General features: G+C 39.6%; 1 protein-coding gene across 16 annotated transcripts; it reads right to left on the reverse strand.

The window, feature by feature from the left end:
- Window positions 1–9,933: 9,933 nt before the first annotated feature.
- On the reverse strand, window positions 9,934–99,526 carry ELAVL2 (ELAV like RNA binding protein 2). 16 transcript variants are annotated; one of them, XM_085213407.1, is made up of 10 exons: window positions 99,025–99,134; window positions 98,137–98,195; window positions 60,213–60,303; window positions 57,676–57,916; window positions 38,121–38,224; window positions 18,721–18,874; window positions 16,241–16,466; window positions 15,314–15,412; window positions 13,083–13,121; window positions 9,934–12,644 (listed from the first exon to the last, which is right to left on the reverse strand). In XM_085213407.1, the coding sequence occupies exons 3-10, from the start codon at window positions 60,282–60,284 to the stop codon at window positions 12,314–12,316; spliced, it is 1,266 nt and encodes a 421-aa protein (XP_085069533.1). In that variant the 5' UTR covers window positions 60,285–60,303; window positions 98,137–98,195; window positions 99,025–99,134; the 3' UTR covers window positions 9,934–12,313. The 16 variants fall into 16 exon arrangements, with proteins under 16 accessions (XP_085069533.1, XP_085069534.1, XP_085069535.1 ...); XM_085213408.1 differs by lacking the exon at window positions 99,025–99,134 and adding an exon at window positions 98,389–98,426; XM_085213409.1 differs by lacking the exon at window positions 99,025–99,134 and adding an exon at window positions 98,303–98,325.
- Between the last annotated feature and the right edge of the window lie 44,653 nt (window positions 99,527–144,179).

Genomic DNA, 144,179 nt, shown 5'->3' on the forward strand with positions numbered 1-144,179 from the left:
AATTCTTCAAAAGCATTTTCCCTTTGACTCACATTTTCTGTAGTACTACAGGAGCATTACTGCTCTGCTCACTTGTGAGTGCTTCACAATCTCCCATGAAAGAAAGAAACAGCATCAATCCACTCACAGCTGTTGAGAGTGAGTACATGTTTGGGATCAGCTTACCAGTGCTACACTTTAAAGCATGGAGGTTTCCTTGGCCTTGGTCAGAAACAGAAGGCAAATGGAACACAGAATCACAGCATCATAAGGGATGAAAGGGATCGCTGGAGATCTGATAAAGCAGGCAACCTACCCTACAGCAGGTTGCACAGAAAAGCATCCAGAGGAGAGAAGACTCCACAGATTCTCTGGACAGCTTGTTCCAGTGCTTTCTCACTCTCAAGTAAGTTGTCCCTCATTTTCAGATGGAGCTTCCTGTGGTCCAGTGTTTCAATCTCCTATCACTGGACACGAATGAAAAGCTTGGCCCCATCTTCTTAACTTCTATCCTTTAGATACTTACTAAGTGTCAATAAGATCTTTTCTCAGACTTTTCCAGGCTGAATGGTCTCAGCCTTTCCTCATAAGGTAGGTTCACTATTTCTGATAACCTCTTCTTCCACGTGTTTGTAAACAACATCCAGAGTAAGTGTGTCCATCACCTTGCCAGCGATGGAGGTGATGCTGACTAAACATCTCCTTTCTGCTCTTTGTGAAGACTGGAGTGACACTGACTTTTCTGCAGTCCTCAAGCATTTCTCCCATTCTCTGTTCACTTTCAGAGATGACAGAGTTCAGCAGTCATTTCCGCCAGCTCCCTCAGCACTCTGTGGGTGCCTATTGCAGCCCATGGATTTGTGTGTGTCAAATTTACCTTAATGATCTCTGAACAGATACTCCTTGACAAAAGTCAGGTCTCCCTTTCCCCAGACTCTCTTATCTCCATGGTTTGGAATTCCTAAGGGGCAGTCCTCACTGCAAAGGCTGAAGCGAAAGTGGCATTCCATAGTTCTGCCTTCTCATTGCCCTTCCAAGTGCACCCACCTCATTCAGCTGCAGTCCCACATTCTCCATAATCTTCCTTCTGCTATCGATACACTTAAAGCAGCTCTTCTTGTCCTTGACAGTCCTGACCAGATTTAATTCCCAATGGGCCTTAGCATTCCTTGTTGCACCCCTGCATGTGTGTACCTATATTCCTCCCAAGTGACTAGACCCCTTTTCTACATTCCATCTGAGTTTTTCCATGAGCTCCTTGCTCATCCACATGGGTCTCTGGCCACCTTTTCCTGATTTCTTACTCGTAGGGATGTACTGATCTTGAGCTTGAAGGCAGCGGTGCTTGAATGTCGACTAACACTCTTGGGCCTTCTTACCTTCCCCAACCCATGGGAGAACTCTAATTAGATCCCTAAAGAGGTCGAAGTTGGCTCTCCCAGAGTCAATCCTACTTATTGCCTTGTTTTATTCATGCAAGATCCTGAACTTCATTATTTCATAGCAGCTGTATCCAAAATTTCCCACAGGCTTCACATTCCCAACTAGTCCTTCTCTGTTTGTAAGTACAAAGCCAAGCAGCACACCTCTACTTGTTCACTCCTCCACCACCTACATCAAAAAGTTATCTTCCATGCATACAGGAACCTTCTAGATGGTGTGTGCCAGCCAGTGCTGCTTTCCCAACAAACATGAGGATAGTTGACACTCCCCCTGAAAACCAGTGCCTGTGACCATGGGGCTACTTTCAGTCATCTGTAGAAGGCCTCAACTTCCTCCTCCTAATCAGGCTGCTTGCAGTAAACACCCACAATGGTGTAGCCTGTCCCTTAATACTCACCTACAAGCTCTCCATTTATTCATCATTCATCCTTAGAGCTCAATGCATTCCAACTGTTCTTTCACATAAAGAACATCACCATTGCATCACTTGTTTGTCTATCTTTCCTAAAGTCAAAACAGCCATCCATGACAGCGTTCCAGTCATGTAAGCCATCCTACCATGTCACCATGATCACAGTGAGATTGTGGCCCTGTGAGCAAGCACAGATATATAGTTGTTTCCTATTCATTCCCAAGCTGCATGCATTGGTATACACCACTTCAGAGAAGACAAGGAACAGAAGATGCAGATTTCCCTAGCTTCCTGAAAACAGTTAAAAAAAAAAAAAAAAAACCCACCACAAATTGGAAACTTTTTCAAGGATTGTTTCCTGTTTCCTCTTTCAGGTAAGCCTCTACTTGCTTCTATCAATCTGTGCCTGTTGCATGAAATAGGTACATTTTCCAGTGAATCTTGGACAGACAGTATTTTTTGCAATAACATATATGTAATTTTTTTTTTTTTTTTCACTTTAAGCTCTTTCTTCTCCCTCCTCTTGAATTTCCACAGAATACATGCAGTAGTATTCCCAAAGCAAAATCTAGCAGCAAACTGATTACCAGGGCTTGATAACTTGTACATCATATAACATCTCTTGCTATGCACAAAAAATACTGTTTTGACAGCACAGAAATGGAAGGCTCATTTCTTCTTTGATCCTGCAATTCCAGCAGAATTGTATATAGATTTATTTACCAGTGGTACAATGGAAATCAGTGTCAAGTCTCATTTTCCTCTCCACAGTGACAATGCACTATAAGGAAATCATTAACAGTGGAATTTACATAAACTCAACATAAATAGTGGTTTGGGGCAGTTTGTTTTCCTGCAGCAGACAGGGTCAAGACATTTTCTCCCTTGACTACACTGGTAATAAAAGGAATGCACAGATTTGCAACCCTAGTAACAGAAGAACTAGTAACTATTCTGACTGAAGGATCAGTATTTGTGCTTCTGGTGCTATATCTGAGGTCATGTTTTATCTTTCCCCTCCTTCAGCTCCCAGGACAGCACCTGGCATACCATGCAACCAACACAAAGCGCTAACTCTCATAAAAACGAGATTGTCTTACTCTTTCCATATAGCTAATACTGTAACTCTTTCTCACACTAAGACAGTTGATGATTTCCCAGCAGATGCTTTCAGGAAGCTGCTTAGCATGTTTGGAATCTACTCTCATTTAGAAAAAAACACTGTATTATTTTTAAGAGTGCATATGCCAAAAATAGTGGAAAAATTGTATGAAAACACTATCCTTACACAAAAATATAAACGTTGTCACATGCAAAAAGTTTGTGATTAATCTGTCAACGTCTTGAGGTGAGGGAACTCTGCCTCTGGAAGCTAAACGTGCAAAAGGTTCCGTGCAGTATTTTTTTTACTTGAAATCTCTTGGGTTTCTGATCCTACACTCCTCTCAAATCTTTAAGCTCTGGAGAAGATTGTACTTAAATACACAGTAAATTATGATGCTAAAGTTATGAACAACTCTTCTCACCTGTAAAGACCTCCTCTGGCACAGAAATCCACATGAGCTTTCCTTTATTTAAGAAAGCCTCTTCCACTCTCAGCAATGACATGGGCTGGATCTTCTTTACTGGAATCTTCTCTCTACTAGCACCTCAAACAGATGCATTTTGTAAACTGTACTCATACATCTTGCAGTAACTGAAAAAGCACATGCAGTCTAAAACAAAGGAAAAAATGAGTTAGTATTTACATATCAAAGTGGCTCTCATTCCTTCCTGAACATTACTCCATCATGCTTGGGGAGATTTTTTGTATTGCAAATCTACTGACACTGAGATCAGAGCACTGATTTCCTCCATAAATATGACAGACAATGCTTTAAGATGATCTCAGCCTTAGTCCACTTAGGTAGAAAGAAAACGTTACCACCTGGAAAATTGTAAAGAATTGATCTATTCCAATGGAAGAGAGTACCTACTAGTCCTAACAGACAAGAGAGAGAGACTTTGCAGTAGCATCATCAGGAACTAAAGTGGTCAGAGATAACCAACTCTTTTTCCCCAAGAATTCTAACCTTGCTTTTATATGCTAGGTAGGACTTCCATCATTGTCCTAGAGAGGCAGTTCTCTAGAGCTCCTGCCAAAGAGAAACGTGGAAAACAGAACATGCAATATTTTGACACATAGAATAATCACCTTAAATTCATGAGAAAGGAAATTTGGTCATCACTTGCTCACATCTCTTCCTTTTTCAGATAATGGATAAGGAATTTCATTTGGAACAGTTTTTAAATTGGGGTTTCTCAGTCTCTACAGATTTAATATGATCAGGTGTCTTCCAAGAAATATGCCACACTTCAGAGGTGACGATTCAGTAAACCCAGGAGGAATTTCATTTCTATTTTATTAGAAACTTGCTTTATTAGAAATTTCACTTGAAAACTATTTAGTTAGAAATTCAATTCCATTTTTTTATTTCACTTTTTATCTGAAATCTCTGTGAAGCATGAAGAAGATGGAAGCACACTAACCAACTGTCAAGACTTACTGTATTCAGCATTGCCACATTTTTAAAGCTCTAGTACAGGCTTCTGTTTGATTTTACAGTTTTCATATCTTCTCCTATTCTGCTTCTCTTCTTCTAGAGAAGCTATTCTGGTTGCAGCAAGTGAGTAAGAAAGAGCTGAAGAATCAAAGAGAATAATTTTTTGGAAGAGAAAAATTCTTGTTAAGCTTTAAGCACACCATACTTTAATGACTTAACTTTCCTTTTTAAGCAAGATGTAACCTTTTTTAGTTTTGCCTCTTGCTTCCCTCAGTTCTTCTGAAATGATGAATTCCTAATTCACTATCTTTGAGATGTATGGCAATTGTTATGATATATTGTTGAGTCATCCGGAAGGTGGAGGACAGTTATCAATTAAGAGAGTAGCCAGCAGCTTCTGGGAACGAGCTCTCATTTGGAAAGTGGATGCACAACAAATAATTATTGAGAGATCAGAGAGGCAGGAGAAAACAATTCTTAGCTTTCCCTCTCTGTTTATCTGATCTTTGCTTATTAAATTGCCATGAAGTTCATTTGGGAAGAAAAAGTAAATCAGACTAGTGAATGATTAAGAAATCTGGTATGAAATAGGAGTAACAGTTGAAAACTAAGAGTAGGAGAGACTTTAAAGATTAGAAAAGGAACACACGCAATCGTAAGACTCAGGAGAAACTAGAGTTACAGAGCACAGAACATGCCATGTCAGGCAGACTGCAGAATAAAGTTGTATTTCAGTTTATTTGTAATCAATGTAACGATTACAAACAAGGCAATTAACACAGCAGCTGATGGAACGTATTACAAGCACGTGATTGGGATGTAGCCTCAGAGCTTCAAGATACCATAATCTGTCTTATGGCTATCAAGCGATAGCACCATGAACATGGATTTGAAGACTGAACTCACTTAACTCACTTTAGCAAATCTTTTGCTTATACAAAAGATTAAAGAAAATCCACCATCAGTATTTTCAGCTATAGTTTCATGTGTAAGCAATCTTCTGCCTACGCTTATTTCAAAAACACTAAATCAAAATTCAGATCTGTAACATTTTGTTTTCTGGTAATAAATACAGATACTGCAGCTGTTTGCAATGTATATGCAGCACATCAGTTCAAGACAGAAAACGACTGAACATGAAGTCACTGAGTAAATTCCTCATAAAATGTCAACTATTTAACATAGAAGATAGGCAGATTGAAGTGGAAGGCAGAATGGTACTGTTTACTTTATCATAGTAGTGCCATCACTAACACCAAGAATGAAAAATAAAGTCTGCCAGTACACAAAGAACAGACAGCAGCAGAGAAAAAAAAACATTCCAATTTGACAAATCCCCTTCCGAGACAACAAGCTGTTAGGGAATACTCTGCATTTCTAAAAGATAACACCAGACTTTTCAGACAGATGGGCATAAAAAAAAAAAAAAAAGAGGAACTGATTTTCAGGGCTACGTAGCTCTTGGTATTGGTAAATAATCTTGTAGTATCAGTAGCTGGATGACCTGCAAAAGTTCCTATCAACAGAGCATTAAGTAACTAAATCACTGCACTCAACGCAAGTTCTGTAAAGGTCTCCTGCCAAAATGAGGATAATCTAGCAGTAAAATTTGCCTCAAATTAAAAAAAAATATCTTTTCTAGTGTCTTTGTAAAGCATACAACATTTGTAATCTATACTGTGAGAGCAGTTCTAGCAACTTTCCTTGCAGTACTACAGATTCGCAAGAAACACACTGACATCAACTCATGCACAGAAATCACATGATGTTATATATAACAGAACACTTCCATGAACTTTCTGCAGTACTACTTAGTTTTTAAAGCAGGGTCCTTCAAGAATAAAGTCTTCCATGTTTCTATTGATGTCTGAAAATACTGGTCAAAACCAGAATGTACAAGATGATATAGCAAGGTTCCAGACTTGATCGCCCAACTTTATGCTATCTCCCACATCACTGAAATTACTCATCGTGCTTTGAAAGTGCCAACTAGCTTACATGGCTTGCCTTTTTTATTAGTATTTTTTTTCTCTAAGGTGTGGAGATAACAGAAGTCAAGCCTTCCATATCCAGGCTGCACTTCCCCCCACAATAGACTCTTCTTACACATTACTAGATTCACTGTTCCATCTTCTCCCATCAAAAGACCTCAAACCTAAATATACAGAATCACAGAATCACAGAATTGTAGGGGTTGGAAGGGACCTCTAGAGATCATCGAGACCAACCCCCCTGCCAAAGCAGGTTCCCTACACCAGGTCGCACAGGTAGGCGTCCAGGCGAGACTTGAATATCTCCAGAGAAGGAGACTCCACTCCCTGGGCAGCCTGTTCCAGTGCTCCGTCACCCTCACCGTGAAGAAGTTCTTACGCACATTCGTGCCAAACTTCCTATGCTGCAGCTTATGTCCGTTTCCCCTCGTCCTGTCTCCACGTACCACTGAAAAGAGACTGGCCTCACCGCTATGGCCGCCACACCTCAGATATTTATAAACCTGGATCAGGTCCCCTCTCAGTCGTCTTTTCTCAAGGCTAAACAGACCCAGTTCACTTAGCCTTTCTTCATAGGGTAGATGCTCCAGGCCCTTCACCATCTTTGTGGCCCGCCGCTGGACTCTTTCCAAGAGATGCCTGTCTTTTTTGTACTGGGGAGCCCAGAACTGGACACAGTACTCCAGATGAGGCCTTACCAGGGCACAGTAGAGGGGGAGGATCACCTCCCTCGACCTGCTGGACACGCTCTTCTTAATGCACCCCAGAATGCCATTGGCCTTTTTGGCCACGAGGGCACACTGCTGGCTCATGGCCAACCTGTCGTCCACCAGGACGCCCAGGTCCCTCTCTGCAGAGCTCCTCTCCAGCAGCTCATCCCCCAGCCTGTATTGGTGCATGCAATTATTCCTCCCTAGGTGTAAGACCCTACGCTTGCTTTTGTTGAACCTCATCCGATTTCTTACTGAATACCTTCAATATCTGAAGGGAGCCTACAAACAGGAGGGGAATCAACTCTTTGAAAGGATAGGTAACTGCAGGACAAGAGGAAATGGTTTTAAGTTGAGGGAGGTTGAGGGAGGGAAGATTTAAGTTGGATGTCAGGGGGAAGTTATTTGCAGAGAGAGTGGTGAGGTGCTGGAACAGACTGCCCAGAGAGGTTGTGGATGCCCATCCCTGGAGGTGTTCAAGGCCAGATTGGATAGGGCCCAGGGCAGCCTGGCCTAGTGTTAAATGTTGAGGTTGGTGGCCCTGCCTGTGGCAGAGCGGTTGGAAATTCATGATCCTTGAGGTCCCTTCCAACCCTGGCCATTCTGTGGTTCTGTGAAACCACCTCCAGCTTTGTTTCAAGCTGCTTCACTCTGATGACCTTCTATGCGCTAACAACACCTGCTGGCCCAAAGCATTAGTCATCAGTGCAGTGCTGCTTTTAGAAAGATGCCATCTACTGCAAAGTTTAACTAGTACAATTTCAGTGTAAAAATAATATCATTCTTGCTTTTTACATCCACACATCGAAATTTCAAATTCCAAGTGCCCCAATTGAATAGAACACGTATACATAAAAGCTGCAACACTGGATTAACAAAAGAGGCAAGACCGAAGTGTCCAATTCCAAGCTATTTTATGCATAATGAAACAGTTGAAACTGTCTTCATTTCTCCAGCAAATGTATAAAGAAAACCTTATTCTGTTTGCCTTAAAAGAAGTTGCAAAATATTGTCAGGAAGTAACACCTAATTCTTGCTATTCAAAATTTTTTAGCTTAAGTCACCCATATAGTAAACCACAAGCAGCATGTTAAGTGATGATGCAGCAAAATGAAGATTTTAAGCACTTGTCAGGTCTGCCCAGCAATACAGCTAGACAGACTTCATGGCCACTGGGTGTCACACACACCATGAACATGACCAATGCTAACAGATAGCTGACCATTGAAAAAGCACGTTCCCTCCTCACAATGGGAAAATGCTCTCTTGTCAAAAGAAGGCCTTTCTAGATGCAGGTGGGAAGCTGATCTGCCACAACTGGTTTCACTGAGTATATGTTTTGCAGAAGAGGACACAAGCCCTAAGCATGCTTCTGCTGTGACAAATCCTTCCATAAGTCCTCATGTTACCACATGTCCCAGGTCACAGTTCTCCCCTCTGATAGGGTTGTGCTTCCTGCTCATCTCATCTGCCACCATTCATCTCTGAACTTAAGGGGAGGTTCCTGGAATTCTTATCAGATAATTACAACACTCCATCACCCTCACGAATGGATTTCACATAATCTTCCATAGCTTCATCATAAAATTTAAATATAGTGAGAAAAGTATCCCTTCTGTAAGAAATCCCACCAGGTTCCCTTATTCACCAGCTCTGACCAACCCAAGGTGCTCAGCAATCACTTTCCAGAATTGAACATTCTTCTGGACAACTGCATTTACAGCTGGTAGTTTTTGTGTTGCTCACTGACAGCCTGTTTACCTGCAGCTAACCCTCAAAATACAAGCAGTTTTAATTTTAAAACTGAAGGAAATTACAAAAACACATTTTGTCCTTATTTCCACATAACAATTAAACCAGGGACAGCTACTCACTCTGGTTTGTGTTGAGAACTAAAAATGCCCTTCTGTGAAAGCATGCAGGCTGAACACAGGTCTCTGCTGGAAAATGAACTCCACATACAGCCACTCATTTCTTGCCAGGACCCGTAACTGGCACCACTCCACTACTTCAAGTACCAAAGCACATAACTGTATAAAGTCACCAGCACGCTTTCTGTATGTAAATTGTTTGTTAACAACAGCTGTGACTAACAGACATCTTGAGGTATCTGTCCTTCACACTCACATGCAAGTCTTCTACATAAACTTGACTCCAGTGCACTGCATTGATGGCAGATGCTCCATAGTGTAACATATACTACACGGTTATCAATCCAAAAACCCTCATACTGGAAATGTGAAAAAACAGTGAAAGAAAACTGTTAAAAAAGTTACATACTGCATATGTCACTACTGGAGTTTTACTATCACTGATGAAAATTCATTCTCATTCACTTGAGAAAAATCGGTGAATTTAGGAACATAAGTACTTTAAAAGTTAATTATAAATTTAAGCACTCTTCAAGTGCTGAGAAGGTGAAAGAACGAAGTAACTGGATATCCATTAGCCTCATATTCAAAGAATGGAGAAAATTCAGTAATCAAACAGCAAAAGAGCACTGCAATGGAGAGTAAATCCTTCTCCCTTCTTTATACTTTCCCAACACAACAGAGCATTGGTTTAGCTATGCTGGATAGCAGGTGGCTAGACAGAAAGTAAATTCATTTTTCATGCAGTGTGTTTAATAATCCTCTTTTATTATACCTGCCTCAGCACTGAGTGGTCCATACAATGATGAACTGAAATTACTGGACACGAATCCTAAATAACAGTACTGGTATGGAGGTCCACTGCACTGCCTGCTTGTGGATAACTAGCAACCTAGGCTAAGCTGGAACAAGCTTTGCAGACACCTTCTGCTCCGGTTGCTCACCCAAGAAAGCAGACAACACAATAAAACATGCTCGTGAGACTTTTCCCTTCAACTTGGTTTATTGATGTACTGAACATGAAAAAGTACAAAGAATCCAAACACAAAAGAAAACATGTACAACCTCTTTAAATACTCAACAGAATATATTTTCTATTCCAACAGATGTGAATTAACTATACATCTTCAAAAAATACCAACCTTACATTTTACTAAGTGCTCTGATAACACTGTAAAGTGAAGCCCAATTTACATGCCTTCTCATCAATGCTGTTGTTTGCTAGAATAGTACAAGGAAAGAAGCGCGTTGCTACTGTTTTCCCTATATTGGAAAGATTGTGTTTCCTATAGTATATACAATTTAATGCAGAAGACCTTTAACAATCTAAATGCATCTAAGAATGAGAAAGTGCTCAGGAAGCCAATTAATTTTTGAATAGCATTGAGGGGTCAGCATGAAAACTCGCTTATTCACTTCAGCACGCGCTTCACAGTATACGTACTGTACTATACTGAAAAATTTATAACTACAATTCAAAAGAACAAGAACCAAACGCAACTGCAAAGATAGTGTACAACTATGTTTATGCGTAGAACATTGCTTTTTTTCTAAGGGGAAGCATATGAGCATCTCAGTTTATACAAAAAGCAGGACGTAACTACATAGTTGTCAGTGCATCCTGGCAAAGGCATCAAAACCCTCAGCTTTTTTTTTTCCTCCTCAAAAATTTAATGTAAGCTAGATGCTAATCAGAAAATATTCTGTAATTCTTTAATTTCTTCAATACATGGTAAAGACTTTCTATGTCCCCAGATAGTGATTTAAGCATTATACAAAGTTAAATTTCAGTAGCATACAGGTATTTATGGATTTTGTATGAAAAATGTAAGGAAATCTGTTCAAAACTTATGATTATACTATGTTTTTAACCACAAACATATTTATAACCCAAAATGTAGCATCACTATAAACAGCTGAAGCTAGACTATCTACAGACGAAAATAGCAACAGACCTGATGCACTGTAAATTCAAGTCATCAGGACAACAAAAATGAATAAGCAGTAACAAGTAACAATGTTAATGCCATTTACAAAGAAAAAACTCATACAAAAACATTCAGAATTGACCATCACTTGGCATGTAAGTTGAAAAATAAACAAAAATCAAAATTAGCTGAAAGATTCATAACTCAAGATCTTATTTACATTACACAAAGCTCAGGTGTTAGCCTTGAACATAACTTTCAAAATACCTCCAAACATACCCAACTGCTGTGCAACCCATGCACAATGTCTTTTCTTAAGACAAAACAATTCTTCAAACAATAGCGAGTACATCACTAAACACCATGAGCTCTATCTGAAGGGAATTCTTTAGGAAGAACAGATTTTTTTTTCCCCCATCTTTTAGTATTTAAGTTTCCTGCTTGCTCTTATATAGATTTATTTTTTTAGTTTTCTCTTGTTTCAAAATCACAAGTTAATGTGAGCCACTTATATAACCAGGATGATCAAAAACTTCACTGATGATTACAAAAATGAAACCAACAGTGCATCCCATCAACTCTACTTATTAATAGAAATGTCTCAAATTTATTTCTACGTCATAAATCTTTCTAAATTCTCCCCCCAGCAACTGCAAATTTCCTGGTAAGTTTTAAAAGCTCACAAGGTGTCATATGAAGAGATTTCTCAAAGTATTCAAGTCAAAATATTTGTTCCAGGACCAGTAAAAAGCTTCTCCAAATTTTTTTTTATCTTTTTTTTTTTTATAAAAATAGATGCTTTTTTTTTTTTTTTTTTTAAATCCACATCAAAGAGGCTCTTATCTCTTTGGCAAGGTACTGCTTTACGAAAAGTTCTCCAGTATTCTTACAATAAGCTTTTATAAGGTGTTCCCCTTCCCCAACCCAAACATTAACTAGAAAATAAATACTGCATATAACTTTATAAATAAGATGTAAACTTCAAATACTTAACAACATCAGCAACTCATCAAGCTGTAAATTAAACACATGGCAAATCAAGATATCATAAAATAAACTTAAGTAGTCTAACACAAAGCCTCAAATATTTATTCATAGTTTAATGGCAATCATGTAATAAAAAAAAAAAAGCAAAAAACTTCTTCCCTTAGCTGAAACATTTTAAAAGGTCCACCTTCTTCAAAGAAGGCAATAGAATGCACTGAGACAGGTAAAAACCCTGTACCTCTTTTCAATATTCAAACACAAAAGGTATTTAAGAAGTTCTAATTCAAACATTAGCAATAAAAAAATCTCACATATTCTTAGGATGCGAAGTAGTCATTTTATCCCCATATCCACACTGATATACAACAAAGGCATTTACTAACAGAAAGCTTCACATAAATTGCCTTTGTTGTATAGATTTCAAATGTTAATGCACTGAGAATAACTTGCTAGGCCTTGTGTGTTTTGTTTGTTTTAAAGGAGACCTGCAGTACTCTGTCGCCAAGGCGATATCCATTCAGGCTAGCTATGGCCATAGCTGCCTCATCATAGTTGGTCATAGTCACAAACCCAAAGCCTTTACACTTATTGGTGTTAAAGTCACGGATGACCTTCACGTTGGTTACTGCTCCAAAGGGTCCAAACATCTGCCAGAGGATACTCTCATCAGCATCTGGGGCCAAGTTGTACACAAAAATGCACCATCCGGTTCCTGCGTGTCCAGGGATGTTGATTCCAGCCAAACTGGTCATTCCATCAATGGTCATGGGAGGAAACCTACTGAAGAATGAGAGAAAACGACATAAAAACAGAACAGCTGTTTTAAGAAAATCAAAAGCAAAAAAGTTTCAAAAACAGGAAAGGATAGAAGGCTTTTCACAGATGGCTGGGACTTACCAGCTGGAATAGTAATTTGGGATTTTTATCATTCTTTTCATCTATACAAAATACGATGCATAGGACAATACACAAGTGTGGGAACAGCGTTTGGTTTGGATGAAATAGAAGAATTAAAGAAAAGCATGCTAGGACACCAGAGAGGATTAAGTCACTTGGAATATGGAACAAAAGGTTTGTCTTCCATGCACAGTGCACCAAAATGAACAACTTCAGCTGAAGTCTCAACAAGCAGAAATAAGTCTTACTGAAAATGTAACAATGGTCAAAATATTTTCTCTTAATTAATTGGCTATTATGAATGGAATGGTTCTTTATTACCTCTTTACTCCATAAGCCATGTTGAGCAGATTGTCCAACCTGAAAAATCGTCAGCAAAACTGTCTTAATATAAAGGCCTGGAAAAGTCTCGAGGAAATCTTGTACATTATTACCATTATTGTGCATTATTACCAGCTCCTCCGCACTGTTTCTACAGGTGCTCATTAATAACTTGAGTACCACCAATACAAAAGTTGCAGCACCTTACTACACAGTTAATGTAATACTAAACAGATGTTCTCATGTAGCATCCACAATCTCAACTAATTCAGTTCAGAAAGGCTAAACTTATGATAGTGGTGCAGTAAGTAAAATAATACCATAATAGCAGCATAAAGTTGCAGTAAGTACACTTCAGCAAAACCTTCCAGATTACAAATTTGTTTCTGATGAAGACTTTACTGAGACTTCTCTCAGTATGCTGACATGAATATCTAGAGAAAAATAAGGTTCTGGAACACCAGCAAGTATTAGAACATGCATTCCAAAAAAAAATTTTTTTAAACTGTTTTCTTACTCTTTTCTGGACTAAACTCCTTCAGAATACTTATATGTACAATACAATCTGGAGAAAGTTTGCAGCCTATTTCCTTCATCTTTTCTCCCCATTTCTAGACACTCTGGAGGTACCCAGCCAATATCTGAAGTAAGCAGCACCTTCTACTCCTATTATAATAACTTCAGTACCAAAATACAATCTGCTTCTCCAAGAAAAATGTATTCCCTAAAGCAGCTCTTGTTTCTTCCTGGCAAAGCTTAGATGTGAAGAGGACACCTTTTGCTGAAACGTTACCTCCAGGACGCCAGAAAATTAAGAAAATAAAGACCTACATGATGGTTTTCAGCTTACAGCTATCTTGCAGATCTGTACCTCACCATTATTTTTCTCCAGTAATGAACTTTAAGATTTAAGAACCACTGGTAGTATAAGGAATCCAAAGCAAAGACTAACTGCATAATTCATGCAACAAAAAAAAATAAAAGGAAATGAAAAATGATTTGGTCTTTCTTGCAGATAAGTGAGGGTCAAACTACAGACTATCTTGATTTTCCAGTCAACAGGGTTTGAAGGATGTATGGACAAGACAGTAAGGCACTAATGACCTAGAAGAACATAAGGGGAAAAGAAATCTGCCTGCCAACAATCAGCAGGCTTCGGAATTACATAAGTCTACTCTCACTGAAGATCTGGAAGTGAGAGAAAGATGAGTTCCAGAAATACCACCACCTACAGGTATTTGCTGCACAAGGGGCTGAGGACTTCGTACAGTAACCTATGTCAACCTAACTGCTTTCATCAGTTACTGGATGGCATTAAGAGATTTGGGAAAAATGGAATTCACCTGATGATTTTTAAGGACGCTTTCAGCTACACAACCTACAGGATCCAAGGAACAACTACAGGTAAAGCTGCTTTCAAAAGCCCAGACCAACATTTCTGTTAAGCATTTTGGTGACCTTTGTGTTCCTCCCTACTAAGTATATGCTGCTTGTACATTTTCAGGCCTCAATCAACTTAACTACAGACTGTACAACTGCATCAGGTCATCCTGCTAGCATCTGAAATTTCAGCAACCAGGATTTTCCTTTTTTTTTTTTTTGCATGTGAAAGACATGGAAGACCTGAGCTGTCAGTGCAATCTGAACTGCACCAATACCAGCACCTGAAATGCTGCAACAATGGTACATAAGCAAATCCCAAATGTAAGATCTCTCTCGACAGTTACCAACATGTAAAATTTATCAAGGCTGTCTCTTCTGGCAAACAGAAGCCTGAAGATAGAAGAAAAAGAAAGAACTAATGTTTGCTATTCCACTTTCACTGTCTGACCAGTTGGTTCTCTGTAAGCTCAACCTTCTACTTCAACACCCAGCAAGGACAGAACTCACCCCTCCCACCCACTGCAGGCCTGATACCCACTTGATACTACTTGCTACAATTACACTTTTAAGAGGAGCAAACCGCAACATCTCCTCATGGTTGCTGCAAGCATCAACTTCACGCTTAACATCTTACCAAAAAACTTCCAGATAAATTTAAACTGGCATTCACAAAAATGCACTGTTTTATAAAGAAGAATTGCAAACAACCAAAAATTTGAAGTTTCAATGCCTAATGTTGCAGAAGATGGCTATTATATTACAATTACATCATTCTTCTTCCCAAAGAAGCAACTCAAACATTCCCCAAACACTGAACACAACTGGGTATCCTTCCCCTCAGTGCTGACCTCCACTGCTGCTGGGCACTTGTGGTAGAAAGGCTGACAAGTTGGAAACAGTCTGGAAGTTCTGCTAGAACGCTGTCCATGAGCTCTGACCACCGGGACCTAAAAGAAAGGGTGGCCAACAGAGCTTCTCAAGGCTGCTATGTTCTCTTCTTTCTAAGCAAACGGCAACCTGATTTTGTTGTTAGAAAAATCCAATAGCACATCTTGGAGCGTACTAACATACAGCACATCCCAGTAACACGGTCAGGAGTGGGGGCTGAAAATAACCCAAAGTCACTGAAAACAGCAAGACACTCAAATGCAGATAATACATTTTGCTTGCTTCACCCTGCTCTCGCCATTTGTTCTTTTGAATACACTGAATCATCATAGGGAACTGTACACCACACAATCAGAACACATATCCACAAAAAGCAGGTGCAGAAGATATCTGAATTTTGGAATAAGGGAAGACACTAGCATGCACTCAGACAACAAGCCAGGATAAAATTCCAAAGACAGAATGGGGAGGAAGTACAAGAGTTGGGGAAGTGAAGGATGGCTGTGGCATATCACATAGCTAAGAGACAAATTTAATTACCCATATTCACTGTTGACTGAATCAACTTTCAAATTAATGAAGAAAGCACAAAATTAAAAGCAACCTTAAGTGATTTGTACTTTTTAGTGACTGTCTAGAGTAAAAAGAATGTTATCTCGTTTTTAATCTAAATAGGTTTACTAGCTGCTTTCCAGCCATCAGCAGGTTGGAACACATTTTTCTCTTTCAGCTATACTCTTGGAGCACAGCTGCAGAAACTCCATGGGTTTCCTTCATACAAATCACAGAGGACAGAAAGAGGACAGAAGAGAAATCAAAGAGCGCAGGGAAACCAACAGGCCCCTGGGAAGATACATTTTCCAGTTAAACAGAAGTATCTGACTTACCTAAAACGTTGAGCCTGCTGAGCTAGAGGTGCTGGATACCTCCTGTTTGGAGAATGGTACAGCTGGGAAAGGATGGCTTGATTGTTTTTTTGGCTTGGATTGTTAGCAAACTTCACAGTAATGGGCTCTGTGGCAGCTGGAGGCTTCTGGCCATTCAAGCCTTTGATAGCTTCTTCTGCCTCAATACGTTTGTCAAATCGGATAAACCCCACGCCTCTTGACATACCTGCAATACAGTGAAGGAAACTAATAAATTCAGAGGCACATTTGACAATATTTGATTCTCTCATTAAGTGCTATAGACAGTTGCTGAATTTTTAGCTTACTAGAATTGGTCTTACACTGGTAGAAATAAGACTTTTAGAAAAGTGTTGCAGTGCTTGTTTTTTGGGTTACATTGGTTTATTTGAATTAAATGAGGCAAGCTGCTTAGAAAGAAGCCATGGAAGGCTGAGTCAAAGTACATGCTGAAACAGTCATTTTAGAGGAATGGAAGTAAACTCAGAATTGCAGAACTCATTTGCACTGTAACCTCTGTTCAGTTGTGCTACTCTGTAGTATCTAAGTGATTTACAGAACCCCCATAAATATAGTCTTCTACTCCCTAGAAAGGCGAAATGCCTTATGCTCTCTTGCAGCACGCCTTGAAGTTCACTTTGAAGAAAATATGGTAGAAGAACACAGAGTGTTCTAGGTTGCAGTACTAGGAATTAAAGGGCAAGTTTATTTCTGTAAGTGAAAGACTCCCTTTCAGCACACAAATGTGTTTTTGTTGGGGATGTTTTTGAAGGCAACTGAGTTTTTTGGACCACAGACTCTTCATGGGAATAGGCAAGTCAAAGATAACAGGCAGGGAGATCAGCAAGTATTTACAGAAAGTCTTAGGGAAATAATTCAAAGCCTCATTCTGCTGCTTGAATATAAACATACTCAGGTCTCAATACTTGCACCAACCACAGTTAAAGATTCTATGTCTAGTACTACTTGTGTGCTCAGTTTAACACTCCCGAATCCACTTAGAAGCCTCTCACATTTCTGTTCATGAATAAGCCGACAAGTTTGAAGTTTGTCCTCACTTTAGAAAGGCATTAACTAGAAGAAATATTCTGTTCATAATCAATGATAATTTAAATGAAAGTGACAATGAACAGGCATAAGAAAGCTCTCAAGGCAAGTGTCACAGTTTCAACTTTGCATTTTTCATCCATCAGTTTTTGCCACAACCTTATTATTCATACCATTCTGAGTCTCTCTTCCATTCTCCTTCTTAGCAACTTCGAAAAAAGCTTAACCCTAAACAACAATCCATGCCAGCGAACCACTGTGTTCCAAGTAGGATGAGTATGAGTACTTAGAATTACAGTACACATTTTTAGAAATTCACATGTACTTATTGGCCCCCCTTTTCTGTGCAATAATAGACAAAAGGACTCTGGAAGCAGTTATCTGTTGAACAAAGATTAGAAATATGTCCAGCAAATCTGCATCTTCTACAAGTCAGTGCTTTGCATCTAACATTCATTTTTGTGCTTTTTTGTACTCAAAGCGTCAATATTGAGATTTAAGAGAATTGCAAAAAAAAAAAAAAGCCTGGGCAGTCAACTATAGGCCAGCCAACCATCAGACAATACACATACGTGTAATATTTTCAAAGTAAGGTTATTTGAAAACTTCAAGCCAGCATGAAAGTACAGCATAGATGTGTTACTGTCCTTATCTGGAGAGTAACCACAAGTGTCATTGACATTCATCTACTTATTTAGAAACACAACCTAGACTGTAACTCACCTACTAAAGCTTACTTTTATTTATACATATAAAACACATTCTGAAGACATTTATAAGGTGTGTGAATGTGGTTCCCAAGCATATGGATTAGTGGTGGGCTTACTACTGTTATGCTCACAGCGAGACTTTGAGATTTTTAGTGTCTTTTCCAATCTAAATAATCTAAATTCTGTGGCTCTTTAAGGCATTGCTAAATGCAGAGTTTAACTGCTCCTGAAGAACTCCATGTTCATGCTCCTCAGAGTGTCTCAAATGACTGAGGCAACCATGAAGACAGCCTTAACAGCAATTAACAGTCTACATCTTTTGTAATTCGAGCCTCAAAGAAGCAGTAGTGCATTTCTGCATAAGATTATTTTTTTAAAAAAGTGTTTAGTAGCAATTCATAAGGAGCATGGGGACGACTTTCACATAGAAGGTTTGAAAAGAAGATGATAGCAGCTCTAGATTTATTACAAGACATGAAACAGGCTTCAAACCTGTACCTTGGTAGAAATGACTCAAGCTGGCTCATGATAATCCACAATCTATTTTTGTCCATGCATATTTATGAACAATTCCAGCAGAAATTTCCATTTTTTAGCCCTTACACAGCTTTTATACATTTCAGAGACAAGACTACTGTACTGAAAGGTGAAATATTTTTCAAATTGCTAGTCCAAGAAAGAGAGCACACAAAGCTGCCTACTTACCAGTGACTTGGTCAACTAAAATACGAGAAGTTATAATGCGTCCATATTGGGAAAAGAGTTGCTCCAGTTCTTTCTGAGTCATTGTTTTGGGAAGTCCACTAACATACAAGTTAGCATCTCTGATAGAAGCTGAACTTGGTCGCGCATAGGAAACCTAAAAAGAACATAAAGCAATAAATATGAACACTTCCAAAATACTTGGAATAGAACGAACCACACTGTTCTGAGATATTGAAGTGTTTTTTAAGACAGACACTTCACAATGACAGCTGTAAGAAGGGAATGCAACACAGATCAGAAGTTGACTGCATAAATGTAACCTGTAACTTAAGCAGTATTCTTAATAAAGGAGAAAAGCTAGGTATATATATCAAGTCTTTGTATAAAAGTATTCTTTCTGAGCAATTTTAAGATTAAAGAGGATTAATACCTAAAAATACTTTAAGATCTAAAACTACCATTAACAACAAAAAATACCAGGGATATTGTCTTTGACAATTTAGATATCAAAGCAAAGACAATACGAAGCACTTACAGATCTGAAGATGTTGGAGTACTAACTCCGTCCACTCCAAATGTACAAAACTCACTATTAAATGACATACAGTCACCCAGAAGATAAATATAAACAGTCACATCAATAAGAATGTGCAGCAGAAGAGGTAACGCAACAAGGAACAGCCTGATCTGGAAAGGCCCTCAAAGCCCACCCAGGTCCAAGTTTCACTTGCTGCCTCAAAGTGTCTGCCAGATAGAAATTTCGTAAAATCAATTACATTCAACTCTTATAAATATGCACAGTTACAGGGTTCAGTATCTCCCAATGAAGTCCTGACAAGTTTTATCTGTTACAAAAAACACCACAATTGGGCACCCACACTAGTGGAACAGGGCAGAACAAAACGCTTAGGGGTTTATCTTGTACAAAATGTAAGGGCAAAAGGATTCTTAAGGAATAGTCAGATTTACCCCTTTCTCCATAATTCAGGATCCAGCCTCTGTGCAACTGAAATTTAACTCCATAAATCTACCTTTTGCCTAGCCTTGAATCTATTTTCAGATGCTTCCCACCTCATTCAAACATAGGTCAAAGAACTACAAGACCCTGGTGTAAGGTGAAAGCAAGACAAAAAGCAAATTAAGACTGATTGCCCCATTACCTGAACAAGCAGTATCCTCAATGCTGTTTTTATCATATGACCTTCCAGAGAGGCTTTATTAAAGGCTGTCTTGCTGAATGCGGTTGACCTACAAAAATTATATCTGTCCAACACAAGACATGCTCCAACACAGAACCCTGTGAGGTGCACTACCTTCCTCTTTAACACGAAAGCCACGCAAGAACTACAAGTGTGTCTTCAAAGTCCTTGTTTTCTGGTGTCTAGCATAGGCCGCTGGGAATAACAGCAGTCTTTCCTCATTTTGAATATTTTAACTGAGGTGTTCAATTTCAACAGAAAAGCTGTCAGTGCCCAGTTTCACAAAGAATGAAAGAAGTTCCCAGTTTACACACTGTTTGTTTCAATCCTTCATAGAAGAACACTCTTTACTGGAGCACATGCCGTTTCCTCTCCTCTTTCAAATTCTAGAAATATGCACTAAATCTAAATCAATTTTTTGGACAAATCAAAACCAAACCTCCCTCTGAGGAACAGGCTGGAGGAGTTGGAGCTATCCAGCCTAGAGAAGAGAAGGCTTTGTGGGGATCTTATAGGGGTCTTTCAGTACCTGAAGGGTGCCTACAGGGAGGGACTTTTCAGAAGGCAGTGAAAGGACAAGGGGAAATAGCTTTAAACTGGAAGAGGGTTGATTTAGACTAGCTATTAGGAATCAATTCTTTACTTTGAGGGTTGTGAGACACTGGAACAGGTTGCCCAGAGAGGCTGTGGATGCCCCCTCCCTGGATGGGGCTATGAGTAACCTGTTCTAGAGGGAGGTGTTCCTGCCTACAGCAGGGGGGTTGGAACAAAGTGATCTCAAAGGTCCCTTCCAACCCAAAATGTTCTGTGATTGTCTCAGCATTTCACAGAGCTCTTCTGTCATCCTATAACATACACTGACAAATATTATTTTCTATTATATTTTTTCTTTCCTTCAAAAATTTCTTTTACATGTTTTAACTTCTTCAATATACTGTAAACTGAAACAGTTCATTTCGTGGATTTTGCACAGCAGCTGGGAACTGATAAGGTTTCTATTACAATCAGTTTTTGCTAACTAAGAGCTTAGAGAGTACTCCATGAAAAGAGAACCGAGGATTATTCCTGGAAGATGATATGAACTACTAGCTAGAGTAAGATAAACAAGCAGGAGTGTTTCAAGGCATTAAGTGACTGCAACCTGCTGTAAGAAGCCTCTAATTATCACAATCAGCACCAAAGTACCAAAATGGCTGATTATGGTTGTTTTGCAATACCATACAAGTAATTTATTCAAATACTATACAGTGCTTCCATTAAATCTCGATGAAATCTCATGAACTTCCAAACAAGGCATTAGGTAACAGATGTTGAATAGCAATTGCATTCCTGTGCAAAGAAGAGCTTTTCACAAGGCACATCAGAAGTTTATCAAGTCCTTTCAGAGAGGCAAACAACTCTGCGTTTCTGAAAACTTTCTACTTTTGATTTCATGTTCAAGTCCAAGTCACTGACATTAGCTCTTTCACAGAAAGACAGGAATGGAGAGACCTCTTATGTCACTGCACTGCTTATTACCCATAATACCCAAAATACTGACGATTTTCAGGTGAGCATTTGTAGAATCAAGTACGATGAGCAGAACTACAGAAATGAAAATGAGGGGGAAAGCATGGCACTGAAATTCAAACTAACAGAAGAGGAACCAGGATTCAGCTACAACACGCATGGCAGATTTCCTGACACAGCTACATCAAATAAGTGATTCTGGGCTGAACGGTTTGATACATGTTCTGTAACACTTTTTGCACGTGGTAAATCTGCTACCACCACAGAGCTGTGAAGCCAAGAACCAGAACTTGCAAGCTGCGTCAACAAGTTCTTTTCTTTCTGTATATTCAACCTCCATTTTGCCTAACACCTGTATTTCCAAGAACTTCTGCTAGATTGAGGTTTCCCTTACTTACTCTTTTATGTGCAAGAAATGTACACCTTTAATATTCCCAAATGCACAGAGGTAAACTGAACCAGAGACAAGAAAACATACAAAGAATGAAGTTCTGCTGCAGTCAGCTGAAAGACAGTATTGGATACCCAAGAGGTACAAAAATGTAACGACTAAGGAAAAAGGTATTCACGAAGTTGCTGTCAAGTAGCTTCTTTAAGTAATAAAACTATGTTATATTTGGCAGAAATACCTTGAGGGGACCCAGACCCGAGTGGAGACAGACTGCTTGGGCAGCAGCTTAGGCACAATAAAACACTTAAAATAAGTATTTCTAAACAGCTGAGTTCCTGTCTGTTTTCAAAACGAACCCCTGCACTCCCCAGAATTCAGCACCATGAGAACATAAAGGGGCAGAGCAAAATCCATTTGTTGATGGAACACAGTGAACTTTCCAAGTAAAATTTGATGACAGTAGAAGCAGGAAGATAGGTTCTACTTAGAAGCAGATGAAGAAAGGTGCATAACTGCATGGATCACTGGCACATCTCAGTTTTATTGGTCTGTTTTTCATTCTCTCTGCAATTGAGATAGACTGCAAGTTGTTTTATCCAGTTTGAATTAAGCTGTCAGATAAGTTTTGTTTTCTATATGCATTTGTTCATGTCCTCTAGAGAAAAATTAGCATTCCAGGGAGTGAGCGTTGGCTGGAAGAAGAAAAACAGTGACTTATCTTTATATGTTAAGAAGAAAGCTTACCAATGACCAAATATTCCTCTGCTGAGAGACTTAAAAAAAAACAAACATTAACAAGAACAACTCATAGTTTACTCAAGATTAAATCTGCTGAAGAATTGCTGTGGCTAGCTTTGAACTCACGTAAATACATTACTCAACAGCTTTCTAAGCATGCATTTTTCTAAGCTTCTAGAACAGGGGCTGCAGAACATAAACCTTGCAAACTACTTCCGAACAGGAAAAGTTTGTATGAACAGAAGATACCCAAAAGCTTGCTTAGGACACACATCGGGCTGCTACTGTTTTCCCAGACTGTCTTGACCTCATTTCAGAAGTAGGTTATATAGCTTTTGACAGATTAAATAACTCAATTTTCTACACAATCTAATGCAGTAATTGGACTCTCCATCCAGCTGCCCACTGTCCAAATCATTCTAATTCAACACGTAAGATGGAGTAAAACAACACAAGCAGCAATGACAGTTGTTATGAAAAGAGAAAGATGCATAAGAAGCCCTCTCAAAGAACAACCTTAGGTTAGTTCATTGACCTGTGAAGCACTATTTAATATCTGTTTTTCTCTTGCTCAGCCATACTAAAGTGGGCTAGAACCAAAGAACCATTGCACAAGGTCTGCTTGATCAGCAGTTCAAGTTCAGCATTGCAGAAAATGAAAATTCAACCTTTCTTACTCATACACTGACCTGACAGATCTCCCTGCTGATGAGCACAACCCAGCAATAGTGGAATGGATAGCACAGTTCTCACAAATGAAGCTGTTGAAATAGTACAGGTCTGGAAGCATGATGATGGTTTCCTGCTCACCATCTCCAGAACGAACATGTAGCAGTATCATATGCTAGAACTGTCTCTGCCTAACCTTTTATCTTTTCTCGGCTACTTTAATTTTGCATTTTGCTGCACAACACAACATGCTGCAAAACATTCCCACAGTTAGGGCACAATGGGTATTCCAAGAATGACAAGCATCATCATTTTCTTATAGGTTATGTCCTCTCAAAGAATGAGCAGCCAGGAAGCCAGTCACCTTTACAGCACAAGAACTGTCTTCAGGAGAGGCCTAAGTGCTGGTGACTTCGGGCAGGAGGCTCAGTTCTCTACTTACAGTTTAGGCTCCCCACCCCAGCATCAAGTTTTTTGAGAAAGCCCTAATGGGGATCAGAGCTGTCAGAAGCTGGAGCCCTGCAGCAACACTAGGAGACCAGGAAGTGTGGAATAACTGTGGGAGATAAAGGTTCCCATATGCTGACTGATCATCTGACTCAGGGAGACTGCTGCTCTGTGGAAGCTTACATCTGTGCATGTTGCTGATGCACATAGAGCTCTCAAACTGTACCCCCCTTTATGGGCACCAACAATCCCAGAAACCTGGAGAATATGAGGGACCGCAAGGCTCTGAGAGGCTGGTGGTCCAAGGAGTTGCCTCAAGTTCTGTAAGTAAGGGGAGAGCGCTTGAAAAGCAGAGGTTGGTACTGCGGGTTATGAAGAGGCTGAGCAACTACTGTCAACAAAAAGGGATTTATATACCTTTTGGCCACAGAACTCCCTGACAGTCAAGTACTGCCAGAAAGGGATGGGTTTCTTCTTCATGAGCACAGTAAACATGTGTAAAGACTGACCAATCTGCTATTGAGAGCTTCAAATTAGAAATGCAAAGCAAAGAAGATAAAACGCAGGTAAGTGACAAGTTGACAAAATGCAGACTGACATAGACAAGAGGAACCTTTAAAACAATGGAACAGCTCCAAAGGACCAGATCCCGAGAAATAAGTGACAAGGGCACATCAGTGGGTTAGATATCAATTTCCAGGATATCAGTGTATCTGAGCACCTTAAGCGCATGTACATGAACACACTCACCACTGGGAGCAATTAGGAGGAAATACATGTCCACATGCAGCTGCAAGGCTAGGATCTCACCAAGGTTACAGATGTTTTAACAGCTCATACAGCAGGAGGATTACCAAACATGGATGCAGGCTCTCCAGGAAGGACAAGAGATGGGTGAGTGTGTCCTTCCTGTTAGATAGGAAGAATGCATGGAGCAATGCCTTGGGAGTGAGAAGTCCACAGAGAGATGATGGGTCACAATTAGCAGGAAACAACAGGAGAGATGTTGGCATGCAACTGCTACAATCTGACCAGGAAGATATAAACAAACCCTTCTCTGAACAACTGGAAGAAACAGTAGGTCTTGCTCCCCAGGAAACTTGAGTCACACCAATATCTGATGAGGAATACCACAGGGTGGGAGCAAGCAAACCACAGATTTTCAGATATGCATTGATGACAAGTTCCTCACAAAGCCAAAAGGAGGATACGCTGCTGGACACAGTACTTCCAAACAACAAAGAGTTGGCTGGAGATGCAAAACTTGAGTACATTTTGGCCAAAGTGATCATCAGCTGGAGGATTTTAGAATACTGTAAGGATGGAGTAGGGCAAAAGGCAGGACCACAGAAGAGCAGACTTGGGCTTGGGAGTGATTTTTGAATATCAACTCCTTTAACCACACTTTCCTCCAAGTCTAAATCTCACTAGATTCTTCCAATCTCAACTCTTAACAGCCTAAAGATCTGCTCTAGCAAACAGTGAATCAGCTAAAGGTGACCAGATTCCTGCTAGCACGTACAAGACGTTAAACTCCAAGAGTGTAAGATGTGAAAGCAAGGGCAGATGACAAAGGAGGAATACGCAAATTGTCTGAACAGCTGAAAAAGAAGATATGAGCAAATGCATCAACAGCAGATAACTAGGAAAAACAGGCTTGCTGCTGAACTCGTAGTAATGATGAGAGTGTTCATTCTTTTGATGCACTGACGTCTGCTGCCAAGGCCACTGCTGATAAATGCCATTTGGAATAATTTTTGGAATAGTTTGACATAGCAGTCATGGCCTATACTGAATGCTTCTAAGAAAGCAGCAGGCTCTAACTAGTAAGTACTACTCCAATTTCAGTGTAATTCCCTTTAAATTCTTCAAGGTATTCAAGTATTTTTCATATCCAGGAACATCCATGTAGGGAAACCTGCAAGAGGTATACCTGTCTCCTGATTCATACATACCGGCATTTACACAGATCAGCCACAGTAAGAATATAAACAAATCAGTACATCAGGATCAATAACTAAATACTACCTCTAACAAATTTGCTAAGCACCAGAAGTTCTGATCAGGTGGGAAAAAAATCAAAAGAATCACAAGTTCAAACACCTAATACAACTGAAGATTTAACTTGTTCCTCTGGGGCTACTTTTTCCTCTGACTACTGCAGATCAGTATTAGAGAAAAATAAGGATGCGCAAAACATTATTGGTACAAGAGAACTAATGCCCATGCAAAAGAAACTTGTATAGAGTACAGGACATTTGGTTTTTATTTGTTCGGACTCATTTCCCTGTCAGTTTGCCAGTTCAATTACTTCCTGATCCTTCCAGATTCATTCCTTTTATGTAATATACATACGCTTAATCAACAGCTGCGCTAAAGTATTACTTCCACAGATACTTCAACAGGTGAACATTTTATCAATAAACATCAGAGTTTGCAACATCAGAACTATTTAACACAGTGCAAGTCAAGAAGCAGCTGGAACGTATGATTTTTAAATATTTAATGACAACATACAGAACACATTTGCTCTGCAGGAACCAACTTTAAAACCGTTTTCCTGGAATTTTCCATTGCTGCTAATAGTAAAGACCTGCTTCTGGAACCTCAAATTATATGAAATCCAAGTATTTTCACTGCTTTAGTATTTCCTCTCAGCATCAAGATGAATTGATTTACAGCTTTCAGCCCGAAACTGTAAAAGCTAGCAGGTTAAGCAATGAAGTTGCCAAAAAAATGCAAAGATTAAGTCTTTAAAATAGAATGTCTCTGTTTCTTACCATCTGCTACTACCTTTTGATACCTCAAATACTGTACTTCCATCTTTTTTTTTTTTTTTTTTTTTACCACTTAGCTGCTTAATAGTCTAGGGAGCAAGCAGGGAACATATGCTGCCTGCAAGAACTTTAGGAAAATGTGATTAAAATTTAAAACCCTCTGCTTAACGTATTCTGGGATCTTAGCATTTTAGAACTCAGGATTTCAATATATGTTTACATTCAATAGCTTCCAGTGTATTTTCAGCTTACAATGCTTTGTCTTACAGATACTACCCATTTCTTTAAAAATGCTTGTTTTAGTAGAGAAAGCCAGACATCCACAAAGTGGGTAAACATTTTGCAAAGCAGACAGGTGTATACTGGGAAAAGATAGACATGAGGAATATAAGCACTCTTGGCAAGTACAATAAAAAAAGGATATATTGTTTCTGCTTGGGCAATATTCTCAGAGGTGACTGTATAAGGCAAGTATCTTAACCTGCACTTAGGTCAATATATGAGATGCCATGATTCGAGAACTCTTCATGTATTTCCAATAGAATGATGAAGCAGAACAGTGAGCTTGGTTTCAGCTGTCACTAGCCAGGAAAAGGCTGCCAGAAACAGAAGAGTGTGTTGACATGCATTTATCAAGTCTACTTTCAGCCTCTATTCAAATTAAAGACAGACCCACTCCAAATAAACCTCTAAGGCTGGTTTTCCAGTATATGCAAAAAAGTTAGATTAACACATATGTGCTATGCTGAGTTTATGCTGGTGGTAAAAGCTTGTACTAACACGTTTATGACAAAAGCAAACTAGCAACATGGGCTTCCTTCTGTAAATAAAAGCAACTTAGTGCATTTTAACAGTTCCCAAGAGTGGTCTGTTAAACACTGCTTCACCTACGTGCCTAAATTAGTAAAAAGACTAATAACAGGTTTTGCTTTTACAACTTGGGCTGCAATAGGTAGCACAGAAATGCCTTTTCAGTACTTTAATCAAAGGATGTTTTGCTATGCTAGTCTCCATCTTATGAAGAATGCCAGCTAAACGCAGTGCCAGAGTTCCAGGTTAGTAATGGAACACTTGCCCACTCCATGCCCAACACAGAGGGAATGAACAGACCAATCTGCAAGTTTGTTCATCCAGAAAAACAGAGACAATCAGAACCACAACTGGCCACAAAGTGGTAATCTGTGGGAGATCCTGGTCTGAGGGACCAGGATGATTCACTGGGCTCATTAGGCTCATCAGAACACTAAGATGCAAAGATACTAATTGTCTAGGACATTTCAGCACAGCAGTATCAGTTCCTACACACTCTTGACAACGGATCCCCCACACTGCCACACAAGGACAGCTATGCTGACCAGTACAGCTCCTTATATGTTCATATCAACAGCTCTGCTGGAACACTGAAGATCCAGTACTTTTACAAGCAAGCCTAAAGTAAGATGTTAGAAGTGACTACTGACAGGCATAATAGTATACAAAAACCAAAGGACCTATACTGTAAAAAACAAAAAAAAACAAAAAAAAACCAAAAAAAAACAAAAAAAAAACAAAAAAAAACAACCTTCCTTCCCTGAAAAAAAAATTAAATGAGTAAAAATGGTGAAGTCTACTTATGGATGGAGTTTCCTGCAGCTGCTCACTGGAAAATCTTCCCCTTTGCATTTTTACCATTTTCACTCAAGCATGTTACTGCAGAGTGTGAACTCTGGCTATGTCATCTCAAACACGGGACTTTCATCAATTTTAAAGCTAGACACTGAGGAGAAAAAATTCACTGATTATAATAATGAACTTGTGCTCACAAGCATAGGTTACTGAAAGATTTTGTACTTTCACTCCTCTTTGACCACATTATGAAATTCTGTGGTTGATCTGTCAGGTAGGAGAACTACCACAGACACCTGGCACTTCTCTGCTGCAGCACAGCTCATATTTGGCAGACCCAGCTTTCCAGTGGATAGCAGAGCAAAAGACCCAGCTGCACAGAAAATCTGGACCACCTGCTGGGAAACCCTGGATCAGCATGAAATCTAAGAATTGAAACCGAATTTTACCTATCTCTAAATCCCAGTTATACATTTTAATCCACTCTTCTTTTCTTTCCAATTTCCTCAAAACGGAACATAATTTAATCATTACAAAAGCAGATGTAACAAAAAGCTGAGTACAGAGATGCAAGCTTTACGATGGACACAGATCACCAGCAAATGCTATTTGGATGAGAAGAAAGGTCTAAGAGAGGTGTGAGACAACCAGTATGAGAAATTGGGAAAGCCCAAAAGCAATCCATTGAGATAAAAACATCTCGCAAGGTGTAAAGCATAGGATTCTCTAGTCCAGAAAGAAAGCATTTCTTCACAGTACTATTCCCAAGGGTATCCTGAAATGAAATACAACAATATCTCCTTATGAGAGCAAGACATTTTTTCAATTACCAAAGACACACTGTATACAGCAGCTGAGCAGTCATGTTGACACAGATGAGACCAACAGTTGGTCTTACATCAGTAAGTCATCAACTTTTTCCTGTCACTATTAAGCCAGTCATTAACCTGTGGGTTTTCTAATAGAATATGGCCTATTCACATCATTTCTCAGGAACCCTACTGATCAATAATAGTATTACATTCAACACATGGCAACACACCAGAATAACAGCTTATGTTTCCTTTAAGATTTTAAGGGGCTCTTCTCTCCCAATGCCCATCCAGGGTTTACACCTAGATGAACGCCCTCTACTTAGTAATCAGTCAGCTTTGATTCTCACTCAGTCCCACACCCCTGAATAGCACTGAGTTATCTAAGAACCATGTTTCATTTGAAAAAGCAACTACAATTCACTGGTTTGTCTGGATAGAGGAGATGCTTCAACTAGAAAGTTATAACTTCCAGCAGCTCTTCCAAAAAAAAAAAAAACACACCTATCTTCTCTTCTAGAATTCCCAGGAGGAACACACCTTAGGAAAAAACAGCTTCCCATTCATGAGAGAATTTTCTGCAAGCAACATTGTTGAAGGTATCTGAATCTCTTCCATGCAAAAGTGATAAAACATGATTCTATAAGCAAGGACAGATCAAGCTGGTACTGCACTTGAACACACTGTTCTGGTGTTTTGTATGCTTATACAGTTAGAGTATACCCTCAAAAAATCCTTGGAAACATTACCAACATAATAGGAATGTATGTTTAAGTGTCCTAACATAACCCTGAAGTTAATAAGATTTTTCATAATCTCAATAGGTTTTGAAAATAGTCAGCTAGAGGATCTCTACGCAGCATGTCATAGTATCAAGCAGCATGTTTCAAACATTAGAGCAGTCTACATTTGCCTTTGGCCTTGTTTAGAGTAGCAGCTTGGTGAATAAGAGTACCACCATCTATTAAAGAACATGGTCAGTTTAGGCTAAAAATACATTGGTGGTCTCAGAAAGAATAAAAAAAAAAAATTAATTAAACCCAAGGAAACCTCTGAGCAATGGTTACAAATTTCAGCAAGGATGGCTCAAGGCATTTTAAACTAAGTGTCCAGAGAGGTTGTCCTTAACAAGGGTACACTGGTTTTCCTTCTGTTTCTTGCTATTAGCACTGATGAAGATATAAGAGGCCATCTTCAGGCATTAGAATGAGAAAGGACAGGTATGGTACTTTGGGTTTGACAGGGCCTGAACTGCATTCTCCAGTTATAATTTTTTAACCCTTCTGTAACCCTAAACATGTATTCTACTTCAGGAAGACAGTGGATGAGGAAGAACACCGAAATACAGAATTTAACGAAGAATACAGAATTTAATGAAGAAAGTCAGCTCTTCTCTAACTTACTTGACCTCACAATTTATGTCCTGCTGGCAGCTACATTTCCTGGTCCTTGTTCTGCTGTTTTTTTGCTTTTTTTTTTTTTCTTAAGATCAATCTTAACACAATTGAGAAGAAGTTGACTAGGAACCCTTCTTAGAATATAACTGATGAAGTAAAGCGTTGTTCTTCAAGATGAACAGCTAGCAAAATTACCTACCACAAAGGAACACCAAAAACAGGCTTTCAGAAGACCTGGTCTGAAGTGGGTACAAGAGATTTCTACTGCAGGGAACCTGCTTTAGTAAGGGGGTGAGACTCACTGATCTCTAAAGGTCCCTTCCTACACCTACAGTGTAGGATTCAAATTGCTTCCATCCACAAAATTACACATGCAGAAGCATTGAAGTTAACAACAGAAAACAAATGGAAACCCTGCTAAAAAACTAACAGATTCAGGTTTTCATAAAAGTGTTTGAGACAATACAAATACAAATGCTGTACTATTAGAAATCTATTGTACTACAAGAGAAATAAAGCAATTAAGATCACAGATGTCCTTCTACAATAAACTGAAATAAAGATTGTGCACTCCAGTGGATATAAGGATAATAGGGATTAGAATATAAGGAAAAGGTCTTTTACAGTGAGGGTGGTGAGGCACTGGAAGAGGTTGCCCAGAGACGTGCTTGATGCCCTGTCCCTGGAGACTTTCAAGGCTAAGCTGTATCAGACCCAGGGCAACCTGATCTAGCTGTGCTGACCCTGTTCACTGCAGGGGAGTTGGATTAGATGGCCTTCAGAGGTCCTTTCCAAGGATTCATGATTCTATGCTAATCTCAGGATAACAATTCTGGTGATTGCTTTGCCTTTAAAGGGTCTGTAGTACAGAAGACTTCAAATTCTGCAGTCAATTATCATCTCTTTAAGAATTACTTACAAGATCTAATTTACGTGCAAAGGAAGAACAATAAATAAAAGGAAACATTCTCCAAACTTCTCTTTGCACCTGGAGAAAAGGCTTTCCTACTTCTGGCAGCCCTTAGACCTTTCCCATTCTTACCATTCCTGATTCTGATCTGATAAATACACTCTCCTCACTCATGTCCAACAGCTGTAACAGCATTGCACACTTCAAAAACCTCCAGTTAAAAAAAAAATAACCACTTCACTTAAAAGGACAGGACGCAGTATAATATCCAGCCCTTTATAGAAATATACAAAGAACAAAGCAAGCAGCCTCAATTCTGCTTGTTTTTGAAGCTGAGGTGAACGAAAATAAGTGCACTTTAAGTTCTCCACGTTCCTCCTCAGCAGCTCTCCAAACACAGAAACATTGACAAGCACATCATTGAGTCTGTGCTGTATTAATCACTACACACCTTGTAAAAATGTAAAAAATTAATTATCCAGATATTATTTACCTATGAAACCTTTCAGGAAAAAGTCTTACTGCAAGAACGAAAGATGCCTGCAGTCAATATTTACAATGTAAAATAGCCTGGAAAGCCATTAGCTTAATAGAGTCAAACAGATTCTCAGTACTTCTATAATTTCCAAAGTAAGTGCATCTGTATTTTGGAGTAAGTACTCTTGATGAGAAATTAAGTTTTTAACAAGCCAAAGCAGATGTTCATGCTTGACATTTGCAGCTTTTTGGATGCATGCAGAAAAGTCATATCCTACTTAGACTTTCCATAGTATTGAGAGGGCTGAGGACAATAAAGTGTAAAACTGGTCCCTTTTTTTAAATTATTATTTTCTTGCATTCTTATAACTCAGCTCTTTGGCAATGTTTACAGTCTTCCTCCAGCCCTGGTTTGCCCTACCACATCTATTCATGCTGGATACCTTTTGTGCAGTCTCAGAGAATACCAAACCCTCTCAGTTCTGCAGTCTTAGTGCAAACTGCACTGATGTGAGGAGCCTCTGATCCTGAGAAAGTTGCAGTAGACTCCTGCAAGAAAAGAGAACTGGCCCAAACAGGAAAAAAGCTATGCAATGAAATGGATGAGTACAATATTAAGTCAGAGATGCTGTGTTTTTCACCTTGAGCAGTTTGACATTAATGAAGAGCCATGTCATCTCAGCATGGTTTACAGGACATGACAGCAAGATGCTTTCACAACACAAGGAGTAAGCATTCAGATAAGCCAGTTAAATGACATTCATCATCTGACAGTATGAAGGGGTTTGAATTTCAGTGAAGAACAAGTTTTACTTGGAGGTGAAAAGGTACATGTGAGGTGAGGAGGGGGCTTAAAATAGTTAAAGCTTTGACAGCATTTCCATAACACAGCTATAAGGTGGTATAATTACCATTTATATGACTCCTGAAGAAATTTATGGCAAAAAACATCTTTACCTTTGTTCCAAGATCAATTGTTCTATTGCCTCAGGTTTACTAGAGTGCTTCAATTTTACCTGAAGAATATAGTCCTTGGTATGAAGTATTTAATAATTACTCTGTCATGACCAAACTGTCTGCCTCCACGCCCCCTCTCTATCTTTGCTGATTTGACAGCATCAGTAAAATTCACTAGCTTTAACTAAACCTCCAAACAGAATCCCCTTTTGCCACTCACCAGATCAATGTTCTTTAGTACTGTAAGAGCAGAACTGAGGCAGTAAGGAGGGTTTATTTCACCTCCACAGCTCAATTGTCCCTGGGTATTTAGAATCAGTATGGTTTAGATTGGATAAGACCTTTGAAGATCAACTAGTCCACAATTCATACATTTCATCGCTCCCCAGAGAGATGAGTAGAAGTGAGATGACTAAAATTTTCTTCTAAAAGTGTCAATGTTAGAGAAGACAGGAACAATCAAGATCTTTTTTTCTGCTGCACTAATTCAGAAATCAAACAAGTACTTTTTTATTCAGTATTTTATTTTTTATTATTTCCTATGAAACACTTTCAAAAGTACTGTCAGGTTTGTAATGGTACAGATCTTGAGCAGCGAAGTTGGAGGACAGTTCTTTTAACATGAATCCTACTGTGCCTCTAATTAATGGTTCTAGATAGTGGTTCACAGCATCAGTGAAACAGCACAGTATAATGCCAAGTGCTTAAGGACATGCTATCTCAGAGGACACAAACAAGGCTGCTGCACATGCCTTCAAGTCTCTTCTTGCTGTATTTCCAACACTGAACCAACAGCTCACTGCTCTAATTACACAGTTTTCTACAATAAAGCACTGAACTAGGAAAAATTGATGGCAAAAGTAGGACTTCCCTGCACATGGCCAGAAAAATCACTGAAACTTACTTCCAACTTCCTTTTGGAAATGTTACATATTAAGTCTGATAATTATCTCTTTAAATATATGCAAAGCTATGAAGGAGTGGGAAGAAAACCTACGGATTTAATACTTTAAATAAAATATTTCTTAAATCTATATTCCCTTGACAGGTGATGAGTACCCATGTAAACACTAGTAGTCAAGTAAAGAACTTGAAAGAGGAAAAAACCTTACTAAATCTGATTTTTAAAAAGCAGGCAGAAGGCAGTTAGATCATCAATGCTATCTTACACAGAAGGTCAGGCCCGTAGTTAGGACAAACCATTTTCATTCTCATTTCCAATTAATATTTGCGTATGTGACTGCACCACATGTCACTCGCATTTAAGAAAACCACCTGTTAGCCATTGCACGGGGAAGCACTGCCATATGGAGAGCCGAGATAAGGACTGAGGGAAGTTCTGCAGTCCCATCTCACCTTGAGACAGAAACAAGCATCATGTTACTGATATCAGCTCTGTCCTTTGGGAGCTCCAACCCACTCACGCCCACATGCATTATTCAATCACCTTGGCACCCACAAGAAGGAAAGCCAAACTGAGATTTATGTCCTTCTGCTAGCATTAATCACATTAAAATCTGCCTCCTGGCACAGTTTTGTACCAGTTGAAGGACTGGCCATTGTTTTTTTTGCTCCTTTTAAGAGAAAGAATTCTGTCTGTGCAAAAGTCATTTACAACATACTTAAAGATATTGCCATTCAGATCAACTTATGATTTAATTTGTCTTTCTGAAGGCGTTTTCCCTGAAGTGAGGTGAAGGAAAATTCACTAAGGATTTCCTCTTCCTCATGCAGAAATCTACCTAACAAAGAATGTGCTGAGTTCACCTATCACTACATGAAAGGAAGTGATGCTTGCAATGTTGTTTGCACCTCTAAGCTTTCCACACTTGGGAATTATGTTTTCAGGACAGAACTGAACAAATTACTGTACAAGCAAGTGGGTAATCAAAGACCATCACCATAAACACACAAATCTACAGTGGCTTTGTTCTACTTAGGAGTCAGTGAAAAAGTACTTCCCAGAAACATCTTCCAAAAGAGAAGCCATAGAAAGTATTTTATCTCTTCTATGATATTGCTTATTTTCACCTTGAAGCTTCACAGTGAAGCCAAAATTTCAGACTACTGGCAATTCTAATAAGCCTACTTACATGTATTCCATAAAGCATTACAAAAGATGGTCATCTTTCAGAAAAGGCAGTAGGCGATAGGTTCAATTTTGCTACCCACACAAATAGCCATTAGCCCACAAATTCATGTTTTAAATATATTTTACTTTAAGAAAAAGTAGGTGGCATCCCTTTTAGGTGTCAGAGGAATATAACCAGTGTTTAACGGTTGTATTATACTAGAGGAGAAGCTGTGGATGATGGGTATCTGTCATGTACACAATTTTAGACAATTTTCACATTGGGATCAATTCTCCCTGAACGGGAAAGCACTTAGTCCAGACACGACATGAAGGTCCATCACCTAAACAACTTCCCTCCAGAACTGCATGCCAGTAGGAAAACAAGCACTCTCAGCAATTAATCTACCTAAATGAAAAAGTTTTACAGAGATCTTAAGAATACACATCTTTTCTTCCGAAGTAAAAATATCCACTGGAGGCACAATTCCATCATTTTTCAGAACTGTATATTAAAACCTGGCTGATATCCACGTTTTAAGTTTCAAATCTAACTTCAAGTCAAATTCAACCAGGAGCTGGATTTTGAGTTTGCCAATAAATATATAGTTTTTAAATGGGCTATCAGCTCCAGATAAATAGGAATACTGCAGGCTCCATCAAGGTCCTGGTACTGACTGCTCAGAAAGGACTGCTCCCCCAAAATGTTCCTGCACAAAGAGCTCTGATATCACCTTCACTTCTGTTCAGAACAGTCTCTGGACTGATGAGAGAAATATGAAATACAGCCTGCTTCCCAGGTGACTATTTATATTGCTTCAGATATAAAAGCAGACATCCCTGACAATTCTCTCAACCACAGAGACATCACAGCTCTTCTAACAGAAGCAACTTTCTAGTGTACCAATGCCCTCAGTCCTGAAACACATAAGAAACTCTCCTAACCAATTCTTGCCACTGTAGTGTTGAAACTGGTAAACTCAACCAGTTTTAAACAGCATATGGGTGAGTACAACCATGAGAACTTGCCCTGAAACCCAGCTTATACTTAACAAGGGATGGGAAGGGAGTAAAGCAATATTTTCCCAACTACCTGTACATTAACCTTGTGAGAATTTGCTGAAGTTAAACAGAATGGAACACAGGCAAGAAAAGTCAGAACTTGCCACTCTCATATGAAGAAAAGCCAATGCTCAGTTACTTGTCTTTTAACATAGTCCACAGAATACCCTGGGCAGATGCATTCCTTATTCTTACAAACCAAGATATTTAATCCTAATTAATACTAAATTGCATATACTTGCAACATTACTGGAGTACAAATTTATTCCCTTTTGAATTCTCCTTCAAAATCTGCACATGCTTCTGGAGCACTGAATGACTTCCTTCCATCTCGCCCCGCCAAACAACATGGGAGAGCTCCCCGTCTGCCACAGCCAAGCACCTACCCAAATCTTTCCATAACTGAGTGTTTGTCAAACAGCAGTATATGTATGTTTCAAATAGCGTCACATACTTATTAAACTTCATCAATACAGAACAGGTAGGGAATTCTAACTGTAATCACTGTCACCTTGTATTAATTTCAGTTATGTTTAACTGGCTCAGCAGTGGCTTTTAACTTCAATTAAAACTTCAAACATCTTAAGAGGAGAGCTTTTGATTACAAGATGGAGGGCCATCACTACAAGAGATTGGACAGCAAACTCTGCTGTTTAATGAAGAAGCTGGCTGATACGTCACCTTCAGGCATTAGCACCTGTGAAACAGGTTCAGAAGTCTCCATTATCTGACAGATTTTCATCTCCTATCCTGAGATTTCAGAACCCAAATGACTGAATGAGTATCTTCTTCTGATAATGGAATAATTGTGTAATGCTACACTTTAAAAATATAAATAACAAAAACGTAAGAAACATATGCTAATTATAAAGCCGTTTCCTCATCACCATGACCCTGCCTTCATACATTTGGAGAAAATGAAACCATTCTGTAAGAAAGAAAAAGATGCAATCAGAATGAAGCAAGAAAAAACAACTGATGAGCCAGGTCTCAATATCTGTACTTTTAGAAATTCAGTAAACCGAATTTAGTAAATAGGAACACAGGAGTGTGACAGTGCAAGACATCCCTTGCTCTCCTCTTTTCAGCCTGACTGATCATCAACTTTTCTCAGATGGGTGGTGATCACAGTACTGGTTACTTTCTGGCCCAGGCTAGCAGATCAAGAAACAGGCACCTTGCTCCACAGCTAAGGACTAGATGAGCCAGTGCCAACCTTAGTCACAGCTCTGAGCACTGTGGCTTAAGATTTGGAAGAATTAACATCCAGCTCAAAATCATATTCAGCATCCGACTATGAGTCAGTCATCCTACCCCACAAATAATAAACAGCTCAAGTGCTCTTCAAGCTCTCCTGTATGACGCAGACTGAACAACAGGATGTCTCTCTGAGTAGGGATGCCTTGAGGACACATGCACTGCAGTAACACTACACATCTTGACACTAAGAGACTCTTTGTTGATACAGATCCTCAGTAAATGAGTAACAGCAAGACCCGAAATCCTACATAAGCTTATATCTTAGATTTACTATGTACATGTAATCCCTTAGACATAAACCATTGTCAAGTTTGAAACTAGGGGTGGATTCAGACATATTTAAATCAAGGAGGAATTTAGAAAACAAGAGTCTGCTCTAAACCTTGTGACTCAATGGGAGGGTCTCCTTGAGAAGCCTGGTTAGTCCTATAAATCTTGTTAAACTAGGGTAACTTGTAAGTAAGACAACCTCACAAGATTTGAGATGACAATGAAATTTTGTTAAACCACTATTTTATAACAATAACTATATTGCTGCTTTTCTCTTACAAAGAGAGCTGTACAGCTCCATCCATGATGGGAGTTAAAACAAAAACATGAATTCCAAACAAACAACTATATGAACACTAGCTACAGAACAACCTTGCAAGACCAGTAATTCATGGATCTTTGTAGCCAAAACAGTTATCACAGCATTTCATTTTAAGGATATGCAAGAGTATTCTTAGGCTGCAAGTGCCTTGTTCACTAAGTGAATTATTTTCTCTTATTTCAGAGGGTAGGTAGGAAGTGCACAGTGCAGCCTTTAGACGATATGAAATACTGCACTTCTGTAACTCAAGCAAACCAAGCATTTGATCTGATTTCTCAGTTAGATCACACTCACATGCAAGTGCTAAGAACTTGCAACTCTCAATTTTCTATATTTAATTACAATCTAGCTTTAAATCTAACTAGATTACAAAGGACAAATCACCTGCTTCATGGTGAAGTCCTATGCTATTTTACTGTCAACAGCAGAATGCCTGAATTTTATTTCGAAGAACACAAGTCATAAATAACAAAGTCAATAAGTCAAAAACAATTTAGTTTCTTGTAGTCATAGAAAGCAGTACATACTTTTATTGTTTTAGTTTGAAGTCTCAATCCATTCAGTGTATTGATAGCTTTCTCAGCGTCCTTGGGGTCAACATAGTTCACAAAACCGTAACCCAAGCTCTGTCCTGGTTAAAGAAAGGAAAAAAGTGATCATTAGTATATCTATGCTGTCAAACAGATAACTGGAAGTGTTTTAAAAACCTTACATGCACACACAACAAGTTATACTGAGGAACAGTCACCTGCAACAGTGAAGTTTCAGATGTTCACAACATCTTGTTTTTCCAGTAAGGCTACTATCTTTAACTAGCCTTCTCTTTTCCCATAGATTACCCCTCAGTTCAATGAAGAAATGGCCACAATAATTTTAATGAAAGACTAGAAAAAAAACTATATGAAATACATTCAGTAATTTGTTAGGAACTGTTGGAGACAAAATGTAATGCAAGATTTTTCGAGTTAAAACATCAAAAATCCACTATTCATCTTTTTAATTGAGTACAGAAAGCTTAATGGTAAAATTCTCTAACAATACTTCAAAATAAGGGAATTTCAAAGGCATTTCAGAACCAGAATTTTAGCCAAGAGATCTCTGAAGCTGATTTTTCTACAGATGTTACTCACAAAGAGTACAGCCTCATGGTAGCAAGGGGTTTTAAAAGACCATCTTGTACTTATATTCATATCAATTCATACAAATGACTGGACATCAGTTAAAAATCATTAGAACAAAGATGCCACGTTAACAGTTTCTTCTAGCATCACCAATTCAGATCACAGATGGCAATAGAGAACTTCTCTTATTGAGCCACAGCCCATTTCAATCAGTGTGCTGTGCCTAGCACTTATTAAGCACTCCAGACTTCATCTCTTCAAAATCTCAAAACCAAGCATGTAACATCCTTAACTATGCCTTCAGCATACTTTTTTAAAAGATTTCCTGCACACAAGGACAGCTACAAAAATGTAACACAGCAACAGGACACTATCTACCAAACATACCCTTCATTAGCACAGATTTATTTTTTTTTTAAATACAAAGTCCCACAGCCTTTGAAGATTATTTTAAGAACCTGAAAAAGTTAAATCCAAAAATCTGAACGAACAAGTCAAAGCAATGGGAAGCATCCAATACTGCCCACTTACAGAACATTAGTTTGAGGTGTTACCTGGCAATGTACTGATAAAGGGATAAACAGTATTAGGTAATGCACAAATTCATGGCAAATTCATTTATCACAGGAAAAATCTAAAAGCATCCATGATTTATGAAGTTCTTATATGGTACCTAGATAGCAAAACATACGCAACAAAAATACCTGATGGGCAGAGACAAGAGAGGGTTCAGTCACAAGCCCACCACTGTTGGTAGTGTTTTGTACAAACTACCATAGCGCCAAAAGTTTAACAGACAAACCTCAGTTCAACAGTGCATCCATTTTTCTCCATTTCATCTAAAATAATAAACACAAGAAAAAAATGGCTAGAAGCAGTTGTGAACAGATGACCATAGGTGAAGATCCCAAGTTACTAACAAAAAGAACATCAGTACAGAACTGGACAATGCCCTGAGCAGTCTGCTCTACACAGCCTTGCTCTGAGCAGGCAATTGTTCTTTATGATTTTCATAAGGGTGTTCATTATCAGTGGTTCTGTAACAAACAATATGAAAATCTATGGAAGTATGGTCTGTGCTCATTTATGACTCTATCTAGATAACTCAGCTAAGTTTCTTAACCTAAGTTATTTTTTTCCATGTTAGTTTGATTACAGCAGAGCAATTTCTACACCTGTCACCTCCATCACTCCCACTGTCTGTAGAAACTCTCCCTAGCAATGTTTCAAAAAAAAAAAAAAAAAAGAAAAAGCAAAAGCAACTTCAGTGAATGTCTTACTTCCTAAGACAGAAATGCTGATTTTTTTTTTTTGTTCTTGGTCATGCTCCAGGATGAAACTCCTCTAAGCCACAACTTAGATTTAACTTTCTTACAAAGAAAGCTACTTCATGTAACACACTCCCAATATATTCTTATTTCTAGAATACAGAAGACAAACAGAGGAGTATAAATGATTTCTGCACATAAATTTCATTTTTTTTTACATAAAAAACAGCTAGACCATAGCAAACAAAGACCGTGTTTGAGAAGTCATGGCTGTCATGTCCTCCACAAATGGAAAAAAGGGAAACATTCCCATTTTTAAGAAAAGGGAAAAGAAGATCTGAGAAAACTACAAACCACTGATCCTTATGCCTGTACTTGGGAAGATCATGAGAGAGATTCTCCTGGAAACTGCGTTAAGGCACACAAGGGATGAGCAGATGATCCAGGACAGCCAGCATGACTTCATCAAGGGCAGATCAAGCCTGACAAGTCTTGTGGTCTACTACAGAGGAGCGACTGCACTGGTGGACAAAGGGAGGGCAACTGCTGTCATCCACCTGGATTCCTGCAAGGTCTTTGACAGTCCTGCACCACATCCTTATCTCAAAAATGGAGAGATATAGGTGTAATGGGTAGACTACTCAATGGACAAAGAATTGGCTGAATGGCTGCAGTCAACATTGCTGTTAACCGCACTCTGTCCAGAAGAGAGCTGCTGATGATTGGTTTCCCCCAGGGGTCTGTCTTGGGACCAGCATTCTTCAACATCTTGATCAATGACATCAACAGTAGGATACAGTGTACCCTCTGCAAGTATGCTGATGACACCACTGAGTGGTGCAGCAGCCACAACAGAAGGAAGGGATGTCATCCAGGGGGACATGGACAGGATTGAAAAGCAGGCACATAAGAACATAATGACATTCAACAAGGCCAAGTGCAAGCTGCTGCACTTGGGCCAGCGCAATCAGATGTGTACAGACAGATTAACTTACCGACAGTAGCCCTGTAAAGAAAGACAGTAGCCTTGTAAAGAACCAGCCCTGTAAAGGGCTGATGGACAAAAAGCTGGACATAATCAGAAGCATGCTCATGAAGTCTGGAAGGCCAATAGTATGCTGGGCTGCATCAAGAGTGGAGTGGGAGCAGGGAGTGGGAATCACCTCCCTCTGCTCTGCTCTTGTGAGGTTTCATCTCTAGTACTGAATCCAGGCCTGGGACCCCCAGCATAAGAAAGATGTGTAGCTATTGGAGAAGGTGCAAAAAAGGACCACAAAAGATTATCAGAGGGTTGGAGAACCTCTCCTATGATGGAAGGCTGAGTCTTAGTTGGGCTTGTTCAGCCTGGAAAATAGAAGGCTCCAGGGACCATTTCAGCTTTCCAGTTTCTTTTTTTTTTTTTTTTTTTTTTTTTTTTTTTTTTTTTTACACAATATGGTAGCAATATGACAAGGGAGGGAGGGGGAAAAATTGTTTCAAACTAAAATAGGGGAGATTCAGGCTATATTAGAGAGATACTACTTAGAGGGCAGTGAAGCATTGGAAAAGACTGTCCAAAAGAACTGTGAATGTCACAGCAATTCTTAACAATTCTGTGTCAAAGAAACACAGAAGAAGGCCATGAGAAGATGAAGTTTGGCTAGCAACAAGCAATACAAAGCTGGAAGTTGAACCTCATCTCTTCCAGGGCTGCTGTTTGCTTCCCCTCATTTCGTTAAGGGAAAATGCATAAGGGGTTTTTTAGTTTGTATACCAGTGGCTGAGTTCTAGAAAATCATTCCACACAAACCAGTAGAAGTATTAATTCAAACAATCAACAGGTTTCCCAATTAATGCAAAGTATGTCCAAAATCTGCTGGTTGTTTTCCCTCTTTTTTGAAAATAAAAGTTGAGTTAGAAAGATAAGGATTTAGAAATTCAATTAAGTGTTTCACCGCCACAAAAAACTTACATTCTAAACTTGGCTAGCGCTAATGGTGTCTGTAAAAAGCCTACAAGAAATCCAATCTGACTACACATTTCAGATGGAGGAAGAACAGCACATCTACTGCACACATTTCACTCTTTCCTTAACATGGAATTAGCTAGCAAGTATAATACAGTTTCCTCATTCTGTGCAGAGAAGTCTTTTCTTTAACACTCAAACTTCTTGCTTTCAAAACAAACTATTGAGAAACTAGACACTTAGGCTATCCACCAGATAAAATATTTAGAAAAGGAACTTCAACATTCTGTAATTAAAATCACTAATTTCTGTTGCCAGAAGCTGAAGATAAAACCAAATAGCTTTGGACTTTTCCATCTGTGACCCTTCTACATCAGCTTACTTCATACATCAAAATAGAAGTCAACTGCAAATCATCTCACATTTGTTTCCAAGTCTAATAAGAAGTTTGAAGTACATTTGTTGAAGTCCACAAGTGGGTGAGAGATGAAACAGTAAATCTACAGTTCTCCCTAAGTTAAATAATCCTTGGACTTAAACACAAATCAAAAAGCATCTCTAGCTGCCACTTTAGAATAGGGTCATCTGCATCTAGATCTTAACCTCAGAAGTGTTTCTTCCCAGTTTGTGCATAATGGCACTGCCAGCAATTGAAGAAAAGCCACCAATGCTTTTTGAGGCTATCCTGTTTCTTATTATGAGTTACTAATTCTCCTACAAAGGAAAAATAATACCTTCAAGGAGGTTACTTTGCCCATTTCTGCAAATGTGTAACACTTGATATGCTACATGCTCAACTGCATCAAATGAGCTTCTTCACCTCAACAGTTCTTGTGGTTATTTCACAGCTTAGTAAGATTTAAAAATATGTTTCTGTATGCTTTGTACTAGATCTTATGCTCTGGATGAGACACAGAAATAGTATAAATGGTAATCTGGGGTGTAGACTAAAACTAGCTAAAAGCTAAGTAAAAATCACTTGCAATAGGAAAAGTCAAAGTGGAGAGATGATTAGAAGGAAAAATCTGATAGAACATTTCTAGAAACAAGGCTTACCAGCGATCTTTAAAAGTAGTACCAAAAAAACATAGAAAAAAAACAACACAGGAATGGGCAGCAAAGCTGTGCAGAACTTTACTTCTTTACCTTCAAAGAAACAGAACAGGTGTGGAACTGACTCCTGTGGACCTTGTCACTGCTCACCATACAAGGTAATCACCACCACGAATTACTAAAACCCTGTAATCACAATCACACTATTACAGCATCACAGCAGTGCTTATAAACAGGAAGATAAACTATTTTAGATTGTAGATCTCTCTGTAACCTCTCCTGAAGAAGTTTTTGGTTATTTTCAGCAACTTCAACAACTCTATGGAGACTGCTTATATCACAGTCCTGTTCACAAGAACAAAACGTTATAATCAAAGACCGTGATGAGGATGCTTAGGATATTTTTCTGGAGAGAAGGAATGACAAGATGACTGAGCAACTTAACTGGCTGCTTAGCGAAATGCAAGTCTAGTCTTCCCCCAGATTTTGATTTGTTATTGCACATCACTATACAGCACCACGTATTTCCTTGAAGCACAAGTACATACAATATCTAAAAGAGCTTACTTCTGGATTACTGAACCCTTAAAATCCACTACAAGTTACCTCATTTCACTTGGCCACAGTTAACTACTTGTGCAAAGTTTTCTCATGAGTCTTGGGAAGAATAGACAAGGTTCCCTCATTACTATTCAAGTTTCTCATAATGATTTAAGTAAGAAATAGGAGGTGACATGAAAGACAAAATAAGCCCTAGTGCTGTCCAAGTATTACCTAGAAAAATGCTCATGCTCAGCTGTACTCAACTGCATGAAACACCTAATGCATCTTGAGGTAAACCCCAGTTTAAGGTTAAAAGACATTAGCTAGCATGATTTGTCTCAGAATTTGCTTTAGGTAGGGCAATTAGGAGCATACAGCCAAGGACAACACCAGAGCAATCCCTCTCTGCTCACTCCTTCCTGTCAAGTCTCACTTTAGGTCCACTATCACCGTGTATACAGCTAATCTCCAAACCTGACGTCACTTTTTTCTTGTACCTCCTCTTATAGGCTCTCATTTGTACATGCATGTCCTTCTGACTTGCTATCAATTTAGAAAACATTCTAACTATAAGATGAAGCAGAGTTTGTTTAGATTCAAATAAAGCACTCTCATTCTAAACGTGGAGGTATCTTCTTGCTAATCATCATCTGCTGATCAACAGTTTTAGCTCTGGTTGTGATCATCTGCCCAAGGCAACAGCATCTCCCAAGACCATCTATAAATCACCTCTCTCAGTAGTTTGACTCAAACCATTTGTACTGCTTCATCCAAGTCTTCTGTTTCTTATTTCTCAACAGTAATTTTGTGTACACAAGAGCAAAGGAAAACTGAAAGACATACAAAATTATTAATCTCCATCAAGTCTAGTCCCTTTTTTCTAAAAAACTTGCATTAAAGTTCACCTATGTTAGAGTTGTGCAACCAGCTACACCAGGACATTCAGCCCAACCACAGCAGGACAGCAATGAAGACACTTTTTATAGCCTCTCCTAGGAACTGGACTGCTGACAATAAGAAAAAGTACCTTTTTTCTTTTTTTTGGGAAATAGCAGCATCCACAGTTAATGCATTTTCTTCTGAAACTTCACCAGAACTTCCACATAATAGCTACATTTCTTCTTGCTGTGTTTCCACAGAAGCACAGAAAGGAAAAGAGCCCCCAGATCAGTCAACCTTCTCAATAAACAATTTTATTTTTTTTTAACTGCAACAACTGTACTTAGAAAATCGACGCAAGCAAATGCAACAAAAGAAAATCTTCCTATGGAGACAGATGTCTGCATAACTCCTTCCTTTTGCAGTAGGCAAAAGATCACAGTATTTTATAATGTAAGTTTAAGACAGCAGAAAAAATGTTTCTCTTCCGTTTCAGCCCAAGAGCTACCACTTAGTTCCAGGAAGAACATACTTCTGAACCCTGTAGGCAGCTCAGAACAATTAAGAAATACTATTTCAGACAAGTGCCAAAAGCAGCTTCTTCAACAGCTCTTTACTCAATGCTGCTGGACTGGAGATACAGTAAGAGAGAGCTCAGCCATCTGAACTATGTAGTCCTGTTAACAAGTCTGCCTGAAAGTGCTCAAGTGTCAATTACAGTCTGTTATATCCTAAGAGACAAGCTTGAAACACTGACAAGGCTGAGCTTTAATAGATGCTAAGTGAGCCATTTTTAAAGCTACTTCTAAAATGTAGTTATGGCTGTATGATTCAGAAGCCCTCAAGAGGTCACAGAAACAAACTGAACTCAAGTGCTGCATTTTCAATTGTTAGCATTATTTTAACATTCATATAAAAGGATGTATACTGCGTGACTGTGGTTGGAGAGCAGATGATTAGCTTGGTGGTTAGATTTCATGACTAATTAAAACATCCTGGTGAATTATAAGGTGTTACTTTGTCATGCTCTCTGTGCTCTCAGGAGATAAAGAGACTTAACAAAAATGCAAAAAAGATGCCTCTGAATCTTGGCACACCCACCACACGAGGGAGTCCTTGGCTGCGTTGTTTCAGAGCTACCAAGCAGCAAACCTCTTTCCCAGCCTCTCTGTGACACTGCCAGAGCATCCAAGCTCATCCTGCTAAGTTTTAAACATTTATCAGTACAGTCTACAAACCAAGAAAAATAGGTAATTGAAAATTTCAGGCAATCTCTTTTTCCACCAAAAAATAATCTGAGTTTAAAGCGTTCAATAACAAATACTGCAAGCATCTGAACTCCCAAAGCCTTCTCAGTATGGACTTTTCTTCTTATAAGCTGTAATTTGAGTCCTGTGAAATTCATTGGTTTTAGGTGAAAGTAGAGTTAGTTTTAAAAGTTCCACCTCTCCTACATTTCACTTAACAAGCAACATATGAACTATCTCCACAAATTTCAATAGCTGTTAGAATGTAAGAAGAACTAAAACTATAATTCAATTTGAGATGAAAATAACTAATTCTTTTTAAATAAAACCTAAGTAGAATATTTATGCTTGATTAATAATTCACCTGAAAAATCCACTAAGCTTGAAAAACTTAATATTCTAATACGAAAGTTTACAGAACACAGTCATACTCTAGAAAATTAAGAAATTCAAGTAATAGCAAATACCTTCATGCATTTACCTTCCATACGGAATAAAAAAAAAGGTAAGGCAGGCTTTAAAAAAAAAACTAGGATTTCAGTAGGATGATTTTCCAGAAATCTCAAGACCATTTTTACTTAGGCTAAGAAGTTCAATTGTGAAATATTGTAGTACAGGAACTTAACCATTAAGAACACAAATATCACAGAAAATACTGAATAACATTACATATTATTTGCATCAGTATTTGACATGTTAGAACATGTTACTGAAGCTAAGTAAAGCCTAGGAGCTGAAATTTTCAACAAAAAATACTCAAGAATTCTGACTGGGAGCTCTTCTTTTTTTTACATAACTGAACTTCAGCAATGTAAGTTACACCTTCAGCGCTTCACTCCTTCAAGACATCAAATTATCTGCTTGCTATCAGGACTGCTTATTTTCTAGTGAATATCATATTTATGCCAAAACTCACAGATGTTCATTTTACGCCAAAGACTCTTAACTAAGAATAACTTAGCTTAAATCCATGTTTTTTTCTTGTGTACAAAGCTAAGCAGTCAAGATCCCCTGAAGTCAATATTCTATCCTTTTAAATAGTATCAAGTCACTTGACTTAACATTGGACATGATGAAAGACAGAAGAAAGCCTGATGCTGTAAACACTGGTATAAGAACACTATCAGAAGAAACATCAAGGACAACATTAAAGTCTATATAGAAAGGCTCTTGTTTTCTTGGACCTGCACCATTTTAGACATATTCCAGAAGTTCAGTGCAGTGGAAATGCTGCATTACCTGACTGACATGCCAAAGCACAAGTAGTGCAATTGTTCATGCAAATACCATGTGAAGATCAACCTAAAAACTGTTGCTAGTCATAGCAAACAATGTCTTGAAGGCAAACCAAAGGGGCCACAGGAAAGATCAGTGAGCAGGACATACAGCTACAAGTCCAACTTCACGAGCGTAAGTTTGATGAAAAGTTTCAGGTACGGGAGCATGAAATAGTCCAACTGAGTTGTCTTGATTTGCAGTTGAAGTCATCAGAATGCTCCACAATACACTAGGCTAATCCTCCTGAGTGACAAGGCCACAGAGCACTGTGTGCCTCAACAATGGTATCACCCAGCTGCTACCTAGCTGCTTCACTTCAAAAGTTACTGCATCACCACAGTCAAAGGAGCAGTTTAAGCCACTGAGATCACCAGCATTATCGTGACACTGAATAAGGCTAGGGAGAGCACACTGATGATGATGCAAGTCACTCAGCCATAATACTGTAACTAAAGTTGTACTTCTCTACTGAGAAGAACTAACAAAGTACTGAATACCAGCACTACTGTCCTCTCACCATTTTCCTTCGATATGAATCACTGTACAAGTTTCACAGTCCTTTCAAGTTAGTATTAAAGTTTGAACTGTGTTTTATAACCAGCTTCTGCAACATGCCACTAAGCAATTCCTAATTTAATAGGAATTTGTACTTGTAGATGGATTGTATTTACTGAACACTCACAGATCTTACCACTGAGTTGGCAAGCTATGCAGCTATCAAGAAAACACTTGTAACCTGTGATCATTATTAGATTTCTGGTTTTGATACGATGCCACCTCTTTCTCAGACATCTGGACCCTCAGTTATTGCTCTGAATTAAAAAAAAAGTCAGAATGAATTACTGATTATCAAATACTGATCAACACACTTGACAGTTTATTCTGCCATACGGTAAGACAACTACGTCTAATTAAACAGCTATCGCCAGAGCTTTAAGTTAACAGACTTTTCAGGAACAGATGCAGAAGTTTCACTATAGCCAGGTTCAACTCTTATCCTCTTGGCCTTACATCCCGCACAGTTTTTCCAAATGTGAAGAAGGCTGTTATTCAACACAAGCTACTATTCCTAGAGACTTTGTTGTTTGTTGATGTCATACTCAAACACAAGTTCAGCTCTGGTCCTTCCCACCACAGCAGGCAGAGAAAGTCACAGGTAGAAAAAAACCTTATCAAATAAGCACAATAAGTCAGAATGGACAGTAATTAAGGCTTACAAGCAGATACATTACGTTCAAATAGGAAATCTTGACCCAGAACAGTTCCAAGTAGGGACAAGTAGAAGCTCCTTATTATGTTAAGGTGAAAATGTACCAGGTAGCTTGTTAAATTAATTAGCTTTTCAAAAGATAGTTTCACTCTGTTATTCTGCTTTTATTAACACTGTACGCTGGCTACTTCAGTAGGTAATGGAACAACCATGAACCTGCAAAATTTCTGGCTGCATCATGTTGGTAACAGACAAATACTCTCTACTGATACTAGGACCATATAATCCACATTATATCCTTTCAGACAAAGGGATTCAGGGCGAGCATGACATTAACACTGGTGCCCAAATTGAGCTAGAGTTCACTGAAAAACATCACAACTGCTATAAATACTTGGCACTAATTTCACAGCACAGCTACCCTGGAAGGCTGTGCTGGCCTATGAAAATTTCAAACTATTCAGGGTCTCTTAATAGATAAGTCTGCACAGGAATTAATATTTGTTCCAGTTTGTCTAGAATCAGTAGAAAATAGCACTATCTACAAGCAGCTAAGGAAGAGTGAACAACCAGTGATAAGACATGTAACAGGCAGCTAGTATGCAGCCGGGGGGGGAAGAAGAGCTCTGCCCCTGCCAGAAGCACACAAGAATGTCTCATGTCACTATAAAGGGACACAATTTCCAAGACCCCATACTTTCATGGGTTTCTTGTACATTATTGCAATCTCTGACAAGAGTGAGTTTAAATTTGCTTACAGAGAAGCATAAAGAAAGCATGTATCGCATTTATCCCAATCATAAAAAGCAACTGCTGAATGGAACAGTTTTATGAAGGTGATATAAACAAAAACACTGTCAATCCTGCAAAGCAGTGAAAAGTGAAGTCAAAGCATGAAGAATAAAATGTTACTAAGTAATTTAAGTTAAACAAGTTACTTCATCTGCAAGTATGAGTTACTTTCGGGAATGCATGCTATGCAATAAATCATGTGGTTCATAATGGAAAAGCACAGTTTATGCCATTAAGTTATTTCCAGTTAACATTGAACAACAAGTATGCCGAATCAGAGTAAAATCACCCATAATACACTACACTGACAAGCTTAAAACAAGTATCCATTAGTATTGCTCACATGGCTTGTCTGAAAGCTTCTACGGGATTATTCCTACACTTCAAACAATAGGGCAGTACTTCAACCACCAGCTAAGTAGACCAATTTTTCTGTGCTTGTGGGAAGAACATGCAACAGCAAAGTTTAAAATGATTACTCCTGTACTTCTGCTCCTACACACTGGGTCCCCAGGCCTCAGAGTCCACAATCTAATAGTAAAGCTTAAAATACAAACTTACATTAAAATTTAAAAGCTAATACTAAGAACAGCTCTCCTTTCTCATCCACCAAAACCAAAGAAAAAGAAAAAGAAATCCAGTGCTTCACAGTTATGTAAGAAACTAAGAAGAAAAAGAAACTTCAGAAAGAAACTAAGTCATCATATATAAATTGGTCTGCAATCCCATTTGTTTTCCATTTGTGCTTTAGTCACTGTCTGTTCTAGACGTCCTGCTTGCAAAATATTTTGCCGTGCAATACCTTCTGTCTATATCCCTGTTCTAATCAGTTATTGTTAGGCTGTCAGCAACTGCCAAGAACCACCGCCTCCAAGTCAGCACACCACAAAACTGCAGCAACCTTCATCTGGCTTTTCCTCTACCTGCCAAACTAGTCACCCACTTTGAGCACACTCAAAACCCTGCAGAAACACGTAGCAGGTTAGACTCTCAACACCATACACACTGGGAGTGAAGGCCGAGAAGGCAAAAAAGTGGGGAGTTATAGAAAAACAGCAAGCAACTTTTGGGAAGTGGCGAAGTAGTAGCCATCTCTTCTTGTGATGCTCCCTGTATGAGCTATTAGCACCAGAATGCAAACACCAGGAATTTCAGCTATTCAGTCTTACCATTCTCAATTTTTTTTCCCAGGGAGATTTTTATTTTTGTGACAGGGATATCTGAAATTTCCTATCCTGTGAACGAACTAAGCCATTCCATAGGAACACCATAGTATTATTCTTCTCTTACTTCCCTCTGAGACATGAAGACAAGAGAAAAGAACTTGCTTAGTTTGTTGCCTATCTCATCTTCACAGAGTACTTCAAGAAGGCAACATTTGTGGAGTCTTAGACTAAAAGTAACTATGACTATTTTCTTCCCATTCTCCCATAATGTTAGTTTACAGGTCCAAGAACTAGTCAAGCATTAAGGTAAGAGAAAGATTTACGGCTAGAAAGCAAGCTAACACTTCAAAATGGTGACAAGACTCAAATTACCAGACCAGGTTCAAGTGAACCAAGAGACTACCTTGAAACAAAGAGCTGATGTGTGGGGAAACTAGAGTTCTACAGTAGCAGTGACCAGAAAGGTTTCCAATAGAACAGCTCCATTCTTCCCCAGAAACCCATGTGAACTACAGTTTTTTCACAGATGCAATACAACAAAAGATAGAGGTTAGCAAGTTCCGCAGGTTCTAGCGATTAGAGCCAAGCAGCCAGTCAGACAGGGCACTTCCTACTGCTCACATGGAAGACACAAGATCTTTGTACTTATTACAGAAGGACTGCAGTACCAGTCAAGCAACCACGTGACTTAACACTCACTAAGAGATCAATGTTTCATCCATGCTCTGCTGATAGCGGGCTCACCTTAAAGAAAACCCTTCATCTCACAGAATCTAACACTTGCTTGGGCACATTACAATGCAGCACTGTGACAAGATATCTCCTCTTGGACACTGTACAACCAGAGAGCACTGAACAAGCAGATGTTGAGTTAAATTTCTCATAACATCCTAGTAACTGTATACGAGTGAATTATGAACAATGTGACAAGAAATAATACTGCAGATGACACCTAACTTGAAAGCTCAACTTTTGATGGTGATGCATCCAATTTGCAACTTTGATCATAACATATCCAATTCCTTTTATGTTTTCCATTTTCAGTTGTGATCAGCCCAGAATCCTTCAAATTTATTACTACAGCTCTTCAACAACAACAAAAAAAATTAAAAAAATGCACAAGATTTTAGTATTAGGAATTGTTTCCATACAAACATTAACTGCAATCATACTGATGTTTTCTAGATACAATTTTTTAGAACTATAGTTCTAGGCATCTGCTGAACTATATGCTGCATTTGTTATCTGTACTATCTATAACCAAATGGTAATGAGACAACACTAGGAAATCAGTCTGCAGAGAGCAGAATGAAATATGTTTAGCACTGACCCACAAAGCATGTGATCCTGCATGAAAAAAACTCACCAGAAAACTACAGACATTTACTGGACGTGAGGCAAGTGAAAAAGAGGATTTAAAAGATCGGGCTTTTGTGAACTTGATAACAGGGCAGCTGGATTGAATAATAATGGTCAATAATAACCTGCAAAAACTGTTTGTCATTGTCTTTAGAAAGCAGAAAGCTTGTCAGCAGAAAAGTGATGCAGGAAAATAACTTAAGGAGGGGAACACCTGGTTCCTTCTAGCAAATGGAACAGTCAATTAACCAGGCTTAATTTCAACAATGCAAGTCAACAGCTGTGAGTTACTGCTCCAGACTACATGCATCCTACCTCAGCTTCCAGGCAATACAGGCTGGTATATTACACCATAAACGTAAGGTCAGTATACACACATTATTAGTAGCTTAAACATGATATTTTGAAAGAGGGTGAGAAAAACAGACTTGTCAACAAGAGATTTCTTTAGAGAAAAGCATGTGAATTCTATAAGCCCATGATTATTACAATAAGAACACTACACATGCTTTGGAGACAAGAAAACTAGGAAATTCTTCCTGATTTATGACATTGACTTCAACCATTCGTATGCCTGAAACTGAATTCCAGAATTTTTATTGTAGGTTACTACTCTTTGGCAAAAGACTAAAAAGTAAAGGTCTGAAATCAGATATTCTACCCTGAAGCAAAACCTAAAAATTTATTTTCCACACAACCATACACTGCAGTAAAGACAGGGGACATTAAAATTGATTGTTTTGTTAAAATACCACATTTGTTGTGATTTTTCATCTACATTCAAGTTTCAGAAAAGGAAGTGTAGTATAGCAAACTAAATTTTTTTTAACTTCAGTGTTTATTTTAAATGGCAGCTACTACTTTACCTTGCATTTCCTCAGCAACTGCTGAATCAGTCTGTCTTGAGGGAGCAGATATTCTTAACTTTGATAGCACTTTTAGCTTTTTTTAATCATTTAATGTTACATGCTGCACTTAAAAATGAAGAACTTTAAACAGTTACTAAAAACAGGCAGTAAGAATTCAATCATATCGCTTTGTTGAGACAGTGGTCTCTGTACAACTGCAGAAAATGTGGCAGTCTTACATTAAGTATGTATATACAACAGCTGCTGTGAAAAAAGTGTCTCCTATTTTATGATGTTGGCACATCAGTGGTGGATGCTGGTGGTATGGCACTAAAGGTTCAACCTTCCCACTCACAACCTGTTACATTTTATTGCTGTGCAATAGTTAACAGAAAGAGGGGCAGTCTGATAGAACACTATCTGCCACAGAAGAGCGGATAAAGTAAAGGTATGGGACTGAATTTCTTCATGTGGAACAAATGGTACCCACTATCATTTGTTGATGCTTGCTGAACACTTACGGAGACCAACCAGTGGATGTGAGCACAGTGAAGAGAGGTGGGTAGTGTGCTTCAGCAGTGGGAATAATGGGTCAACTCCAGTGCTGCAGATTCCTTTAAAAGCATGGCATGCAGGCTACTGCTCATCACTGATGAAAATACATAGCTAATGGTAGTGACTACTCTGAAAAATAATGTCTGGTACCTGAGAATTTGCTCTATCAAACAACATTATTGTACTCATCTGCTGTAGTTCCCATGGAAATAAATGGGAGGTATTATTTTTGGAGAACTTACAAACATCCACATTAGCCAAAAGGGATCTGCAAGTTAACAATGATCCCTAAATATTTGGGCACAGTAATTCACTCCAGACTGATTCTTTCATCAGCAAGCTAAGTGTCTCATTTGTCAAATGGTGTCTTGTTAACAGTAGTCCCTACATGGAGACTTCATAATCTTTGGTAATATCACATTTTAATTTCTTTACTTACAGAAAAACAGGTAAATAGATTAGTTGCCAGGTGGTTTAACTCTTGTTCGGAACACTCTACATGCTTGCTAACATGACAACACCAACATTTCACAGCAGTAAAGAATGGTGACCCAGCATACCAAATTGTGCGTGTGAACTGCATGCTTGAATATGATGAGCAGCAAACTTCTGCATGCCAGCTTTCTCCTTCACAATCAAAACCTCTAGATAAAATGGAATACAGAGCAAACTTCATAGTTCATTGCTGTATTAAAATATACTAGCAGATCACAGCAGGGAGGTATGTTTGAGACACTGATATTATATGCCAATGCATAGAGAGATTAGCATTTCTTGTTTTCTTTGTTAGTTAACGATTCATTGCTGTGGAAAGCTGTGGTAACTGTGTTTGTATTGCTTATCCATTTATACAGTACAAAATTTCTTAGTATTCCTATACTAGAGTTGTCTTATTCGCTTGGAAAACAGATCTCAGTTCCAACACGCAATGTGTCAAGTCTCACTTCCCAAGCAGAGTATGCATCCAATACTGATGTGGACCAACCCACATTAGACAGCTGAAGGAAGATCAATGTTTTGCTCCTTTATCAATTCTCATCTGCTGTTCAGTTTGTATGAAAATATATTTAGATTTCTATACTCACAAACTTCTCATCAACTTAAGGTATTCACCAAGTATTTAGCACTCATGGCAGCTCATTTATGATCAACTGCTTAAATACAAGAATTAGAGTAATTCTGAAATCCATGAGAAGACTCTTCCTAACGATCTCTGATCTGAATTTAAGAAACAAATGGAAAATTCTCTCTAAGCATTCTGTATAAAATCTGAAGATGAATGAGAACAGATCTCAAAGCAGTGTTCTCAACCAAGCATCCACTAACACAAGATTATCTTACTATACTGCTTAAATCAGAAGTATTGCTTCCTATGCAAGTCAGAAATACAATTTCTCATCTGTAACAAACAACTTCTGGAACATGACTAACGTCACATTCTTGCTCACAGCTAAATATATGCTTCAAAGCAAAGGAGCTGCCCTTAGATAAAGGCAAATATATCTTTCTCCGAACAGATCCAAACAAGACTGTCATCAGCTAATTTAGTCCCCAACTACAGATTACATTTAAATTAAAGATCCTTCTTAGATACCACTTTGCACTATACAGGAGGCATCAGGTTTTCAAACAAGACCTGCAATTAAGTTTTCCTGTTCTATTCCCAGGCAAGGAGTCATCTGACAGTAAGTAGCAACACTGAGCTTCTAGCACAGTAAGCATCAAAACCATCGCTTGAGAAAGGATAATTTGCACATCCACCAGTAAGACCCAAAGGCTCATTTCTGTCAGCCTGCAGCAGCCTCACAATTGGGACAAGCAATAATCCCTAAGCAACTTTAATGAAGAATGCTAAATGTGAACTCCCAATTGCAAGATGGATACACAGCTTGAAAGGCCATCCCATAAAAAGGTGAAGTACCATCTATATCCTTCTACTTTTAGAAGAAGTAGTCAGGAAATTAAGAAAAGGAACTTTTTGTTCAGAGGAACTGAAGTCAGTACCTACAGAGAAGATCAGTTTGTTTTAGCACCAATCAGCCTTTAGCTGAAGATGGAAACGTGTGTCATCAGCTCCAGTTTCTTTGATATCCCAAGGACTTCCGGTGATCACCACAGTGAAGAGACTGGCGCATGATTTGGTAGCAAAGTCAAATAAGTATGACTGAAAGTAATTTCTGTAGCTTAACCCATAATGCTAGAGCATGAATCTCCAATTTAATAATTACGCTACACTGTCTTAAGAGCAAGTCATCTGCTATGGATTAGTGCTGAGATCCAAAGTGTAGAAAAACTATCGTAATTCAAATGCACAAAATCTAGCTAGACTATCTAGCAAGAAAGCAAGTGCAGGGCTCTGAGCAGCCTCTCAGCTTGATCCATTTTGTGCCACAGAATAGTACCTGCCTTAGGAAGGCTCAATTGTCAAATACTGACTGAAAAGAATCACCACGAGTTCAAAGCCTAGTGAATTCACCAACATGTATCCAAGTGAATTCACCAATATGGATCCATTCTGGCAGTCTTTTAAGAGCCAGGCTCTTCAGGAAGGACTGCCTTCTTCTGTGGGAAACTTGCTTCCAAATTTGTATGTATATAAGGTATGTGTAACATAGTCAGCAGAAAAAAACATGACTGTGAAAAAACAAAATTCCAGTTTTGCCATCTTCAAGATACAACACATCTCTAGGCCAAGAACACCTATTTCAAGAAAGTGAGGTTTGAGAATTTACCTTATAACAAAGAAGTGTATCTCATCAACAAACCATCTATGGTTAAGTACACTGTGGCATTACCTACATTCATGAGTAGCCAAAGCCAAGAACACACCTTTATATTCACAACTTATTCTCACACCATGCACAACTAAAACTTTTTGGACCCTGTTACAAGTGTTATCTCCAATGTGTAATGAGTAATTACAAAAAGCAGTCTCAAAAAGCAATGGGAGTTATTTAGAAATAATGTAAGTGCCATACCAATGTTTTCACTCACTGCATGTTAGCAGAATATGATGACTGGAGATTAAAGTATTTTGTGATATCCAAAGTCCTTAGCTACAGCCAGTCTTCAGTACTGTCTGAACAGCACAATAGACAAAATATAGGAGAACTTCAGCTTAGTCCACTCCACCTACACTTCTATTTGCCAGGGATGAGTGAACTAAACACTAGGGAGTATTCACATCCATTTCATGGCCTTTTTTTTTTTTGCTTTTTAATGTTTTAATAGAATTATATTATTACATTACATTATTTTACATGGCCCAAGACAAATTCCTTTTTCTGCACCCTGACAAGGCAAAAAGTTGTCCGCTGTTGGATTGCTGCTTAAGTATCACCTTTCCACCAGTGACACAGCAGCGCCCATACCAATGGGGGAAAAGCTGGAGAACTTCTATATTGCTAAAAGAGGAAATATACAATAAGGACAAGAAGAAAGCATGTCATTTATCCAAAGACAAGTCCTAGAGTCAGCGTCAGAACTGCCAGGTTTTAGCCTCAGTCATAAGTCATGTATGCATTTGGGGAACACAGCTCCAACCACATCCTAGGTATCAACACGCACACGCAGAGAAATGATTGAAGCTACATACAACCTTTATCACCTAAAGCCTTTTCCTAACACTGCTGCCCTGGGAACACTCAGTCACAAGAAAATCTACGCCATGTGGGGGAAATGCTAAATTCTGCCACTATCTTCCAGTAGAGATGGTTTCAATCTCCCAAACCAAGTAAGGAGTAGCTTTAAGCAGAATATATTCAAGAGCTGCATCTAAGAAGTTCAGTTATGTTTTCGAAAGCAAGGTACTGGACAGCTCTGCAAAAAAAAAAAAAAGCCAGGAAATAGAGTGCCAAAGTCAATGTTTTTGAACAAAAATAATGAAATGTCAACATAAACTGTACAATGTTTTTTAATTTGACAGAGCTTGGAGTTCACAAATGGAAATGAGACAAACTGAACATTGCCAATGATCCTTTCATTTGGTTATTAAAGTGCAGGCATCCATCTGGTAGTTCTTTCAAAATTAAACAACTGGTCTAAATGCATGCACTCTGAGCACCAGCTGTTGGTAAAATGAAGTACTAATCGACAGCATCACTCTGCACTTTATACTTACATATTCTAAAACTGCACATGTCAATTCAAGAGCATACCCTAAAGAATCTGGTTTAAATGCTGCAACACAAAAGCTAAATTAGTCCACTCTTCTCCCAAGGTAGAAGGTTAAATCTCTACATCTTTTTAGCAGCTATAGCTACTAGGCACAGCTCTAATAACAGAGCTGAATAATTATATAAGGCTTACTTCAGTTCTTGTCAGCTGTCCTATCACAGAATGGTTTGGGCTGGAAGGGATCTTTAAGATCACCTAGTTCCAACCCCCTGCTATAGGCAGGGACACTTTCCTCTAGACCATGTTGCTCACAGCCCCATATAGCCTGGCATTGAAAGCAGCCAGAGAATGGATATTCACAACCTCTTTGAGCAACATGTTCCAGTGCCTCACCACTCTCACTGCAAAGAATTTCCAGTATCTAGTCTCAATCTACTCTCTTCCAGTTTAAAGCCATTATCCAAAAACTTCCTTCCGAAGAATCAGAAAGTACAGAAGATTTTAAAGCAATTATAGTACTCTCATACAAAATTGGATGAAATACAAGCATTTATTTTTTCTGTTTGGAATCTAGATGATAGACTAGATCCTTCAGACCAACAATGTCTGCATTGGTTTTCCTAAATTTATTCCGTAAATGAACAGAATTGCAAGACTCATCTGAGCACAGACTATAGGAAGTGAAAGATGAAACCAACATACCTGTTATTTTGTCCCTGACAAGCTTGCAAGACTCTATCTCACCAATGCTGCCAAACAAACTCTTCAGCTCTTCTTGTGTCATGCTCTGTGGAAGGTAGTTGACTATCAGATTAGTCTTGCTGTCTTCTGCGTTTCCAGAATCAATCGGTGAAGAGCAATTGTTTATTGTGTTTGAACCATGGGCTGTGTTATTGCAAGTTGGTCCATTAGACAGTTGTGTTTCCATGGCAGCAATTACCTGCTAAAAATATAGAAAATAAGAAACATCAAAATTCATATTTTACACTCTTATGGAGAATCCAGACAAGAATCTAAAAGAACCGCTACTATGCAAAAGTGGGACTGTCACAGCCAGATAATGTTTCCACATGCAAAAGCACTACTGAAGATTTTTAAGTGTTGCCCTGGTTAACAATTTCAAACTTATAGGCAAATTAAGTCATCATTAAAATCCTCAAGATGTACATCTAACACCAAAAACTTAGTCCCCTCCTCCAATTCATTTAGGGCATCATAGACTTCCTAGTACAGAAATAACTAAGAACTCTCCTTTTTCAAGAGCCATCGATGCTACCAACTTGCAAGTGACAAGTGAGGTACATAGTCCTTAATGTATTTGTTTGTTTTTTTAAAATTATTTGGAAGTGTTATTTTCCAGATAGGTGGGTATATAACTGTATATTGACCCTAAGTCTAAGAGCACTAGAAAGATTAATAATTTAAAAGGAAATATCTAGACATATAAATGAATGTGCTGAAATGGAAAACATACTCTTCCTTCATAACTTCTATCTAGATCATTCTTCTGCCACCACAGGCTGGAAGTAGGTTTCCAAATCTGTTTTGATTAAATTAACAACGTGGTATTCTCACTACTCCTTTCCTCTGTCCCCTAAAAAACAGCTGTTTGATACTTTAACTCAACCTACTTTTAGGTATCAAACAAGTGAGCAATTGCTACTTCAGAAACTCTGTGTACCACCTCAAAGTGACTAGCTGCTATGATAGGCAGAAATGATCCACAGGTACAAAGACTTTCTGCCTCTCTGACAATCATCCACTATTAACAGTTGGTAAAGAACATGTTTTTTCTAAATGGCTGTCTAATAAACAAGCCTTAGGTACCCTACTGAGGACAACTGTCAATGGAAAATTCTATTGAAGTTATCTGTTAACAGATCATTTAACAAAGAAGCAACACTTGTGACATTTCACTGAAAATTCAGTAATTACTGAAATCCAATATAATACTAAGATCTCTAGGAGGAGTTCTCACACAGGAAAATGTTTTGTAAAGTTGTAGAGTAGCATCAGGTTGGAATTTGTTCTAACTCCCCTCTAAGCAGTACATCCAATCAGTGCATACCTAAAGACCTGGTTAGGTCAGGGAAGGCAAATCTTAGTTTTGTCAAAGTATCAAAGGAGATTAAGAGTGTCTGAATGAAGTTCAGACATTCTCAGGAAGATATTTCTGTTTTGCATACAAGCATATTTTCCAAGAAGTTACTTCAGCACAGAGAAAGAAAAGGAAGATCCATGTATTCAGAACATTTAACGTAGAAACCCGTTCTGTTTTCTGAGGGGCTACCACTGGATCAGAAGCACTTTATTCCCTCATGATTAACCACCAGGGAGGGGGCAAACTACTACTGGTACTGTGAGGAAAAGTCTGCTGAAGAACATAGATGATCCAAAGATCAACTGTTTTTCCAGAACTCTGGTGTATTTAGCAGAGCTGATAGCCACCAGTGCTTTCTTTTTATACCATAACTATGGCTGCTTCTTTTCTCACCCTCCAATCAAATTTTAAGTGTACACTAACCAAAAATTAGCAAGGACAAGAAGCCCTCACTTAATTGCACATTTATTTTCACGTTCAGGTGGCAAAAATGCTATCTTAAGCCGACATTCAAATGAACAGCTGCAGTAGCCTGTGTGTGCTGAAATTACAGCATTTCCCAGCTATAGAACCATCTGCTCTGATGGAAGTGATACTAATGTTTTACAATTAATGCATATTCCATTGATAGGTTGGATACAACTGTTCATAAAACACAAGCCACATCTTCAGAAGTTACTAAGTATTTTCTATCCAAATAGACCCAAAATAAAATTAAATTTTTTAACAATTTATTAGAATAAAATTTTTAAACACACTTTACAAATAGTAATCATAAATACATAGCATACAGGTTTTTAAAGTTACTGCAACTTAGTATTCAGACCATACCAAAACAATGTTAATGTAATACTACACTCTTCAATTATCCACCAGATATTTTGAATTATCACTAAAATCTCATTAGAAGAAAGGCAAGCCACTGCAGTATAATTTCTACAGGAGACCATATAACAGGTAAGTTATCATGGTACACCAGTGTACTCCAGACCCTGACAGACTAGAGACACAGCCTACAGCCTAGAATGAAACACAGAACAGCGTTAGCGTTCCGAATGAGATTGGAGTTTGGTATGGCCTCAGCACTATTAACACGTAAAAAATGTAGCCTACAGAATTTAAGAAAAATCCCACAGACCCCGGTCCAAGGCTCTGCTGCCCACGAACCACTTCTAAGCAGAGAAGCCACATCACACAGTCTGACTGCCATGTTAGTTTGGAGTTGCCGTCTGCAATATGGACACAAAAGGACTGTGTTAGATTAGCAAGATAATAAAACAAATCAGTTTGTACAAATTTACAGTAATTGCATTTATATTCCCAGCACGTCCACGCAGTGTGGCTTAATTGAATTTGAGGCAATTCCAATCTAATCTTTCCAGATTTTTTATTTTTCTTGCAGTGAATTAGGATGATTATTTTTAAGAAGATTTAAAAGATCATTACCTCTGCATCTACCCTGGAAACTACCAGAAAAACCACTCCACATCCAGAAGAAACCTTAACATATCACAGCTGGGGGTTTTGGTTATATATATATTTTTTTGTGGTGTATTCCTCCCCCCACACATCTCAGAGTCTTCAAAACAGAACGGGAAAGAATTTTCAATTAGCATGTAAGGTGTACCACTGAAGAACATCTCCTCTTACATGCCTTTCCCAGTCCAGAGAAGCAAAACATGCTACTTGGCAAGGATCCCGACCACAACCAAAATCCTAGGTTTTAAAAATTAAAATTTTGCACAGAAGACATTCAGAAAGGTTCCTGCAACAGGTACTCCCAGAAGGAGCATCTGCAGATATGCAGGTTGCAGGAGATTCGAGGGTTTCTCAAGTGGAATACCCAGAAAAAATAATCAATGGTGTAGCATTTCATAATGGCATTTTATTTGCTTTAAAAAAAAAAAATCCAACTAGATTTGTAGTAATTAACTGAACAGTGCTAGGAAGATATCACAAAAGCTAACGGACCATTTGCAGCTAATTACATCTTTTCCAGATCTTAAATACAGCCACAATACTTATCAGGAATAGGAAGAATATTGCCATAGTTTGAGGACACTTCTAACCCCGTGGTTAGCAGATGAAAAAACCTATATAGTAAATCTAACTTGATCTAAAAAAAAAAAAAGTCAGATTTTGTAGGAATGCCACATCCAGGTTTTACAAACATTTATCAAAATTGTTTTTTATTAAACACTTGAAAAACTTGTCCTCTCTTTAGTTTGTTACCAAAACCTTTATGTTCAACTGGCTTTACTTTGAGCCTTTATTTTTAATTTAGATTGATACTAAGACTTTTAATCATTACTGTAACTGTTCATGCAAAAAGACTTTGTTATCAGCCACATTCTCAATGGCCTCAAACCAAGAACCAAGAACTGAAGCACTCCATGGTACGCAAGCATGTTCAATAAACTGCTTACTAGAGGAGGTCTGTTATCTCTATACAAGTTCTATTAAAGAAACTGCAGTAAAATGTCAGATCCCTGAACCTGTCCTACCTCTGCACGTCCCAGCAAAGCAGCAGTAACTGGTATTTGCTTCCTGCACGCCATAGCTACAGACTGAAACCTCCTATTATCCATATGTACTTAAGGTGCACTCACCGCAGGCATCACTGAGCCCCTCGCAGAATCACAACACTTCTCAAAAATCAAAGTACCTCATTTCAAGTACTTTGAGCATGCAGAACACTGCTTCACAGCATCAAAGTTAAAGAGTCTTTTTACATCTAATTTGGAAAAAAACAATTCTTATCCTTTCAATACAACTTCCACCTGACCTGGAAAACAAGGAATATGGCCAACTTTGCCAAAGTTTTTGAAAAAGCCATGACTTTCTATTTCCAAACTAAACAGCATTATTAGGAAATTAAAATAGTGGCATTTTAACAAGACTCCCAAGTTAAAGAAAGCCCCAGCTAGTGGACTACACATGGCAGCAGTTTTTGACATTACTACCCTCAGAATATTACTCTTCAAATGGCTACAACAGCTTGGCAGTCACTGCATTCAGTAACTGGGGACTATTAAAGAAATGCAAGGTTGTCTAATACACTGAGATTTATCATAAGTAAGCTGGAAAAGGAGTTCTGCTGTTACTTTTCAGTCCTAAAAGAGGAACCAAAGAAAGTTGTGCAGTCCAGCAGTGATTGGTTCCCTTTAATAAGGCACTGCATTGCATCATGCACCTCTAATTAAATTCACTTTTCATTTATCAAGCACAGTTTTAAATCCAAATAGTCTTAAAAACTAACTGTGGCATTAACAGAATCTTTGTTTCTAATTAGCTAATTTTAGTTAGCTGATATTTAATTCATGAGAATTGTCTGCATGGCAGAAAAGGAAGTAGTTCTTTTGAGGGTTTTTTTTTTTTTTTTTTTAAGATTTAAACAACAGAAGTTAAAAAACAGATTAAGTAATTAGTACTATTTGCCATAGAACAGTTCAAATTACTGTTTTTGTTTTTAAACAGGGCTTTAGAAAATTAAAGCAAGGCTACCGAGATGAGGATTAGCAATGCAGTATTCCATGGTCTGCTACTCCTTTCCTCTGAAAAATAGGTATTTTGATATGTAACATGTTCAAATGCTTATACTCAGCAAGAAACAGCAGCTAAGGCTGCATCGTAGCAGCTCTGACAACAAAGGTGATGTGAAAAAAGAAAGACTGCTGTTACCACCTCAGGTGCGCACAATAGAGAAGCCTTCAGTGCATCATACTTACTGGTGGAGATCCTCTACTATCTGTTTTTATTAATTTTCTCATCCACTCCTGCACATCCTTGTCATCAGTGGGTTCGTGAAGGGCAGATCATGCTTGAACAACCTCATCTCCTTCTACGACTGGGTGACCAGACTGGTAGATGAGGGAAGGGCTGTTGATGTAGTCTACCTAGACTTCAGCAAAGCCTTTCACATGGTCTCTCACAGTATTCTTCTGGGGAAACTGGCTACCCGTGGCCTAGATAGGTATACACTTCTTTGGATAAGGAACTGACTAGAGGGCCTTGGCCAACAGGTAGTGGTTAATGGAGTTAAGTCCAGCTGGCGACATGTTACAAGTGGTGTCTCCCAGGGCTCAGTACTGGGGCCCATCTTGTTTAATATCTTTATTGATGACCTAGATGAGGGGATTGAGTGTACCCTCAGTAAGTTTGCAGATGACACCAAGCTGGGAGGTGGTGTGGATCTGCCTGAGGGTAGGGAGGCCCTACAGAAGGATCTAGATAAGCTGGATCGCAGGGCTGAGGTGAATGGGATGAGGTTCAACAAGGCCAAGTGTCGGGTCCTGAACTTTGGCCGCAACAACCCCATGCAGCATTATAGGCTTGGGAACGAGTGGCTGGATGATTGTGAAGAGGAAAGAGACCTGGGGTGTTGGCTGATGCTCAGCTGAACATGAGCCGACAGAGTGCCCGGGTGGCCGTTAGGGATCCTGGCCTGCATTGGAAATAGTGTGGCCAGCAGGAGCAGGGAGGTGATCATCCCCCTCTACTCAGCACTGGTGAGGCCGCACCTCGAGTATTGTGTTCAGTGTTGGGCCCCTCACTACAGGAAAGATGTGGAGGCCCTGGAGTGTGTCCAGAGAAGGGCAACAAAACTGGTGAGGGGTCTGGAGCACAAGTCTTATGAGGAGCAGCTGAGGGAGCTGGGATTGTTTAGTCTGGAGAAAAGGAGGCTCAGGGGAGACCTCATTGCACTCTACAACTTCCTGAAGGGAGGCTGTGATGAGGAGGGGTTTGGCCTCTTCTCCCAGGCAATGGACAGGACCTGGAGAAATGGCCGCAAGTTGTATCAGAGGAGGTTTAGGTTAGACATGAGGAAAAACTTTTTTTCTCAGAGAGCGGCCAGGCACTGGAATGGCTGCCCAGGGAGGTCGTGGAGTCGCTGTCCCTGGAAGTGTCCAAGAGGACGAGGAGCTGCAAGATATGGTTTAGTGCTTGTGGTAGCAGGGGTAATGAGAAGATGGTTGGACTAGATGATCTTATAGGTCTTTTCCAACCTTGTGATTCTATGATTCCATGAAATCATTTCACACGGACTTTATACATTTAAGTTACTTCTACTTAGAGATACAACAACAAAATGATTGCATAGCCTGTCCCAATTAAGCCATATACTTTCAAATGGTATTATGAAATAAAGGTGATCACAGAAAATCAGCATCTTGAATCTAAGTGACCAGACACTACATATTAAACACCTGCCTCCCCTCCTCAAGCAGGTTACTACTCGTCAGAAGCAACTAAAACTGCACCATGAGATTAATACCTCCAGCCTCAAGAAGGGTCACAACTGACACAACACACCTGAAGTAAAAGACTTTCAGAATATGCCTTTTCCCCTCTGGGTACAAACAGTGCAATGGAAGTGAGACATCACTTGTTGCTGTTTGGATAAGCACAACACAGATTTAGGTTTCACGACATCAAGCAGCAGAAAAAGAACATGCAGATGAGAACAACGTCCTCTGTATCTTCAAATATGAAGATCAAACCAGAATTTTACTTAGCCTCTGCCTATAATTTCTTATAACATCTGGTCTGTAATATGTTACTTACTTTGACTATGCACCACCAACGAAAGCTATTTATCAAGGGTAAGTGCCTAAGGAATATCTCTAAACACCTTAAAAACAGAAAAACTATGGATTATCTGAAGGCTCATGGAAATGCAATAGCCCTGACATAATCTGTAAGATCAGTTTTGCTTTAAAAACAGAACTAAAAAAAATTTCCTTCAAAAATAGGTAAGTGCACTGCTACTTGTACTTGGATGGTTACCCTGTGTCCACAGTACAGCCTGCTTGGAGAGCTCGCACAAACAGGTGCAGCAGTTTCACTTATTTTGAAGCACCACAAAGCAGCATTTCTCCTCCAAGAGCTCTTCTCAGTAGCACATCTGTTCGCTTCTGTCCTTTCCTCCATTATATCATTAAAAAAAATTGCAGCAAAAACTGGAACAGCAAATTGCTCCTACAGAAAATTCACTCAGCGTAAGAGAAAACTAACAGCAGAGAACCTTTGGATTTATGCACAGAGATCTTGGGAAACATTATTAATCAAAGTCCCTCACAGCTCCAGGAAAACAAAGAATTAAGTTTCTGAAAACAGACTGTAACTTTGTTAGCTTGAACATGGTCAGTGTTAAAAGCAAAAAGAAGAGTACACAACAACGACAGCTTACTGCACAGTCCCTCAAAAGGGGACCACATTAGAAGGAAAATCTTCTGGCAATCACTCTGACACAAGTCAGAAGACAAAGAGTACTGTTATACCTTGGCCTCAAAGGCAAGAGAGAAGGCAATGAAAGGGACAGAAGATGGATATCAAAAGGACACATGGGATGTAAGCAAGAAGATTAATTAATTCTTATGATTAATGCTAAAGAAAATAATCTGCAGAAGCTTTCAGCAAGAAGAGAAACGACCAGACTTGTATGTTTCAGGTACGTAATGAGTGAGCAATTCTGGATGATTAAACAGGACACTGTCATTAGTACAGGCACACTCTTTCTACAAGAAACACCTTAACAGCTCCAAACCTGCACTGAAAAAGATAGAAAAAAGAGCATGTGGAAGTTCATAGGAAACACTAGAAATGTATACCTGAATCAGAAGAAATGTCTTCAGACAACAAGCGATGCTTCTGAAAACTTAGTAGTCCACCAAACACCATCAAACCTGTGAGCTGCTCTAAACAACACTGCCCCACTAACACTGCTACTGTGTGAAGAAGCCAACACAAAAGACTTTTAAGCAGGTCTGAAAAAGTAACAGAAGTGCAAAACTAGTAGTTACCTGTAACACCTGCATTTTGTTAAATGATTAGTTCTAGTGAGCTTTCAGTAATGTAAAACTACGTATTTGTAATCATTCAGGTCAATTTAGAATCAGAGCACTTTTACCAATGTAACTACTTACTTCCAGCACAAGAAAGCATCAACATTAGCTCACACACAAGATGAAAGAACCCAACCTAAAACTGTACTTTTTCTTTTCATTGCCTTCATTCATTTAAAAAGTTTAGGCCAGTTGTGGACAAAGAGTTATTATATTCAAATTCCTGACTACAAGTCACATTGGGTATGTGTGAGCACAGACGATACTGCTGATGAGTGTGCAAATCCCATGAAAAATATCACTAGATCACAGAGTTCAAGCCTGAACTCTCATCCGGTTCCACCTTCCCCAGCTCTCCAGCTTGTCTAGTCTTGGGGAATATAAGCACAGCCTTCTGGTGCATCAACCACTCTTCCCAGGTTCACACTACTAGTAAACTTCTGAAGGCAGACTCTATCCCTCCACTCAGGTCATTGATGAAGATGCTGAACAAGAACAGCCCCAGCGCGGACCCCTGGCATCATAACAACTATTTGTGTTTATCAACAGCCAATAAAAAGCAAACTAGTTTAGTCTGATTCAGAGAATAGATTCAAATTTAAAAGCAAACAAGACAACTTCTGATTAGAAAGCATGCCTCCAAAGACATCTTTACTTCATCTAATCTCTCACTTATGTACCCAAAGGAAAACAAGGCTTGAAGATTTTGTCCATCAGGCTTCCCAGTATCTATGATGCAAGAGGACAAGGCATGAAAATGGATTCCTTCAAAATATGTTTAGATAAACTCACATCCCTTCAGTTTTTCACGACAGCACTCATCTTGTTAACAGCTCCTTGTTAGCTGCAGAGGTAGCTGGGTCCAAAGCCCAGAAGTACCAGACACAGAAACAACAGATTTTGATAGCTCTGGATCTCCCTGCCCTGGAAAAGTAGGGTAAATCCTCTTGATTCCTCTACCATAACAGAGATTTTTTTTCCCCTCAGACAAATTATAAGTGAAAAGTAAGCAGGGAGAAGTTTGGCAGTTAATATCCCCACTCCTTATAATCTTTGCATACATAGCAATTACCAAATCCCACATCTCCAGTCCCACAAACAGAAAAAAAGCAAACTGATGGAAGTAAAAAGCATCTTCCACATAGCTTTATCTTCCACCCATTCTTTCAAAGCAGTGTCAGAATGAACAGCAAGCATGTGCACCTGTATACCTGCATGAGTCTTCATCACCCAGGACCTTGAAGAGAGCCATGTTACAATCTCCAGATATCATTCTTCTCAGCTCTAAAACTGTTAACAAGCAAAACATGTGCAAGAGGAAGAAACATTCAAAGAAATCTGAAGTACACACCACTAAGATAGCTAAAATAAAGGCATAAATTAAAACTAAAACATGAAGTCACAGGAGGCATTGTTTTGCAGGTTTCTTACTTCTGGACAGACAATTTAAAGAGGATGAAGAACAACATTTCCACTTTGAGAATGAATACTAACAAGGGAAAAGAATAAGGACTGTCCTTCCTAAGCAGGAAAGCTGAAGGTATTCTCCATTAAGATTCCTTAAGAGTAAAAGCAAACAAAACAGTGAAGGACGAAGTGATGTTAGTTACATCCTAATACAATTGCTTCAGTGCATTTTTAGCTGATTTATTTCTAGTATTAATCCCCACCTTCCCTCCTTAGAGGGGATGAAGGCCTAGAAAGGGCAAAAAATAGAGACTGTGCCAACTTGGGCAGCCTTTTTTTTTTCCCCCCCAAAAATTAGCATGGGGGAAGAATCAAATCAAAAGCGATGCTACTCAAACTTCTCAATCAGCATTTTCCACCTTCCTAGAGCTAAGAGATGCTCAAATGCTGTTTACAGATGTGTGAAGCTTCCATTATTTCTTAATATCTTTTCTGAAAACATACAGAAAAGAATGAGCAAATACACCAATAAGCCATGTCAGGTAACTCACTAGGTATGAGCCCAAGTATGAGCCAAAGTACGGCCAAAACTAGACTTCACACATTTTATTCTGAATACCTATTACAGGTTAAAGCTATGCAACCTAAGGAATATTCTTAACCACCTGAAGCTAACAGTCACTTATTTCTGAAAAAACAAAATTGAACACAGCTGTGACACTCCACCCTGCCTGTTCTACCAAGAGTAGGAAATCACTGCAGTCCTTTGAATGCAGCAGACTTTCACAGTAGCAGATGAATTTTATTTCCCCATCCAGCTATACAAGTAATGAATAATGCAACACAGATAGAACATGACAGATCCATATGCTGTACTGAAATGACTTATCTGCAAATTTGTATAATCCAACTAAAAATGTAGAGAAACTTAAGCAACTTTCCTGCTGTAAAGTAACCTCGTACTTAACTGAAATCAGCAGAAAAATCTGAACTCATCTGAAGTTTGAACCTCTGTGAATGGGATTGCTGCAAAAACAGTAATGTGAGTCAAGGTGCCAGAACTGCTTGTAAAGTCTAAAAGATGGATAAATCGTTATTAATACAGATACTTATAATTGTATCCATAGAAATAGGTTTCCAGAACCATGTAGCCCCCATACACTAGCATTTCAACTCAACCTTTTGCTGAGATGCATCTAATTTGTCCTCCATCTCTAGTGTTTCCCAATAGCCTATTTCATTTAATGCCACTAAATTGAATAAACATTCCCCTTGTTCTTTATGGGCTAGACTATTTTTTTTTATATTATTTAATGCAGTACCTTGTATTAGATGCTATAGCCAAGCCTATTACAATTCCATCTAATATATTTACACATTTCTACACATTTCTATGTTTATTTGTTATGTCCACCCCACTAAAAATTCTCTCTATTAAGTATCAAAAATATACAATATGCTGTAAAAATGTTTTATTTTTAATTAGTTTTGAAGGGCTGACTTACAGCTGTATTAAATCTTTCTCATTGCATCAAAAGCCTGAAGTAATACTCCATTCCACAGTAACATCATGTCTAACCCAGTAAAGAAACAAACAGCTATCATGGAAGTACACTGCTGTGAGAGAGCTCCCCAGTACACAGAGTTCTATCTTCGTCCAATTTATATTATTCTCTGGACATCTTCCAACTTTGATATTAAATGACAGGCTAGAGAATTGCTCACAAAGTTGCCAAGAAGTCTCAGGATAGCATGAAAGCAAGAACAAAGTCAATCCAACAGCACACAGCCCTGAATAATTTCATACTTTCCTGCCTTTATATGAATGCACATCGAGTTCTAGGAAGTCTCCTACACAGCCCAAAAAATTCTAACACATTCTACAGGATGAAAGTGAGCGTGGCTGGAAAACTACAACATGCAGTAAAAATTTTACTCAAAGAATTTTAACAGGTGGAAAATATGATACTAATATTACCTGACTCAAGATGCCCTCATCTCCAGCATGGGAAAACCCATGTGTTCTTACTTAGAATTTCACAACAGCTATGGACAATTCTAAGGTAGTTACTTTCAACTAGCACCGGTGTTTGAGACAAGAAAGTTAAGACATTGTTCTTCTCTAATGCTCTTTGCAATCAATCTGTCAAACAACATTATTGTGCCATGACATCCAAAAGCTGACTTCTGTCAAGCACTGACTACATCAATATATCACATGGCAGACTTCAGAACATGACACTCCGCTTGACATGGAGATAGAAATCTACATTTTGAAGCTTTGCTATTTGATTTATCATGAAGTACTTACAAACAGTATCAAGTCTACTTCCACAGAACGAACAATGAATCTCGGGGGGAAAGAATAATGACTTTAAAGTGCCAGGGGGAGCAGAACACCCTGAAAATCAAATCATAGAATGGCCTGGATTGAAAAGGACCACAATGATCCTCTAGTTTCAACCCCCTGCTGTCTGCAGGGTCGCCAACCACCAGACCAGGCTGCCCAGAGCCACATTCAGCCTGGCTTTGAATGCCTCCAGGGATGGGGCATCCACAACCTCCTCGGGCAACCTGTTCCAGTGTGTCACAACCCTCTGTATGAAAAACTTCCTCCTGATATCTAACCTAAACCTCCTCTGTCTCAGTTTACAACCATTCCCCCTCGTCCTATCACTATCCACCCTCATAAAACAGTCGTTCCCCCCTCCTGTTTATATGCTCCCTTCAAATGTTGGAAGGCCACAATGAAATCTCCCTGGAGCCTTCTCTTCTCCAAGCTAAACAAGCTCAGTCTCTCAACCTTTCTTCATAGGAAGGTGCTCCAGCCCTCTGATCATCTTAGTGGCCCTCCTCTGGACCCATTCCAACAGCTCTGCATCTTTCTTGTACTGGGGGCCCCAAGCCTGGACGCAGTACTGCAGATGGGGCCCTCACAAGAGCCAAGTAGAGGGAGACAATCACCTCCATCTCCCTGCTGGCCAACCTTTTTTTTAATGTAGCCCATGATACAGTTGGACTTCCAGGCTGCAAGCGCACATTGCTGGTTCATATCATGCTTCTTATTTACCAGGCATCAGTAAGCCATAAGCCACTAATAACTGTTCTGAAATAGTATGCATCTTTCCTTGAGACACTTCCATCTTGCAAAAATACGATGCTTTTTACAGAAACTTCTGAAGTATGATTGCTGTTATATTAACATTTTACCAGGAGGGAAATATAACAACACAAAACCTATGCAGTGGAGACATGCTCACAGTGGACAACAGCAGTCAGTGCTAGGGCAAATCTGGATTACAGACCTTGGTACCAGACACAGGTTCTTAGACTGTCCTGTATAATCACACCTCACCATCAGACATAAGATTCTCAAAACACAAAGGCATGAGCCATTGACTTAGTTTAAAAGTTTAAGGAGCAGAAAGGAAAAAACAGATCCTTGTTTCAAGGAAATGCCATCTGGACTGCAATAGCAAAAGCTCCAAGTTTAAAAAAAAGGCAGTTTTTTTTAAAAAAACACACATGTGGAAGAACATTATTTACGCCACAATTCATTAGGACAGCAGCTCATCTAAGCTCTGCTCCTTAAGCTTTAAGTGCACATTTTTAAAAGAACAGCATAACTAAGACTGTACACAAATCATTCACTTGAATGTACTCAAACATGCAGAAATGAGAATGGCTGAAATTTAAAGAAATCAGTCAATACAGAGTGCTGCACTGTTTCACAGAGAGCAAGGATTTTTTCCTCACACTTTGGCTAACTGGTTCTAGGAAAATGATATTTCTTTGAGCTAGCATCATCATTCCGTCTCTTCCTCTACTGTGAAGAAGTCAAGACCTACTGGAACCATCCTGCAACTGTTTCCTAACAAGCAGATCAACATCTCCAGAACCCCAAGCCCTAATAGCAGTAATCTGTACACCTGTGTGAAAGGTCCAAACTGTACATCATTGTCCTACTGCATATGTACAACATTAAAGAACACAAGAGTAAGTTATTTTAAAATTAACTCAGAAGTCAAATAACTCAAATTATTCCTTTTACTCAGAAGGCATGCCACACATTAAACAGGCCTTCCAGATAACACTAAGCTTCAGGAGGTTGAAGGTTCATTTACTGCTTCACAATGTTTTGGGGGAAAAGTAGTAGGAAACTAAGTTCAAACATACTTACTAGTATCAGCATTAAGGATAGTTCAAATCTCTTACTGCAAACTCAGATTAAATAAGGTATGAAACGCTTGGGTACTGCAAGTCATCTCCAGGTCTCCGCAAGACAGCACTTGGGATGAAAGATCTGCAAGTGCTCAGCCTACGTGTAATGCAAAAAGCAATGCAAAAATGTTCACAACTGTTTTATTCTTGGCAGAAAGCATATACCAGGAGTAGTTGCACAGGGCTACCAGTAGCTCCATCTACAGCTATAAGCTATTTAATTTACAGAAAGAAATATTAAGGACATTGGTTTGAGTCTCATGACTGCAGGTCATTTAACCACATGAACTCTTATGACTGAAACTGCAAAGACTTGCAAAGGTCAGTGCATGGGAAGGCTGAAAAAACTAAAGGTGTAAACCTAAAGTCAAGAGCTAAAAGTTACTAAAAGAGGCTTCATGTCAGTAAGACAGACATGGACAAAAGGAGGATGAGGTCAGGACACTGTACAAATCAAAGCTGAGAACAAGCCTCCTGACTCTGAAGACATTTCATCACCAAACGAGCTTATAGTATGACTTCTAACCTATAAGACACAGACCAGTGGTAACTTATCTCCCAGTCTCTGTCCGAAAACTACCACAAATTGCAAGAAGAAAAATCACTAAGTAAGCTGCATACACTTATGTTCTGCATCACACAAGCACGCTCAGGTTTCAGGTTCTTCCTTCCTCGCACAGTATACCTCATGCAACTGCTCATTAAGGATTATATTGTTTGTAAACACACAGCTTACTGGAGAATGGACTCAGCACACACAAGTATCAGATCTTCCTCTTTTCTCAGTGGCTGGTAAAGTTTCAATCTCCTACTACTAATGTAATGTATCATTAGCATTGTTTCAGTGACTTACTCAAAAGTAAGTTCTCAGAAGGTAGCTAAAATCTTAAAGAATTGTAACATAAGTTTGAAAAACAGATGAGCCAATACTGTTATTCATTTTTTATTGGTGTAATATAAAGGGGTTCTTGCATTTTACTTTCAATGGAAATCCAAAAGAATAGATAAAAGCAGAATGCCTCAACATCAAGACCATACAAAGTTCAAAGAAAGCTTCGTTCCTCCCTAGATCTGCAGACAATGACAGCAGCTCTCAAAGCTGTATTTCATTTAGCTGATGAAATTGCTAAAAATGTTTAGGTACAGAAAGTGCTTAAACACAAAGTTCCTCAAGTAGCAGAGACTGTCCTCACAAAAAAAAAAAAAAAAAGACATTCCATATGGTAACTATTTTTATCCTGTTAAGCATCAGAGGTTAGAGAAATCACAGAAATGTCTCCAAACTACCAGCTCCTCAACTGATTTTTTTAAAAATCTTTCACATAAAGAAAAAGGAAGTTGGAATCATTTTTAGCACTAGAAGAACTCATACCCAAGAACTATATAACTCCTTAAAGTACATTCAGCTTCCATAACTTATCAGCCTTCCTAGTAAAGAATTACGAGGAAAAACCAGCATGATAACCTTTGGCAAAAATATCCACAATTGATCAGCTGAGATCATATCTAAGACGGTTCTACTTTATTGCAGCTGCATCTAATGAATCACAAAGAAAAGCCTTCTGCTACAATGCAAGCAATGCAGCTCATTGAGGCTGCATGCTCACCAAGTTACCAACAACCCATGACTGTTCTCATCATCAGGTATAGAACAATCTCTGTACCATAGCTCAGCAAGTGCAACATTGAAACTACTACTCTGTTTCATAATCTCTTTGGATATATCACTGCCATGTTATCAGACTAGGTAAGCAGCCTGATACATTCACTGGCTGCTAGAAGATTATGTCTGATTCCTCAAACCCACAATAACTCACTACTTTATACAATAAGGAAAAGCAGAAGTTCTCCTTCCTGATAATTCATACACAGATACCAACATAGGAGCCCGTGATCAGCCACAATGAAATTGGGTAAACAAACTAAGCTGCCTACATGAATACCATACAAACCTTTCCAAGAGGAGAGACTATGGTCAATCTGAAAACATCAGTCATGATGCAGCTTTGGTGAACAGAAAAAATCATGCTGCGATTCTAGACAGAACTATCCAGAAGATTTAAAGCAAGTAGGTAGTACAGTAAGTCTGTGACTGAACTCAAGACTTCAGAATACTGTCAGTTTTCTATACAAAAACTTGAAGCCTGAGTAGTTTGTTGGTAGCCACTGAAAGTTGTCAGCTGGCTGCCTTTGATATGCTAGCACATTTTTATCAAGGTTGCTGTTTAAGATTGGGATTGTATTATGAAGTTCACTATGTCTGCCTCTATTTACAAGCATTTTTCCAGTCTCACGGGACTTCTCTGGTCTCCAGAGAGTCTACTAACTAATCAGTATAGCTACCAGGCAGTCAATGAACAAAATACTCCATTAAAAAATAAACTTAAATGTGAATGCTTTAGATTACTTACTGCCTCATATTTATATAATGTTACTTGATCTGCTTTTACCATCTTTATAAGAAAGGGGACAGAAAGAAGAAGAGTAGTGTAGGAGAAGCTTCAGGAGCTACTAAAAGTTTTTAGCTCTGACAAAGATTTATCCACACAATGGGTACTTCAAAAAGCACCATCTTCACAGAAAAGGAGCAAGCTTAAACGTCACTCTAACACACATTTTTTATTACACATTTTTATCACACACATGTTGAACAAGAGAAACTTCATTTTGACAGCTGCATTTCTTCTTTGCAGCACACTCCACATGTGGGAGGATTCACAGATCTGCTGGGGATATACATAGAAGGAATGGAAGAACAAAAACAAGCATTTAGTTCTAGTAAGTACTACAATACACTTCTTGTTTACACTACATAGAGCTTCAAGCTTTTTACCTCCTTAGTCAGAGGATGCATGCCAGTAACTCAGTATCCTTAAGGCAACCCTTTCGAAGGAAGCCAGGTGAGCCTTGTGAAGAGGTAGATCAACCAACCACACCAATCTGTCATACAGAAGTGGTTCTGACCACAGAAAGGTCTTCCAACTGAAGACACAACCAGGTATTTCAAAAACAAGCTCACCACTAACACTAGCACTACAGCCTAAAATATCAAAGATTGGTTTTGGTGCTGTCCAAAAAAAAAAATAAAATAATCGAAAGGAAACTGAAATTTAAGAACAATTTCAGGGGAAACATTTATATTCTATTCAGGAGGAGTAGAAATAAATCAATTTCAATATCATCTGTAAGGCAAATGCTCTAAAACCTAACTTACAGCAAACAGTAAGTACTTACACACACACACACTCTGCTCCCAGATTCCTATAACCAGGAAAAAGCAAAATACTGTATGAGAAATCATCATTTAACAGTAAAAAGCAGAAATCCCAATAAAAAAGTGCAGGGGGAAAAAACCATCCTCAATTCTAATGTTATTTTTCTTAAAAAAAAAAAAAAAGCAGTAAGTGGTGTGGTATCCCAGCTGTCACACCAGTCTGTTACATTCTAATTTGCTTATGCAAAGAACAAATTGTTATATTTTTCTATCAAATTCACTACAATAAGCGGGTTAACTACAGAGACTAACATTATTAGCAAGACTTTTCTCTAAAGCACTGAGAAGAGGTATGACTTTGGGAGTGGAGTTTGACATTTACTGAAGACAGGTGTCAGAGAAGCAGCAGCAGGAATCTTTCTACAGACCTCAGCAGGGAGTAAATGGTAGACCTGGTTCAGCTGGCTGAGAGAACCCACTTGACAAGGAGAGAAGTACTATCAGCTGTTTGCAAGAATATTACAATGTCTTCTCTTCACCCAGAACTAACTGCAACCCCACAAACTGATTTAGTAGATTATATTCACCTCTGCATGCAATCTGCTCCTGGGACTCCTTGTTCCTCCTGGCTTTCAAATAAGTGTTTGCAAATTATTTGATCATACACGACCACAGGAGCATAGTATTTTCCCACCTACCACCTCCTTAAAACAAACTCCTTCACCCCACAAAGTTGCAATCTCAAACACTGGTGCCTAACAGTACTAAGGAGAACTAAATTAATACTGATCAAGTTCCCAGAGGGAATTCAATCAGAAGGCACTTATACAAGCACTGAATTTTCACCCGAGAGCAGATTATTCTACTGCACAAGCTTAAGTGCAGTGTGACCCCCAAAAAACTCAGAACAGCCCCTTTTCATTTACCTACTTCATAGCAAAGCCTACTTAAAATTAATCAAGTCCCACATCTGCATTATATTACTAAAATTTACACACAGAAGCTTAAAAAGTATCCCAAGTCAAGCCTGACAAACCAATCCCATTGAATGCTGTAAGTGATGAGAACGACAAAAGCTTCCATCAGGTAAGCTCTAACACACTGGGAGCCCTTAGCTGCACAACCTTCGACTTTTACAACTTGCACATTTAAGTATTTCACTTCCCACCCTAACAAAAAGACTGTTAACAATCCTTACAGCCTCTTATAGAGAAGTTATCAACAGCTTTTTCAGAAGTGACTTTAACATATACAGTACTAAAATTGACAATCATGAGATGACTGAGAGGACAATCAAATTACTTATCCTAGAAAAAAAATATACCTTCATCTGGAAATTCTATCAGTTCTGTATACAATACTATCTCCAGGTAGAAGACTTTTTGGAGCTTTCTTAACTTAGGGAAATTGGTATATTATTTAAATGAAAGAAGACTGATGTCCTAGTAAGAGACCTAGGGTTCAGCAAATGTATGGTCACCTACAAGAAGCAGGGTTCAACAAAATAAAAGCTAAACAGGTTAAATGAGTTTGAATAGATAAAGAAGACTTTATGAAAGGCTCTGAAAGAAATTCTCCGGGTGAAATTTAAGCACCAGACCAAAAGCCCTCATTTTGCAGACCTTGCATTCTTCAAACTCCAATATCTTCTGTTTCCAGAAGAAGTTGTTTTCTGAAGTTGAAATTCATCTCGATAAAGCATCATGCACACTACTTGTTGGAGTACCTGCCCTGGTAGCTATTTTCCTTTTGAATGCATTGATAAGGAACCAAAAAATCCAGGAGGCCTGAGTAAAAAGAAATCAAATAGTATTTTCAATGATACACTTTCAAATTGTTCCCATGGAAGATGGGCAGAATACAAACATATTACTTCAACTGTTAACGATGCAAACCCTAGATACTATTACCCAACAGATACTATTTGAATTTGTTAAGACACTCATCAACATCTTATTTCATCCCACTTCTGTGATACTGTAATGGTACTTCTATCATTGATACTAACAAGGAATCCATTTGTACCTAAGAACACTATGCTAAGTCTCACAGCTTTGCAACAACCCCTTTCATCTTTGAGCAGTAAACATAAAGACAAATCAAGAAGACAAAAAAAAAAAACCATAGTACTATGGTTAACTACACAGGAGTATCAGGTGGAATACCCAATAATTCTTTAGTTTCCTTTTCTGCTTTCTCATATCAATTCCTGAAGTCATACCTGCAACATCAAAATCATTCAAAAGGCAGATTTCTTCATACCTCAAGTTTTACAGCAAAGGCCCAAACCATGCAGTGCTTGCACAAAAACAGGAAATCACTGATGAAAGTGGTAAGCAGCAGCCATTTGTAGGTATCAAAGATCGGTGACAACTTTAAGTCAGTTTACATCTCAAATCTACTTTATCTTCAAGAGAAGCCATTTTGCATCTTGACACTCCAGCAGCCCTATAGCATAGGAAATGTTGCAACAGGGGGCTGCTTCTTCAAGCAAGCCTCTTTTAATCTTTCATGTATCAGTAATAAGTATGTACCAAACTCCAGTAGACACATCAGATAAGAGACTAGAAGCTTCCCCGTATTCACTTGGAGAAAAACCTCACTTTAAAAAACAGTCGTTTTCAGCAGGAGATGACAGGAGCTTACAAATAATAAGTCCAGACCTCATCTTTATTTTGGCTTTTAAAACACTTTCAGACTGCTTCTTCAGAAATTTTATGCACTCAAGTTTTAACAGACCAGAGCTTATCCAGCACATTGTGCACCATACTACCTGGCTCCTGAAGTGAAACTTTACTTCAAAAAACAACAACAACAACAACAACAACAAAACAGCAAACCAACAGAAATGTGCCAGGCTGTGCTAGCCCATTTCATAAGGCTTCACTTGGCTGCCCAGAGAAGCTGTGGATCCTCCATCCCTGGAGGTGCACTGAGCCAGGCTGCATGGAGCCCCCCCACGGCAGGGGTTGGAACGTGATAGGCTTTGAGGTCCCTTCCAACTCAAGCCATTCTATGATATAATACGATTTGCTTCTCCCAAAGTGCCACCCTATCCAAACCCTTTTTACTTAAGTCTTTGGGGTGCACTTCTGTCATTTAAATTTGTTAACATATTGAAAGAAAATCAGTGTGAACTCAACGAATCAAACCTTACCTTCCCCCTCAGCACGATCTGTTGTAGAGGGGTAGCACTGTCTCACAACCAGGAAGTCTCACATAATAGACCATTTTCAAGCTCATTAGAAGTGTTAATGGACACAAGGCCCAAAATAGTAACTTTCCCTCAGCTCATAACACTTCTTGTTTGTACAGATTGCTGAAGTGCTTTTAAGTCTGTTTTCTATTCTTTGCACCAGCTCAGCTCAACTGGTGCACAGGACACAAAGTTTTGGCACAGAACAAAGTTATTTAAACACTGACAGTTATACACAACCTAGAACAGATGGCTGCTTCTCCTGTGAGTTTAAGAGTAAAGATTCATGCAAGTCTGGATGTGCTCACCAGGCCTATTTTTCCAATAAGCTAGGGAAATTAAGGAACCCAAGTCTACAAGCCTGCAGTTATTCAGAAAAACCATCTTACATAGGTTCAGCTTCTCTTCTAACACCTGATGTTCCTCTGAATTAGAAGTAATGATATGAGTCAAAGGACATTATCACAAATTATTCATTCAGACAACTGATACAAGAGCTTCTGCCCAGGGTACTTCACTCTTGCTCAAATCATACAGGCACCACTAAGGACACTACTGAAACAGTGGGGGTTTTGTTGTGCGTTTCTTGAGTTCCAAGGATTTTAAACTCCTAGATTTTTTCCTATGTTCCAGATCTACAGTACCCTTCACTAAGTCTTTGCAGAGTGGTAACTCCAATCATTGTGTCATTGGTATGCTGTATCATTCCATCCTACAGATCTCATCAGACCTGAACTGGGCAAAAACCAGTACTCTATATATAGTCATGGCATTGAGAAGACCTACATAACCTTCTTGCTGAACTCAAAGACTTATAATGCTACAATGTTTTGTTTCCAGCACAGTCCTTAGTATTTTTCTCCCCAATTAGGAATCCGTATTCAAATTAAGATGACAAAATGCTTCAGTGTGTTAAAAAAAAAAAAAAAAAAAGAGTGATTAAGTTAGAGAACTCACCAGAAAAGTAACCATGATTTTTAATTATTTCTGTAACAAGCAAATGATCTTTGCAATTAATATCTGTGCTTTGTTTGAAACTCAGTTCGTGAACAGAAAGCGATTGTGATGTAGCCTTGATGGAAACAAAAGAGGAAAAAAAAATAAGTTAAATATCAATATGCAATTCGTTTCCAAGGAACACAGGGTGCTTGGAACAGCATTTGAGTATTGAACCTGCAGCCACAGAGATCATATGCTGTCAGTGTGTCCAGATGGCCAAGAAGGCCAATGGCATCCTGGCTTGTATCAGGAATGGTGTGGTGAGCAGGACTAGGGAAGAAATCCTGTCCTGTACTCGGCACTGCTGAAGTACCACCTCGAGTACTGTATTCAGTTTTGGGCACCTCAGTACAGAAAGGACGTTGAGGTGCTGGCGCAGGTGCAAAGAAGAGCAACAAGGCTTGTGAAGGGCTTGGAAAATCACCCCAATGAGAAGCAACTGAAGGAACTGGGGCTGTTTAGTCTGGGGAAGAGGAGGCTGAGGGGAGATCTTCTAGCTCTTTTCAAATACCTGATAGGGGATAGCAGTGAGAGCGGGGTTGGTCTCTTCTCACTGGTGACAGGACGAGGGGAAACGGCCTTAAGTTTCGTCAGGGGAGGTTTAGGTTGGGTATCAGGGAAAACTTTACAGAAAGGGCTGTTAAGCACTGGAATAGGGTCCCCAGGGAGGTGGTTGAATCACCACCCCTGAATGTGTTTAAAATCCATTTGGATCCAGGGACATGATTTGGCAGAGGGTTGTTAGAGTTAGGGTAGTATGGTTTGGTTGCAGTTGGACTTGATTTCTTCCATAGCCCTCAAACGAAATGCAAGCTTGCCAAATCAAGACATCTTTCCCCTTTCTAAAAAAGTGACTGTAGTAACATCAGGTTTTGCTAGAATCTCAGTGGTTCCAGATGCAGATTAAAATTTGAAGCTTATTGTTAGAAGTAAAATTTAGCCACAGGGGTGCAGGACAGCAGAAGACAGACCTACCCTAATCCCCTTTCAGTCTTCTTGCAGAGAGTGAAGTGACTATTGCAATAAGTGTCTAGCTTTAGACCTTGTAGACATCTTAGCAACAACATTCTTTAAAATAAATCTTAAAAACAAGGACTTGTCTAATACCACACTAAAAAACATATCCATTATGTAGTGCTTCCCTCTAATGTAACTCATTATATGGAAAGTCATTATGAATAGAACAGTAACTTCAAAAAGAACAGTCAATCAAGCATTCTATACCACAGTCTCCAACTGTAGCCTCACAACTTGTAGAGAAGACAACACACATGGTTAACTACAGTGTTTCCGTGCAAAGAGGGTCTGATTTCAAGGTACTTCTGAACTGCTACTCCAAGTTGCATTTCTGAACACAGGGATATTGACTGCTCTTAAAATGTCTCAGTAATTAAGTCTAAATAATGTGGTTTGGAGATCTTTACTATCATCAACAAAGATTAAGTGTAAAGCAGAACTAAAAGCAGACTGCAAAAGATAACTTATACCCTAGGAGGAAAAAGCATTGAGGTTTTTCTTCTACTCCTCAGATGCTAACATGTTAGCCAACTAAACCACACGTTTTCAAACTGCAGAAGTTACTTCAGCTTAAGATAGTCATTTGGAAAGACAAAGGCTGAAAGAGCAAGACCTTACAGCTGCATGGTACCTGCTAACAATGGTCATGGAAGAAGCTGAGGTATTCAAGTGCCTTCACTTGATCTTTCCTGGAAAGACCAGTACAAATATCAGATGGAGGGAACTACAGAAGACTTGAGCCAGACAGTGGTATCCAGTGAAGAGACAAGAACCAACAAGCAAGCAGAAATACAAGTAGATCTTAAACACAAGAAAAGACTTTTCCACATGGTGAAAATGGCCAAGCATCAAAGATATTACAGAGATAATACAGAATCTGACTAGGAGAAACTTTAAACTCAGCTGGATTTGGTGCTGGGGATGGTGTTCCATGTTGACTTTGTTTAAAGCCAGGTATTGAAGTGTGCTATTATACACACGAATACTGAAGAATAAGTGAGTATGTTGTCCATATGTCCATATGTCATATGTCCTATGATGATAGTTTTAGTATGTCCCTTAAGGAGGTACTAACAGCAGACGAGGAACCACTTGTTATTCAATTAGCTGGAATAAATGTAGAAATAATTAACATGCTTGAAACATCATTTAAGAAATCCTGTCAATACTATCCTTAACTTCTAGGGAAGCCACTTTGCTTAACAAGTTAACAAACTCAGGAAGCTTGAGAAAGACCTCCAGGCTTCAAATTTTTGACTAAAACATACCCATTTGATGTTTCTGAAAACATACCTCTGAAATTCTGCTCTGACATTACTAATGCACAGTCTACCTCCTTGAGGCTGTTTGTGACAGCTTCATTATCAACTAGAGACAGACAAAATGTGTCATGCCTTTACGGAAGCTTCAGAACGGAGTCCTTCACTTTTAAGGAACAGTTGTACATGAGCTATAAAAAGAAGGAAAAAAGCACACTTGGGAATGAATTGAAGCAGAAGGAAATTGCTTTGAACAGCAACTGTTGCTTAATCCATTGTGCAAGTTTATCACTGTTCTGGTTTTCTGGGATTTCTTTCTTCCAAATATCAAATACTGCCTACGAAATTCTTCACCGAGCAGTCTCTGATGACATCTCCCAAAAGCACTGAATTTTACAGTAGTGTTATACTGAATGCAATGCCAGGGTGGATGGAGCTTTAGATAACCTGATCCCATAGCAGAAGGATTGGAACTAGACTGTCTTTAAGAAACATTCCAACCCAGATTATTCTACAGCTCCACTAAATAATGCAGAGCACTTGCTAGACTGAGTCCAACCAGGTTTTCCTCTTACAGCAAATCCTGCAGTGCTAAATCAACCAAGCACCTTCAACTTCAGGTCAGTGTTTTTGCTTTCCTGTCACCCTGCATTCTGAAATCTACAGATGCCTCAATGAGAAAATTCAGTACACTTTTTAAAAAAGTCAGACAACAAAGCAACCAGGCAACAGTTCAGTCATACCAGTTAGCTGCCAAATCATTTCCAGTTCAGCATCTATACTAACCTGTCACCAATGCTTGCTTTAACACACAAGAGCCTGCCTGCTTAACAGAACAATAACCACAAATGATTAGCTGAAGCTGAGCAACACACTACTGTTTTGCACAGAGAGAGGATGAAGTAGTAAGGCACTGAAGTACAAGCATACTACCTCTTTTTTGCACAGATGAGATGCCATACTCTTACATCAACTTACGTTTGTTTCTTTCCACGTAGAACAGTGTTTTCAAACATCATAAACATTATATCTAAGGACTAAAAGTAGAGTGGAAACACTAAACTGCTAAGAATCCTGATGTTGCATAACCAGTGGTCCTAGCTTTCTCAGTGTCTCTGCTTGTGCTGAGGGAGTAAACTGTCTTTAGAAACATCACGTACTAGAATCAGCCACGACTACTCACAAGTGGACACTTCAGCTTTCAGGAACTCCACACAGAATCAGGCAAGTAAGAACTCCAGCAGTGGTGTATATTTTGCTTGTATTTCTTGACTCATCTCACAGAAGCGCAGCATAAGCTATACATATAAATAAGTTTAAATCAGCTATTTTCTAAAGTACAACAGGCAGAAAAGTCACTTGTTTTTACTGAGCTTAAACGGAACACTCAACTGCTTGTTCACTGACAACAGGACAAATGAACAGGGCTACCCTGAAGTAAATTCTCACAGCATCCACTCACCTTCTCCAAATCAGACAGTGTTACAATGAGAAATAGACAACTTTATATAAGTCTGCACACTGCTTCTTACAAAACAAAGCAGAAGATGCTTGAAAAAATGAAGTCACTTACCTTCTGTATGTTACAAAATTTTTTACCTATCCAAATGCAGGGTTTAGGATTAAGAAAGGACAGCATTAAGAAAAAAAACAGCATAGGTCTGAGTTCAGACACCACCTCCAGAGGTGTTTTACTAATATGCAGCTGTAGTGATGCAGGTTTTAAAGGTGCTTAAACTTAAGATTAAATCTGTAATGCAAAAAAAGCAGGAAAATGTTGATTAGCCAGCAAGAAGCTGTGCTCTCTATATATCCACACAGCACAGTAAGTCATAAGTACTTCCTAATCAAGGAACAGCAAAGCAATTCAAGGAAATTATACTGCAGATATCTATTGTAAAGTATGGTTTTAGAAGGAGAGTCATAGAGGCTGCCAGCTGTTCACTGTTAAGAGACCTACTCCAAATGCTAATCTTGTTAATAAACTGATGACAACACCCTGGTTCACCCCAGAACCAGACCTCAAAGGAAGGCTATTATTTATTCTTAAGTGAAAAAACTGTAATTCACTGGACAGAAAATACATATAAAATCCAGGCAGGTATCTTTAGAAAAAGATGATAGAGCATTTCTTTCATGTGATTCCCTCTTGACATCACTTGGCAAAGTATGTACCTGCAAATCTTGATTAGGTAATAAAAAAGCTACTGTGGCAGAACAACCTATGACTATCTACTTACAGAAAAAGTATTAAGCAAGGACAGAAAAAAGTTTAATCTGACTACTAGACAGATTTTTTTTTTCCTGTTTCCCATTATATCAGTTTGTCTCCACGTTTCTCAAGTTCCCTCTATATCAGTACACGTGACTAGATCCAGCAGCTCTGGCAGAACAAGGTTCCCCAAATCATTACTATCATATTTAGATTGTATGATGGGAGCTATACTTGCTATACTTGCCATCTCAAGCAATTCTGTCCACGTCATTCAACTCTTATAAACTGTAAATGTTTTAGGATTATGCAACAAAGAAAGGGCTTCCCCTGGGAAAAGTGGGAGTAAGACCCTCTCTAACTCCCATTTTCTTAGACAAATATTAACTTTAGTTAATATTCCAATTCTAGTTACATTCATACTCAAAAGATGCTATGCTTCAACACAATAGCTACTTAACGAGAGTCTGACACGATCAGCTGCAGATCAGTTTGTCTCTCCTTTCTCTTTCAAGATCTCTTGGTTCTGAAGTGAAACGACTGTTGAAGACAGCTATCACCTTGACTTCAATCTGCACAATCCTAAAGGTAATTGGAATCACTGACCGTGAAGTAGAACACACCTATAATACAATTTAGGATCCACAGTAAGTGCCTTCAGCATCTACTCACATGAAGCAAGCACTGCACTCAAAAGACTGCAAGCAGTAAAGATCAACATCAACACAGTCTCTCATAATGTTCTTCTCTCCAAACTGGAAAGACATGGATTTGACAATGAACTTGCTCAATGAACGAAGAATTGGTTGCAAGACTGTACCCTGAGAGAGGTGGTCAGTGGTTCAGTGTCCAAATGGAGATCACTCATCACTATGAGTGGAATCTCTCAGGTGTCAGTACTGGGACCAGTGCTCTTTAAAAATCTTCAATGACATCAAGTGAATGCACCCTCAGCAACTTTGTGGATGACAGCAAACTCTGTGCTGCAGCTGACACACATTAGGGACGGGATGCCACCCAAGAGACCTAGACAGGTTAGACCCTGCCAAGTCTACAGTTTTGCACCAGGGTCATGGCAACTCCCACCTTCAATACAAGCAAGAGTATGTAAGAATGGAGCATGACCCTGCAAAAGACTAAGAATACTGCTGCATGGCAAACTGGACACAAGCCAGAATGTGCCCTCATGCCCAGAAAGCTAACTGTATCCCCGACTGCATCAAAAGAAGCAGTCAGCATGGTGAGGGAGGTGATTCTGACCCTCTGCTCTGTGTTGGTGAGGTCTTACCTGAAGTACTAACCAAGATGTGAAGTCCTCAGTACAGAAGAGATGTGGAGTTGTTGGAGTACGCTCAGAGGAGAGCTATACAAATGACCCCATGGATGGAACAACTCCCTCATGAGGACAGAGTGAGAGAGTTGGGGCTGTTCATCCTGGAAAAAGAGAAGGCTCTGGGGAGACCTGACAACAGCCTTTCAATATCTAAAGGCAGGATAAAAGAATGAAGGGGACATACACTTTAGCAGGCTGTGATAAAACAAGGGGAAATGGCTTCAAACTAGAAAGGAGGAAATTTAGAGAGGATATAATGAATTCAGAGATTCAGACTGGAGATAAGGTGAGGCATAGGAACAGATTGTACAGAGAGATGACGGAAGCCCCATCTTTGGAGATCTTTAACATCAGGCTGTACTTCTGAGCAACCTGATGTCCTTATTCTCTACAGGAGAGTTGGACTGGCCAACCATTAAGGATCCTTTCCAACTCAAAAGATTCTGAAAGTCTGTGGTCAAGGCAAAGAAGTTGATGCACAATCATTAGTCATGTACAGTGAAATAGTCAAGTTTTCAAATTCTCCATAATTCTTCAGGCAGTTACGTGATTTTCATGCCTAGCACTAATCCTCCTGAGATTATGCAGTGCTATATAATATAAAAATAGGAAGCAAGTATGGTAATCTCGATACAAACTGTGACCAGTTCGGTCACGTACTGTTGAAGGGCAAGCAGTATGCCTCTTCTGCAGCATTACCATCTCATAACTAGAACCAGAAGGACACAATAGCAGTATTACAGTCAGAAATAAATGGCTATAGACAAAGTCTTTAGATGTTTCACTTACTATACGAAAGCATCTCTGTTGTTTAGAAGCACAGAAGATCAGCTAACTCTTCACCTCCTCTAAGTTAAAACTTAACTTTACAATATTATAGTCAGTTCCGTGTGTTAAATGGTAAGTCAGGGAGGAATATAAATTTAATTCCAATGTAGCATAGAACAAACCACACTAAGTTGCTACATCAGCAGGTTTCCTCTGACCATCATTATGACCACCCTGATTCAACCATATGTGGCTCTGGGCAGCCTGGTCTAGTGGCTGGCGACCCTGCAGGTCACAGCAGGGGGGTTGAAACTTGAAACAAATGATCATTGTGATCCTTTTCAAACGAGGCCATTATACAATTCTATGATTCTTTTTAGTGAGCTCTACACTGTTGTTAGAAAGATAAATACTGACCACACCAAGCTACTCTAGTCCATAAGACTCTGTATGACTTGCCTCCAGAAGAGCCTGAACCTCACCAAAACTCTGACACTTAGCTGTCCTAGAAGTATGCCCAAAACCTTACTTGCCATCTAAATCTGTACCAATACACCAGGAAAAAAAAAAAAAAAAAAGCAAACTGATACACAAGTAACAACTCTGAGCAGCTTCTCCTTGGCACAAAGAAATTGTGTCAGCATTGGCCAGTTAGCTCTTTCAATTCTTGTACCCAGAGAGCAGCCGTAACACCTTCACATCTCAACTGTGAAAGGATCCTTATTCGGACCAAATCTATCCTTAGGGACTTTCAGAAAAGGCTTCTGACAGTCACTGCTCTGAAGAGTGGCTCATGAAGAGGTACATTGTTTTAGCTTTAATAGCACTCTGAAGAAAATCTAACTGTGGAACCTGCCTGCCTCTGAGCTTATCCCCAGGATAACAAGTTCAGACAGATTACAGGGTTTACTTTTGATTAGGTCACTTACATGAGGAAGAGACAACTAAGTTATTTTCTTCTTCTAAGTTCTTCTCTCAAACGAATTACATCATATAGCCTTTAAGATCAGAAAATATTTGGCTCTACTATCCCAAGCTTCACAAATAATTTAAGTGTAAAGAACATTTAGAAGGGCTGCTGCCCACGTAGTATGTAGCAATACTAGCTAATTGCCATCCCAAATACCTAGAGCCTGAATGAGAAGACAGAGAACCTTAACCTTAGAGTTACAATTGTAAAAACAGCATAAAGGACTAGATTTCACTTTGAAAGGCAGCTCATATAGCCAATAGCTTCACACTGTGTTAGCATCTCTGGTTATTAAAGCATTCTAGCTTGACTTTGTCATGTTCTTTATACAACGCTGCTGTCAACTGAGACCAAAAGCTGTAGCTTCCAAACCCATGATCTCTCAAAGAGGAAGCAGATGACAAAGCAGCATCTGACCCTGACACATACCTATTACATCCTCTCCTAGTTTTTTTAGGTCAGCTACAGTAAATAAAACTTACCCTAAAGATTTTTCAACTTCACTATGAAAGCGAATTGTTTCATTAAAAAAAAAAAATGCCTGGTTTTCCTTTATAAAAGACCTAAATCTAAGGACTCTGCCATACTTGAACTCTGTCTAATAAATAAATGCATTTAATAGGCAAAGAGGTAGACAAAGGTGTCATTCAGATCAGGAGTAAGTTCAGGCTACAAACTGTTTAACACCTTGATTGCCTTGTGTGGATGTAGGAGCTGGACTCAATTTTTCTTCATGAGTTTGTCCAACTCAGAACAAAAGTTCTATGATAGCAGGTGTGAAATCTGACCTCTGACCAGAACAGACTCAGTGCCCTGAAGTTAGAACACGTTGTTCAGTACTTTATCACTAGTGGCTGGAAGCCCTTCTACAAGTGAGACTACATCTCCCTGGACTACCACCCTGTCATCCCTGTAGCGAAAAACCTTTCCCTTCTTTCAGCCTCTCTGTCCCTGCTCAACACAAGGCCCAGGACCTGCTCCCCAGAGAAGCCCTGATCCCATCAGTATGGCTGCTAGTGATCTGTCTGCCTGAATCAGGGGTGCACAGTGCTCTTGCCTTGACTGCAGCCCTTCAAAGCTCCTTTCTCTCAACAGTTCCAGACCTTCAGGACAGCAGATTTGCCCTGAAGAACGTGAATGACTTTCATCCAAATAGGTACCATCTACAGACATGATGAGGGCAAGCTCCTCCATACTAAATATAGTCAGTGCTACAGAGTACACAAGACCTCTATTCATAAGGAAAATCATGGAGTATTAACCACTAAACTCAGGAATCCTACAGATTTTCCATCTCTAGCCACCTCTTGCCTAAGATGTTACCAGAATTCTGCAGGAAACTGCAATCATGCTAGGCATGACTCAAGGCAGATAACATCTATCGCGCTCTCCTCAGCCACAGAGTTATGTTTCAAAGATGTGCATTCCTCTACAACTTACTCTCGGTAATCAATTCTGGGTAGTTAGATTCAGCTTCTCCCTGACTTGCACAGAAATGACTCCCACAAGTCAGTGAGTTACTCACGGACCACAGCAAGGCTCCTCAGATAACCCTTACTGCACTCACGTAACAGCAGTAAGACACTGCTCCAGCCACGAAGAACATTCCCAACCTTTCTGACATAGCAAATATTTGACAGTGGCTTCTCCTCCTGCAAAATGATATTGCAATTAATATGCAGTTTGACACAACATCTAACGCTCACACCTTTCACACATTCTAAAGAAAGAACAAAGATAGTTCTTTCAAACAAGATAGTTTTAAGGTCTCTCACTTTTGGGGATGGATGACTGCAGATCTTTAATTATGCCAGCGAACACTAATGATATTGAAAAGTTCCCTAATCCACAGACAAATAGAACCAACTCTGACAGCTGATTTAACCAATAAAAGAATGAAGCAAGTCATATGCCTTGGAAACACTCCCTTCTAAAAATTAATTCCAACACCTTACTCCCTCTTGAGAAGGACAGGATCCGTGTCTGCCAAGAACACATGTACCACGACATTTAAAAACTCCAAATGCCAATACACTTGGAAACAAAAATCTGGTACCAGGTCAGTTACTCATGCAAAAGGATTATCAAGTAGATATCCTGCCTGTTGACCTACAACACCCACCCACAGTAATCATCCCTACCTGTAACCATAAACTGAAACACAAAGGAAGAAGGCTTTCAACAGTTAACAGCCTGAATTCCTCAGCCGCTTTGAAGCCTGGTTATTCCTTGTTGACCAGGAGATTATTTGGAGAAGTCATATCTCAGAGGCACACAAATATCAGAGCAGACAACTACATTTGGAAACCAGCCTTCTCAACTTAAGGAAAATTAATGTACTTCCAATTAAAAGATTTGGCTAACAGAAACAGAACTGGAATTAAAACAATAGTTTCTGCTCACCTTTTACCCTCATCTTCTCAGGCTCAACTTCACTCCCTTCCTTCATCCACTTCCTCAGAATGAGGGGGAAAGACACAGAGGCTTTTACAGGTACTTCATCACACAGTTCACTTGCTCCACTACGGCCTCCCCATAGGCTACAGGGAAACAAAGGGCCCAGAACACCTTCTTCCACCCCGACCTCAGTGTACACAGGACTAGTCACCACACCTTTCTCCTCACTCCTACCCACCTGCACATCATCATTTCACCACTTTCTCAAATCCATTTCCAAAGAGGCACCACAGAGCCACCAGACAGGCCCAATCATGCCCTGTGGTGGGCAATTAGCTGTGTGCAAAGGACAACCAACAGAGCTCAGCCCGTGAGTCCTCTGGCACAAACCCCGCTGCTAAGGCCCAGTGCTGCCTGTTGCCACAGTGGAGAAAAACAAGCCAGCCAGTCCAGATGTAGATTGGCATTACCCAAGTAGTAAGTGGAGCAGTAAGGTGGAGGGAAAAAAAAGAAAGGAAGCAACAATCTTTAAAGACAATGTTTTTCTTATAAAATCCAAGGAGTTCAACAGATCCACGGCAACTGTGGGAAAACCCTTCAACTTTAGACAATACTGATATTTCCCAGCCCGTATGGAGCTATGTAAGAAGTACTTTCCAGGGGCAAAGTGCCCCACCTAGTGCCTATCATCATAAAGTAACCATTTTAAATGTTTAACTTGAGTATGACTATGCCACCAATGTTTCCATTTGCAGGCTGGCACTGATTTGGACTGACTAACTGTACAAGCAATGGTATGTTCCCAAAGCAGAAAGAGCAGCACACCTGGACATCAAGGATTTGCCGCCTCTTTGATTTTCAACAGCATAGCAAGGCAGATGGAATCAAGCATATACGAACCCAAAAGATAACCCAAAAGTCTAGCCTTATAACTTCTCAAACCCGAGTCAGATACTGCTCAAACTACTCATCTGCCATCCTAACATGAAAAGCCTCTTCACCTCTATGTTATACATACAATACTTCAAACACTTTTTTTTTTTTTAAATAAAAAAATTCCTGTTCCCGTTAACCCAAAGAACTTCTGTATTTTCCATTTAGGATTAAGAAACCCTTTCATCAATGTATATTATACAGGCACCAGCCATCCATATTTCAAGTGTTAACAGCGATCCAAGTAGCACTAGATGTCTAAATCATGCTCTTCATACACATTTAGGTAGTTCAATACAAAGTCTGGCACATATGTATTACAATTTGACTCCATTATCTTAATATGGAGTAAAAAAAAAAGTGATAAATTATATGGCTACAGCCCTTCCTGACATTCCAATAGCCATGTTTTCCAGACGTACAAAGAAAAAAAAAGCAACATAGCCCTCTCAAATGAAGTCATGAGAAGAGCTACTGCAGAAGCACTGAATGTAAGACAGAAGCGTGGAGCGTGGTCTGGTGCAACTGCCATGATCAAGCAGCTGTCTCAGGCTTTCCTCACAGGACAGGCCTCCAGTTACTGAAGTCAAGGAAGACTATCCATTGCACTGCCCTAAGTCACCAGTCTACTAAAATACAGTAATAGAGAACACATTTTAACTAACACTATCTTGGACAAAAAAATCCTTCAGAGATATCATATGTGTAACTTGTTACACACTCCTTGATATGGAAGCATTCAACCATTTCATAGGAGTTTAGCTATGCAAAAAACCTTTCACACACAAAAAAAGTAGTCCCGCACCCAGTTATAATTCAGTAAGGTATTACTGGCCATCACTTGATCTCCAAGATGACTAGTTTTGTATTACTGAGTTGCAGTGGATCAGAGAATTTTCACTACAATCACTCTCCTTACGACAATAGCCTTTAACCAAAGACAAGTATGACTCAATTTACTTTTCTTTCAGTTTGTTCAATCATTACAGAAAAAAAATTCAGCTACTCATTTGGTTAATGAGGCTGTAATCCTCATCTTGCCTACCAACTTCTCAACCATGGATGCAGTCCAACGCAACTTTCTATGCCAAGTTTCACAGTTTAGCTATCTGAATGCAAAAGCAGCTCCTATACTCTTCATTTTAAGCAGTTCACTTTGTCAGCAATTTTCCAGTCCCCTCTAGAAAGGGTGCTCTGGCCAAATTAAGAGTAGCAGTTATATATCAGTAATTATATTTTGGGATCTAGCTGAAGGTACAAACACATCAAAAAAAGTTGTGCTTGTTAATAAACTCTCTTCACTATGCATGCAAGCAGCACATGCACAGTTTGTTATGAGAAGCATATGGTGTTTTAGAGTTATGACTTTAGTTGTCCCTGTTTCGAAAACAGACAGAAAACAGCTTCTAATGCATATTGGGAAGAAAGAAATTGCAGCAGGAAGTCTGACAGGATTTATAACCACGTTACTAGAGATAAAAATAAAATCCCTAATTATGATTATAGCAGGTATTAGGATTTTGAAAGCTCTTTGTATAACAACTGATTTGCAATATTTCCTGTATACCTATATCTAGTTACATTTGTTGGCTCAAAACCACAGCAAGCAGTTGACAGAAAAAGAAAGGAAATTCTAAGATTTTGCCCTGCACTAAAATCTTATTACTCATGTATGAAATGCTAGTAAAGCTAGTGGATGAATGCAAGTACAGATCACAGCATTAGGTATTTTTGCTATTTCGGGTGGACAAACAAAATGGAGGGCAGAGTAACAAGGACCCCATTACAAACAAAAAAACAAAAAAAAGGGAGGAAGGCCTGCAGCTGCTAACTGTGGCAGTTTGGCCAAACAGTTATTACCTATTTAAGAGCAATGACTCTGCCCATAGAAGCACAAAACAATCAATCAGATGTCCTAGTACCTTTCTTTCTACTTGCCTCCCACACTCACCAGAAACATGCTCCTAGCGCACAGCTCCAAAGGACATCTCCCCCTCCTCCCCCAAATGCACTCTATTCCGAGTTACCTAAAGTTGCAGGAAACTTCAGTACAGTGGCTGGGTGTATTTGCTCCTGCCCCACTGGCACCACGCACTTACTAAAAGCTGCTTTACCATTCAGCCTTTTCTGCACTGCGTCAGATCAGGCATAGCTGTTTCTGATGGGAGAGTACTGTGACTGCAAGGAAGCATTCACAGGTGCACTCAGAGCACGGAGGTTAAGCACAGTTCTGCACCAGCACTGAAAATGGAGGGGCGTGCTACAGAGGCCCAAATTCACAAGGCCAGTTTAAACAACAGACAGGCAAACCCTTGATCTTCTACTGGTGCCTGTGTACTTCATTTCTCACTGTAAGTATTTCCTACAGCAAGCCTAAAACAGAATTATCTCCTGATAGCAATTCATAGTTCCAATATTAACAAAAAAAGCAATGACACAAACATGAAATTCTATCTGATTTTTTCCTATATGAAGGCCTGCAAACACTAAGCTTCCCATGTAGTTACACAGGAAAAAAAAAACCCTGCAACCCTCTACATTTCATATCCATACCTTGTATTTCCCTGTCCCAGTCCTGGAGAAACAGTTCTTGCTACAGGACTGAAAGCCACATCTTTTTCCCTAGTGAACTTAATTTAGTCTCCGTGAATGTTAAAGTTGGAGTACGCCCTCTGCTCCCCTCCAAATGAAGTCAAAGCAATCCTTGAAGGTCCTTTCACACGTGGGGTTGCAGCCCACATAGAGCTGGCAGACACTGCAGGAGGAATCTATTCTCCTGCCTACTTCCTAGCCCCACCAACCCACACCCCAGCAAGACGGCCAAAAAATTCAGAATCAGCTCAGCATGTCACAGGCGAGCACAGAGCACACTGGGAGGCAGATCCCAAATACACCTTTACCAACCAGTAATTCTACTTTTGAAAAAAAATATGCAAGAAATGAAGCTAAAGTATTGTCAACAACATAAGAAACAGAGACCCTACCAGTGGAAATGTCAAATTGGTACTACTTCTCCCTTTCTACAGGTGAATCTCCATTCCTTAGAAGTCAAATTAAGGCACTTAACCTACAAATTTCCTTAAAATCCAAGTAAACATTAGTTTTATTCATCTGCACTGTGTAATAAATCCTACTGATTTTATTTCTGTCATTAAAATTTGACCACCAGAAGAACATAAATACTCCAGCAGTCACAGAAATGGAGTTTCACTGCATAAAACTTGCATAAATCTCTTCCAGTTTAATCCAAGGAAAGATGTAGCGAAACTCATTCCAAAAGCAAATGCAGCTAGCATAAAGCTACACAAAGGATGCTCAATAAATACACCAGCAAGCACTCATAACTTCCAAATGTGCATGTTCTCCCATCTCGCCAGTACTCCAGTATCAAGCACTCAAGAAATTATCACCTTCCAGCAGTTCAGCATCTCAACATTATCTCAATCCACTCCACGCTTGATGAAGACCAAAGAGAAAGCGCCATGCACCTTTCAGGACTCTTATGTGCCCACAGCATCTTCAGAACTCCATTGCTTTCTAGCTTGCATCATGTGGTCAACTACTGCAGTTTTTATCAGAATGCACCCTTTTTGCTAACTACAACAAACCAAGATTCTCAGTTATTTCTGCAACATCTTAAAGCTTCATCTGCCCCAACCTCTTGTATATGCAGCATCTGAGTCATCAGCAAGCCACGGACTGCAGAAGGCAGTGAAGAATCAGTATCACAGAACATTTCATGAAGTGAAGCCTGGAACTCCCTAGAATGATTCCCAGCAATCCCAAGCTGGTGCACTTCACAGCAAGGCAGTGCCAAGCAACACGTCTCCTTGCAGACTTTTTATTAGGAAGCTATAGTTTTTACCAAGCCTGCATATGCCCAAGCTCACTGTGACTACCAAAACAAGTGAAGACCCCTGATGCTTAACTATGAGAATACCACAAAGAACAGTGGCTCAAACAGAATAGAAAACAGCGTGACATTCATTTTAAGCTCCATCTGGAAAGCTTATGCTTGTTCCCAATTTGCATGTTCAAATGTAGGGAATAATGACTTCCTATTACAATTCCTGTTATTGTATCTTTAACTGTTACTAAAACTCTGGAAATCTTGCCAGAAAAAATCAGATTTGAATAATGACTTCAAAAAAAATTGATATACATTTAAAATTTCTAAGGCTTCTCTGAAAGTTTTTTTTTTTTCCCCCCTAATATCTGCAGTAATAAGCTTATAACTCTTTCATCAAGTTTTTAGAAGCGAAGAACTGAACTCTTCACCAGATCCTGGTGTTCCATGAGGGCTTCCTCCTAAGGTACACCTGCTGCACAGAAAGCCTATGCTGAACCAAGAGAACTTCCAAATACAGCAGTGACCAAGCTCTGACAAGGTTAGCACAACACCCGGCTGCTGAATGCCAAAATATTAGATTCAAGGAGCTGCTACAGACCAGCAGCAAAGCTTGCCAGGTGAAAGCAGCGTGCTTAGCATTGGCACCTCCCATGCTCAGTGCCCACACCACCCCTGAGCTTCTGAAGTCATCAAGAGACCAATCTGCCTCTCAGTGGTACTCTACCACTTAAAACTTAGGATGACTTCAAATTCACCAAGAAACTGGACAACAACACACCTTGATCTAGCCCAAAGAGTGGGGCAGCTGGCTTCACCAGGCTAATCCTTCTGAGTAAGCAAAATTAGATAGATTTGAGCAGAATGAGATCAAAAGTTACTTCCTTCAAAATTGCCACTGCAAACAGCAAAACCCAAACCAACATCAGCTGATCCTGCTGATAGCACTGATTTCTGTCAGGACAAGAATGCTGCGCATAACGCTGTGTTCTTACTTTTAAACTCATAGCAGCATCCAGTGACATTTGCTGCCCTCTATAGATAGCAGCATTTATTAGTAGAGCATTAGACAGAAAGCAAAGATCGTGTTAAATTAAGATTGAAACATATATTCATCACAAATTGAATTTCTCTGTTAGCAAGCATTCTGTTTTACTGCTGTGAAGAACCTCAGCAATAGAAACAGAAGTCATTACGCTGCAGGACAGCAAGGACTTTGCCCATAAAAGCAGCATTTTGACATCACTGCTACGAGGAAGGAGCTGAGTGTGCATCCCTGTACTATTTTTACCTGCACAGTCCACATCTCCAATGGCACAAACGTATTTTAAGAAACAAAAAAGCTCAAGTATTCCTTTTTTAAAAAATAATGTTTGATCCATTCTCATCTATCTTCAACTGTGTCCCTAAATAAAGGCAGCTTAGCTTTGTCTGTCCTGAAAAATCTTTTAGATTTGCAAATGTTTGAATAGGAAATCTCCAGTGCAGGTTGCATGAAGCCACACAGAAATCTGGGAATAGCCCAAAAGCTGTATATATATACATATATTTTTTATTTTACTTATTTTTTTATTTTTTACAAGCACACACTCTCACGTCAGCAGCTGCTTGGAGTAATTTAAGCATGCTGTACCTGGTGCCCAGCTTAACTGTGGCTTTCTGGGTTTGTACAGCAGCAGTAAGGGTACAAATTACAAAAAGAGCACTCAGGAAAGGACCTGCCCCTCCCTGCAGAACAGCATTAAGGCTAAGTCAAGAAAATGAGCAAAAGTTCATGCTTACAGCAGTGCACAAAGTTAAATTTAATCAGAAATACTACAAGAGTGTGTTTAAGCCACTAATAGGAGAGATTTATGCATGTTGGGAGGTATCACTTGCTAAAACCCAAGCAATTAATACCTCTGCTACACAGAGGAAGGCTGAGCCACTCTGCCAAGATAAAAAGATGAAATTAAGGCATTACTGAGAGAAAACATCAGCTCAGGTACAGCCAGAACACATTTAACACAGTACCAAAGCCGTGCTTCACCAGATTTTAATGAGCATGATAAAATTCCTCAGCACTTTCAAGGTCATTTCTATGTTGTCTGCAATCACAAATTCTCTCAATATACCACAGCAAAAGGCTTCAACCACAGCATCTCTTTTTAAGGAAAACCAGTCTGACTGCCAATTCTGTACTTAAAAATGATTAATGAGTAATTTAAACCCAATTCACAGTCCAGCGCTCAGCTACCACCCCCAGTGCAGCAATCCCAAAAGGCCGGCAGGGAAGGAGAGGCACTGAGCACCACTTCCAGAGCTGAAAAAGAGAGAAAAAAAAAAGAAAAAAGAGAGAAAGAAAAAAGAGAAGAAAAAAGAGAGAAAAAAAAAAGAGAAAAAAGAGAAAAAAGAAAAAAGAGAAAGAAAAGAGAAAAAAAGAAGAAAAAGAAAAAAGAGAAAGAAAAAAGAAAGAAAAAGAGAAAGAAAAAAGAGAAAAAGAGAAAGAAAAAAGAGAAAAAAGAGAAAAAAAAAAGAGAAAAAAGAGAAAGAAAAAAGAGAAAAAAGAGAAAGAAAAAAGAGAAAAAAGAGAAAAAAAAAGAAAAAAGAGAAAGAAAAAAGAGAAAAAAGAAAGAAAAAAGAAAAAAAAGAAAAAGAGAAAAAAGAGAAAAAAGAGAAAAAAAAAAAAAAAGAGAAAAAGAGAAAAAGAGAAAAAAAGAGAAAAAAAAAGAGAAAAAAGAGAAAAAAAGAGAAAAAGAGAAAGAAAAAAAGAAAAAAGAAAAAAAAAAAAAGAGAAAAAAAAAGAAAAAAAAAAAAAGAAAAAAGAAAAAAAGAGAAAAAAAAAAAAGAAAGAAAAAAAAAGAGAAAAAAAGAGAAAAAAAAAAGAGAAAAAAAAAGAAGAAAAAAAAAAAAGAGAAAAAAAAAAGAAGAAAAAAGAAAAAAAAGAAAAAAAAAGAGAAAAAAAGAGAAAAAAAAAAGAGAAAAAAAAAGAGAAAAAAGAAAAGAAAAAAAGGAAGAAAAAAAAAAAAGAAAAAAGAGAAAAAAAGAGAAAAAAAAAAAAAAAAAGAGAAAAAAAAAAAAAAAAGAGAAAAAAAGAAAAAAGAGAAAAAAAAGAAAAAAAAAAAAAAAAAGAAAAAAAGGAAAAAAAAAAAAAGGAAAAGAAAAAAAAAAGAGAAAAAAAAAAAAAGGAAAAAAAGAAGAAAAAAAAAAGAGAAAAAAGAAAAAAAAAAGAGAAAAAGAGAAAAAAGAGAAAAAAGAGAAAAAAAAGAGAAAAAAGAAAAAAGAGAAAAAAAGAGAAAGAGAAAAAAAGAGAAAAAAAAAAGAAAAAAAGAGAAAAAAAAAGAAAAAAAAAGAAAAAAAAAAGAAAGAAAAAAAAAAAAAAAAAAGAGAAAAAAAAAAAAAAGAGAAAAAAAAAAAGAGAAAAAAAAAAAGAGAAAAAAGAGAAAAAAAAAAGAGAAAAAAAAAAGAGAAAAAGGACCGAACCGACGCTATAGCCACATGTCTGGTGTCTGCTGCCCCAATGTGTCCCCATTCACCGACGCATTTCCCCACCTCCATCCGCTTTATTTAACGTTCAATGTGAACACAGATAGAGAAAGGCAGATGAAATCGGACAGGCTGTTTTTCGTACAGACATCGGCACCCCTCACTTTTTTAGAACATATATGTGCACATACTGACGCATACAATTTATAACAAATGCCACTTTTAAGAAATCCAGACACCGAAGTTCTCGACTGAATCATCAAACTAGAGTTGTCCTCCGAACTCCCAGGAGCAGCAACGCATTACAGAGTTTTGGACTCCGCCTAAACCAACTATAATAAAATGAATTTTGTTTTCTTTCTGAAAAAAAAAGAACGCCCGCGGTGCCACCCGGACCCGCACAGAACGCACTGCGCTGAGAGCGCAGCCTGCATCCCCGCGGGTGGGGGTGGAACAACGCAGCAGTACCGCTCCACGGAGCGCACGGACGACGCGTTGCGCCCCGCAGCAAAACCTCCGAAAACGAGGCTTCCTTCAGCACCAAACCCTCGCCAAAAAATTAGGGACAGGAAAAAAAAAACAAAAAAAAAAACAAGAATAAACTAAAATACTACTTCGGTGCGCACAGCGCCGGCGAGGGCGTCAGAGAAGAGCTGCGACGGCAGCCGCGCCCCGGCCGCACCCTCGGCCCCGCAGCGCTCGAAGGAACGAACGGCTCCGCCAAGGGTGGAACGAAGCGCGGGAAAGGGCTAAAGCCGTCGTCGGGCGATGCCGGCACCACACGAAAGGTGGGTCCGGCACAGGTGCCGCGGAAAGGTCCGCAAAAATCCTGGAGCGCGCCGCAAAACATCTACCTCGAGGCGGGGAGAGGGAAAGGTTGGGAGGAGGAGGGGGAAGGAAGAGAGAGGGAAGGGCTGTCTGTCCGCAGGGAATAGGCTGCCAGAGGTCGTAAGCACTCGTGATGCCACGCCGCAAATACCTGGGAGCTCTCAAGTTGGGAGCGCAGCGATCCAACGCTGCCGGAAAGCCGCAGGTTACCTACGACGACAGCGCAGGGTGAGGTCTCCGTCCGCCCCACGCGGCTCCGTACCCACGCACCACCACCGCCCCCTCCCGCCCCGTCCCGCCGCCCCCCGCCCCGACACCCGCGTTGCATCGCGGCGCTCCGGGGGCTGCGTGGGGCCTCGCAGCCGTCCGTCCGTCCCTCAAGCTCCAACACCGCCGCCCGCACCCGCCGATACCACCCCGCTGGAAAGATCCTGCGCCCTGCGGCGTCGGGCCCATAAAGGCGTCCACCGCCCGCCCCCGCCTGAATGACACTGCCGGCGGCCACTCAAAGAGCCCCGCGCGGGCCGCGCCCCCGGTATCCCTCCCCTTCCCTGCCCGCCTGCCGCCCGCTCCCCGCCGCAGAGGGAGCGCCGGGGCGGCGGCCGCCGGACACCTGCGCCGTTTGTTCGACGGTGGCCTCGCGCCCGCGAGATCGGACACGCGTGGCTCTGTGCTCCTCCACCCGGCAGAATACAGAGAGAACGTCGTAGTGCCGCTCCGTTACCGGGAACCGCTCTGTGCCGCTACCGTGCGGATCCCTTCCCGACGGCAGTAGGTGGGCGCGGAGCGACGTGCGGGGCATACATTAAGCAACAATGGCAGCGCCCGGCTCCGGCCCTCCGCGATGGGGCGACAAAGGGGCACGGCCCCACCCGCAGTGCCCCTACCCCACAACTTCTCGCCGCTCTCCCCCCGCCTCCCCGCAGCTCCGCATCGCAATCGGACGGGGCGGTCACATCGAGTCTGAGCTCCGCCAGGGCTCTGCCCTGGGGCAGAGCGATGCGCGGTGCACGCACGGCCGGAGCGAAGCACGACTTACCTCCGTCCGCTCGGCTCAGAGCAAAAAGTGACGGCGCAGCTCTCTCGGGTAAGGAGCGAGGGGCAGAGGGAGTGTCCGCTCAGGGCAAGGCGCAAAGAGGGAAATCGCGGATAGTTCTGAAAGGGCGTGGAAAAGGGTAAAAATAAAATAATAAAACAAGCAGACATAAACCCTCTCCCTCCCTCTCCCTGCAGTCTAACACTGGGGGGGGGGGGGTGTGGAGAGGGGAAAGGGGACAGACAAAAAATAGGGGAAAAGTGGGAAAAAAAATTAAAAAATCGGCGGGGAGAACCCAACAGCGCGGCAGTGACAGCGCTGCGCTCCGCTGCACAAAAAGAGGAGGCGGAGAACCGCGAACAAAGAGCAGCGGGCGCGGGGCGATGCTCTGCCGCTCACTGCCGTCGCCGCCGCTCTCTTAGCACCGCGTCGCCGGGGCCGGGTCCCGCTGCCGCATCGCGGGCTGCGCGCGGGGCAGAGGGGAGGACGCGTGCCGAGCCGCGCCGTGCCAGAGGCGGACCGCGGCGCTGATTTATAGCGGCCGCGCCGCCGGCTCCTGCCCGCCGCCGGGCTGCGTGCGGCTGCGTGTGCCGCGCCCGCCGGCGCGGGGGCGGCTGTCCGCACCCCCTCCCCAGCGCACACACGCACCCCGCAACCGCCGCACCGCCCGCAGCCCGGCGCAGAGCAGCGTGCTGCCGGAGCCGCGTGCGCCCATTGGCGCGGCCGCCACCGCTCGGCCCGCCCACCGGCTAGAGGGCTGCCGCCCATTGGCCGAGCGGGATGCCGCTCGGACCGGCCCCATGGCGCCGCGGAGAAGGGCGCTGTGCGGATCGCGAGGCTGCGAGCGCGGGCAGGGCGGCAGGAAAGGGGCTCGGAGCGGGAATCGGCGCGAGGAAGCGGGCGCTGTTTTACCTCGGCCGGGAGCCCCAGGAGGATGCTCTATTGTGTTTGCTTTTTTTCCCATTTTTCTTCCTTTTACTTTTTTTTTTTTTTACCCTTATTTCATTTTATTCATTTCTTTCCTTTGTTTTTCTTTTCTCCGTTTTCCGTTTTTGTTCTCCCCTTTCTTGTTCTTTTTCCCCTTTTTTCTTTTTCTTTTCCCTTTTTTTCTTTTTTTTTTTCCCTTTTTCTCCATTTTTCATTTTTTCCTTTTTTTTTCCTTTCCTTTTTTCCTTTCTTTTTTCTTCCTTTTTTCCATTTTGTTCCTTTTTTCCTTTTTCTTTTTCTCTTTTCCCCTCTTTTTCATTGTTTTCCTTCTTACCCTTCTTTTTCCTTTCTTTTTTCCCATTTTTTTCCCCATTCATTTATTTTCCCCTTTTTCCTTTTTCATCTTTTTTCATTTTTTTACTTATTTTCCCTCTTTTTCTTTTCTTGCTTAGCTATTTTTTTTGTTTTCTATCTTTTTCCTTATTTTTCATTTCTTTTTGTTCCCTTTTTCCTTTCCTTTCCTTTCCTTTCCTTTCCTTTCCTTTCTTCTTTCCTTTCCTTTCCTTTCCTTTCCTTTCCTTTCCTTTCCTTTCCTTTCCTTTCCTTTCCTTTCCTTTCCTTTCCTTTCCTTTCCTTTCCTTTCCTTTCCTTTCTTTCCCTTCCCCTTCCCTTCCCGTTCCCCTTTCCTTATCCCCTGCTTCACATCACTCTTGCCACTGGCATGTCAGCAGTATGTATGTAAAGTTTATGCCACTGCCGAAGGGCTGTTCTCACGCTTTGACTGCTGGCAGCACCAATGCAAGGAGTGTGATTCATTGGCATAAAGCTTCTGGCAGAATGGAAAAAGGAAGAAAGAAAGGGATGGAAGAAGGAGGAGAAAAGAAAAAAAAGAAGAAAGGAAGGGAAGCAGGCAAACAGGAAGGAAAAAAGAAATACCTTCACTCATTGAGTGCCTCCTGCGTCTCCCATGGACCATGAGTTGTGTTTGAAGAGATGGAACTGTGTGGAAGAAAACACCTGCATACTCCTGTAATGTTTCTGCACTGTACTTGGCCCCAATTTCCCCCACAGTCTGCAGAGCTCCTTGGGTGTAGGTTTCTTGCCCTGATGCACAGTGTCAAAGTGCACACAGTGACGAAGTGCGTGTGATATATTTTGAAAATCAAAGAACTCACAGAAGAGAAATGCTTTAAGCATGTGTTTAGGATATTCTAGCATTTGCATTCAGCAAGGCATATTGACATACACTCAGTTTCAGATAGAGGCATAAAACGGTGAGAGTGTCCTTGAACATTTATAAATGATTAATGTAAAGGAGAAAAGATGTTCACCAGTCGTTCCTTGCAATCACTGCATCCTGTCTCTGTGGCAGAAGCTCTGTGTTGCACAGGTCCTAACTCTGCATTTCAGGCAGTTCAGCACATGCCATGTATGCCCAGTACATTTGACACAGGCTGTGATGACTTCTGTCTCACTATGGCAACTTTCACACCTTGGTATCACAGACCTGCTTGTGAATGGTTCCCAGTGATGCCACCATTAATAAACTCACTCCAGTTCTTCACACTGTGGGTGCAGATATCACCAATTTTGTATGCATCTTTGGGGGGGAGGGCGGAACAAAAAACAACAACAACAACAAAACATTTACTTCTTCTAGGCCTAGTTTGGAGTCATGGTTTAGGGAGCAAAAAGAAAAAGTAAAATAAGTGCACTGTGTTGTGGTTATAGAAACTACTGAGTTTGGTTGCTGAGTGATTCCTCACTGGATTCAGTCAAGGGAAGGGAAGGGAAGGGAAGGGAAAAAGGAAAGGGAAAAAGGAAAGGGAAGGGAAAAAGGGAAGGGAAGGGAAAAAGGAAAGGGAAAAAGGAAAGGGAAGGGAAAAAGGGAAGGGAAGGGAAAAAGGAAAGGGAAGGGAAGGGAAAAAGGAAAGGGAAGGGAAGGGAAAAAGAGAAGGGAAGGGAAGGGAAAAAGGGAAGGGAAAAAGGAAAGGGAAGGGAAGGGAAAAAGAGAAGGGAAGGGAAGGGAAAAAGGGAAGGGAAAAAGGAAAGGGAAGGGAAGGGAAGGGAAAGGGAAGGCAAGGCAAGGCAAGGCAAGGGAAGGGAAGAAGGAAAGGGAAGGGAAGGGAAAAAGGGAAGGGAAGGGAAGGAAAAAAGGGAAGAGAAAGGAAGGGAAGGGAAGGGAAGGGAAGGGAAGGGAAGGGAAGGGAAGGGAAGGGAAGGAAGGGAAGGGAAGGGAAGGGAAGGGAAGGGAAGGGAAGGGAAGGAAGGAAGGGAAGGGAAGGGAAGGGAAGGGAAGGGAAGGGAAAAGTCTTTGAAATTCCATCGGAGTTCAATGTGTTGCATCTCCCTTTCCCTGTACACACAATAAAAATTATAAGTGGCTCAGCTGTTCTCAAGAGTACAGAAACTTGGTTTAAAGACCAAGCCAAAATGTATACGATTAGAAATGAGAAGCTTTTTTGAACTTTCAGGAAATTAAAGGACTCCACTGTAAGCAGCCTCCCTGTCAAGTCTAGTTCTCAGTGTTCAAATTGCATCTCTCCCTCCTCCCCCACAGGGAATGATATTCTGTCTGTAATTAGTGACCAGCCTGTAGCAGTAAAAGCCAAATTTTAGTCATTCTCTTCTAAGAATTTAATATCTCTACCAGTAATGCACTCATGTTTATCACATTTGTCAGTACATGGTGCTAAGATGAAATCAGCCAGAAAATAGCTGCTAAAGTGAATTGTCTTGTCATTTGCCATTCCTGGCCCTGGTGCATTTTCAGAACGCTTTGATGCAGTGATGGCAGAAGTAAAGCTGAACTCTGTCCTTCCTGGGGGATGCATCATTCCTTCAGGGTAAGCTTCTCCTTGCTGTGGTGATGCGTCTTGCAAAGAGGTGCTTATGATCAGCATTAGCTGCCTGGCTGGGCACAGCCTAAAGCCAGAACGTGTACAGCTTTATTAAATGCTCTTTACACAAGGGAAAACTGCAGGAGATCTCACTGCTGTTTGTTCAGGCACGCTGAGCCCCGGATCGGGACAGGGAGGGGAAGAAAGCGGCAGCTGCAGTGCGCGCGGGAGAAAGAAATTAAACAACATCAACAACAACAACAACAACAACAACAACAACAACAACAGAAGTGTGTGTGAGAGAGAGCGAGGGAGAAAAGAATAATAAAAGGAATTCAGTAACGAAGCATCGCTCCGCTGTGAAGCGAAGCCGCGGCCTCCGGGAGGGCCGTGCTGGGAGCGAGCCGCGGCCGCGGGTGGTCGGCGCAGCTCCAGCACCACGGACAGCGGCGCCCCGACGGCGCGTCCCGGCTCGGCCGCTGCTCGGCAGCGGTCGGTGCTGGGGCAGCGTCAAGCCCAGCGGGGACCGCGACCCTTCCCCCGCTCTCCCTCCCCTCAGAGCGACTCTGGTGAATGTCCGTGGTGTCGCTGTGGGCTCGGTCGCTCTCGAAGCCGCTGCAGCCGAACGATGGGAGTCGTGTGAAGTTGCGCAAAGGGTGAGGGAGCTTACGGCACCCTGCGGCTTCCATGGGTCACTTTTACGGTGCACGCTTCTGTGAATTCGATACGTGGAGAGTAACTGTCTGGAAGGCTTCAGAAGAGTGCTCTGGAGCAGCTCTTTCTGTTGCAGAAGCTACGCAGAGGCTGCATTTCGGTATGGATGCGTGATTGCACTGCCTCCTTTTTTCCTCAGCCTCTCTATGGTCGTACGATAGGAGCATTGTATGAATACACCATGGGATGAATGCTGTAAATGACTCTGCTCTCCTCTTCTCTATTATGCAGCAATGTCTGAATATGAATAAAACCTGTTTTGCAAATAGGAGTTGGCACTTGTGCAGAGGAATCGAGATGTTTTATTTGTCTGAAATTGAGAAGATATCCCTAAAGTTGATTTGACACAGAGTTATCACAGCTGCAGGGAGTTCTACAGAAAACTGTGTTGCCTTGATTCCAACACAGCACCTGAAAGAATCTGCCTATTTATTGAAATGACTGTACCTTTGTTTGTTCCCTAATGAGACTGGACAAGAGGCAGATTTCTGCTACACCACAGCTTAGGCAGATTCTTTTATTAAGGATTTTTATTTCCAGCAATGTGTAGGACACATTCAATTGTGAAATAATAAAACTGCATCAGCTGCCAGTCAATCACTTCCATCGACCTCTTTTGTGCTTGGATCAAAAACTTGTACAACAGACAAAGTGACAGCATCACGGCACTGTGACAAAGCTGTAGTTAACACCAAAAGAAGACCAAGGCCTGGAGAGACACTGCAGCTACAGAAACAGCTGTCTTATCAGCACACTGCAGAGATGGAGATGGCTCAAGAGGTCCTCAACAGATAATCACTTGAATAGGTTTGCAACACACCAAACTTCACGCTTGATAAGACCAGCCCAGTGTAGGGAGCAGCAGAGATGCAGCTCCATTCTGTTTTATCTGTGCTGTAAATTAAGAAATTGAAATTCAGGTGGCACAGCCAGCACCAGCATGCTGCTGATAATCCACTGAAGTAAACTGTCATTAGGATGTCTTCAACAAAGAGAAATAGGTTTCTCTTACTCGATGCTGCTTTAATAAAACACTCTAGCATCCCCGTCCCTAATTGCTTCCCTAGCAGCACCTGAGCTGGGGTGGGCTCCTCATCTGTTTCATGCTGTGAGTCATGGCACAAAATGTCCAAAGGACAAAATCTTCCACTCTGGAACTGGAGCAGTTTATTCCAATTCCCCATTTCCTCTGCAAGAGAAGGAACTGTACTGTGATTTTTAGTAAATAACATCCACGCTAGCATTAAAGCATGTAAGCTCAGCTCTATAACAGGCAAAAAAAAAAGCATGTATGTGTGAGCACATATAAAAACAAACAAGCAACAACAAAACTTAAGTGCTGATGTGAAAAGGATATATAATGACCTTTAAAGATATTTGCTTGACAAAACATCAGCCAAATTATACGCTGAGATATCTTATAGGAGCAGAAAGTCTGGTTTCAAACCATGTATTTTGATTGACTAATGCCAGCAAATTAGATTTCTGTAGCTCCACCTTTCTTCAGTAGAAACACTTAGTGTAGACAACTTCAGTCTAGCTTTGGGGTTATTTATTTATTTATTTATTTATTTTTCTAAAGGAGGCTTTGTGGGAAATGCAATTAAAAGGGATGTAGATGGAGCATGTAACCTGAGGTCAAACAGCATTATGTTGTAAAGGAGGAATAGCTACGATCACTTGACTCCTTGTGATTGATTCCTTAAGAGCTGGAGTAAGTAGATGGGTTTACAAGCCATTATGTTATCTAATTTTAGCCATTAAAGCTAACTATCCATCTTCTTTGGATAAGAATTTAAGACATGGTAGACTTTTTTTCTGAACAACAGGCAAGTTGCTGGGTACTTATACCAAGAGAAACTTGAAACTTCAACAGCAACATAAAGGCTTATCACTCAGATTTGTTACATGGAGGGCAGAGAGGTGAGACCACTGCTATCCTCCTGGAATTCAACCATGTACACCTGGCCTCTGCCTGTCAGTTAAACATGTCTGACACAGGGGACTACAAAGGAGGAAGAGGAGCAATGAGCGCCAAGGAAATTGCTAATTTCTTCTTTGTTTTAGAATTGTAAGCATTACTAGAATCAACAGCAAAGTCGGAAAGGGAGCGGGGGGGGGAGGGGGGGAGAGATCTCTTTAGCACTTGCGGATTGCTGGAAACACTTCTGTGCTTGTCTCAGAAATCTGGGGCCCCTTCCAACAGAGTGTCGGAGAGGAGACTGTTGGTAATGTCGAACTCACACAAGAACTTGAGAGTACTGTGCAGTTTTAACACAGGGAAATTAGTGCCAAGTGTCTGTGGCAAAAGCCAAAAATAAATAGTATTATTTCAGATGCAATTCAGTAGCTCACAAGCAGGTAGGTATTGTAATGAAGGCGAGAAGGAGAACTCAGATATAGCAATGTCAGCCTTGCCTCTGCCAATTTGTGGGAACACGTAACCAGGGCCTGAAGTCACAGCCCTGCCTCTGAAGTGCTGCGCAGATGTGAGGTGAAATAACCTTGTGTAAAAGAGGCAATCGAAAGTAAAAAGGTGATCAATATTTTTAATGCTGTTTGTTATCCAAAAATAACAAGTGCTTTTAAATTCTCCTGTGAATCATCTGATGTGCTGTCAACTCACTTAGATTAGTCTTCTACCATAACAAGTTTCTCCAGGAAAGGGAAGCATAGTTATAAACTTACAGTAATTAGTATATCCTGTTACGGTATTAAGGTACAGCAATATTGACTTCAGAGAGAGATTTTGCTTTTTTGGAAGTATGCATTTGTTTTTATTTGTTGAGGGAAAAGTACATATTACACAAATAGAGCTTTTTAATCTGCGAGCATATTTCCTGCTGACAGCACAGAGGAATAGAGAAGATGTTGCTACCGTTATTTTATCGAGTAAGTCCCAATAAATTACAGAGTGTTTCTACAATATGTAATTAGATGATCTTCAGATAATCAGATCACATGCGTAGCAGACAGATTTTTTTTTGGATCTTGTAGTGCAAAACATTCCGTATCATATTAAATATCAACTTTAGTTTTTTCCATTTTTGCCTTCAGTTAAGCTAATAAGAAACCAGCTGGCAATTATGTTTCAGCACATAGAATGCTCTAACATGTATGCGTTCTGGAAATATATGAAGGTTGCACATTTTCCTCCTCCTCCAAACGGAGTTCATCTTTTTTTAACACACACCTACTCTTATGGCTTGGTAGTGGAGAGCAGATGAGTATCTATGCATACTTGAGAAGGGATATTAGAAACATTTTTTCTTAATGCTACATTAAAAGCCTCCTTCTTCATATGCACTCCTTTATGCCTGTGACAAAACTGTACCCAGTTCTTTACACTTTTCTTTTACAGATATTTTATAAATCACCTATATTACAGTCGGCTTACGAGGCAGTGATTCAATATTCAATTGTAGTAGAATTCGTCTTTTCTGATTACTCCTTGCACTCCTTAGCTATGAAGACCCAGTTGCACTTCCAAAAAGCATCTCACAGTGATCATCAAGACTTTGCTTTTACGGATCAGGCTGAAAATATTGTAAATAACCACATTATCTTCTCTTTAATGTCAAAATTACTCACTTGTGGATGACTTAACTGTCTTTCACCGGTGCTGGCCTAGTTTTTTTTGTCTTTAAATGATGGAGGTTTTGTTTCTTCTGCTTATACAACTCGGTTTCTTGCACCAGAAGTATTCTGCAGAGCTCTCTACTACTGTGATTCTGCTGGATATGAGTCATCAGCAAAATCCAGACTGTAAATGATCATGTAGCTGCAAATATCTAAAAGGTTATTCCAACTAATAGCAATGTACAGAGCAGTAATATGATTTATTGGAATAAAATATGTGATAAGATTACAGCCAATTATTCTGATGTTGACAAGGATATTTACCCATTGTTGAAACTTCTCCCATGTATCTGCTCACTAGCTAATATGCGTACACACTTCAGAATGGATTCAAAGGTACTATACTGTTTCCTTTTGTAAAAACAGATTCAGGAAAAGGGACACCACTCAGATTTGTTTCAACACGCCAAAACACGCTGTTTATTAATTCAAAAGAAGACCATAAAATTATAGCAATAAGAAACACTCGATGTACCAGGAACAAATTGTCAGACAAAACCTATTTCCTTCTACAAACATAACACATTGTATAAGGCAGAGAAGTAGTATATGTTGATTTTAAAGCTTTTAGTTGCCAACCTGCACTGCATTCTCATGGGATAACAAGAAAAAATAGCATTAATTAAATTACAATAAAGCCAGTACATAAAAATATATCCAGAGGATAATTTGCTATCATACACTGGGAAAATGGATGGCCACATCAAATAACCTTTTATTGGAGTGTATCTTTCAGGGCAAAGTGAGCGCTTTTGCCTGTGATTTAGAGGATGGAGCACAGTGAGTACAAAAATGGCGGATTGCAGCAAAAGCAGAGGAGGTTATAAACATTTGGTGCTTAAGCACTGAGTACAAAATGGTCTCTTCAAAACAGAGAGACAGATCAGCAAGATAAAGCCAAATAAAGATAAGTGGCAAGTGACTGTGATTATTAGGAAAGAAAGATCATAATAAAACGCAAAAAGAAATGAACAGAGAATTACAACAGCACCGAGGATGAGTGACATTAGTTCACCACAGAGAGTCTTGGGAATGTGGTGCTGAAAAAAAAACAGAAAAGAGATTTCACCCTGAGATGTGATTTGAAAAGACATACATGAATGCAATTCCTGTTTGGCACTGATGAGTTCAAAAGTGAACACTGTACCCAGTCAGTTCAAGTTTTAAGAAAAGTGGGGAGAGACCACAAGGTTGTACAAAACATGGAGGTATGGAGATATTTTAAGAGAGAATTTGTTTAAAACTGAAACAGTGGCAAACCGTATCACTATTGACAGATTGTGATCAAAGAGTCTTCAAGTGCACCATGAGTTGAGAAAAAAATGGAAAATGGCTTAATTCACAGCATGTAAGCTCTAGATTAACAACTGGGAAATATTCTGCAAGGGTAATTAAGTACTGGAGTTCAAACTTATATGTACACTTTATTTTTCCTCAGAGAGCTAGGACAGGTTCTTTGATCTCTTGAGGCTTCATAGGGATTTCCACCATTCTCCACCACCAAAATTAATAATTTTTTTTTTTTTTTGGCTTTTACAGTCAGTTGAATGCTTAAGGAAAAGGTCCAACAAAGAAAACAAACCCCCTGAAAAATCCCAAACCCAAGGAATATATTTGACAGCTTGAGAATAAAGCTATAAAGTACTAATCTAGTCCTCTACACGTTTTTCCTCTTAGTCAATAAACACTGAAACCAAGAAAATGCAAGTCCAATGAAATAAGCTATTTACATTCTTTTTTTTTTTTTAGATTAATTCAAAAATTGGTTATTTTTATTTCCTACACCTCCTTCCTCAAAATGCCTTTGAGTATTCACCTGTTGATTTTAGTGACCTTTTTTTGATTTGAACTGAGGAAATGCCTGCCAGCTGCAGACTAGTTGCATTTTGTAATTTTCTGCATCTTTTCATAATTCCCATTTGGTCATTCAGAAGTTGTGACATAGTAACTTACTGATGAAAACTTAAGAGCTGAAACTACTGGATCAGCAGAATAAATATCCAAATCTACCAAACTCCATCTCCATGAGGGGCCAAAATTCTGCAGTTTAGATGGGATGGATTCAATTTTAATGGTCTAGAAATTGATCCTATAGATAGGAATGGGTTTGCTTCAGTGCTGTCTTGATACAATAAAATCTCCACTCATTTTTCTCTCCAAAGGTTTCCACAATCACAGATAGGTCATTTGCTACACCCGAGACATGAAACGTGGGATAAATTATGAGACATAAAGCCAGGTGATATTTAGCACAAATCAGAAAATGAATTCCCATCATGTTAAAAGTAAATCTGAAGTATCTTTCTTAATACCCAAATTTGTACTCCAGCCCTAAGACCTGCCTTCCTCCTTCAGGTTACATTAACTACACAGAGCCTGAATTGACAGGGAACAGAGAGACAGAATTATGGGATGGCTGGATTCTTCACATTCTGAAAACACATTCTTCTGAAGGACATGAGATGAGATCCTTGTTTCCAATGCACATAAAAGATGGTCAAAGAAGAAAAATACCTAAGATGTAATCACTGCAAGTCCTGTAAAAAGGTGTATTTAATATTTTTATTCAGCCTTTTTTTTTTTCCCTACACAACAAATCTTGAGGTTGAAAAGAGCTAGCTGTATTTATTCCAGTTAGCACTTAATTATTGCTCCTAGACGCTATTGTAAGACAAAAGACAAATACTAGGTCACTCCACAAATAACTATTTAATACTTCTTGGCTAAAGATCCTCCTTAATCCTTGTAAAATATCCCTATTACTGTCATAGAGCATTCAAAACAAGAATATAATAACTAATGCTGAAAGTTAATTCACCATTTATCTCCCAGATATGTGATATCTACTTGTCTTCACGTGGGACCTTGTTAATTCTTTCTGTCCTTCTTTGTATGTATTCCTTCTGTTTCTTAGCATCCTCGAGTAGGCTAAAACTTTGCTGGATTTCTTATTTTGACTTGGTGGCTCAGATTTGAAAAGCCTACTACGTAATAACTATGCACATGAGCATTTCATGTCATGCAAATGCATTATGTAATGTTTAACAGTCTTTCATTCTCACTGAGCATGTTCTACTCAGAATAACTCAGTTTTCCATGTTTGATATAAAAGAAAGAGAGATTAACTATTTTTAGCTTATATTTAGGTAGAGTTTTACCGTAGCTTCAATATAGTGTACATCTTAAGTGTAGGTCGATATTTAAAAGCATACATGCATGGAGCAGGTTTATTAACAATAAGTGAAGAAAGTATGTTAGAATGTGGTATTTTAGGGAGAGACTGCCTTTGTGCATCTGAAAAAGGATTCAGAAACTGCTCCCCTAGTTTTGCTCTGGGTGGGAGAGATTTACATTGAGAAGGTGGAAAAGTGTAGGCTTGATTTGGAATAGGACTTCTACATTCTTCAAAACTGACTTTTTTTTCCTGGGAATGTCATTCTTGAGCTATTAAAGAAGGAAAGGAGAGTCGGCCCATCTTTCATCTCCAGAGAACACGGGAATGTTGACCAAGGTCTGCGTTTTGGATTCTAACTTCTCATCAAAGTCTGCAGGTCTATGTTTTTCCTGATGCTTGGAAATGCTGAGAGAAAGGAAAAAGTGTTATCTGAAATAGCAGATCTGAGGCTACTCTTCACTTCATTCCTGCTTCTCTGACTTTCCCTCCCAGTTTAACTACAATTCCACATTCAACTATATCCAAGTATTGTTTTGAGTAGTCGGAATGCTTTGATCAGAATGAAGAGGTAACTATCAGATTTTATGCGTTTCTAATTTTTTTTTTTTTTTTCTGTAAAAACAAATACACAAATCCAGAAAATGTTTCCACGGTCCTAGTGATGGGACAGGATGTTTCATTTCTTGCTTCCAAGTCTTGCACTGCTGTTATGGAAAATGACTTTTGTCATTTCTTTCATTTCTTTTAATTTAGTGCTTAGGAGTCATCACACAGTGAAAACTTCAGCATGTATTTAACTCTCCTTGTTACGGTAATCTCTCTGAGATCAATGGAAATATTTACAGTGTATTAAGTAAAATCTGCAGAACACTTCATCACCTTAACTACCAAAAACCTGTGACTCTTAGCTCTATGCATGTATCACTTTGCAGGAAATGATTTTTGTAGTTTATGTAGGAGCTGTTACCAGATACAACATGGAAGAACAACAAAAACGCTACCTCCTTCATTTTGCTTCAGTGCGACACAAGAAATAAAACATTATTGTTCTTCTGCAGGACCTGTTTTAGTAATCCTAAATTAAATGCCTTAATTTAATTTGTATATATTACAATAAATTCTAATAAAGACTTCTTTGAACTGTCTGAGTAGCAACATGTTTTCATGAATTATTCTGACATTCTGTACTATGAAACACCTATTTTTATTCTCACTTTCTTACCTTAGATTTTTGAGGAAATTACTATCTTTCCTTGTGTTATATTCTTTAACTCCTACCGTGCTGGCATTTTTCTGTTGTGCCTTTTCTTCTTCCTTGTAATGTTTTTATTGCCATTACCTGTATGGAACTTTTTCTTTTCTTTTCTTTTCTTTTCTTTTCTTTTCTTTTCTTTTCTTTTCTTTTCTTCTTTTCTTTCTTTTCTTTTCTTTTCTTTTTCTTTCTTTTCTTTTCTTTCTTTCTTTTCTTTTCTTTTCTTTTCTTTTCTTTTCTTTTCTTTTCTTTTCTTTTCTTTTCTTTTCTTTTCTTTTCTTTTCTTTTCTTTTCTTTTCTTTTCTTTTTTTCTTTTCTTTTCTCTTCCCTTCCTTCCCTTCCCTTCCCTTCCCTTCCCTTCCCTTCCCTTCCCTTCCCTTCCTTCCTTCCCTTCCCTTCCCTTCCTTCCCTTCCCTTCCCTTCCCTTCCCTTCCCTTCCCTTCCCTTCCCTTCCCTTCTCTTCCCTTCCCTTCCCTTCCTCCTCCCTCCCCTCCCCTCCCCTCCCCTCCCCTCCCCTCCCCTCCCCTCCCCTCCCCTCCCCTCCCCTCCCCTCCCCTCCCCTCCCCTCCCCTCCCCCTCCCCTCCCCTCCCCTCCCCTCCCCTCCCCTCCCTTCCCCTCCCTTCCCCTTCCCCGTTGCTTCCCGTTCCTTCCCCTTCCCTTCCACTTTCCCCTTCCCCCCTTCCCCCTTCTCCCTTCTTCTCTCTTCTCCCTTCTCTTCTCTTTTTTTTTTTTTTTTTGACAACTTGTAGAACTGTGGGACATATATTTGAGAATGGAGATGCCATGCTTTTCAAAGCATCCCTCCTCAACATATCAAATCTGCTTATACCTATAATTCAAAGTACTGAGGCATCGTTTTCATCAGTTTCTTTGTAATACCACAGCTGATTTATTACAGTTTACAGATTCTGTAAGAATATTTTCTAAGCCTGCAAATTTAAGCTCTGAAGTGAACAAAATAATTACACAAGAAGCAGAAAATATAAAATTAAGTTCGGGTATCTAACATAAATAGGCAAAACCTGCAAACTAGTAAAAAGGAAGCAAAAACTACTGTTGTTTTCCATCTTAGTGGAGCACTGCTAATACAGCAAATTATATTTTGCAATTCATTACTAAACATTCTACTTTTGCACAGCTTTACTTTTAATATTAATTCTGCATATGTTTTCAATGCCTTCCATGGTTATTTCCTTTAAAATACTTACTCTGAATGACAATGTATGAAGAAGTAAATGTAAGCAAGTGATTAGAGAAACCACATAAATAATTCTCCAGCTGTAGAATACAAGAACACTTCGTGAGTAAAGGTATATAACACAGGTAGTTTGCAACTAGTTCGTATTGAGGGCTACAAAGCACCATTTGCTAATGAGGAAATGCAGGGTCTACAAAGTCTTCGGTTTGGGAATGGTATGACAGAATGCACATCATTATGTCATAAGCCCACCAGTGCAGAAACACAGCATGAATAGGAAGCAGATATGCAATTAAGCTACCTTAGTAAGATAATAAGCTCAGGACCAAATATAGCGTTTTGTTTGATAAACCATTTATACATTAAAAAAAAAGAAAAAAAAAAAAGAATTAATAAAAAATTCTCTTTGTACTGCCTGGTTTCTCAAAAGCCACCTCCTGTTCCCTTCCTTATTAAGTGCATGGCATTTTCCAGATACAAATCTGCATTCCCAGAAGTAGAAAAAATGAGTCCTAAATACACTTGGAGGATAATTTAGTACAGTTTTGTATCATGTGAGGGAGCATGGAAAGCAAATAAGTAAGACTTTGAGACAGGATTTGCATCTCAGGAGATCCTGGCCCCTGTTAACTCCGGGTAGAGCTCTGATTTTTCCAGCTGAAGACACATGACCGATCTTTCCTTGGTAATGAATGAGAAGGAGGTGATAGCTCTGACAAACTAGTGCTTTGGCTGCTCTTATCATCTGCCACCTATCCTTTGCTTGCTCTACAGATTGGTCTGACCTCAGTGCTGCCATTCTACATTCAGCATGCAGTGCCAGGAGGGTACTGCAGCCAAAACTGAGTAGGAACTGTTCCTCAGAACTGCACAAGAGGTGTTCCTGGCAGTGTGCTGCCATCATTCTTGGATTTGTCTCTTGGTCTCTCTCTCTGCTGAGCCTAGGTGGCTTGTCTGCAGGACAGCACCCCATCCTGCAGGTTGTGCCCATAGCGCTGCAGTTGGTGAACATTTCTGTGCTATCCTCTCTATCTGGAGCAGCTGTTTTTCTTCCTTCAATCTACAGGCCCTGCAGTTTTTTTCCTCTGTTTACAGCTCTATGACCAAAATTTGGTGATGCTCCAGCTAGAAAAATGCCAGCTGACAGAAGCCTTGCTTCTGTGATTGATGGAGAAGGGCTTCTGATGGCCAGCGAAGTTTATTCTCTGCTCTCATAAAGGCATTTAAATTTAAGAAATGAAAATCCATATCAGCCTCACTGCAAATGCCTACCTTTTCCTTTTTCTTCCTGGTCATCTGCTTGACATAAACATATTGTGTAGGAGGCTGAAGCTGTGGAAGGCTCTTGCTCTCTCTGATGAAAGAACCAGCTTTTCAGACAGCTGCTGCAGTCTGTCTTTGAAGAAACTGTTGATGGTACCAGTTTTTTACAGGTCCTCTTGAGTGGTAAGCTGTGATTTATGCAAAAGCACTGTGCTGATTGCCAGTATAAAACAAGCAACAGAGGACAAATGGCAATACATATGGTCAGACTTCTTTCAGCAAACTGCAAGAGCCTCACTTCAGGGAACAGGTAGAAACAAAACTATTTTTTATTCGTAAGATAAAGAAAAGACAAGGAGATGCACAGAAATTTGAATATGTGAGTTTTTTTAACTATGTGGAGTACAGAACAGGTTTGTAGGTGTTGGGAAATCTCTGTACTCTGCTACTAGTGCTCATGGACTGCCAGCATCTTGGTGCAAATCATGGGAACCTGCTCCTTTCTGACCTATATATTTGCTACAAAATTTCTCCAGTGCTGCTCTTATAACGAAATTAACCTGAATCTAACTGCTGAAATTCTGGAGAAACCTTCTGGTTCACCCCGGCCAACTCCAAACAACACCAGGTCTGAAGTGAACACCAGATCTAGGTGTGAATCCTTGATGAAAATATCTATCATTTGCCTATTTATTGCCTCCAGCCTCTGCCCACGTGCCTGCCTGACCTCCTTTGCTCAGTTCACATGCCTGCGCTCACTCTGATTTCTCATTTCTTGCAAGGGGTCAGACAAGCAGACGCCCTGCAACACTGCTGTCAGGCTACTTTATGTGCGTCCTCCAGAAGTGGCCCCAGTCACCCTCTGGAGATGGCATCTCCTGCCATCTCTGGCCTTTGGTACCGCATTTCAAGCTGACACGAGGGGTCTGACCTCCCAGTTGCCAACGCTATTACAGTGCTGGCTATGTCTCAGTGCCTGAAAGGAAAAAGGCCCCCTGCTTTAATATCTCCTGTTATCTCAGTAAAGTGATGTTTAAATAACCGAGCTGGCTTCAATGAACTGTAGTTGCCATTTTCCTGCTTCTTAGTGAGATCAAATGGAGATAATTATGAAGTGGATGAGCAGGTTTAATGAAAGCCAGTTTCTTTCGGTATATTCCTGAAGCAGCAATCATCATCTGTTTGGCTTTTGAAGAGCAACAATTATAATCACTTTAAATCCCAAGGGGAACAAAAATAGAACTCAGATTAGCATATAAAATATACAGCTGGATTGGGCTAGCCTATAAAAATCTGGGAAAATCATTCTAATTTGAAAGCTATTCAAAACCACAAGCAAAATGAGTTCGACAGTATTTACATGTTTCTTTCCCCCTTTTCTTTCCTTTTCAAAGTGGTAACATAACAACATCCATAGGATTTTCCTAAAACGTGAAAATGAAAAACCAGCACCAACACACAGACTCAGGGGAAGTAGGACAAAGGTGTATTTTCAAAATGACAAACTTAGAACAATCTTCAACAGGTATTAATGTCCCAGAGCTCTGAGATAAATGCATTGCAAAGCCATGGAAAATAAAAAACTGCTGCACATTTCAGCTTTAGCTGATTGAACAGTGACTTCAGATGGCTGAACAATGATAATATGTAAAGGAATCCAGCAAGAGCAGATAAGTTGTAAAGCGTGACACTCTCACTTTGTAAGACAAGAAATGCAGCTATCAGTGACCATTCTTACAGTTAAGAGGAATTCAGCAACCAGCAAAGAAAACTGTTCTCCTTGCTCTGTAACATTCACATTTCTAACTGTTATTTACTAATTTGAGGTTCTATAAAGAAATCATTTCTGTAAGCTTGGAAACCAAAGCCGGAATGCATTTTTTAATACAACTGACTGCGTAGAATTTTTAGTCGATTTGTCTTGAATTACAACGTCTGCTTATCTCCATTAAAGTTAAAAAAGACACTGTGCAGCAGTGGGAATGAGATTCCAAAAAAACAAATCTCGGTGGACAAGCACATGAGGAGTTTGTATTGCGTACTATTTTTAACGCCAAAAACGTGCATGCATATAATCTCAGTTTATCAAATATCTCCTAAAAATACACAGCATTTTGTAAACTCTAGTTTATACACTGGGGTCTGATTTTCATGCCTAAGATTCCCTCTGCAAAATGCATAGCTTGATTTTAGCTAGAAGATCCCATGTGCTCTGGGTGTTTGATGCCAAAACAAAGTAGTTCTTGAGGGCACAGCTGATATTTCTATAGGGAGACCTCTGAAATCATAATTTTTTAAAAATATACCAAAACTAAAGACTGCAAGATTTAGCTTCTGCTACACTGTGTTTAAAATATCTAAAGACGACCGGTGAGCCTCCTGAATAGATTTATTTTTCTGCATTATTCAGCCCTGTGATGAGCCCCTTCAAGCAAACGTCTGCGCTTTCCTACTCCTCCGCTGCAATTTTCCCTTTTCTTCTTTCCATTATGCATCTCAACTTAAAATAATTTTTATTGTTTCATTGCTCCCAAGTAGATATTTGTTTTGATATCTGCTACTGTGATTGAGTAAGCATCCCTTCAGAAGACTCAGCTTACTGAATGCTGTGCTAAGGCCAAAAAGTACAGCACATTTACTCATCTCTTCTCTTGCTTGAAGGTAACACCAGAAAAGGCCCAGCAGGTCTTTTTGACAGCCTTCCCAAGCCATCTGTTCCATATTCTGCACGCTCTGAACAACACAGCACACAATGGGATGTAAAATCCAACTAGAGCACATTAAGTTTAATGTGGACTCAAATAGACACTCATTTTTAAACAAATCATAACAGAAAGTGTGACATTACTCGGAGAATCAGTTTTGCTCAATTCTTATTTCCCCTGATAACTGTTCCACTTTTGTTTCTGTTGTTGTTATGTGTTGTGGTTTGGTTTTTTTTTTTTTTTGGGGGGGGGGGGTGTATTTTTTATTATTTATTTGCCCTTGTTTTTAGTTTTTATTTTAAACGTATTTCAATACATATGTTAAAAAACTTTACAACATCTGTATTTAGTACCCCAGCCTGCTTTCATAAACATGTTGTACTTAGACAAAATGTGCTCAACAGGCAATAGGATCGTATAACCTAGAGGAGTCAAAACCTTGACTTACTGATAAGCTGCTAAAACTGAGCATCCTGTGCTAGGTGAACCTCTGTGCCCCATTCCTGCCATTCTGCTTATAGATTATGATTTCTGCAGATTATCTGACAGGTCAGCAGGGCTACAGGAAAAAAAAAAGTGTGGAACCATGCCCAGAGGGAATGGCCACACTGTGCTGACCCCAGCAGCTCAGAAGCAAAGTAGAAAAAGAACTTGGTGAGAATGGAAACACTTTTTTTCACATTAGATTGTGCTGTTAGAGGGGTGAAAGCACTTAATGATAAAATATTTGTAAATTAGTCCCTGCACGGAGGCTGAAAGTGGCCATACATTTTGATATTGTTAATGACACTAAGTATTTAGATTTTCTACTCTCTCTCTCTCTATATATGTAAAATGCCCAAATTTTATACTTCTGTGGCCAAAGAAGGCTGCTGTAAATTTCCATTTGAGAAATGAATGTTAATTCTCAGGCTGAACATAAGCATCAGCTGTAGAGGAAATGAGAATCTTCTTGTAACCTTGAGAGAAGCCAAGGACCAGCACAGTAAAAACAAACCGCCCAAGGCTTTGTGCAGTGCATAGCAACACCTTGTCTAGACGTAAGCCCTGCTTACCGAATGACTGCTAAATAGAGTAACACTCCGGTCATGTTAACCCTCAGTTTTATACCTGTAATTTCCAACAAATGCAGATCTATTTCTGCCAGGGTAGACTGCTCTGACATTTTTATGACCAAATTACCCCAGACAACAAGCAGGACAAGCGGACAACTTGTGAAGCCAACTTTCAAGAAAAACACAGCTCTGACAAATGGCACTCTGCACTCCAAGTGATTTGATTTCAGTACAGGTTCTTCTTCACAGCTACATTTTTTCAAGGAGCAGAGGTCTCTGAGTGTGTGAAATCTGAAGTATTGACTTTAGTACCACAAACTTATATATAAAAGTGAATGTTTGTTTCAAGCATTTGGGTTTTTGAAGTCCTCTTAGTAACTTAAGGGGCAGTTCTTCACTCATACATTTTGACACATAGTGCATTTCTACGATCCTTAAAGAAATTTAACTCAAAGGCAAAATCACAAATGTTCAGTTCTCTCCAATGATTACGAGGCACTTTACCTGTGCAGGAACACCTGCCAGTGCTCCGCTATCAATATGGAACTGATGCAAACCCAGGGGGCACCAACGCTGTTGATGGGAGCAACAAATGCATTTGCACTTCCCTAACAACACTCCTAAATCTTTATTAACTCTACAGGCATGCATGACTATGTGCAATATTCTGGGCAAGAGTTTTCCACTCAAGAATTAGTCAGCGTTCATTTTAGGAATGTTAACTGGGCTTAATATTATCCAAAAAGTCACAGGTGGTTTCTAAGTATGACTATTTTAGTTTTTATTTCTCCACATATATACCCTTGGAAATCAAAAACCTTCAGCATGCAATTAGCTAAGTTTAAAATTTGTCAGATGTTGCAATGATTTCCTGAATTAGGCTAGGATACATTTTAAAACGTTTCTCACACTTCCGATTAATAGAGATCTGCATTATTTAAACACAGAAACCCTGCAACAGCTGTGATCTTATTTTTCCATGGATTCTGCAGAGGGAGGCAAAGGAGTCTTATTTAGAGCCTCGATTCACAAAATTTTAAACACTTTTCCGAGTTAGAAGAAACTTACTCGCTAAGTTCACTTACTAATGAAATGTATTAGCTGAACTAGCGAACAGTTTGATATGAAATCATGGTTTGATTATTGTTCTGGAAAACATAAACTTGAAAAAGATCACAAATCAACACTAACAGAGTCATACAGATATCCTGGCAGATAGGGGAGCATTTGGACTGTGCTTATTTGATTTGAACATCTCTCTGTTTGATCACTTTAACACTACAACTGTGTTAAGGTGCTCCAGCAAGAGGTACCTGTGGGTGTGTTTTCTGAGTCTCTTCAGTGTGAAACAATTTATTTAATGAGACTTCTCCTCTTAACAGACTAAATATTCCATGCCCTGTGCATGTTTGGGACTTTATACTTAGCAACCTAGCATGGACTTTCACAATTTTGTAAAGAAATCATTCCAAAGCATCATTTAAAAATTCAGCCCACAGAATGCAGCAAACAATCACATTTCCCTTCCTTTAAATTTTCAAGAAAGTCTTCATTATTTCATGCCATTCTGATACTTTTGGCATTGCTCTCTAATTTGGATTCTCACTTCACAGAATCACAGAGTCACAAGGGTTGGAAGGGATCTCAAGAGATCATTGAGTCCAACACCTCTGCTACGATAGGTTGCACAGGCAGGAATCCAGCCGGGTCTTCAATATCTCCATAGAAGGAGGCTCTACGACCCCTCTGGGAAGCCTATTCCAGTATTCTGTCACCCACACCATATAGGAGATCTTCCACATGTTTGTATCAAACTTCCTTACAAGTTTTAGGCCGTTACTCCTTGTCCTATTGATAGACAGCACAGAGAAGAGCCTGGCCTCCCCCATTTGCTTCCCATCTCCCTTTAGATATTTATAAACATTTATCAACTCCCCCCTCAGTCTTCTTTTCCCCAGGCTGATCAGACCCAGGTCTCTCACCCTTTCCTCATATGGGACATGCTCTGCTTTGCACATTAAGGCTCAGTTTTGAGACAAGAAAATCTGTTATACGCACAGATCAGAAGAATTTCAATTCACTTCCTGCCAGCCTGCTGCAAGGTCGGTACGTGGGCTTCCCACCCCACCTCCTGAGATGTCACACAACAGTATCTGTACATTCTGTTCACGGTTTTCTGCTTCAGTTTGCAATAACATTGCCATGAGGAAATCCAGCCATATGCTCTCTGGGAAGGTAATGCACGCAACACGTTTGGGTGAGGGCACTCTGCCCCTGTGCCTCCAGTCACCAGGGAGTACAAGGCCTTCCCTCTGCCACCAGCTACCCAGAATACTGCATCTGCAGCCACTGCCATGCAAGAGAATACTACCAAATCTTGCACCAAAAAACCCTCCAATTTTCTTGTTAGCCAAAATCTTGTATCAGCATTTTGGGTGAAATTTCACCTATTGCATACTTATATACATACATAATTGCACACACACATACAATTCCTTTTCTTCCTGTTTCTACTTCATTAACAGCAAAAAACTATTATTTTGGGCTGCAGAAAATTGCTTTCTCAGATCTGTCCCAAAACCCAGTGCCCACCCCTCCTCACTCCCATCCCTGTAACACTCATGCTGACAGTGCTGTCTCATCCTTCTGACAAAGGGCACTACACCAAGCACTGGTGACCCTGGGGCCCTGATCGCTGCCCCTGCTCGGTGTGCAGTGATGTGCAATCCATGGGATCTCCTCTGCTGGACGTGGAGCAGCTGCAGCATTGCACTGCAGTAAGCAGCTCTGGACAGGAGGACAAAGGGCTGCGTGGTGGCAGAGGTCAGTCTCCTGCCCACCCATGAAGTTCATGGTGCTTGTGGAGAACTGCTGCAACAAAAGGAAGTTCCCCTTTCTTCTAGCTCGGCAAGTTTCCCAACAAATTCAATACCTTTTGCTCTCTTTCTGGTTTTCTCCTGTGTAGTGCTTAAAAAATAAAGGAAATAAAGGATAAGTGAGCCATAAGCGAGAGAGCCTACAGAACTACACTTAAGCAGTTGCTGTAACAGAAAAATATATAATATATATATTTATTATTATATATATTATATATATAAAGGTGTATGCATCCAGTTTCTCCGGAGAAGCAGCGAAAAAACTGGCTGCAGATGTGTGTGTGCAGTTTACCACCTGCGGTCCATCAAAGGGGTTCTGCTGACTTCAGCTTGCACAGTGCGAAAGTGCTGAGGTCCTTAACGAATACTAAAGCACTCACGTGCTTGCGTTTTGCAGGTCTTTGTCAGAAGGATCACTTTTTTCGAAAAGTGAACAGTTTGGTTTAAGGCAAGTTAAGGCAGAGCATCGACGTGCCTATCCAGCTGTGCTTACGGGAAGTGTTAACCTGAATGTTACTGCCTTTCGATAGACAGGGAGAAAAAAAAAAAAAAAGGAAACCAACAGAATCTTTTTATAAAAGGTGAAATGATTTAACGATTTTGTGGGAAATACATATATATCACTAGCTACCAGAAGTTTACACATCCTTCTTACCCACTGCAGACTTCGGTTCTTGATGTTTTCTGCTTTTATACTGTAGACCAGATGTGAATTCTGATCGGTTTCAGTGATAGCCAATAACTCTGAAGTGTTATCAGGACAGTGATAAGGCACTGCACAGACTTACCTGCACAGCCTTATGTAATGGTGAAGTTAAACAATACTGACTTACAGCTACCTTCTACAGAAAGGATTCTGATATCCACAGAAAATAGAATGTAGGATAATTATTGCATTCTGTCACACGAAATAAAACCAGACCTGTTGCTAAGACTCAGAAAGTTACCCTGTGTAACCACGAAGGCAAAAAACTTACTATTCCTTTGCTTGGATTAAGCAGATATAAATGTCCAACTACTACAATAAATAAACAAGCAAATAAATAAATTAAAATTAAAAAATAAACAGAACACGTGTTAAAATAAAGCAAAAAATAAAGTAAAATAAAATAATAAAGCAATATCGTAAAATATTATCATAAAGTTAAATGCAGTAAAATAAGACGTAGTAAAATAAAATGAGATTAAAAAAAAAAAAGAGAAAGTAGTGAAACGAAATAAAATGAAATAGATGAAATGAAATGAAATGAAATGATAAAATAAAACGACGGATGCACTGCCCGGCTGGTTTTCTGAACCAGCGCAACTCTCCATCAGGAGACGAGGTCCCCCACCCTACAAGAACTCGGGCACGGCGCAGATACCATCCTCAGACCGCCGCCCCGCCGAGGAGGAGCCGGGGACGCGGGGCGGTCCGTTCCCCGCCGCTCCGCATCGTCGCCCCCCGCCCGCCTCCCCCGCGGGGAGCCCGGCAGACAGCGGCGGAACCGCCCCGTCTCGAACCGCGGTTGGACGCGAGGTTTGTGAGCGCGGATCGCGCCTCTGCTCGCCCCCACCGACCGTTCTCCTTTTGATTCCAGAAGAAATTACAGTTTATTACTGTTTTTTTGTTGTTGTTGTTGTTTGTTTTTTGTTGTTGTTTTTTAAATCATTTACCATTCTGCCCTCCCAGCGCTTTGTCACGGGCTTAGGAAAAAACAAGCACACAGGCACGTGTCTGCGCGTTTTCAGAACCGTTGTGCTGGGGGCGTGGAGGGACCGCGGTGAGGAGGCAATGCCGGCCGCTGTGCGTCGCGAAACCACCGCACCGTACAGCGTCCCGCACCGACAGGGCGGCACTCCGCCCGACTCCGGAGCCGGCAGGAAAGCATGGAGGGGCGGGTTGACAAGAGTCCTGTGGAGTGTTGGTGGTCAGCACGAACATCCACGAAGGAGGCTCATGTTTGCAGAACGCCCTGTGCTAGCATCCCTGCCCCGAGCTGCGGCTCCTTTCCTTCCCAGAAGCTGGTATCTACCCTTTCTTGCAGCCTTCTTTCCCCCTCCTCCTGTTTCCTTCTGAGCTCCTTTCCCATGGTTAAGTCCTGTCCTGTCCCTCTGTTCCTTTGGGTCACTATACCAGTTTGGAGAGAGACAAAGAATCGGAACCACAGAACAGCCCAGACAGGAAGGGAACCCAGAAGATCATCAGATCCAATCCATCATGGGAAAAGGAGGACCTGATGACATTTTCTAGCATGCTGTCCAGTTGCATCTTGAAAGCCCTCAGTAATGGGGACTTGACCATGTCCCTGTGGAGGTTGTTCTGGTGATGGAAAAAACAGGACACTTGTCAACACCTCCACCCCAGCATATTAAGAGGAAACCACCCCCTGAGCAGCATAATACCCATTGCTCTTGTCTTCTCCATCCAGCTCCTAGTGAAGAGAGAGCCTTCACCCCCTTTGTCACTGCCCTTTATGAACTGGAATGCTGTGATGAGGTCCCCCTTAACCCTTGTCTTCCAGGGAGAAAAGATCTAATGCCTTCTCTGTCTTTCACTCACTCTCTTCTGCCTCTCTCCCCTTTCTTAACAAGAGCTTAAAGCAAATCAGTAGCTTTATTGTGTTCTCAAGAAGGGCAGAGTGTGAGTAAATAGAATGCCTGAACATTGCATTTACAAAATAACCTATTGCTTGTATTATTGTTTAAAAAAAAAAAATTGCTAAGCTGTTGAGTTTAATTCATGATGTTAAATTCTGATGATTTTTCATTCCATTTTCTTGCTTTTCTTTTTCACTTTTAGCAACATCTCAGTTTCTTCAGAGCCTGTGAGACTGACCTCATCTCAGAAAAGCCAGCACAGTGTTTTTCCCAACAAGACTGCACAACCTCAGGAATGGCCTTGTTGGTGGGTCAACAATTAGATCATCTGTTTTAATGACTCAATCAGAGCAGTTTTTCTCCAGGAATTCACTATGAGCTGCATAGGATGAGTCAAATGGAAAGGAGCCAGGCATGCCAGAGAAAATGTTTGCAAATTTCTGAACAGTAGACATCTAAAACCTGCTTTACTCTGAGATGGCCTGGGGGAGCTTAGCTTCATTTTGTTGTCTGAAATTAAGGATTCCTAGGTGATAGATTCATTTTTCCAGGTACCTAAATACTGCCAAAACCTTCAGGCTAATGCTACTCAGCAGAGAGGTGCCTTGAGCACTCTGGAGGCTCATTCTGATCAGCCCTTTGCAGAGGACAGACAGCTCTGTAACCATGCTCATTGCTTATCCAGCCTCTTCTTGACCCAGTCCTTCACAACAGGCAGCTGCTGGGCTAGCCTTGGTGCTGCTGATGCTGCCCACCTTATACATGATACTTTAGCAGTTGGAGAGATTGAATAGGAAATGGAAAGACTTTGGGAATTGATTTTTAGACTTGGGATGCTCAAGGACAGGTCTGCCAATTCCCATGGGAGCTAGAAATTTTTTTGAGTAGAAACTGCCTATCTCTTTGTGACAGTGCGTTGTAAGAACATAAAGAATGTGGAGATAAGAGGAAGAGAAAGAAGGGAAGGTATGTTAGTACACACAAGACAAAAGTTTCCTCTAACTTAAGGATTATTCTGGGAATATATGTAAATCACTTTCCTGAATCTTTTTCTGTGTGTGTGTGTGTGTGTGGTGTCTGTGGTGTGTGGGTTTAGGGACCCAGTACAACCTGGTGTTTATGTTCTGAAGGCATATGACTGCACTGCTGAAAAGGCATATGCTGTTGTGTACAGTTCTTCACATTTTTAAATTTCTCAAGAGAGCTTTATTCATCTTAATTCATCTTCTCTGTATCATTTCCCCACCTATGGTGAGTGCCACTAATATACCACTATTAATATTGCTTGTATCTATGATAAATATTGAAGGACAGGCTGCACATTAACTGTATTCCTCTGTGCCTCAGAGGAAGAGCAGAATACACAAAAATTTCTGAGATGTTCTCTTTCCTGAAATTATATAAACAAAATGTGTGCTTAAAAAATAACAGATGCATAAAAATACATACGAATGTGGCAGTCCGAGAAACTGAGTTTGGGACCCTGCTTGTGCCAGGTTTTAAGACTCTTCCCATAAATCAGTATGCTGGCTTCTACAGAAAAAGAAGTATCAGTGAAAAGAGATTTGTGTTGTTAGGCTTTTTCCATGTCTAACTGATACGGAAATGTTGCTCTGCTCCTCCATCTTGGCTTCTTTTGAGACATTCTGCACAATGACTAAAGATGATAGTGTGTTATGAAATGTTATGAAATATTATGAAATCCCTTAGTAAAGCCATTAGGATTATTTGGCAGTTATAAAGTCTTTGGTGGTCAGTGTTTGTGCCTGTAGGATGGATGAAGGGAGAGACAGTAACTTGCGATAGAAGTTGGATCTAACTTAGAAAGTATATTCTCCTTGTGTTTGTTCCAAAATGCTGCTTAGCAAGAGTCTCTTAGTATGTGCAAAGACAAAGGATTCTTGGAAGCCACACCATTTTCTGCTTATTTCATAATGTCTCTAATTTCTCCCATCTTTTACAAGCACTTTATTTCTTTGATGGTACATCTTGCTAAAAGTCAAAGGAATCATGTCTATACTATACAGTGGGCACTGGACTGCATATAACTTTTTAGCTTGCTTTTGGATTCTTCAATGTATTTCTGTCCTATTGCTGTGTTAATTCACTTTTAAGTTACTGGAAATATTTGGAAAATAAGTGAAGTTACTTCACTGGAGTAAAGTATGGAATTCCTGGTGATTTAGATGATCACATCTTTGAAAAAAGAGTGTGTTAAACTGAGGTTTGTGTCCCTCTGAAATGAGAAAAAAAAAAAAAATGCAATGAACAAAAAAAGACTGACTGTGTAATAAAGATTTCCCTTTGCTTAGACAACAGATGTACTGAAGTATGTGCTTGAGAATAACAGTTGATGAGAAAATATGCCACCATAGTTGTTATCAAGGATGACTAAACTTTATGACTGAGGGTTTTTTTTATTCTTCTTACTGGAAGCTGTTCTTTCTTACCTGATGTTCTGGGGGATTTTATACCAGACTGTAGGTAGATGAGATCAAGTGAGGTACAGGTGCAAGGTTTCAGCTCTTGGGTCATCACAGTGCCTGATAATGAGATATTTTGAAGTCAAAATTCTTCTAATAAATCTTCATTTTTCTTAATATAATTACATCTCTTATAGGGATATCTGTCTTCACTACTTCAGAGTGAAGACTGCTCTTACAGTCTGTGTTTTTAGGTTGACGTTATTTATGTAACATGACAAACACAGAACAATTAGATTCTCATTAGCTGCTAGGCAAATGTCATGCCCTCAAATTTTAATCAGCCAACACAGATATCATCAGAATGTAATATGTTTGCTAAGTTTTTCTCATTATGTCTTCCAGAATGATGGCCAATATCTTTCTTTCTAATTCATATGTGTATGCTTATTTCTGAGTATCTATTGGTTTTGCAAATAAATACTTCAGAATTTAATTCCATTAATAGCATTATCAAAATGAAGTGAAATACAAGTTTCATTGTCTACTGTGGATTTGTATCAAAACATTTTGTTTTCATCTTGGATTCTGGAAGGTAATAAAATAAAAATGCTTGGGCTTGGCTTTCTGGCAGGTTAAGATGGCCTTAGATTTTGATTCCACTCTTCTTCTGGTATCTAAGGTGACTGGTCTATCATCCCCATTGTAGCTGAACTGCGCCCCTAAGTGGTAGCCACATCTGCTGCTAAAAAATGATAGGAATATCCTATCTAAAGAAAACAGGAACTGGTCTGTTTCTTTCTGCTTTTCATTTTAAGATTCTGCATAAGCAGTTTCCAATTTTCTCTTCTGCCCTGGGGCCTGGAGATATTTAGGTACCATCTGGAAAGTAGATTCAGAATAAGTATGAAAAATGTTGTCTATTAATAGAGTACTGTCTTATTATGAACACAGAAGTTCCCAGTCTTTAGCAGTAGGAGATGCATCTTGTCATCAAACAGCACTGCAGAGAGCCACTAAGCCATTACTTCATGATATTTTTTGTGTCAATATCTAATGATGCATCAGCATTATCAATCACTGTCATGATGCACTTTCGTGTTTAATGATATAGAGGCAACATCATTTACTTTCCACTCCTTTCACTTTAAGCTCACTTGCAAAAGTAAGTGACTCACCCCACTTCATGTTCTCATGCTGATTAGAGGAATGCCAGCTTTCTCATCTGTCCTCCCAGGACAGTGTTATGACTGCCACTGTCCCACTCCTTGAAGAGTTAGTTATTCCAGGAAATGTAGGGGATAAGTATTCCAGTAATTCTTACAGAAAGTTGTTCATATTTTCATGTGGGAAACACATGAATGGGAAGAAATGTGTTAATTTCCAGTTTGTTCCTTCCAGTTACTGCTCCATATCAGTCCTCCTCACGGGCTTTGCTTTCACTAAGGAAAGAGGAAGGACAGACACCTTTAGATGCAAAAATACAGGAAAAAGCACAGGAATGTAGTTTAGGAATCAAAGGGGTAAGCACTCAAAATACATTTCACATAGAAAGTGAATAGATGAACCTGAGAGTTATGGGAGGAGGCCAAGAAAATGTCTAAATACCCAAGTTGGGTACAAGCTGAAGGATAACATTTTTTGGCTATTACAAGTAATATTAAGTAATGAGCATGAAGCATCTGATCTACACCAGTAAACCTGAGAAGAAACTTTGCCGTTGTTTCTTTGTCCTTCCACACCCCATCAGTTAGAAGAAGCTTATGGGAATGATTCTCAGCTTAATAAGGAAGATTTGTATGTGGTTTACTCTTCTTTATTTAGCTGCTTGACAAATGGCATTGTCTTTTCTTCAGGAATTGCTTTAGCATCTCTGGGGCTGGTCACTGCACAGACGTGGAAGTGGCCTTATTGCCAGGACCACAAATTTGTGGATTAAAGTATGCACAGTGGTCACCAAGAGACTGTGGCTGCTGGAAAAAAGTTACCCTGTTCCCCACACTCTTGATGTCAGCTTGGAGGGAGCATGTTTCTTCCATTCTTTTAAAATAAACTTACAAGCATTTGGATGGAACGTGGATTTTTTGGAAGACAAGTCTTTGCCTTTAGGTGAGGAAAGATAGGATGATGACTGATAATGCTGTTTAAATACATAAGTAGATTGGATTTTTTTTTTTTTTTGCTTTGTTTTAAACTTAAGTAATATGTTTGTATCATAAAACTATTTTTTACTGTCAAAATGCTTATCACTCACACATCTTAGGATGAATTTAATTTACTGTCTTCCTGGTCTTGTGGTATAAGGGTGTAAGCGCGCAAACCTACAGTGAGAAGTTCTATCTCCATCATCAGTGAAATTCCAATAATGAAACCTAAAAATAGGAAAGAGTTTGTGGAAATCTTACTATGTATATAGAAACTTGTGGTTCATCACATTGGTACAGTTGTTAACATGGCTAGTCAACTGCACAAGGACTACCAGCTGAGGGCAATCCTCAGGCTCTCTGTGCAGTTATGCCCATGCAAACATTTCTGTGTGAGGTGTCTTTAATTACTATGTGGAAGGCTGTGATGTAGAGTTATAAGGCATTGCCACCAGAATTCAAGGCTGATCACATTCTGCAGACAGTGCTAATTCTCAATCAAATATACTAAAAATTCTGTGATTTATTAATGATTCAGTTGAGTTCAGTGGCTTGATCTGACCAAGGGCATTTTGCTAAGCCAGGCTTTTGAGAATACTTTGCACTGGCTGACCAGGTTACTGAGGTGGAGTAAACTAGGAAGAGCATGAAGAGGCTGTGTAGGAGAACGGAGGGGTTTAAGGTGCTGGGCAAGTGGAGCTGGGTCTTATCTAAGGGACAAGAATATGCGAATCATCAGTTGAGTGGCTGCAAAGTGTGAAGGATCAATAATAAGAGTCATTAATTTCCACTCTCATTTCAGCCTCCACATCTGTGATTATATTTAATTCAAAAATCATATTCACAGGTAAAACAAAAAGGAAAGAAAGCCAATTATTTCTCTATAGACTAAAAGAATCTCTTCATAAGGACAAATGCTTAACAAATAATTGGCTCAGAAAGCACTTTTCACAGCAGGTTGGGAAAGTAGCTTAATTTGGAAGACAATGAGTTTGCCATGCATACACAGGAGGCTCCATTCACTAACTCTTCGTTTTGCAATTATAAAAAATAAATGCTGTACTGTTCCCTCTTGATCAAATTGTCCTTTCCCGGCTCAGACCCATGACCTAATGACACTTCCGCACTCTGACTGAATTAAGTTTGAAACTCCTAGAATTATTTCTTCTTGTTATTGTTTGATGCTTTTAACAAATGGAGCTTCTTAATCGTTAATGGATATTCTGATACAGGAAGGTTGGGGATATGCAAAGGCATTGTTAACACATAAATTCAAAATAAATTTTCATTTGTCTCAGTCATCTTCAGACATTTTGTGGGACTTTAATTTGAGCACTCAGCTTTGTAACAGGCACTAAGCTGTAATGTTCTTTACAGTTGTCCTTGGATTTATTTTATTTTATTGTATTTACTTTCAGGCATTACTGTTTTTTTACAATCCCTTTCTCCCAGTTAGCCCAGTCCTTGTAAGGACCGGTGCTATCAGACTGAAATCAGCATGTTCTGAGATTTGGATGGCATATCTGTGTGTCAGATGTCCCAATAAACATAAGAATGCAGAAATCGGACTCAACATGAACTATCATGCACGGATAGTTGCATGGGATCACCACCGTCCTGCAAATTTCCCCCCTTGCATACACATATTAGACGAAGACGCCCTCATTATCTCCATAGATGAGATCTGCAAAATGCAGAAATGAGCCACGTTGAGCATTATTCTGCAAGAGCTTGTGAGAAAAATATGTGAAAACCTTTAACATGGAGAATACCTCTGTGCACATTTTTTGAGATGTGTGAAACAATTATGTGCTCTAATATCCCTAAACTGAGACTGATAAGCTTGGTATACACTTAGTAAAATCAAACTAAAAGACAACCACAGACATTGTGTCTGTTCTCTGTGATGGGTAAAGACTGCTGTGTAATTTACCGCTGCTTCTCTAAACCATTTGAAAACAAAGATAAGAAGTCCCACTTTTTAACTGTGGTGAGAATTGAAGGAAGCTGTTGCTGGAGGGTTTGAGATCCCAGCTGTGGTGCTGTGAGGAGTGTCAAGGTGTACAGGTACCAAAACCAAAATGAGAATACCAAAACCAGCATGAGAACTTTGTTTCCTTAGGACATGCCCTAAGCAAGCATTTTGCAAGAGCTAGACAGGCATAGAATGTTATTACAGCAATCTAAAGATGATTGTTTAAAAATTGTTAGAAGAGTGAACTAAAAACACAATAAAGGCTTTTTTTTTTCTTTTTTTTTTTTCCCCACTACTAGGATGTGGGTTTTTTTTTATTATTATTATTGTTGTTTTCTTTTGTTTTACACTTTACTTCCCACATCACTTTAAGATTTCGAACAGGTTTGCTACCATCACTACTAGAAAAAAGATTTGAATTTGGTTTTGACATAAATGATACTCAAGTGATCATGAAGTAATCTCATTACTGATTCTGCTGCCACCTGTGAAACCATTTCATTCTGTTTTATGTAAGAGTAAGCATTTACATAAAAGTCACTTAGATTTCTGCTAAGTAATATGAATCCTTCTCCATGTTGTGACAGAACCTATCAGGCAGATAACAACACACAGCCGTGCACTTACGGCCACCCAAGTAGGTTGAGGTTCCATCGTGGCCAAGTCACAGTCTGGCCTTGGGCATGCTCCCAGCAACAACCCCAACATCTGTGTGCTGGAACCAGGACGCTTCACTGCTTTGCCAAGGAGAAATTTAAAGTATGCCACTTTTAGGATTTAGCTAGTGATGCCATTTGTGGCTTGGGCCTGTTACTGCAGAAATTCAGTCTAAATGGAATTCGGTTTTTGGGGGTCTGTGAATATTTCCTCAGGCCAATTCAGCTAGAATATAAAGGATTATAAAAGAGCATTGTGGTAGGAAATCTGAGAACATGATTTGGAAGCACCATCTCAGCTAAGCAAGAAGTATGAAAATAGGAAAGTCATAATGTTAACAGAAGAGAACAGCCTAAATGCCAGCCCCTAGTAGCAGAACTAATGGCTTTAACATATGTTAAGGATCAGGGTAATACAAATTGAGGTTTTTGTGATCCTCTGTTTCACCTGAAGGTGTGCTCTGTTCTCCTAGATCAGTTCATATCTCTGGCTGTGTGTGTGTTGAAATCACATGAAACTGACAAACTGAAATTTACTATGTTCTTTTGCTACATTTTTTGAATGTTGGCAATTACAAAAAAAAAAAAAAAGTTTTTTTTACAATTTTAAATTAAACAGTAACTAATGAAATAATAATAATTAAAAAAAAATCCAAAATTTAAGATAAAAAAGCCTGGAAAAATGCAGCTTTAAATGCAGAACTGCTACATTCTCATAACGCACAAATTCTCCCTTTCTGCTATGAAGACTTAGAAATGAAAGAGAACTAGACCAAATGCATGGCTTCTGGATATGTAGCATGTTGCAAAACTGCATTTGACTTTCCATCTAGAATACTCAGGCATAGGGCAATTTATTCAGTGGGTCACTTCAGAGTTTTTTTCCTTTGTGTTGGTTAACTTGGATGAGGGACCAAGATCTTGTGCACCTAAAAAGTACTGCAGAGACACAGAATGCGAGGTGGAGTGCGCTGCTCAAGATTTATCTTCCTTTTCTGCAAAGGGCTTCTTGATTATGGTACTTAACATTGTTTTTGGCATCCTACGTTCTCATGCTTCTGTATGAGTCTGTTGGAATCCACATACATTGTATGAATGATAGTCAAATGAATTAATGTCAGAGCATCCTGATCAGGAGAAAAGTAAGTGTTTCTCTTCTTGCTTCTTTTATTTCTGTGATACAGGATGAAATCTCTCAACAAAGTTTTATTTCTTTTCTGTTTTCTTTAGCACTTTGTCTCATCATCTGATTGCTTTCATACTTTATCCTGTAATGGCGCAGAGGTTGAAGCAATACAATGGTCTACTCTATTTACTCTTCAATAAAGTTATACTGCTTTACAGAATGTGTGAATTGGGCCTTTTCAGATCTTCCTATGCTGCCAGAAATGCATTCTGAACAAGTAATATTCCTATTCAATTTACAAAATCATGCTTTCCTTCTTCAGATTTGAGGAAGCACACTGTGGACAACTGTTGTTATTTGATTTCTATAGTGATATTTATTTCCCTGGGGCAGCAAAGCTTAAGTCAACCTTACACAAAAGATCCAATGTAAACTTGCATTTTATCCCTGGGGCTGCATAAAAGCTGCTAGAGCAGAGATGTGATTACAGCTCAGTGGTTCACTTTATCTGCAGCCATTCAACGCTGCAGCACAGGCAGTGCACACAACATGAGTGAAGAATCAGCTGCAGCTCTTGCTGACTTGGTTGAGAATTCCTGGAAAATTGTTCAGCGAGGTTTTGCTCGTAATCTACCTAAAGCTGGGTGGTCAAGAACGCAGAAGATTAGAGTAAACTGTATTTACCTTTGTGTTTACCTGCCCTGGTTGCAAACTCAGGTGTTTTTATGATGGCTCTCAATTTAAATGGAATGGCTTAATCTACTGAAGGCATTCAAAACTCCTCCTGGACAGATCTGAACAGCTCACAATGGCTTAATTAAGGCATACATTTGCATTTGCAAACAGCTTAATTGAGAAAAGTCATGTTTTTCAAAATTCCTAATTCTCCAATCTTATGTTAACCATAATGGCAAACTTTTCAAAGAATCTTTGAAAGGTTCTGGGCTATTGAGGAACACCCCGAGGTGGATGTGATAAATGAAGTCTACCTCTAAGAGCTAAAGGTCTTTATTTCCCTCTAGAAGAAAGTGACCTCTAAGCAGTGGAAGAGGGAGGAACTTTATGTTTCTTAGTCTTCTATTATGCTCTGCATTCTGTTTTTTGTTTTTTTAAAGTTTACCTTGGGTGCATGCCATGCTCAACCAAAATAGTCAGATAGTTAGCAAATGGCAGCATCTGCAAGTTGGCAGATGCTAACCTGTTCGCACTACTTTTGTTCTACCCACTGTTTTTATTTTGGCTTGTACACTGTAGCTGCCATCCAAACTGGTGTGGTAATTCAAAACAGCTACTAAAAAAACATATTTATTTAACAGTGCCTGCATTTAAACTGTGCCACAATTAGCGCTGGCGAGCAACCTCTCTGTCAATTCAAAACTCCACTCTTATTTAAAATCATTATAGCAACATCCCAATTAGAGACAGAAGATCTTTTTTTGCCACTTTCTATGTAAGATTTGGTGTTGTATCTGTCTTAGTTATAACCTCATTAAATTGCTTGCTCTTACAAGTACCAGTAAGAGCTATATTGAATATACTCATTAACCTAGTGAAAAGAAATAAAGATTAAAATTAAAACTATATCTTTACGACATATAATACTAGCAAAATACTTTTGGTAACATATCCTGATAAAAAATCCATGTTTAAAAAAAAAAAAAAATCAGGCAATTCATCGTGGAAAAAGAGCAAGGCAAGATAAGTGTGTATAGAAAAAGACACCCACAATCTTGCTCATTGGTGATTGGTGACTGCAACTGAAAAGATGCAAAATTCTTTAGCTGACTAGAGGAAATACCTTTTATTTAACACTGTATTATTGATGACTGTCACATAATTGCTTGGAACATAAAAGTCCCATGAATTTCTCAGTGGGTCACAAAGATGCACGTACAGAGTAAGTGTTGCAGTGCACATGAGAGACATGGTAACTTTTTCTCTTTGAAACTCTGAAATATCTGTTATTCTAGTTCCATATTTTCATTTTTTCCTTCACCATTCATTGCCTATTTTTTCATGTATTTCTCACTGTTTTCCAAAGCAGAGAATGCCTACAGGCTTTGTAGGTTAGTATACCTTTCAAAAGCCAGATTCCAAACTCATTCAGACAGTGGTTGCTTCAAATCTGGGCTTATATGATTTACCAGATCCAGTGATGGGGAATAGTCGGAAGAAATTCTTCCTTGTCACATTTGTTTAAGCCCTTCCATTATTTGATGCCAAACAGATAAAAGTTTAGCAGCCGTTCTGTCTTTAGTAGTAGAAGCCTCCTGGAGTTTTGCGCCAATTTTGTCCCAAAGTTCTCCATAAAAAGCGAATCCAGTTTTCAGAAATTCAGGGACATTTTTGCTTAACCATTTGAGAAAAGTAACTAATGCAAAGGTAGATACAGGCTGATTCTGAAACGTTAAAACTAACTGTAAGGCTTCAAGATTTACTTGCTGCTCCTTCGTTAGCAAACTCCCCATAGTTCCTGACCGCTCACCCCCCGTCCCGCAGAATGCTGCAGGCGCACAAAACGACCTCTCTGTAGTTCAGTCGGGCGGCGCTGCTGGATGAGTCGGTGGAGCAACAAGCGCCATCAGTAGGACAGGACCTGTAGCAGGCACTGGTTGAGAGCTTTGGTCAGGCCCCGTATCCCTTTTTTGCTGCATACAGATTTCCAGATTGTATGACCGCTCTGTTAATATTTTAACCTCACAATCCACTTTTTCCAGCCCCTCACCCCCATCGTCGCCCTCTGATTCTGCAGGAGACTGCTCCTGGCAGTGTCCATCGGGGGTGATGTCAGGTATTCTGCAAAACACTCTTCAACCGTTCACACAGGCGCTTAGCCAATCAGAGCCGTGAGACGTTCTTTCTTCTTCTAAAGGTGTCCTTGGTTCTCATGCTGCTTATCTTGCTCCACAGCTGCTGCTCTGAACAGTTTTTTTCTTACGTTCCCACAGTACCTTTGCGATTTGCATCTCAAAAATGTTCAGAACCACTATGCCTCTGTACATCTGAATACAGAAATTGAGGACCAACTTCCTGAGGAAGTAAGCCAGCAGTAAGTCCTGGCAAATCACTTCCCCCATGCTGTTAGTTTATCCTAAAGCTATAAAAGAAAAATCTGTGCACTTACAGAGCCCATCAGTATTCTGAAATTCTTCCCCTGTAATGTATACCAGCGCACCAGCTTCTATCTTTTGTGCTTCAAATCAATCAATCAAGGCTTCAAAACTGAACCTTGAATCTTGGCTCAAGCAAACTTGAAATAAAGTCACCTGAAACTGCTGAAGTTGCATTGTGGTGTGGTAAAGAGAGGCACAATTCTATTATGCTGTCCAGAAAAGCTGTGGATGGCCCATCCCTGGAGGTGATCCACTGTCTGGCAGCCCTGTCCACAGCAGTTGGAAATGGATCATCTTTGAGGTCCCTTCCAATCCAACCCGTTCTGTGATTCTATAATATTACGATGTGCTTTGCTATGTATTTTGTATTCCTGTAAACTCATATTTGAAACTGGAACACTGGTCAACTGGATGTGTCACAGAGAGGAAAACGTTTCAGTCCTTTTAAAGTCAAGCCAAGTGTCTTGTCTTTTCACACAAACACCTGCCTGGCCTTGCTCTTAGGTTGAGGCTGAAGGGTTTACTGTCTCACACTGTTAGAATCAAAATACCTGTGAAAACTCTCATTATAAGAAAAATACAGTGATCTTCCCATAAAGAATGAATATTTAACCACTTTTTTTTTTGTTTGTTTGTTTGTTTTTGTTTTTTTAAGAGAGAGGTAGTCTCTAATGTGCTAAGTGGGAGTTAAAAGCTGCCACTTCATTTTGACTATTTTTGATGATAATCAAAGTCAGCAAGGGTTTCTGATGAGAGGATAGAATATTTAAATGTCATCTGTTTGCCCTCAAACATTTCACATCTGTCTGTTTGATAACTGCAGTTGGATTGGAGAGATGTCTATTGAATTACTCAGATAAAGAAATAAATGGTACCTTTCATTCAATCTGCTGTCCTGGTTTTAAGTGTTCCTCTTTTGGGAGTTCAGACCCTCAGCATGGGATCTGGTAAATTCTGCCTGCAAAACTGTCAAGCTGTCTATCACAGAGGAAAATCAGATAGGGAAGAAGTTTGGAATCAATCCGTAGTTAAAAACTAAAAAAAAGAAAAAAAAGTTTCTGAATATGTTCAGTATTTAATGGTACATTGGAAGTTACAAAGGCACAAACAACAACTCATGTGTACCTACAAATTTTTGTGAAGCAGACTGCCTGCTGCAAGTGAAGATCATGTTCAAGACCATCTAAAGAACCTGAAGGTGCACAAGTCCATGGGATCTGATGAGATCTATCCATGGATTCTGAGGGAACTGGCAGATGAATTTGTGAAGAAACACACACTAGGAGGAAGAGATGCTATCCAGATGGACTTAAATGGGCTTGAGGGGTGGGCCCATGCCAACCTTATGAAGTTCAACTAGGCCAAGTGCCATGTCCTGTAGCTGAAATGGGCAATCCCAATCATAAATACAGGGTGGGTAGAGAATGGATTGAGAGCAGCCCTGAGGGGAGGGATTTGGGAGTGTTGGCTAATGAAAAACTCAACATGAGCTGGCAATGTGTGCTTGCAGCCCAGAAGGCCAACTGGATCCTGGGTTGCATCAAGAGAAGCGTGGCCAGCGGGTAGAAGAAAGTGATTCTGCTGCTTTACTCTGCTCTAAGTGTGACCCCACGTGGAGAACTGCATTCAATTCTGGGGTCCCCAGAACAAGAAGGACATGCAGCAGTTGGTGAGGGTCTAGAGAATTACAACAAAGATGATCAGAGGGCTGGAGCAGCTCCCCTACAGGAGCTGGCCAAGAGAATTAGGAGCCTTCAGACTGGAGAAGAGAAGACACTGGGGGGACATTATAGTAGCCTTCCACTCATTGAAGGGAGCTTACAAATAGGAGAGTGATCAACTTTTTGCACAGTATAATAATCAGAGGGTGATGAGGCACTGCACAGAGAAGCTGTGGATGCCCCATCCCTGGAGATGTACAAGGCCAGCTTGGATGGGATCCTGGGCAGTCTGATCTGATGGGTGGTAACCAGCCTGTGTCAGGGGTTTGAAACTGGATGGGTTTTAAGGTCCCTCCCAATCCAAGCCATTCTATGATTCTATGAACTTCTTACCACTTTTACACAGCAAATGAATCCTGATGAGGAATATTCTTGTAATCATCTATCAGAGACCCGAGCTGAGAAACACAGCAATCACAGTTTCCTCACAGCAGTCAGTACAGAGTATTTCAGAAGAAGGTGCAAAAATCACCTCCCGACATTTCTAGAGTGTAAGGATTGAAACTGTTTTCTTGGGGCATATTCCTCCTCATCTGCTAATATCTCAACTTAGGAGAACTTCACTGTACATGAAAGCCATGGTTTAGAGTACCATTACTACTCTGTATCCCTTGCATAGCTCCTTGTTGATGTTTACAGGTTCCCACATACAACAGTAGTCTATGAGTGATACAGTCACACAAAATTAAGAAAAACATAGCTATAGCTTTTGAATTACAATTTATTCAGTTTCTTGACATAAAATGGCATCCTTTCAAGTATAAGTAATACGATTATGAATAGCATCTCTAATTACATTTTATTCATTCTATTCTTAATGATGGTAATTAAGAACGGATTATGGGTAGCCATTTTAAAGTAAGATAATCAGTTATATATTAAGATACTGTGCTTTATGTTTCACATGACATCTGTATACAGCAAGATATCTAATTGATCCCACATTTAATCTCTTATGTTTATCTCATTCGTGTGTGAAGCTGATGTTAGGATCAATTTGCTTTTGGTTCTACTACAAAAGCAGGGAAAAAATGCGAATTTTAAGAATGATTTAGCCAAAAAAAAAAAAAAAAAGTACCTGGATAATTATAATTTGTATAGGATGGCAAAACATTTAAATGAATAACTTATAACCATTAATGTTTCACTTTCAGTATTCACTTTGTTTGAATTGTGTGAGAACACATCTGTGATTCTGGGATAGATATGCACTGTACAATTAAAGCATGAGATGCAGTATCAGAAAGTCTTTATCTAATTTACCTTGAAGAAAAAACATAACTACAAAGAACTAAAATACCCTCAGGCTAGATTCTATAATACTTCCACTTCTAAAAATTTATTTATTTATTTATTATCTTATTTAGGTATGTGCGACCACTGCAAACACAACATCTTCAAATTCAAAAAGTGACAGTAAGTACAGGAGCCAAAAGCTTAAGTTAACTGTCTGTTATTTTCTGTTTATTTTCTGAAATGACACTCAGGGCAGAACAAGAAGAATGAGTTTACTATGTCATCTTAAGATAAAAGTGTGCCGAGGCAAAGCAGGAGGTGAATTAACAGCCCTGTGTGGGGATGCCTGCATTACGCCTCGCCGCCTTATCTGCAGATAAAAAAGCAATCAGTTTGGTTGCTAAGGGCAGCAATATCATGGCTTCCATAGCATCAAAAAGTAAACCATCACAATAAATAAAGGAAAATGATCTGAAGGGGTGAAAGAAAGATTTCATCCAGTCACGCTATTTACAAAAACCATCAATTTGTGTTGGAGCAGAAAGGTGACACTGGATTGCAGCTCTGCTCTGTTTGCTGGTGGTCCTGCCCCACCTGGGCTCTTGTGTTTTCACATTTAGATCTGGTACTAAGGGACATGGTTTAGTGGAGTTATATTGGTGCTAGGTGGAATGGAGATCTAGGAGGTCTTTTCCAACCTTAATGATTATATGGTTCTACACTTCTCCTCTGGGTGCTGCCCATATGCTGCCCATGGTGATGTGGCAGGAAGAGAGGGGACATACAGCACAAACAGGATTGTCAGGCAACTCCTCCAGCACTGCCAGCCAGGCTCACAGAAGAGCACCAGGAGAGCTGGCAGCATCTGTACCATTGTTACAGTACTGGAGCGCTGTAGTTTTAATTCCCAGTTTGAGTTACACAGTATTGTCATATCACAGGGAGTGCAGGTTCAGAAGCTTTGACTGTTTTTTTTAAATAACACGTTTTTTTGTTGGCTTCCTTCTGAATCAGAGAAAGAGTAAGCTTGCAAATCTTTTAATAAGGCAATTACATGCAGACAAAGATTAGATCTTATGGCACAATGGATTTTTGCTATATTATGCAGTATCGTTTTGATATTTCACTGTCACTAGACAAAAGCAGTGAATAGTAATGTGACAAGTCTATTCAGGAGACAACAATACAAGATTCCCTAATTGTGCTCGCTTGTATGCCACACAAACCTGCACTTAATTTTCCTGCCTGTTTTGAAAAAGTGGAAAGAAAATACTATTTAGATTCAACAGTGCTTTTAATGCTTTATCAGTGAAATCTGCATTTTGTATTTGTAAAATGAAAATGTTGAGATAGTCAATCATTTAATTTTTCCCATACAGTAAAAATCTTATAATCTTCTGATTCAAAATGTCAATCATAATATAGAACTGAATTTCTTATTAATGAAAAAGGCTAACAAAATGAGAAAAATATAGACTGTGAAAAGCAGGCTGTGCTGTTTTCAATATATAGAGTCTGAAACTTCGTGTTTGTTTTCCCAATGCCTGTCTGAGATAAATCAAGAAAGACATGGGAGTATATTTTCTCGCCACTGCTTATTTTGTAAGCAGCATTACTAAAAAAAAAGTAGTAAATTTTCCCTTGCTATAGTGATAAGCATTATAGAACTAATTATTATTGTTTCCGGATTTTTGAGGAAAGCTGAGGCAGAAGGTGGTGGTTTGCCTGAGGCCATGCTGCATAATGGCAGCAAATCAAAGATTGAAGCCATCGATATTATGTATTAATTCCAAACCTACAAACCCATTCTGGATACCTCTCAGAGGAACTGAGGGAAGGTGACCAAGAAAACAAGTGGTGGTGGTTGTTTTAAATTTAGATATACAGGTAAATAATTACTGGTAGGTATAAATACTTGCATAAATACTACATTAGCATCAAAATAAACCAAACACTAAATCTGCTCTAGTTTATTCCTGACTCCTAAAGGAATAAGTTCTTGGGTAAGTGCATTAAATTTGAAATGTAACCTTACTTGATTCTATGTTTAGTGTCATAACACTTGTCTGCTTCATTGCTTTTGCTCATAATATAGTTGTGCATGCGTATTGTTTATGCACATGACTTAATTAAGATTTTCAAGAGTTGTGGTTGGTCATCTTACAATACTAGACCTTTTCAACAGTTGAAAGACCTTTCCTCACTGGTCAAATATAACCGAGGTTTCAAGAAAGAAAACAATACACTTTATCCAAGCTCATTGTCATGTTTTAACTAACGGGTTTAAATTTTTGCTTTTGTAGCACATACTAAAATCACAGTAGGTACATAACACTTATTGCCAAAGATGCTGCTATTATTCAGTGTAAGTGTAATTTTTCAATATAACATTCTAGCTCCACAAACTCTAATGAATAGATACTTTATTGAATTTGTCTCTAACAATAAGGCCGTGTGATTAGGCAAATAACCAAATGTTGGCAGAAAGAGTGGAAAATCAATTGCCATCAATTGTATAAACTCAGAATTTCAGAGCATTCTGGCAGGATTTATGTGAAGTCTAAATCCAATGAGACATAATTCCAAGTTCTGCAAGCTGGGTGAGCTGTTGTCCATGTATTACCTCCAATTCCCATTAGGAATTAAAACAGTAGGTACAAATTTGCACTCCCAAAGGAATTCCATTTTTTCATAAGGGATCTTTATGCTTTTCCTTAACTTTTTCAGATGTTTTTAATCACTGTATTGCTCAACCATTGGAGGCACAGCAGCTACACAAAATCTTAGGCGGTCAACAACTTACAGACAGTAAGTATTTTTTTCTTCTTTATTTGTGTGGGGCAAACACCATATGTCAATGAAAACAAAAAATATAATCCTGGCCATGCAAATGTTTAGTGTTAGTTCTTGGAAATGGATGTATGTAAGCAAACACATTTGAATTGTGTTGCAGTTTACTATCATGAATTAGCCCACTGATTTGACTTGACTGGCTCAGGAAAGCAGTGATATGTGCCTTTTGCTATGTGTTACACAGGACCAAGCTTTATGCTGAAGAAGTAGAATAGCAGGGCTTGTACTAGCACACAGTGTGAGATTCAGCTTTTGTGTATCAGGGGAAAAAGAAAGGACTGGAACTGGATTTCCATTAATGATTTTCTTTGTATGACCTGATTTTTTTCTTATTTTTCTTTTTTTTTTTTTCTTACTGAAAATTGAACTGAGAAATTACAAAAGGATCTATTAATTCCAAACATTAGTTAAAAACCTGAACAAAAAATTTACAGGTGTATATTAAGTTCTTTCTTGTAAATATCCAATAACAGGTAGTTCTGTGGAAATCTCTCCTTCTACTCACCACCAGTTAACACTGTATTTAAAAGCACATACAAGTTTTATCTGTGAATTCCATTATGTTATTTTTTATACTAACTACAATGTGCATTATTTAATTGTCTAATCCCAGGGCACACTCTCACTTTTCTGCTTCTCCCACCTGCTCCCCACTTTTGTGCATTGGTTGCTGTAAATTCATTGCTTAGTTTGCATTTTTTAATATGCTCTAATGGGAGTGTTTCATGCAGAATCAAGCAAATGATCTGGGTGTTGCCTTCCCCATAGAGATGTGGCCCCAAGCACTGTACCGCTACTCACTGCATGTATTGTGTGAGGAATTGTCATTGATCTGCAGTGATCACAGCTCTTTAGCAACTACGAAATGCTCCTGTCAGTCAGAGTAGACAAAGTAGTATGGGTGGCAATTTTTGAGCTTGCTTCTTTGAACCCCTCCTGAGATCAAGCCAAGAAGGGGATTCTTCGGATGCTGAGGGCTTCATCTGGAGACAGAAAAGGATAGGGACAGGGATAGGGATAGAGATAGCAAATTGTAATAAAGAGACAGCTGTCCATAGCAAAGGGTACTTGCAGCCTTTGCTGTTGCTGACCTGATTAGGAAGGGTCTAATACCTCTTAGGTCATGCAAGGGAAAACCCATGTAAGAGTCATGCCTAAATCAGTGCTGGCAGAGGCAGCAGTTTGCACAGTAAGGTACAAAGTAATGGTCAGTAAATCTGCTCTATTCAGCATGCCCATACACAGCTACTGTGGTGACAAGCTTCCGGGCAAGCTCCCCAGAATTCACTGGAGCAATCTTCCTTTCATTCTTGGACTAAATCAAGAGTTCAGAAGGCAGCTGTAGCTCTGCAAGTCTGAGGTTCTGGATATGCCGGGGGGCCTCTTGCTGAGTCGAGGTTATTTCTCTCCTGCAGGAAGGATGTAATCACTGATAAGCTCTGTCACCAACTGGAAATGCTGCTGGAGGAGGTCAGCAGACTGCACAACATCAGAAAGGATGAGAAAGAGGCTGACTGCATCTTCTACAATCCCTTGCAGCTTCAAGAACCCAAATACCCAACGGCAGCTGTGGAGGTGTTAGAGTCTCTAACTAAGAAGTAGGAGAGTGGAAACTCCTGCCATAGTGAAGGCTGAAAGCTGTTGACTTCCTACAGCACGGGAAAGGCTGCTATCCTAACTGAAGACTTGCATTTATGGAAAAGTATACTTACGGGAGGAGCTGGGAGCATCTCCAGTAGCTGAGCCTGAGCCACAGTGCTGCAAGTGGTGGGAGAAGCAGTGTTTATAGAGAGCACATTGAATTGTCTGTGTAATTTTAACACATATAAATACAATCATAATGTTAATCTATAGAAACAATCTTTAAAATCTCCTGAAATGCAGTATTTTCAATAAATCTTAATACATCAGTAGTGATAATAGTTATTTGATGTTTAATTAATAAAAAAAAATAATATATATACACCAGAAGATATATATTATATGCACAGACATATGTACATAGTTATACAGTTTTTGTGCAATGAATTGGGCACAAATGCAACTAGGCCAATAACTAAAATGACTAGTTTCTGTAAGAGTTTCAGTTTCATTGTAAAACTGGAAGGTTTCTGACCAGGAATTTGAATGCAGTGCTGATCATAGTAACAATCCAATGAGTGGCATATAAATAACAGGTGAGTTATGCTATAATGTAATTCTAGTAATGGTTATAAAATCTAAATGGAATACAATTATACTATTTTTTTTCACTACTTGTCAGAAATACAACATTTTAATCATAATATAGAATTATAATTTAGGACAAAATAGTTTATTGTACATATTATTTCACTGAACTCAGTGGGAACCTGCACAGTACCATTGTGTGCTAATGGAAGATGATTATCTTCCTCTGCAGCTTCAGCTACCATGATACAATGTTTGCTAGTCCTTCTGCATTGCTTTATGGAAATATATGTAGGGCTTATTTTCAAGGGAGCTTTTGGACTATGAGTCTGAAATTCTGCTCATTCTCCCATGGAAGCAGGAGTCCATGTCTACTAATCCTGGTGTTCACTGAAGCTGAAGGAATTTGTTACCTCCAAAAGGGAAAGATGTGGTGGAGGAGGCTGTCCAGCCACAGGGAGCAGCTGGAGTTCAGTGCAGCTTTATCAATGGAAGAAACAATGAATTCAGATTTAGCAGCCTTTTTTTTTTTTTTTTCCACAGCTGGAAACAAGATCAGGATAAAATTGCAAGAGTAGCTTAAAGTATAGATGAAATCTCAAAAGTAATGTAGGCAGCAAGATCCTGAGAATTCTAATGTGTAATTTCCTACTGTAAGCCAAGAATGCTCACAAAGCATGTGAATGTTAGAACTGCTTGTTTTAGTGAAGATCAATAGTGCAAGGACAGCATTTATCCAAGAGAAGAGGTGAGAGGTACTCCCTCTCGTAGCCAAATGTCCCGTCTGCTCCAGAAGTTGCCACTAAATGATCTAGATCTTTTGGGTCTCTTCCAATCCAAATAATGCTATGATTCTATGATTCTATGACTTAACAAAACCAGATGGAAATCCCATAGGAAGGGTGAAGCTAAGCTGAGAGGGCTCTTCCCCTTGCCCAGGAAACCAACATTACGAGCAGGTCTGCTCTGCACTTGGAAAGAAGCAGCCAATGTGAACAGGCATCATCCTACTGCAATATGGGTGGATAGCCAGTAGGCTCAACTTATCATGAGAACAATCTACTGGGGACACAGCAGATTGTTCTTTGGTAGCTTTCTGTTGAGGTTCCCTCTCTTCAAAAATCAAATAGTATAGATGCTGAGTTTCAATGCTGAGGCTTCCAGCAGCTCCAGGCTCCAAGACAAAAGAATGAGGGAGGAACAAATCTCAACCTCTGCTGAAGTCACGACTGAAGTAAAATGTATAAACTTGACACCTTGCATTAATAAAGGGCATAAGAAGGTGCATAAGAAGCGGGGATTATTCCATGAAAGTTACTAGCGATAATGGCGTTCTCTCTGAGAAAAAATAAGCCACCATTAGAAAACAACACCTCTTAAACCAAACAAGTGAACAAAAACAGAATAAGTACAATATCATTTAAATTTCTCTTGCTTTTTTTTTTTTTTTTTCATTTAAATATCTCTTGCTTTTCTATTTCTACTTCTGGAATTCACAGCTACAACAACATCAGGAA

The sequence above is a fragment of the Meleagris gallopavo genome, chromosome Z, assembly GCF_905368555.1.
Source record: "Meleagris gallopavo chromosome Z, MGAL_WU_HG_1.1, whole genome shotgun sequence".
In the NCBI taxonomy this organism is placed as follows: Eukaryota; Metazoa; Chordata; class Aves; order Galliformes; family Phasianidae; genus Meleagris; species Meleagris gallopavo.

Coding starts and splice junctions, on each gene's coding strand:
- ELAVL2 (XM_085213399.1), bottom strand. CDS start 99,191: ATGTCTGCTTGTTTTATTATTTTATTTTTACCCTTTTCCACGCCCTTT. Junction 60,304..99,024: donor TCTGAGCCGAGCGGACGGAG/GTAAGTCGTGCT, acceptor TCCATATTGCAG/ACGGCAACTCCAAACTAACA. Junction 57,917..60,212: donor CAGCAGAGCCTTGGACCGGG/GTCTGTGGGATT, acceptor CTATATTTTTAG/CAGGTAATTGCTGCCATGGA.